Below are 144,179 nucleotides of genomic sequence, written 5' to 3'. Positions count from 1 at the left end.
TTTGTCATGGTTGATCACATCAGAAATTATATTGCTATTAATTTATGCTTAAATGTTTTAGACAATTTCAGTAGTTGCGATTTTGCCCCCATTCATGCACATATTCACATTTTCCACATGCACATATAGATCTGATTAAAGCAGGAACACTTAGGGGTTAAGATCCTTGTCCGGAGGCATTTCAGAGGCAGTATTGAGGACAGGAGTAATGCCTCTTTATCCTTTATGCAATCCAAATATAGCCTGCTGGTCAGGGGATTGAACTGTGACACCTCCTGTAAAATGCAGTGGGTTTTCATAAAGTTTCTCCACATCTATTGGTCTCCATTAACGTGACCCCAAAGGCTGCATAAATTCATGTCATGCAGTGGTAATCCAGACTGTTAAACTTCTGCACTGCCTTACATCACAGGAATAAATGGGACAAAAAATTTATGTTGAACTGAATGTCAGATTTTTTTATGGAAATGTTTGGAGAGCAGTGAACAAATAGGGTCAACTCACATTATTTTTGTTATATCTATAAACTCATTTATCTAAAGTAAGTCAATGGTTGATGTACAAATGTTCTGAACAGTCAAAAGAACAACTAAGGAAGTACAGTTTTAATAATTGTATGGTTGGACAACTTCTTTATTATTCACAGCACTCATTAACTCATTGCTCTGGCATTGGCGTGATGCCAAATTAAACAAAAAGTAGATTACCATTAAGTAGCCATATTTCTAGCTCTAATTATGAAACATACTTCACAGCTTAATGATCATTGAAGAAGCCATGATTTTTGTGTAACTAAAAGAATACAAAAAAGGCAAAAAACAAAACAAAACAAAACAAAAATAAAAAAAACCAACCAACCAAGCAAACAAACAAACAAACAAACAAAAAAACATAAACTTGTGGTATAATTTAAATTAAAGTTGTTTTGTGTGCCCCTCAGATTTTCCTGCCCACACAGCTTTAAACATGTAAGATTACACTTGCTGGACACTTTATTAGGTACACTTTACTAGTACCATCTTGGATCCCCTTTTGTCTTCAGAACTGCTGTTTGGTGACATAGATTTAACAAGGTGTTGGAAACATTCCTCAGATGTTTTGCTCCACAATGACATGATAGCATCACACAGTTAATGCAGATTTGTCAGCTGCACATCCATATGAGAATCTCCTGTTCCACCACATCCCAAAACTGCTCCATTGGATTAATATGACTGTGGAGGCCATTAAAGTACAGTAAGCTCATTGTCATGTTCAAGAAAGCAGTTGAGATGATTTGAGCTCCGTGACATGGTGCACTATCCTGCTGGAAGTAGCCATCAGAGGATGCTACACTGTGGTCATAAAGGGATGGACATGGTCAGCAAAGATACTCAGTTGGTACTAAGGGGCTCAAAGTGGGCCAAGAAAATATCCCCACATCATTACACCACCAGCAGCCTGGACTTCTGACACAGGATGGATCCATGCTTTCATGTTGTTTCCATGTAATTCTGACCTTAAAATCTGATTGTGGAGCTGAAGACTCATCACACCAGACAACAATTGATCCATCTTCTGTTGTTTAGTTGTGGTGAGTCTGTATGAATTGTAGCCTCAGTTTCCTGTTATTAGCTGACAGGAGTGGCACCCTGCGTCGTCCTCTGCTGTTGTACACTCAGGGATTGTATTCTGCATACCTTGGTTGGAACCAGTTGTTATTTTAAAAGCTGTTGCCATTCTATCATCTCCAACCAATCTGCACATTCTCCTCTGACCTCCGAGATTAACAAGGGTTTTTTTTTTATCAGAAAAGGTCTGCCTAATAAAGTGGCTGGTGAGTCACACTATATCACTCTTTATATTACTCATTGTCTTAGAAAAGCTTATATACTTGATTTGAAGTGAGGTTATGACTTCTATCCCAAATTCTTTGATTTTGCTTGCATTTGAGAAAATATAAATACATGTTAAAACTTCTGTTTACCTGAGATTGTAGATAAATTACTTTAATCAAAACAAAGTCAGAAATATACTGTGTTAGAATATGTGACAAAGAAATTTGACTAACGGGTTTTTCATATAAACACTAGGAGGTGGAAAATTCCAGATAGAGGAGGAACAGAAAATCCTCTTTGTCCTGTTTACTGGAAATAAGGTAGATATAAATAAATAAATAGTGACAAAGGGGGAAAAGATAGAGATAAAATTTAAGGTAAAATATTAGGAGGTGTGCTGCAGAGCGAGTGGATGCCAGATAAGAAGAGGTGGAACATTGCTGGGGTGTCTTCGTCTTTGCTGTTATCTCTCATCCTGCCTCTCCCACTTCCCTGCAGGAAGTAGCCAATTAAGAGCAGTTTGTTTTATAGACGTGGGTTAATTGCGTCGGCCAGATTTCCGTCACTCGATTTGCTCTCTCCATATTTCCTTTTCATATCTTGGCACTGCAGCCGTCCAGCCCATCTATCTCTATTCCTCCTCTCGTTCACCCCACCACTATGGCCATGTAAAATGAGAAGGGACTTTGGTCCTATGTCTAATTAGTGCTCCTCTCCATCACTCTCCCTCTGCCTTGTTCATGACTATATTGCTGCCCCAGAGACCTTGTTTCACCAACTTTCTCTGTCTCTGACCCCTACATGTCATTATCTACTCCTCTCTCGCTTGCCTGTTCTTCCTCTTTGCAAACACTCCATCTTCCATACCCTCCATCTCTGTCATTATTCACCCACCCCCAACCTCTGCCCTTCCCCTCCCTCACAGCCACACCTTGTCCTCCACCTCTTCATCCCTTGCTCAATCCTTCTCAATGAGTTAATTAGGCTCATCTCTGGCACCCTTTTGCCAAAGCCTTTGCCCACAGGGCCAGCTGCAGAACTCTGCTGATGATTGGGGGGGGGGGGGGTGTATTTTTAGAAGACAACAGAAGGAGAGATGTGAAGCAGAGAGAAGGAGAGAGACAGCTAAAGGTCATTTGGTTCATTCGGTGGAGTTTGCGTATCTGAATATGTGGGAGAAAGAAAAATAGAAAGAAAGGAGGATGATGCATAAACCAAACAGTCATTTGTGGATGCATAATTCAAGACTAAACTCAGATCATGCTTTTCTTCTAAAAAGAGAAAGTCCATAAATATAGAATGGTTTTGCTTTCCTTTGTGTGTTTCAAATATAGAGGTCCCATGTTTCAGCTACAGCCCATTATGTCATCACAAACCCAACTCTCTAATGAGCCAAGCCCTTTGAGAGCTCTGCATGCATACTATAGCATCACAGACAATATAGCATTGACACCATGGCTCCTTCCCAAGTAGATCATCCATATTAAACATGCACATTTTTATGTGACACACTTTGTGTTGCCGCCTGAGCTCCAGTTAATGTTGTGATTGTGAGGACAAAGGAAAAATGCTAGTTAAATAGACAAATATATCTTCACTTAACCCAAAACAAAGACAAATAAAAAAAGAAATCACAAGTATATTTAAATTTTTCCTGGTTCCATTTTGTAATGTGTACTCACAGAGTACACATTTGGGAAGACAAAAAACCAAAACAAACAAACAAACACAAAAAAATAATAAAATAAAATAAAATAAATAAACTAATGCTATTACTACTAATATTTGAAAATATTTCATAAACTGACAGCAATATAACTTAAAAGCAATAGTCTGTGGTTAATGGACTGTACTTATATAGCACCTTTCTAGTCATCTTGACCACTCAAAGCACTTTACACTACACGTGACGTTCACGCACAGCACCTCTATAGAGCTCAGAAAAGTGTGTCATCCCGCGGTGCATTGTAGGACACGGCCGTCATACTTGCAGACTTAGAGAGTGAACAGCAACAACTTAATATCGAAGAAAATGTAAATAAATAAATGGATGGAAAAAAACTTAAGGGTGCAGTTCCTTGTGGAGAACAATTAGACAATCACACAAAGGAACGTTATCTAGACAAAACAGATAGATAGCTGGCTGGCTGGCTGGATGGATGGATAGACAGACAGACAGACAGACAGACAGACAGACAGACAGACAGACAGACAGACAGACAGACAGGGAGAGAGAGAGAGAGAGAGAGAGAGAGAGAGATAGACAGAAAGAGAGTATGGCCCAGTCAGAAGCCAATAGACACAGAAAGAAGCTTCTTTAAGCTCCAGCTCATTTAAACCTACCAGAGATGTACAGTGATACAGGAATGTCTCAGTGGACTTTCCATCATAGTGTCACAAAACATCTGTTATATGATAACATTAAAAAAAAACTTTGCATCAAGAAAATCCAGAAGAGTAAGACCATAGAGTGAGTTAACTGAGCTGTAGTTGAGGCCTTCATTACAATCAACACGCAGATAGCTTCCTCTGTTGGAGTCACAGCAAATAACAATAAATCACAAGATTTCTCTTTGTAACACTGTGTGTAATATTTAGTGTGTCTTGTTATGTTTGTGTTGGTTCAGTTCATATGACCTCACTTGATTTCATGTTCAGTATTTTTATGATGCATGTGAAATTTTTTTTTGCAATACCTTATTTAAATGGTATTTTATGTTGTGTCACCTGTTTCTTTAGTTTCATGTGATGTGTCATTTCCTACTTGAAAGAAAGGAAATCTTGAATGTATACATGCAGATCCTGTGTAAGTGTATAAAGTTTGATTGTGAAACTGACTGCGACGTTAGGGACGTACCAGCTAAAATCTTGCCTAGGGCACCTAATTTTATCAGGGCTGGCACTGGAAACTCACGATCTCTTAGCTCAATGCAGCAGAGACAGAATGAATCATTTCCTCTGACCTGTGAGACACTGTTGGCACAGAAAATGAAAAAAAACCAATGTATGTGAAGGACAGAAGAAACAAATGCCCAGCAGCTGTGCTAGCTTGACAGCAAAAATATCTGAAGATTTTTTTTAACCATGTTGGGAATAATAGCATCCATCTCTGGTTATAAATAGAGGCTGCATTTGCAATCAAATGAATTATATTCAGAGAACATTTTGTATCGCAAGTGGGTATTGATTGAGCAGGATGTAGTGACGCAACATCATTGCAATAACTGGAACATCTCTGTTGACGGTGCAAAAAAAAAAAAAAAAGTTTCATCTTGCATTTTCCACCTCTTGCAAACCACCCAGAGCTAAAGCTGCATATTGACTTTTTAAGAAAAATCTATTTTAATTTTTCTGATAAGTTAGAAAATTAGAGAAAGGTAATCGGAAGTCCTTGGGAATTCTTTTCAGCCCTATGTTATTTCTCATTTTACATGTGAGGGGGTGCTGTCTATGTCTGTTCTTTAAAAGCAGAAAAAGCCAACAGTTTTAAATTAAGTCTTTTAAAAGGACTGATGTGGCTTTAGAAAAAAAAATCAAAAACCATCTCAATCGAGCTTAAAATCCTTTTTATTCTTTTAGGTATTTACCATTTTCACTGACTTGTTGAACATTTTCAAAGTGCACCTTAAAAGTTATTGATAGGACATGACAACATGACAAGTCCTTAAAATAAATAAATAAATAAAAGAGATAAAAAATCTCTGTTTTGCTTTTTCCTTTTTTTTGTTGTTTTACTATCACTATTTATTTGTTTAGATTTGGTGATCAAAACATTTTATTTAGGGTTGATTTAACTGAATTTATTTTTCACAATTGGGACAAAGTAGTTAAGAAATGTAAGGTTACATAACTACCATCACTCAGACGGCCTTCTACTGTTTACACTTCACCACAGTATGCACAAACAACTCCATTAACAATCAAACAAAATTAACTTTCTAATGAGGCCTCCTTGTCATCCACAGATTGATGTTCAACCAACAAAAATTGGCAAAGGTCCAGATAATTAAATCCAGTAACATGTTTAGTCCTAAAAGCACCATTCCATCAGTAAAGGCTGCTAACTTGTTCTTAACTGTGTTAACTCAAATCAGTTCAATTCAGCTTTATTTCTATTCCGCCAATTCACAACAACGTCATCTCAGCGCATTTTACAGACAAATCAATTTGAGCCCATTCATTGTGATCCAATCAGTATTCATACAAGTCATAATAAATAATAGCCTAGCTAAGGAAATGGATCTTGACTTCTTTTCAGTTCCCCATCTTGAACATGCACGAGGCAGCGGATGACAGGGGAAAGAAGAAAAGTCCATATTAACAGGAAGGAAAAACCTTCGGCAGAACCTGACTAAGGGAGGGTGGCCATTTTTTAACACTTGTCCAGTGGGTCCTGGGTTTGCCCTGAGGTTGCGTCCTGGTAAGACATGTCCAAAACCCCTCCCATGGAAGGCGTTTTAAGGCATTCTGATCAGATGCCCAAACCACACAAAAAGAGAAACTACTACACACCCCATCTCAAAGGATGAGCCCAATCACCCTTCAAAGAAAGCTAATTTATGCCAGCTACAGTATATTTGCCATTTTATTCTCTCAGTCATCTTCCCCAGCTCATGACTATGAGTGGAGGTTGGAATGTAGATCCACTGTTAAATCGGCATTTCTTTCTTCACAAAGACAGACTGATAGAGCATCCTCATCATTACAGATACTGTCCTAATCTGTCTGCCAATCTCCTGCTCTTTACTGGTCAATAATGCCCTGAGATATGAGATAATATTCCACAAACTATAGTGTCAACCATTTGTTTACCAAAAATCTAATCAAAGGAAAAATTTTGGTGAAAATGGAAATGTTTCTTTAATGTGTTTAAACATCTGTTACTTTTTGCCAGACTGATTCCGCCTGTTTGGAAGAAAACTTAAGCATTTTATCTCTCAGAAGCAACCAAAGTAAAGTATTTACTCCAAAACAGCTTAACAGCAGTTCTAATTCAAATCAGGATATGCATTACAAGCATTTTATTTGGCTAATTTTATCAGTGAAATCTGTCTCCTGCATCAAAGCAGGACTACAAGGCACACATCCAAAATCATACAGACAGAAACAGCAGAGACTAACTTCCAGGAGTTCATTCACCGCTCTCCCTTTAATAAACAAACCAATTATGGACAGTTAGACACAGAATTAAGAGGTAATTAGGTAAAATAACAGATTTTTTCCTCGACACCCTCTGTGCTTGTCTCACATGCAAAGTCCCACAGATTACAACAACCCCACCAGCACCGTTAACTGTTAACCCCCTGCACTCCTTAAACACATACATGTATCCTTGGTTTACATGTGACAAAAGACACAAATGCACAAGCACACAAAATAAACTCAAATTCAAGCAAAATGTTATTCTGTTATTCATGTGAGCATGCACACAGTACCTCACACACAGAGTCATCCCCGACCCTCCCAGAGCTCGTAGTAATTAGCCACCAAATCATCTCATGGCAACACAATCGTCAATCACCTACCGTGTGGCTTGTACTAATTAGCCATTTTAAATGGGAGTGTGTTGCAAATGGACACAGGGTGCATGCTCCAGTCTCTGAACTGCATGCCATTTGTCACCACGCACTCACACACCTTTTATTTTATACTCTATTCTTCCCTCACTTGTGTTGTTTCTTCTTCATTCTCCACACATCCACTGGAGCACTGATTACAGTTATCAACCCAGGCAGCCTCTCTATCCTGCCAACTGGCAATCCACTGTTCCCCTGAGTCCACATGGCTTCTTGGAAAGGCCACTATCACTCATTTCACAACATGGTCATCATCATGGGCATCTCCACAGGGAAGACTCACTCTAAGTATGTAAATCAGAGCAACATTGAAAGTGTCATACACCAAGGAGGGAAGGGGAATAATTTACCGAGAGCTGCTGGCAGCACCCCTGCGTTTTTTTTAAGTGCAAAATTACAGTTTGTCATATCAGGGGTACATCTCAGGATCAAACTGAGCCAACAACCACACAATGACGTGGAAATGGAAAAATTAAATTTCATCTCCATGAAATGAAATGTTGCTAAATCTTCCTGAGTGCCACCTCAAGGCAGTTCTGCCTGCAGCAATCTCAACCCAAGAAAAACCACATTGTTCTCAATATACCCCCTCTGGTTACCGTATATGAAGAGGAAATGAAGTAGAAATAAATTCCTTATTCTGGACCACTCACCAGCTAAATTTAATCAGACTAGTTTAAAATATTTAAAGAGAGTAGAATTCAGACACAGGTTGCAATCAGTCTCAGCAGAGCTGGACTTGGGGGGATGAATGATATCTTGTTAATGTGAGATGGGAAAGTAGATTTCCCACAATGCTTTGTTTAAGTCTGTGAGGCATCTTGGGAGGTCCATAGTTCGAGCAAAGTTGTAACTGCTGGGTCTTGCGAGCTGCCCTTTGGGCGTCTCTCCTACTGCTCAATTAAATCTGAGAAAGATAAGGTTCTTCATAGTAGCCATGCCACACAGCTTCAGGCTCCATGATGGGCCCTCATCAATATTTCACCACTCTTCCTTTATTTATCTGTATTTGGACCATGATGCTCGCACCTTCAACGTCCCCATCGCTGTAAGCATAAAAGGAGTTAAACTGTTATGCCTGAATGAGAGATAAACAGCTTAAGTAAGGTTTTGTTGAAGTGTGCGTTTTTTGTGTGTTTACAGGGACAGATTTTTGTCTCAAACTGAGCCAGAATTTACGTCTCAGCCAAACTAGGAATTTGGAGTTCAGACTCAAGTAGTTAACATTCCAGCTGAAATTCCTTCACTAAAGGGGCGAACAACTGTTCAGCTGCAATCCCAGAGATACAGTTTGAAAAAAGTGCCAATAAATATGGTGGGCAGCCATGTTGGATTTTGAGGTCAGGACTGGGGAGGTTTCTTCATTTTACTGGGTCAAAAATCCAGCTTCCTACCATCCTAACAGGAACCCAGATTTTCTTAAGTCTGCAGAAAAGGGGCTTTCACATTGGAGGCAGCACAGAGTTGCTCACACTGTCTGTGCTCTCTGTGTGGAAGTTTAAATGACTACAACGTGGCCACAGAGATCTATGATAACTCAATGTGTCCAATCAGTGGGAATATGGAAGGGCTCAACAATAATAGGCCTCAGAATGTCAGATATCGTATAGGTTCATGACTGTCTGAAGTTTGTTCTCCTTTCCTTGAGTTGCCATATGATTTCTCAAAACAGGTGTCATACCTCCTGGTACTTAGCCTAAAGTAGACTTGGAAGTGGTTGCAGGTACATAGTGTATGAGTACAAAATGAACTGCATGAGCCTGAAATGTCAGGACTCCTGACTAGTCACGAGGATATTAAGACTCTGCACCCACCCAGCTGCTGCTTTACTCCTTCTCAAAGTTGGCAGCTGAACAAACATAATCACTTCGTGGATATTTTTTCAGTCCCTTCCCAACTGCCACCAAACCTGGATACAGTTATCACATTTACACTCTTGTCCCCTGCTGAAAGCACAGTGCAGTACATTGCATCCTATCTGAGAGCCACTTAATGTACCAATGGTCCATCTCTAGTGACTGCAGGAAAGCCACAAAAAGATCCCTCAGCCTGACTTTTTTTTGTTTTTGTTTGTTTGTTTGTTTGTTTGTTTGCAATAAGTTTATTATAGCATAGGTTTAATTTTTGTAGCTCAAAACTAACATTCCTGTTGGTTAATATTGACATTATCAGACTTTGCTTAGTTTCATGTGGTGACAGCAACATAATTAAGGAAGCACTTCTTAACTTTTGTCATTTCCTCAGTGACACGCCCCCTATCGACAGCTAATTCGGCATCCGTCTTGCATCCTACCTGTACTGTTGGCTCTCTCCTGACAGTAAAAAGCAATCTTATGTTCACTTTTGTCTTGTCTCTTGCTCTGTCTGTGGCTCTCTTTTGTTTCCTCTCTATTTCCGATAATGTTTTCTAACATTTCTTTGCTGAATCAGCCACAGTGGATGTTTAAAACGGCCAGTTTATTTACATCTGCTTGCAAGTGTAAAGCGAAACACAGCTGCAATGTCACGCAGCATCATTGCAGCTGAATTTGTTGTGTAGTGTGGTTTCTCAGCCTCAGGAAGCTGCTAGAGAGCGATGGCTTCAGAAATGCACATAATAGATGTCACTCTGCCATCAAATGAATGCAGAGTTTTAAGGTTGAGATGTTACGGAGTGGGTCATTAATATCTATAAGTAAGTTCTCAGCTAATGGATATATGATAACGTCATGGAATAATGTTCATGGGAAAAACAGGGATAGTGCTGAAAGAACAAATAACTGAAAATATTTGCTAAACTGGAGTAAGTATTCATTTATACCTATCAAAATTAGTTCTACTTCTAGACATGCTATAATCTGAAATGTGTTGTAAGAGAGCCACAGGTTAACAAGAGTTAGATGCTATTAGAAGAGTCACAAAAAATAAGGAGGTGACAAAATTGATTCATCCATGAGGATCTGTATCAGGTAGCCTATTTGAACGAAAGCTGAAAGGTCGTTGTTTAGTCTGTTTTTTTTCCGTCAGATATCCAGTATTATTAATGCAACCTTCATTTTAACACATACACACTCTTACACCAAAATATAAGGATGTTTTCCCTTCTTCCTCAAATGCCCCAGCTCCCCATAATGGTTCCTGGAGTCTCGTTTCACAGCAGGAAGCTTATTCTGGTTTTATCTCCAGGTAATACCGGTCTTATTGCTCGCACCACTGCATTTATACCCCAGACCCTGTGAGCCACAGGATGAGGATGATGGCAGAGGCGGTGAAGCGAAGCGAGGTAGGTGCTGGTGGAATATCAGCTTGGTGGAACGGATTGTGGTGCTGTTATAGACAAACAAGCACACAAATGGTGTTTCTGCCCTTTCAGGCTAAAACATGTACATATAAAAATAGACTTATATTTGATTTCTTATTTACTCTATTTACTTTAGGTGTAACCACAATGACCACTTGTCAATTTCTTCCCCTACTATTGTAAAAATTCTACCTACTAACCAATTCGTCATCCCAAAGGTTTATGATTTATTTTAAGGAGATCTTCTTTTGTTCCCAAGAGGAAGCTGAGTCTGCACAATGTGACGATATAATCAAATATGTCCCTTCAGCTGCACACACAAAGAGAGGAAGTGTCAGAAACTAAACGAGAAACGATCAGTCAAAGTCCTTCTTTGACCACTGATATTGCCTCTAAAATTGCCTCCATGTTGCATCATTCAAGATTCGTACACATACCTGTGTACACACATACACGCTACTGTTATCCACCATCTCAAGCCACCCACATGCTCTTCTCTTTGCACTGGGGAGAGGTTTCTCTCTTTCACACACACATAGACACACACATATACAATACCATACAGGAGCAGGAAAAACCATTTCACATCTCATCCAGCACTCTTCCCTCTTTGACTGTTTTCACTCTTCCCATCTAGAATTTCTCATTCCACTCCAAAATTACAAGACCCGGAGCTCCCTTGTGTCCCCACCGTCTCCTAGCCCCTCCCTCACGCCCAGAGGATAGGGCCTCTCTCTTTTAATAACCAAGCTGCAGATGTCAGAGTAGCAGCCTGGTAATATGCTCCTCTGCTGTACCACACCGCACATCAGTCTCCCGTTGTCATCCTGGCAGACTGACACACATTACATTACAGGGGGAAACTTTGCAGTACTGAAAGGTAAATGTTGCTAATAGGTTGATCCTGCACACTCAATAAATTCAAACTGCCTATTGTGCACCAAACCAAATCTAATGGGCTACACTTGAGCATGACTGTGAAACTGGAGGCCATATTCCCAGATGCCTATCTTAATGAAGATGTATGCTGTAGGTACAGCGATGACATTTTTTGTGAGCAGCAGACACCTTCAATCTGTCCGGAGGCATCGCTTCTTACCACGGCTGTCTGTTCAGTGGATACAAGGAGAGACGGGTCATGAAAATTTTGGAAGTAAAAGTCTGTGCCGTCAGAAGGAAATCTCCATGAGTTGTGACATGAAGTTTTATTATATTGTTTTCAGGTATGAAACAGTTACCCATTAGGTTATCTACTGGCAGATTTGGTTAATATAAGTTGATTGCTTGAATGTCGATTGTCCGCCCGGCTGACAGCAACCTATTTCATAACAAATACATAAAGCGGTAAAAATATTATCATCATAAGCCCAAACACATCACTTGTAACAACATTTTCTGGCAGCGATTTATATGTTTAAGGACCCAGTTTTGTGAAGAAAATACACTTTGTTATTTTCTCCAGAAAGAAAGTATACTTTCTCCACAAAAGCTAATGATGTTTCTCACATGTAAGCGCAAAAGTAACATCAGTAAATGCAAAACCAAGAGGTATCTATGTGTTTCGAGCCGTTCCATTTTTTAAGGACAGCCCCCATGTGGCAGCTGAAAGCTAAAAGAGGTAGTGGCACATTTCTGGATGTCATGATCATGTTTGGTGTTTGTTTTGGTTTCTGAGCCTTAGGTGGGGTGGAGCAGGTTTTAGGAAGTCCAGGGCGGGGTCTGGTCAACTCCTGCTTACACACCTGTTCTTCATCCGCCCTCATCAAGGCTTATTTTTTAAGGACCTGCAAGAGCAACCAGACCTTGCCAGACTGTCCCACTTTATGTTGTGATAATTCAACCAGTTCCTAATTTCTAATCAAGGTATAACCCCCCTTCTGCTCTGACACCCACCTGGATTCAGAAAGAGAAACCCAATCATTATTTGGATTTAGTCTCTCACTGGAACTCACATTAATCCCATACTTTAGTTTCTATTAGGATTAGAGTTATTTGGGACCATAATTGGGACTTGAATTAAAAATAGTTTTCCTGGAACGGTAACCTGGAAGTAAGCTCAGTTATTGTGTGGTCGCTAAAAGTTGAGCAAATAAAAAGAGTTCAGATGACTTGAAGGAGGGAAACAAAGCAGTGTAGGTATAAAATACAAAGTTCTCCAGTTGAACTTAATTTGGGGACATGTCAGTAACAAGAGCAGCATCATAAAACTTTTTGGCATCCAGAAGCTAGATTTCTTTTTAAGTTTCTCTAATATGATCTATTGGGCATTATTTAGACATTGGTGCCATATTATGAGTTTATCATAAGATATTAGAAATTGTTTATTGACAATATCAGTATAACGTGGGTTCCAAATTTCTTCTTTTTTTATTTTTTTATTTATTTATTTATTATTTGTTTAGGCCTAATAATGTAAAAAGCTTTCCTACATTTTACCAGGGTGTTCCACAACCCAAAGCCCTAAATATTAGTTGCTATAGGTGTGTGTATTCTTGTGATAAACTGGTGACTTGCCTAAGGTATACCTTGTTTGACATTCAACATTATTTGGGAAAGACTTCTTCATGATGCTGAACAAGATATTGTATTGGGGGGGAAAAAGGCAGGGACACCAAACTGTAATAAATAACTGTCCTATTGAAAGGTGCCTTAAAATGGTTCTTATGGTTGCCTTGATTAGCAAGCTTTAAAGAGTTTAAATTCTGTCTTGTTTTTCAGCCACTTGCTTTTGATGTTTTCCTTCCTCTTCTTTCTCCTGTACTGCTGTCTGTGTGTTCATTCCTTTCTTCCTCCTCTGTTGTGCCCTATTCCTTGTTCCTTCAGCTTTCCCAGCGTGCATATCTCTAAGTGGTGATAGCTGAAAGGGTAGGGGTGCTAGCTCACTGATGGATGCGGCAGAGTGTGTTGCCATGGCACTACCTGATGTTCAGCAACAGGAGGCGAGCAGACCACCAGTAAGAGCACAGAGAGAAAGAAGCGGGAGGTGTTTGCATGTCCGTGTGAGCATTTGTGTGTGTGTGTGTGTGGAACAGTGTTGTCAAATTTCACAAACACACTGGCTTAAACAAAACCTTGCAGGCATGCATGCATGCATCTGAGCTATTCTACACACAATCAGACACACATGCACACACTTTCCATTCTTTGAATTAAATCTCATCGCTTCTTTAGACAGTGCAGTTGAATTATTTATTGCTGCCCGTCTCAAGGCTAGGCCATAATAAAGTTACGGCTGAGACTAATTTGCAGTTTGATGAGGTGGGCTTTCAGCGGCAGATCCTGGGCCAACATTAAGTACATATTGTTTTTAGAAATTTGATTACATTTTTATTGTTATTATTATTAATGCACTGGGTGTGTGGGGTATAAGGGAGCACACGCCTCCTTGTTTGCTCGATAGACAGAATAAAAGCCAGGGGAGAGAGATGAAACTGAATGAGAGGTATGTAGGGAACCATTAGACATATACAGGATGTAATCTCTTCACTTTAAAAATCCAATAAAAGTGGCAGCTCGACACCTTTTATGGCAACCTGGAGGCAGTCTAAATGCATAAGCCTCGGCCAGGAATCAGGTATAAATGTGACTTGAGCCATCTGCTGGCTCACAAATACATGTAAACATACACAAAAGCATGCATGCAGAGATACACACAAAAATGCACCTGACTGGCCCCATCAGGGCCCATATAAATATAATAAGCCTGGTAAGCTGATGCTGACACTCACCAGCAGCACATAAAGGGTAGGTTGGAGAGCTTTAATGTAATGGGATGATGGCCTTTAGAGCAATAGATTTGTGATTTATTCAGCTAAACAAAATTCAATTTTACACACTTTTCAGATAATACCAATTTACCAGGATGAGATGACGCACTGTAAACTCTGCATAATTACCTGGAGTGTTGTTGGGCTGTAAAATAAGGACTTTCACAAGCTATTAGAGGATTAAAGTCTGTAAAAATGTTATGGTGATTAAAATAAAAAGAGACAGAGAGAGAGAGGAAAGTAGGTTTATACAGCACCTTGTGGACACCCTAACATCCCACACACACTGCTAAACAAGAACAAGGCCCTCTCTTGAACACATGATAATCCTATGATTAATGACACCCAGTGCATTTAATGCTTAATACGAAGAACAGGAGCTGACAAGCCAAACAATTAGGTCAATTACTGGATGACAACTATGTTGTGCTAGGTTAATTACTGGAATCTTCTGTGGTGAGACACATTCATTTGAGGGCCAATGGCATGTAACAGAGTTCACTTGCAAATGAGCTCAACCTACAGTACAGGACACAGTCACACTGGAACATGTGATTTGCGTTATAAATTAACATCATCACGTGGGCACACATGGAAGTCCTTTTGTCTTTGCAGAGACAGAAAAGAGCACATTCATTTGTCACTGTTACACGAATGTTATGTCTGGAAATCTATACCTGTCCCATGCTATTCTAATAAATTCCCTTTATCTGTACTAAGGAGAAAAAGAGAGACAGAACTAATTTATTTGAGTACATGTTTTCAGTGTTAGTTTTATTAAGCTGTGTTCATTCCACAGCACACATGAACAGTATTTATGCTTCCTACTTAGGAACGTCAGTTAATACACATATGCATACAGATATGGATGGAGGCTTCTGTCTGTCCTCTGCACCATTTGTATGCATATTTCTCTATGTATTCAGAGAGCTCGTGGATGTAAATCCAAACACAGCAAATGGAGCAAAACCACTGGAGATCGTGGTAGCAGTGTTGTGCAGCATATAACTCCATGAGTAGAAGCCATGATGTATTTAAGGATTGCACAGAACATTGTCATCTTGTGAACGGCCTCTTTTTATGTTTCTTTCTGAGAATGTTGCTATCTCATTATACTATGCTATTTTAAACTGCCATCAAAACTAATGTTGGAACTCTGAACTCTGCACTGCCCTCTAGTATCACACTCGCCGTGACCTCCTGCTCTCTGATTCTGCCATTCACTCATCAACTCAACCACTTCCACCTGCTGGTGCCACCTGCCAATTACTTAATGTTTCACTCCATAGTTGCCAGATTGTCTTTGCGCCCATGCCTGACTCTCCAGCATTCATCTCCGGACTGATTCCCTGTCACCGACTCTGCTTGCTCCTGACCACCGCTTCGCAGCTCAGCCCTGTCCTGAATCTGTCTGAATGCATCTCTGGTTCCCCCATTCCGACCCCGCTTGTTTTTCACCTCGCCTTTCGTCTCAGCCCTGCTCAATCTCTGGATCAATCTGAATCACGTCCGGAAGGACAAGCTATCGCAGTGAGTCTCACCCGCTTAAAGCAGTTTTACATCATCCTATTGTCATCTCCTGAACTTCTGTTCACTCACCATTCCTGTCTTCTCACAGTCAGTCCTGTTGGTCCAGAGGGAAAACCTGTTTACCTGGCAGTGCTGAGCAGAATAGCTGACATGCGAACAGCGAAAGAAACAAACCTCAGAAGAAGAGGATCAGAAAGGGCTAAAAAGTGGGAAAAATCAAGACTGTAGAAATTGCACAGGCTTTTGAAGAAAGACCAATTGCAAGTGTTTAGGGCATGTTGAGCAGTTGTAAAAAACTTTAAAGCGATGCACTACTGCTGCCAAACGGTGTCTGAAACTGACTGCTTGCAGGAGTGAACTCTGCACTCAGCACTGCCCACTAGTGGAGGAGTTGACTTAACAACCATGGCAAAGGCAAAAGACTCGTGAAAGTATGAGCATGCGACGTATGACAATGTTTGAAATGGAAGTCTCTATTTACATATGTAAGGGAGCATAAACTGTCCTTTACTGCTGATTGAGAAAAATAAGACCAATATGTGTTTTCACGTCAGTCTCTCCAAAAGTCTCCAGTAACACCAGAACAACACCAGTTGTTCATTCATGGGAGCTGTTGAGAAGTACTATGCAATGTTCTTGCCTTTACATAGAGCAGCGAAGGGGGTTGGGGGGATGGAGAAGGGAGTCCTGGCTATGTTTTCATTCTGCCACTGTCACTGGAAACATATTATTCAATCAAAAGTGGAACACTTGGGCCAGTTGCAACCACTCCTCAAGGCCCATCATCTCAGCATGTATTCTTTCTTCCTTAATTTCCATCTCTTCTGCAACTCACACATGCCTCTCTAGTTGATGTCTTGTCCAAAAAAAAAAATAAATAAAAAAAAGGCTCTTGATGCTTTGACACAGACATGAAAGCAGAAACAGGACGTTCCCTTTTCTGTCATGCTACTTTGCATTAAAAGAGGTTGACATGAGTGCAAAAGAGGATGGCTGAGGTCATTTTCATATCCACTTAACAGTGTTGCCTCTCTCCAATCTGCACTGTAGAGATTTAATCAAAGCAGGCGACACTGTCACCACTCCTAAATGGCCCTGGAGCACCTTTGAAACACACTGACACCAGTGTTGTGTTGAAAAGGACATGCTTTTTATCCTCTTAAATAGCTTCTTAAAAGGTCCCATTGACTACACAAGCAGTCGACACTTCCATGCATCCTTGCTTTGGGCTCTTTTGTATGCCTTTTATGTGCCTTGAATGTGTTTATGCTGGATGAACACTGTTCAGCAATATCTTGTTTTTCTTTTTACTGATCTTAAGCTAATGACAAATACTTACACTGCCTTCAGCGAGCTGGTCTTTCATCACACTGGGGAAAAAATGAGGCTGCTTTAATGCCAAAGAACGAAAGAACCCTACTACAAGGATGATGAATTCAAGGTCAGTGAATTCAAGACTGTGTACACAAACACTGACACAGACAGTAATGGCACACAGACATAATATTAACATTCAAACCAGAATACACAGTCATACACACAGAGAATTAATCACAAACATGTGCATATATACTGAAGCCTCAGCAGCACACACATCCACTAAGCATGGCAGTACAGTATGAAGGCTGTCATCCATCAAGATGTATTGCCTGTCCTTATTAGAAAGTCCTAATCCACTTGTTTCTGCAGTCTTTTCTCCTGGTAGCTGCCATACAGTACCACGCTAATGGGCCCAGAAAGCTCACAGTGTACACACAGACACATATTTACTCAGTCTTTTTCTTTCTCTTTCTTTCTTTGAATGTTAAGAAATGCACAGAAAAAATTTGCCATTGTCCCTAAACTATAGTGGGTATAAATGTGTGTGTCTGTGTGAAAAAAGTAATTTACTAGAGTTTTTTGTCTCCTTCCAACAGTGTAATTTTATTCTATCCTCTGATTTAGGGATGTGACATATATTGTTATTGGGGAAACACTAAATAATGATATTGTGTTGGTGATAAGATTATGACTGTATGGACTGGCAATGGGTGGAGAGAGCACAGATAGTCAGGAGTAATCTTTACTTTGTATTTCGTCTGTTTACAAAGCTTTCTGATTTATATGAGGGTGAGTCCATTCACCCTCACAAAAATCTGAATGGCTTAATTTCTTACTATTGATGGCGTGATGAAGCTTCATGAAGCCTTCCATCCAGTTAGTTTGCAAAAGGGTTAATTTTTCTCAGAACTTCGTGCATACACAAACCCCCTCCCCCCTGCTGGTCAAAGACTGTAATTCTAGGGGTAATGGAAACACACCTACAGTTGACAAGGAAGTGGTGAAGGTGCTTGTGCAACTGAATAATAATTGTTGTTTTTTTTGTTGTTTTAACAGATTTGGGGTTTAGCAATGCCTCTTTTGGGGAAAATAATTCAAACCACTTTCCGAACTGCTACAGGCATCAATGCTTTGAACATCATCAATGACGTCACTCAAAGTAAGTGAAACATTCCTCAGTATACACTTCTCTAAACACTTCCTGGATTTCTTAAAACATGCTTCGAGCCATTGGCACAGTAGATCTCATCTTTAGATCTAACCACACATTATTTGCCAATCTGGACCTTCAACCAGTTAGCTTTAATGTCCTCCATTTTTTTGCCCTGCTAACTTTATGCTCTTGGATTGCTTGTCTACAAAAAAATTGATTGGTTATGAGATTGGATGGAATTTTGACATTTTAAAGCGGTCTGTGACAGACAAGACATTAAGGGTGAAGAGTCAGAAGATTTTGCTCGAACTGACAGGAATCTTACAGTTTACTCTACTGTACAAAAGAAAAGAAAACCCTGCATTCATTCTATTTTACAAACAAGAAAACAGCATCTCATTTAATGATGGACCTCAAGGCTGATCCAGATAAATCCAGGACTTTTGAACAAATTCACCACGCCAACAAGTTTGCATGTGGCTGCCTTTTGATTTACATGTCTATAATCTTTGCTTGATGTATCGTAAAGTATGGTAAAGTCAGACAACTAAAATGATCTGTTCCTCCATGTTGAAAGGGTAGGTGGTACTGCTACTAAAACCACTAACTTGGTCACCTAGGATTTAGTTATTAGTTGCGGTTATTTTGCCTGCAATAGGAAATGCAACATACATTTGTTAAAGTTAAGAAGTGTCAGGTAAGATTACTTTTAAAAGGTTTACTGCTATTAAAAACTGATTAGTAACATGTTACTTGCAGAGAAAAATAAATTGTTAGAGATTTGGAGTTACCAAATATAAACACCCTATTGCAGCTGCTCATGTACTTATGTTATTATAGCCGCCATCATTTAGTTTAGAATATTCTGGCAGCTCTTGCTCATTTTCTGTTTTATGGAGCAGAATGTGAGGCTCTGCAGGCCAATAACAAGAATGACAGATGCAGTATCTACCTAAAACAGTACTTTATTACATTTATAAATAAACATATAATCAAGCAGGTGGAGCTGAATCCATATAACCTGACAAGTTATTGTGTTTATTAAATATTGATTCTACAGTTTGTGTCATGTCTGTCATATAAACAGCAACATGTTCAGTAATCGCTTGCACTACCTTCTAATGTGTTAAAACAATACTGAAGCTAAGTTGTGAAGATGTTGTGTTCGACAGTATTTTGTTTAATCTACTAATGTGTCAAAGAAGCCAGAAATTCAAGTCAGTTAATGCTGCTTGAAACAATGAACAAATGAAAGCAGATCTGAATAGCGCCCATTTGTCTGCCTCTCACTCACTGTAAGGTATGATTATTATTTTTTTTATTTTATTTTTTTATTTTAATTTAGTGCTGCACAAAGACACTGAGATAACAAGCACTCGCACTCACTCTTAGAGTAATTTTAGAATTGACAAAGAACCTAACATGTATGTTTTTTGATTGTGGGAGGAGACCAGGTAAGAAATGGGGAGAAAATGCAAACTCCAGATAGCAAGGCCCGAAACGTCCACCCTTTCCAAGATTTGAACCGGGAACTTTCTTGCTGGGAGGCAACCACCTCACCAGCAGCCTTCTACATTGTATGTTGACTGTAATTAATTTCTGAAAGAAAGGAGAAATGTAAAGATAAATGAACTATTTAGAATTGCATTTCACATTTATTAAAGATATTGCAACATTATTTTTTACTGTGAATTATTTTGGCTTTAACAATGATAGAGTGAAAATCTGACGTTGTTACAGCCAGAGTATGAATATAGCTGCAGTCCTCATACTGCTTACATACTGCTCACCTGCCACTTTACTAGGTGCATTTTGCTAGGACAGGGTCAGCAACAATACCCAGGTTGGCTGTGGTGTTAAAACCATGCCACATTGGTACTAAGGGGCCAAAGGTGTGCCAAAAAAAATATCCCACACACCATTACACCACCAGTCTGAACTGTTGACACAAGGCAGCATGCATCCATGCTTTCATGTTGTTTTCACCAAATTTTGATCTTCTGAATGTTGCAGCCAAAATGGAGACTTGTTAGGCCAGGCAATGTTTTTACAATTTTCTGTCCAATTTTAGTGATTCTGAGTGAACGGTTTCTGTTGTTAGAGCAAACAGGAGCCACACTAGGTGGTCTTTTGTTGCTGTAGCCCATCTGCTTCAAAGTTGTGTTCATATAAAATAAAATAAAAATTATACTCAAGCCTCAAGGAGGGCTTTTAATACCTAAAGCTTTATCCATCGAGATCCCCTTGGCCAAGAAAATTTGTTGGGCGCAACATAAAACGCTCGACAATCACTCTACTTGCTATGATGCTGGACAGAAGAAGATTAAATGAATAAATAAATAGGTTGGACATGTTGTGTGTCCATAGGTCATATTCTGCATACCTTGGTTGTAACCAGTGGTTATTTCAGTTCCTGTTGCCTTTCTATCATCTTCAACCAGTCTGCCCATGCTCCTCTGACCTCTACAAGGCATTTTGGTCCAGACAACTGCTGCTCACTGGATATTTTCTCTTTTCAGACCATTCTCTGTAAACCCTAGAAATGTTTATGTGTGAAAATCCCAGTAGATCAGCAGTTTCTGAAATTCTCAGACCGGCCCATCTGGTACCAACAGCAGTTCAAAGTTACTTAAATCCTCTTTCCTCATTCTGATGCTCAGTTTGAACTTCAGCAATCGTCTTGACCATGTCTCGAATCAGATACATTGAGCTGCTGCCATGTGATTGGCTTCTTAGACATTTCTGTTTACAGTTGATCAGGTGTATTTAATAAAGTGACCAGTGAGTGTAAATGTTCACTGTATTATACACACATTTTTTCATAACATTGTGTAAAATGAAAGAATGAAAAAGATTATTTTCAAAGATTTTTCTGCTAAGTCTGAGTTTCTTTTCTTTGTGAATTATACTTGGTGTCTTTTTTATCACAGTCTGTGTAACTTTTCCATTATGGAAAAGCACCACTACTAACTTGTAACTATCCAGTCGTATGCGACACAAGTGCAGCCTGCAGAGAAAAGTCACGTCCTTCTGAAGGAGATACAGCGACACATACACAACAAAACAGTGTATTGACTCTCTGGTTTATCACTGCGCTGCACTGAGAGACTTCTCAGAGCTGCGAGAACGGTCTCTTCATTAGATGTAATTGACTTCTTTGTATGTGTGAGTGTTTGTGTGTGTTCATTCACACAACAGGGAATGTACAGTTACTCCATAACTGGTTTGCAATTCTGTATGCTGCTTCACGTACACTTTGTTTTGTGCTTATTTGTACATCTATGGAAGTGGTGGGTGTGTTTGTGATTGTGTGTGTAATTGAGCTGGTCTAAGTGCAGCCGTATCACTTCCTTCTCTCTGTAGTCTCTGAATTAGGTGGAAACTGAGCCTATGGGGAGCCATTGTTTGAACAGCAGTGGAAGACAAACAAGTGTAACACCACATGCAGCAGCTCCCTGGGCAACATTTGAGAGCTCTGCAGTCACTCATTCATCAGCTCCTGAACGCACACATGCATATAAATATGTTCTCGTCATTTGCATACACTTCTCAATGCACATAGGCACAAATAAATGCAATAAAAGCAAATTTTAATGCAAGCATAGATGCTCACATATAGCAGGTTGCAGGAATGTTAAATCTCACACACAAAATATGAACCATGTGTGCTCACACACACACACATATATGTTGAGGATTACACCACAGTGCTTCTCGGTAAATGAACCAAAACCACAAATCTAAAGGGGGGGAAAAAGAAGGACACACATGTTTACACACAAATTACACCCTGTGGAATCACTTAGCCCTGTATCTATAACAAAAGACCGCACAGTGTTAGATTACACAGTAATGTGGATGTAGATATTCCCTTATGCCAGTTTAGTGCCACCTTTATAGCAGCAGCTTCCCAGTGGCCAAAAAGACTAAAAGGTTTTCTTTTTGTTCCATATTTGAGCTCACTTTCAAGACAACAGAGGTAATAAGCATGCCTTTCATTTCAATTCCCCTCATTCTTCCATCTTTTTAATCTCAGTTTTTCCTCTCTGGAGAGGATTTTTAACTCATAAAAGTTTTATAGGAGTCATAAAGGGTGAACATGTACCTCCAGCCTTGCTGAACTCCCCCTGCTGATCTTTATATCCAACTGAGAGGAAAGGTGTTCAGTCAGGTAAAGGATTGCCCTGGATATAAAGACCCATCCTTTCTTTTTAGCTCACAGCTTTCTTTTAAAAAATGACCTTCCTTTGAATTTCTATTTTTGTGCTATTTTGCCTCACAGTATTTCTGATTTTATCTTCACTTCATGTTGATTCTTCCTGCCAAGTGTTTGTTTAAAGGCAGCCTGAGACCAACGTTATTGACAGAAATGCTAAGAAGAATAAAGCTTTTGTGAAATAAATACATCAGAGACACAGTGCAGATATTCCTTCATATCATAGTCTGGAGTGCAAAAATTTACTCCCTACACCACAGTTTCTATTATGGGTGACTCCATCTGTTCTTTTTTCCCTCTGAAAATAAGGAAATAACTTCCACGTATAACATGGGATTGCAAATGGAAGATGACAGTCATTCATCTGAATGGGGTGGCAGCCGGCTCTTTCCCTCTAAACTATGCGGCAAGCTGTAAAATAGCAAGCAAACAACAAGAGAAATAAATGACTTTCTGGACAAAGGCAGCAGCAAAGCAGAAAGCATTTCTCCTGAGGCTAAGAGGGGGAATGAGAGCAAGATAGAGAGATGGAGGAGGGGAGGAAGGAAGAGGGGAGGGGATACATCACCTTGTGCAGTACTCCATATCATTTGCATGGTTTATACTCTCCAAGGCCCCCACCATGCAAATGACTCATAAAGTAGAAATAGAGAGACTTTGGAGCTGGTGTCAGGAGTGAATTTATATATGATTGCCAGGCGGGCCCGGTGTCCTAAATCATTTTCAATTAGATGACACTTTCAATATCGTGCAGCTGATTTAGAGATATTAAAACTTCTTCTCCCTTATCCTCCACAGAGCCGAAAGCATGCAAGCTTATCGGCCACCCTCCATACCCCCTCCTTCTGTTTCCTCTTTTTCTTTTCTCATCTTCGTCCTCTTAAAGGTGTGTGTCAGACGGTTCTTTTAAAGGAAAGATTCAAGGGGGCAAGAAGGCCACCCGCATATAAAACGAGGATGATTTGCAATTCATTTAAAATTTACCATGTCACTGTCTTGAACTGAAACAAATAGGAAACGTTCACCATTTGTGACTGTGGTTGCAATTAAGATAAGATGGCGTTTATTTACTTGAGGTGGGTAGGAATAATATGGTTTTAAATTTATGATGACGCAGCACTGTATTCCCCTTGAATTTCAAACAGTTAAGACTTAAAGAGTTAAAGAAATGAGAAGCTACCATGTAATGCTTGAAGAGATGACTAATTTTTTCACAGCTTCACCATCACAAACAACCTCTATGTGCTGCATCTTTGCTGGCACATCACCAAGACAAGCATTGATCCTGAATCTCTTTAAAATAGCTTCCCCTCATTCCCATTCTGCTCATGTGGCCTTCATGACCTTTCTCAAGGCTGCCTTTCGAGGATTCATTATGCTGCACTTAACGACTTTGTTGCATCTTCCTAGATGATGTTTAAAAACCTGGGATAAAAGGCACCTACCAAGTGCATCATGCCCCTCCAACTTATCTTTTAGGCAGTAAAGATGACTGAAATTGACAAAGTGGGGGTACATATCAAAAGCTTTCCACAAGAGTACCATTGTCTTCTTCTTATCTTGTCAACATTGTGCAGAACACACAGCAGCTCTGGCTTATTCCAAGGCAATAAAATGTATATCTTAATGGAAGTTCACTAAGAAAATGTCCCACAGTAATGCATCTAAATGACATCTCCACCCTCGCCCCTCCCTCCGTCATTACAATCATCTGCTTACATTTTGCTTAACTTATTCCCCCACCTTGTCCTCGCCAACCTTTCAGAAACAATAAAACCAAAGCTTAGATGGACATCTCCCATTCCTACACTTCTCTCCATGCGCTGCACTCCACCTCCTCTTCCTCTTTTCATTTAACACCCTACATCATTCCTTTCTACCCCCCCCCCCCCCCCCCCATCCTCCTCCTCCATCTCTGCTTGCCACTTTTCTATCTCCCTCTTCATCTAAACACTCATGCTGTCCCTCCACTCCACCCCCCCCCCCCCCCCCCCCCCCCCCTCTATGTCTCCGCCTTCTCCACCTCTTCGATCTTTCCCTCTGTCCCTTCTCGATGTGATTGTGTGCGGGGGCTGGTCCTGCTGACATGCCTGGGCAGGGCCGATAACGTGGGGGGAGCTGAACAATGGGGGAATATTGTAAATCCTAATGGAAAGGAGCGGAAGGTGCTGGGGATCAGGGACATAAATCAGGGTGCCTGGCACTGATGGGACTTTTCAGCAGCAATAAGGGAGGCAATACCTCTCAAAGAACCACAGCAGAGGAGAGAGGAGGGGACCTACACTCCACCCATTGTCTCAGCATAGGAGAAGAAATGACCTGACATACAAATGCATTCTTACAAAGACATATATGCTCATTTCCATGCATACAAAAACACTCATGCATACACAAAAGTCTTCCTCCAATACACCTGGACATCAAGTGTAAAATGACAGCTTTTATGTACAAACAGCTCCAGCACACAGAAGGATACAGTCTAAGCGCTCTTTCTAAAGGTCTACTGTATGTTAAATAGGCACAGTGTCAATCTGTGTGGGGATGGATGGGGTGGTGGGTTAACTCCCATTCGCCACTGAGTGTGATAACAGGCAGGGATGGATGAGTCACATTTTACTTTTATGGTGTTCTGCTATTCACTGTGTAAAGATAATGGACGTAGCCACTTAGTAATCAGCAGTGGAATTAAAGAGCTTCTCTCATCTACATTCTGACTCACTACAAAGCTTTTCTTAGTCCATCACTTCTTACCCTCTCTTTTTTTCATACCTGCCATCATTTCTAATTATCTAGAAATAAATGAATTCCCTCTGCATTTGTAAAAGGTGCTGCGTGCGCTGTTTTACTCAGCCAAAATTCAAGAGAATGCATGAGCCGTCTGCACAGTGACAATATGTGCAAGGGAAGAGAGACACAGTGAGGCTGTTTTTAGAGGATACTTAAATGCTGTCTGTGAAGCAAGAAATTACTGAGTCTGCTGTTCCTGCTTTTTACAAAGAGCACAGTAACAGTTAAACTGTTAGAAGATAAGCACGCCTGCCTCACTCTGTGCAATGTTTATTTATTTTATTTTATTTATTTTATTCTTTAGTGATCCACAACTTAAAAAAATTGTTTCACAAAAATAAATGTAATATATATATATATATATATATATATATATACTACCGTTCAAAAGTTTGGGGTCACTTCCCTATTGAATCCCATGGCAAAGTGACCCCAAACCTTTGAACGGTAGTGTGTATATATATGTATATTTTTTTCCCCCTTTTAGAGGCATATGCCTTTGGCACATGACTGTTGACTTGCTGATAGAAAAGTTACAAGGTCCACCTAAGAAGTGAATACCCCAAAACAGGACTTTTACTCGAGAGACTGAATCAAGGTTGTGTAAAGGTCAAAATGGTCATTTTGGAGACCTTGTCTGAACTGTCTGTGGTAAAACCTCTGTCTGTACCAATTTTGTTCTGCCACATTTTATCTGAGTTGGCCTTAGCAGAGACAATGTTCACATATTGTACTATGATTTGATAGAGGTTTACAGCTGCAGCCACATCATTCCAAAGGATATTCATATTTATCAAGCACAATCATATATATATATATATGTATATATATATATATATATATATATATATATATATAGTATTTTTTTATGTGAGCCTGAAACTTTTTCATTTATGCCATGTGCCATCTTCATTTATTCACATTTACACATATTAACAAATCTCACAACTATTGTCTTTACTATGACTCAAAGTATTCAAACAGACCCTATGGATGCAGTGATACAGTACCAGTCAAAGGTTTGGACACACTTACTCATTAAATCTGAAGGGAAAGTGTGTCCAAAATTTTGACTGTAACTGTATATCATCTTATTACAGGTATGCAACTTTTGAGCAGAGGTCTAAAAGATGGGCAGGGCTTGAAGGGTTAGAATATGAAAGTAGCTCTGACAAAGGAATGATATTTTCCACAGTTTTATGAATACTGAGTACACAGAAAAACTTAAAAACCACACATTATCTTTATACTGTGCATGTTTTGAACCATGGGAGCAAATTGGAGTGAAAATGCAGGAAGCCACAAGGAGAACATGCAAACTCCAGAAAGCAAAGCCACAGTTGAAATTCAAACCGTAAATCTTCTTGATGGATGGCAGCACTGGAAACCCCCACATCACCATGTAGCCCATGTCTGTCTGATAAGAGTTCGGCCCATCTAGTGACTTATACTGTAAACTTAAACTGCAGGTTATTAGAGGTGCAAGCTTGTCTGTTGTCTTGTTGGTTTGTAAAGTATTACATTTCTGAATCTCAGTGGTAAATTTGAGTGTAACACTAAAATAACTAATCCATTCTCTTTCATTTAAAGCACAATAGAGCAAGTTCAGGAATTTGTGACTTATTTCATGGTAAAGTAACACACTGACCCAGATAATAAGGCATGTGGGTTATTCTTTAACCATTAACCCAATAAGTGTGTACAAAAATTTTATCTGCATATAATGCTTACTTGTGATGACGGGCAACAATGTCAGTGTATATTTGGATATTTAAGGGTGAGTTTAGAAACAAATGTGGCACGTTGAGGCATTCTTCATAGTCCTTAAATCTCAATTAATCATTTTCCCTCGATTCATATCCCCCATGCTGACACAGATAAAGGTTCTGTATAAAGGCAGGGCTGGAAAAGACAAAACAAGGGAAGAAAAGAGGGGGAAACAGGGAGATTACAGACCTGTTAAAATAATAAGCTGCTTCAAAGCCACATGGAGAAGCCCCAGTGAGATGGGAATTGCTAATTAAATTAAAGGCTCATTAATCAGCCTTTGACCATGACTCCCCCATTCCTCTTGTTCAGCCTGCACCACTGACTTCCCCCTTTTTTTTTTTTGTCTTCTTCTCCACTAGCCAAGATCCCCTGCTAAAGGGTCAGGGATAAGAGTCAGCAGGAGAGATTGGATAGAAGAGGCATAGACCTGGCAAATCTTTCACATGATTAGCCACAAAAAAACAAAACAAAACATAGAAACCTCAATCCTGCCTCATGATAAAAGTGAGTACAATCTAGGACACCAGTTTGGCAATGTTAAACAAACACACACACACTCTCTTGCTTGTCTTTCTTTCATCCAAACTCATACAAAGCCTCATTGGCAGTCTGTTGAGTTTCAGCTGCGATTTGGCTGAAGATCTGGCAGCTGCTCCGGTTATCCGTTTGCCCATGTGCTCTGAAGAGGAGTGAATGAGCGATGGCTTTAGACACGAGTCTGCAACAGTTTGATGATTAAGTGGTTTTGGGATCTGAGTGTCTGTTTTATAATGGTGGTAATTATGCTGAGGTCATTACAACCTACACATTACATCATAGTTGCCACTGAAGGGAATCCCACCCAACTCCCCTCCAGTTTCACCTTAATGGAGAAAAATGTGTTTTCCCCTCATTACAAAGCCCATCAATTAAACAGCAAGACAGTCACTCAATCAGTACATCCAACAGTTGGTGAGTAGGAAAATGATCATTACAGTTCTGTTTAATACACAAATCATGTGTCTGATGTTCTTCATGGAGAAAAACATTATCAACCGTTTAATTAGTCAGTCAGATAACCTTATCATTGATACATCAGTCAGGTGCCAATTCTTATTTTGTGTTGTGGCATTTGACACCACTTAGATCTATTTGCTTCTTTTGCAACATATTCGAGGGAGTGTCTCAGTACTTTTTGGGTTAGCAGGTTACGAACAAGCAACAGGACTGCTCAGCTCTGCAAATGGATATTTCTTAAAAGCACACTTTTGAGAAGAGTGTTAGACATTTCCACACAGTTCAATAAAATTTACACATTAAATGTACAACAATACAGAGTAATCTAACATTTTTCATGCTAACTGGCACATGCCTAGCTATTTTTTCATTTTATTTATTTACTTTTTTGCATGCTACATATGGATACAATTACATTGCAACAGTCCAATAGTAACCAGATTAAGATCTCATTATGAATAAGAACCCGCCAAGTAAACAGCATTTTCTGTTAACCCAACAGAGGAAATATGCAGAGTAAGCATTATTGTTATTCAGCTACATGGAATTTGCTGAAGCCCTGTGATGAAAAAAAACATCATTCCAGTCTGATGGCAGCTACTGTGACGCCTGAGTAGATTATAAGCAACTTTGGACTTATTTTTCAAGAAACCAGTTGTTGGATTTGGCCTTATTTTCTTAGGTAGGGTGGCTTGTTATTCTCTCACTCTCATGAAACACGCCAGCCATTTAAAGTCAGCCCAATACTGTCTCTTGATTTATCTCTTGCTCTGTCACTTTCTCTCTTTCTTTACCTCTCTTCCACCAGTAATGTCCTCTTGCATTTCTTTCAAGAATCTGCCACAGTGTGCATTCAAAACAGCAAGTGTGTTGATGTCCAGTAGCTGGAACGAAACAGCAAGTGTGTTGATGTCCAGTAGCTGGAACGAGACGCGGTGCGTAAAACGAAGCTCAGCTGTTGTGATGCTACAGGCTGGGGCACAAAGTTGCAATGTGTGGTTTGTCAGCCTCAGGACACTGCAGGGAAACAACAGCTTCAGGAAGGTACGTTATAAATGTCACAGTGTCTTCAAAATGAGTCAGGAACACAGATCTTTAAGGTCAAAAAGTTACATACACTTCAACATGTAAACGTTGCGCATCAAACTAGCACCTCTGCAAGTGAAAGACAACCACACTAGTTCCTGAGCTTTAACAATCTCTTTTAGCTCTGTGTTTCTGCCACTATGGATTAAAAAAAAAACCCAAATGTATAGCATGTCCTTAGCCTTCATAAAACAATCACTGGAAATGCTGTTTGCTAACTGCTAACTGGCTTCCTGCCCTCAATTTAATGCTGCGCAGACAGAAATGAAGAGGGTTCATCTCCTCTTTTTTGCTGCGATCAGCTGCGTTGGGAAGCTATTTAAGTGTCTGGCCTAAAATAATCAGGCTGTTGTCAAGAAAACCAAATGAATGAGAGAAAAGACACTGAAAACAGAGCTTGATGATTATTTACTCTGGGTTTTTTGTAGTGAGTTACACCTTAACACCTAATTATTGAATCCACTGTCAGAATATGGATGATGGAAGTCGTTTGTGTTTTACAGTTGAACTCCAGGTCTAACACAACAGCTAACCTTTTTGTGTCAGCGTCAACACCTCCAAAAGCTGTAAATGACACCATGGAGACACCTTTACAACAGTTATCACACAGCTATGAATCTGCACTCCCGAGTTGTCAGATGGATGATTGATAAGAAGGACGTAAATTAAATAAATACACACAAGTCCAGCTATATTCTCTGCACTTTGCCCTGTGAGGTCCCTGTCAGGATGAACAGACAAAATAAACAGCACTGCCTGACTTAACTACAAGCATACCTTCACTCCGTCTTCCTATCACTTCCTTATCATCCCCTGCTCGTGATCCTTCGGTGAACTGACCCCCACATATGAATGGGGCTGGCCCACAGAAATGGAATGATTAAGGTATGGTAACAAAAAAGAAAGGTGGGAGTGAAAGAGTGAGAGAGACAAAAGTGGAAAATGATGATAAGGAGAAACAAGTGCCTAGCCATGTGTGAAAGACATAATTGAAAATGTCAAAAGTAGTAAGGAATGACAGCAATGAACTGGCTGAGCATGGCTGTGCAATCTAACAGTGAGCTATACTTCCATCCTGAATAGGTTCTCCCTTTCTCCCCTTTTCTACTTATCCCGTGGCACATGCACAAACGCACATGCACGAGCACACATTTGAATAATTTGCATTATTCTCCTTTACTCATTTGATTTCATCCATGTGCCGCCAGTCTCTGTGCGACTTAACGTTTCTCTGCCGGTTTTCCTGGCAGAGGATATGGAGCCACACACGTGTAACTAAAGAATTTAATATGTGTGTGTGTGTGTGAGAGAGAGAGAGAGAGGGGGCATATGCATATAGATTGACTTGAAAGGGAAATGTGGCGCTAGTTAAGTACTTGACCCTTATATCAGCTTTATTCGTCACCCCCCTCCTTCCACCATTCTCTTTCTTATGAGGTGCTCCCCGTCTTCTTTTTCATCTCTCAAGATGAAAACAAGATTTGGTGCCCACACCACCCAGATGATGAGCTGAATTCACAACTTGTAATTCAGTAGATCTGCCCACTGTCAGGTTTGTTTTATCTTGTAATAGTACGGAGTTGTGGTGGAATTGGGGGGGGATCAGAAGAATAAAGAGAACCAGGAAAAGCTTTTATTCATTTAGATAACTAACATTTTTCAGTATGTAAGCTGGAACTTTAACATACATTAGAGGAATGAAGAACAAGTGATCACTAAAATGTGGAGTTTAACAACATGCATCATACAGAGAACGATGCAAAAGTAGTTATTGTGGGTAAATGATATGTGCTATTCACAGAATTTCCAAGATTGATTACATGATTGATGGATATTTAATCTTTATTACCATTTTTAATTGTTAATTACATGATTTCCTGTGATAAATTACATCAAAATTTAAACGAATTCAATAGCAATAGTTATTGTACCCTGGTCTTTTAAAAGTACTGCTTTATGGAGAAAAGTGTAGTGAGCTTTGGTTTACAAGTGTTTACAATAAAATATTCCCTTTACACAGTAGCAGTTAAAGTAATTATTGTAAATATAAACTTAAAAGTTAAAGCTATGAAATCAAATATAGCACAACACTGGTTCACATCTGCACGAGTCACCTCAAAATGCTCTTAATTCCTGATACCTGTGATGATGGGCATCACAATCCAGTCCCCGCCTCCTGTGACCAGTGGTTTGTCTGGATGTGTATTCTAAGCCAGTAAGCAACAGTCTTGGGATAAACTGAATTTTATTGTTGGTGTTAATTAATTATTGTGTTAACGTGATAAAAATGTGTTAACGTGTCCAGACATAATATTTATTGATTTGACTTTGGATGTCACACTGTAGGCAAAAGTGACCCAAATCTGACTTTGGTTGCCCAGACATGACACATATCATATTTTCTATGAAAGCTTGAACAGCACAAATCAGATTTTTTTTAATAAGACCCAGATCACTTTCAAATGCCATCCATCCACTTTGTATACCTCTTAGTCCAATTCAGGGTCAGGGAAGCTGGAGCCTAACCCAGCAATTAGCTTTCAAATGTGATCACAAATAATTAGCTAATGTTATTTAAAGTGACCTTAGTCTGAAGGGTCACATCACATTTCAATTTTTTCACAATTCTGCAACAGAAGAGGTGGGATGTAGAAACACAGCATGCTGTAAGTGACACCATGTCTTCTGCTGTGGATGTGGGTCACTTCATGGTCATAGACTGTTTACACTGGAGTCTGATGGTGGTCACATTCACAACAACCTTACAGAAAAAGAATTTAATCGTTGTTAGCAAAAAGTCTCAGTTTAGCTTTGAAGCTTGTCGAGTGAATGTAGCCTTTAAATTGTTGGTGAATACAAGCTGAAAAACTAGATTTAAGTTATGATATAGAGATCAAAATACAAGTCTCCGTCATTTCAGATGTCATCATCATCATCATCATCATCATCATCATCATCATCATCATCATCATCATCATCATCAGCCTAGATTTGATTAGTATAGGCTGCTGTTTTGTTTAAGAGGCATCTACATGAAATTACCATTATCATTAAAACCTGTAAATCCTAACCATGTTTCTTAGAGTAGTTGCACTTTACCATGTAGAGGTATGATACTACATTAATCTACATCAATACACTGATTAAATGATCAGTGAGCAAATCATATTGATCTAAACTGAAAATACACAATATTTTTTTTAAGATTAACAAAGGGTATATCTAGCAAAATGTCATATATTCATTTTATTGGGAAAATGCTGACTTCCAAAGGTATAGTGAGTAACTATACAGACTACTACCTTGGCTAAATTATAACATCTTGTTTGAGACACTTAATATGAGAAATGTTCAAACTTTTTCCTGTTTTAATGTAAAAAAAGAAAAAATATTCTTTCTCTTTATGGAGAATGTGCACAGTCTGTTTATGTTAAAAGAACGGATTGTGTTTCATTTAATTGTTTGACTGTGCTAAGAAATAAATCACATTTTTTATATTTTAGTTGTTTTTTGTAATTTTATATGAAAGCATTTGTGATAACTCAGTTTGTGATATAATCTCGTATCAACCGCTGGTTCCTGAATAAAAATCATGTCATGACAGAATTTGTGGATATCTGTAATCCTTATTGAGTCAATATGACATCATATCATGTTCAGACTCGTGAGTTACACCCGTACAAACATGTACATTGACGCTGTTATAAGAGCATGTAACAATAACACAATCAAGACAGCAACACAAAAGCTGCACCTTCAAGTTAACAAAGGGGAACTGACCCAAGAAGACACAGCCATGAGATGATTTTGAGCATTTTTATGGTTTTATAATTATATATCTGCAGAATTCAACGCCATCAGTTTGAGAATAAAACATCAGGAGCATTTGATGAGAGATGTGTAGTTCTTCAAGTGATCAAGTTCAAACAACCCAAGAATTACCATTTACCATTAATGTCTGAACCAATTCTGCCTATCTCCTTGTGAGAGAAAACAGTTTCTAAGCACCATTAATTAACGAGGAAGAGGGGCTGTGTGGCTGTATGAAGATGTGAAGATGTAATTTGCATAGCTTGATGAAATGGCTGGAAATCACTATGATACATATAGGCTCCAGCACATTAATTAATATTCATTTATTACATTCACCACTAACACAATCCTTAAAAAATAGATGTGTGGGATGGAGAGCGATCCTATCAATCAGTGGGTGATGAGCACCATTCGGCAGCTGTCCTCTACCATGAAGAATTCTCTCAGTGATTTTTAAGTTCACTGAGTTCAGAGCGTTGATGTAAGACCGTTTATGCAGCCGTGTGACAACAGAGCTCAACAGAAATGTCATGTAAGTCTTGAGCGAGAGATAGCAAGACCCCATGCTGTACAAACTATAAAACTTTGAATGACTTACTGCAGAACAGCACACTTTAACTCTCCTATTGAGTGTTGAAGTAAATGCCTCTGTGATTCTATGAGATAATAACAGACCGTATCCTGTAGCAATGTTGTAGGTGAACAAGGTAACTCATCCTTTAATACTGTTTTCTTTTGTTGCCTGAGGAAATAGGAAATGTGCACTCTAAAAGAGAGTGAGGAAGAAGAAGAATAGCAAAGGGAAGAAGGAATGCAGTGAAGCAAAAAGCAATGGAGAAAAGAAAATAGAGGGAAACATGGCTGCAGAGTCAGGGGAGGTTATTTAACTCAAATTAAACGTCCTGAGTGAAGAAAAAAAATGAAAGAAACCTTAATGACAACTTAATATTAAGAAGTTGCTATACATAATAGGCAAAAGATAAATCATGCATGTTTGTGTATGTGCGTATGTGCATGCATATGTTTGCATCTGTGACTGAGTGTATTGGCGTGTGTGTGTATGTGTGTGTGTGTGTGTGTGTGTGTGTGTGTGTGTGTGTGTGTGTGTGTGTGTGTGTGTGTGTGTGAGAGAGAGAGAGAGAGAGAGAGAGAGAGAGAGAGAGAGAGGAGAATCTTTCATCTTGGAGCTTAAATAAACATTACTTACTCCAGCAGTATGAAATAAAAAAAGGCCATAATTATTATAGTATACATACATACATACATTTATATAATCTCACATACATTATACAGTTTAAACCATTTTAGAAAAAAACATAATAATGTCAAAATAATATCTTATAGTAAACATGATTGTGTTCATTAAACAATTCTCTTTACTTTTGATTATTGCCTTGTTTTATCATATAATGCCAAATACATCTCTCAACTTGTAGTAAGTGGGCAACATAAAGGGTATTGACATGTTTTTTCAACATGTGTCCAGCTGTGTCAAGTTCTGCTGCATCCAAGCAACCTGTGATTGCACTGACATATAACACAGTAGGAAATCAGCTGGCAACAAGAAAGAGTGCAGACACAGCAAACAATGCTGTGATAGGGACAGCCAGTAATGGGATAAGTGGCAGGTTGCAAATGTGTCAACTGGAGTGTGAAAGCCATGTTAGCTATGCAAATGAGGGGAAGGACCTATTGGTTTGGCATGCATGGCCTGTCTATTTTGTAGCAGCCTGCCACAGTGACACTTTGCATGTTTTTTTTTTTTTTTTTTTTTTTTTGCTGTAGTTTACACTGTAAATTATAGCTTATGAGTAACTGATTCCAAGCTGGGGAAACTGATCCAATACTTTCCAGTGATAACAGGAAACAGCTTGCTTTTCAAATGAATTCTTGTCAGTCTATAAAGGGATTTTTTAAATTCAATTTTGCAGCAAAAACACCATTAACATGAGTCTGTTAAACCTGCTGGGGGAAAAAAAACAGATACCTTTAAGCAATGCTACATAAATCTCTGACTTTAAAGCCTGGCTTGTATTGGTGGCTTGCTTACATTCATTATGCACATTCTTGGAGCTGTTGTTGTCCTGCAGCATCCTGACACCAAGAAACTGCACTTCATAAGGTTTTTCTCATGTGACAGCTGTGTTTGTTTTTACAGCGCCACATCAAATGTCAGCAGCTTAATATCAACTCACTGGAAGGCTCACCATGGCTGATTCAGTTAAAAAATGCACAAGGACATTATCTGAGGAAGTTCAATTCAATTAAGTTAATTTGATATACAGTGGAGCTTGGTCATGGAGAGCTTTATATGTGAAGAAAAGAATTTTAAAATTCTATCTTAGATTTGACAGGGGGGCAATGAAGAGAAGCTAAAACTGGAGAAATATGATCTTTCCTGCTAGTTCTTATCAGAATCCTTGTTGCGGGATTTTGGATCAGCTGGAGAGTTTTCAGGGCATATTTGGGACAGACCATTAATAAGGAATTGCAGTAATCCAGTCTTGCTGAAACAAAAGCCTGGACTAGGTTGTCTGCATAAGTCTGAGACCGGATGTCCTTAATCTTCGCATTATAAATATATCTGAGTATCATCCGCATAGCAATGAAAAGTTATACCACGCTGTCTAATGATATTAACTAAGGGAAAGCATGTATATTGTGAAAAGTATTGGTCCAAGTACAGAACCCTGAGGAACTCCATGACTTGCCATTTATATTTACAAACTGAAATCAGTCCGATAAATATGACTTAAACCAGCCTAATGCAGTTTCTTTAATCCCAATAACATCAGTGTTGTCAAATTAAGTACTGAGATCTAACAAGATAAGTACAGACAGGAGTCCGTTATCTGAGGCCATGAGAGGAACATTGGTAACCTTCACCAGTGCGGTCTCGTGATGAGCTCTTGATCACTGAAACTCATATTCAGATTATTACTGCTTAAATAGGCACATAGTTGAGTTGAAACAATATTTTCAAGTATAGATACATTTCAAACTAAAGCTGCTATAGATGAGACATCATCAATAGTGGGAAGGAGTAGTAGATAAGAATAGAGTCAACATCTGACTGACTTTTACAGGCTGGAGAAGCTCAGAGAAAAGACAGGATGCAAGATAGGTGTCAAATTAGCCTTTATTTGTGGCCAAAACTCTGATAAAGTTCTGTTGTGCTGCTGTAATACTTAGATCCCTTTAATTTTTGTGCACATCACAGTCTAATTCTTTACAATTCAAAGTTGTCCAATTGAAACAAATTTATTACATGATCCACATCAGTCCAATTTATAGAAACTGTGTTATATATGCTAATTCATAGGGAATAATTACAAAGCCAAAGAAACCAACAGATTGCATCAAATCTCTTTAATTCGATCCCCAATCCAGAGCATGTACCGGGTGACAGTGGAGAGGAAAGGTTCCCTTTTAGTAAATCGTGTTATTATAATGTGTATTATCACCGCAATATTGATGTTGAGATATTTTCATTTCATAGTTATCATTAATACCACTATATCCTGACACCTTGAATATGTACTATACAGTGTATTTCTGAGACAGGATTAAAATGGGCTATTAAGGATGGACTATCAACCATTAAAGACAATACTTTAATGGTCAATGGTTTGTGGGCCGTGATGTTTGGAACAGTAGTTACAATCAGATAAGACATACAATTAAAAATCAGGTGATTTTATAGGTTGGTGCTTATTTGACTACGTCAATAAATTTAACTGTTCTCAATTTACCACCCCAAACTATGTTATGAAAAAGATGCAATGGACCCAGGATTAAATTTGGTAATGCAAGTCATCATTACTTTTCAAGTGAATGAAAGGTAAGATTATGGCTTTGAGAGATCAAATCAGTGAGTCTACAGTGTTTTTCTGTTGCTGCAGGGCTGTGAAAACACATTGGATTACATCTCAGCACCAGATGAATCATAACTAGGTCTTTAAGATTATCTAATGTCACAAGATAAACTGTTATCTCTTCTTAATATAATGATTAAGGTGTCTGTGGATCCAATTTGCCACTTGAATTTTCAAATATGGCCCTCAGATTTAGGCCACACTGGTACAAAAATTATACATTCAACATGCATAAAAACACTAAAGAAAAAGACAAAATATAATTATAATAGCATCAGAGTCCCTGACAATATCTCATTTCCTGCAGGAGGTAATGTCCTTTGGAGAGTAAAATGTCTATTCAAACACACAGCTGACACATAATCACACTGAGCCACCCACACCTTTGATTTTAAAAAGATGTGTCAGAAATTCTGATGAAAAATGACAAAACAGGTTGGCAAACCAAACCACACTGCTACGTCCTAGCTAGCGATGTGACGTTCATGAACGAATCAATTCTTTTGAACGACTCTTTTAAATGAACGATGAGAACCGATTCACAGCTGTGAGCCGTTCATTTGTGAGTTATTCTTTTTATATACAAATTTTTGACACTGCCTTCATCAAATCAAATCAAATCAAACTTTATTTATAAAATGCTTTTCATGCCATTGGCAACACAAAGTTCTTTACATGATTAAAAACATAAGAATATAAACACTCAATGGAATCTTTCACACAGTCACACACACACACACACACACACATGTATACACACGTATACCCCCCACCAACCCCCCACCCCCTTCCAGCTAAAAATGACTGAATGAATGAATAAATAAGTAAATAAGAAGTAGTACAGTTGAGTAAAATGAAAATAAAATAAATAACATGTGTGACATCATAGAAGTCTGATGTCCAACACGCTCGAGTCATGTGAAGCATCTATGGGCAGAGAGTATTGTTCGGAAACAAATACTGTGAGTTCTATCCAAAACATTTACTAGAATTTGCACTGACTGCTCAGGTTTATCCTTTTTATGTATAATTTTTCCTATAATTTGTATATCTTGTATGGTAGATTTCAAATAGGTACATATTTTGATTGTCATTCTTATATATTGTGAAACAAGATATTGTGAGAACGATCCAGTCTTTTGAATGGTTCTTTGAAAGGAACGGCTCCTCAAGATCTGGCTCCCTTCAAAGAGCAATAAATCCCATCTCTAGTCCTAGCATTAAATAGTGCCTGTTTTCTAACATCATAATTGTTGTTGTTTTGTGTGAAGTTGCTGGTTTACACAGCAATGAACAAATAAGCCAGATGTTAGGCCAAGTCAATCACAAATATACACATCTACATCCTGCCTCCACACCATACTAATAATCCCCTTTGTCCCACCCCCAGTCCTAGTCTCCATGTTCCAGAACCCAAATTATCTCACAAGCAGAATATTTATTCTTCTGCTTTACATAAAAAATGCAAACCAACATGAAGTGAGCTGGGGCAGGGTTTTATCATGAATACAAAAGCCAAAACAATAATGTATTTAAAGGAAAGTGACCTATGGTAGAACCCAAATAGCACATGCCTTCAGAAAAACCTGATTTCTGTGCTTTTGCATATTTCTTTGTCCCTCCAGCCCCCCCTCTTCATCCACCCTTCCCTTTACTCCCCCCTTTTTCTAATTTTCCTGAGGACAGAGGTGCCTGCCTGCCTGGCACATGACATTGATTTCCATCAGCGCTTGGAAATAACCTCAGAGCCGTTACCACAGCAACCCGTATCTACCTTTTCACATTTTTGCATATTGCCATTGAGTTTTTTTTTTTTTTTTTTCCTGTCTGTCTTTTTTCATAGCTTCGGCCGGAGCTCACAGAGCGACGGGAAGACAAATGCTCTCAGGTAAAGGGGTGATAGAAGGGGACTGGGGTGCGCGATCGGGAGTGGAGGTGGAGGAGGAGGAGGAGTAGGAGAGTGCAGCAGTTGAGCGGGTGCTGGTGAGAAGGCGTTGGAGTGCACAAAGAGATAGATGGCTGTGCCAGGCAAGAACAGGCAGGGCTGGTGGAAACTCTGGCATGAATTGTGTGTATCTCTGTGTTGTGGGGGAATATTAATGATGTCTCCACATGGTGGGGTGGAGTGGGGGAGACAATAAAACACAAGAGCACTGACATCGATGGACTCCTGCCTCCTAATTAACTATATAAAGGACAAGCAGAGAAATTAAATGCAGAAGAGAGCATAGATGCACAAACAGGAAAGACTTAAAAGGAATGTAAAGACTTAGAAAGGTGAGAAACCAGAGAAAAAACAAATTCACATTCAATGGGTCATGGAGCCTAAAATGTTTCCTTTCAACTAACATGAGCCACCAACCACAACATCTGTCCGTGATGCTGTCCAGAGCTGAAATGCCACTCACAATGTAAAGTTTTTCATGCGTGTTTATGTGCATTCACTGTGTTAGTTGGTTTCTTGCTTTGGTCATTTACAGTTCAGTGGAGTGGGGAGGGTGGCATACTTGATGTGCAAGTCTCTGCAAATTTGAATGTGCACAGAAGCATAGGGTGAATGCGAATGGGTGCGTGGGGGTTGGCCATCAAATTGCCAGAGTGTGTCATGAGAAATGTCGATGCACATGAAAGGAAAGAGAAAGGAAAGGGAGAGCCCAAGGCACCTAGACCATTCCCCCCACCAACATTTACCTTTTCGTTTCTCTTCTGCTTCCTTGTATCAACACCCCAGCTAAAGTGTAGCCAGGGAGAAAATTAATTTCTTATTGCCTGATTATATTATTGGGTTTTCGCTTGGAGTGTCAGTGGAATACTCTGCATCAGCATTTCATCAAGGTGGGTATATAGCAAGGTATGAGGGTGTATTCTAAAGGAGGGCTATAAGCAGAGCTGGCCTGAATTTGGAGGCTGTGATTGTATAAGACGTGCCTCCCCATCCTGAGGAAAAAAGACTGGCGCTGGCAATACGCTGGCAGAAAGCAATTTGCTGGAGTGCTATTCCCTCTTTGCCGTCCTCCAGACACACGCGTTCTTGCATGTGCACGCACATCAAAGAACTGCAATTCATTTCACAAAGGGTTCCGGAGTTTTACTCGGGTAGAGCACTCACCTTCAGTCTGACAGACACACATACACACAAATACACAGGTTTTTTTATTTATTATTATTTTTTTTTGTTTGTTTTCTGGCACTCAGATTTGCCTTTCATTCCCCCTCTACTCCAACTCACAGAGGACTTAAGACGTGACCAATCCCTGAGCACATACTGCCACCCCTCCTCCCTCTACATCTAAAAAAAAAAAAAAAAAAAAAAAGAAAAACACAAATTGATGGGTGGAATTTAGTCTATCAGATGAAGAAAATGAGAGATGATATACTGAAGACTGCAAAGGCAGCCACAATGGGTATATACGTTGAAAAAAAAGGAAAGCAAGATAGATATTTTTGAGTCTACATCAATCTCATGTTATAAATCCCCACAGCTCAAATGTCTTGATAATTCTTGGAGAAGGCAGGGTAAACAAGATTGCACATTAGAAAATTCATGAGGTCCAGAAATCCGAACTTGTGTGTCTTTCTTCTTGGAGGGCAATGTTTTTATTTTTCTCTTCCCATCTCAGCAAATCTACAGACTCAATGGCTCAAGAAAAGGGCAAATTTGCATACAGTGCATGAGGAAGAAAATCTGATCATATAAATGTAAATAAGGTGAGCTTAACTTATATTTTCTTTGAGAAAACAGTGAAATAACTTGAGTGAGCAGAAGGTAGAAGAGGGGAGTTGGTTGGAGTGGAATAGGCTCCAAGACGTTTGAGTTTTAGTGCGTTTATGTCAGGGGCACAGGCTGGAACTGTTACATGTGCAGATAAACAGCAGGGGGCAGTGCTGCAACATTAGCAGCACATGCTGCTCTGGCACAAAGCTGCCCTCATTTTACAAAATGACAATGATTTAAATGCAAAGCCAGCTGCAGATGGATGTCCCCTATTCAAATATCTGAACTTGTGCTGCATCACAGTCAGCGGCATAAAACATGAAACTCTGATTCACACTTAGAATTATGATAAATATACTCAAAAGCCATTTGAATGAATTAAGGCGAAACAAATACTACATTTTATGTCCAGGTTTTTCTCCAAATCTATTTGCACATATAAAAACTTGTTTTGTTATCTTTGTGATGTTTAAAATTAACAGTGCATTCCCCTTCTCCTAAACCTAACCACAAGCATGAGACACTGAAAAATGCTTACTTCTGTAATGAAATGCTAATCATAGTTTTGTTTGCTAGATCCACTCCATCTGAATCATTAGTAGTTCTATTGAAATTTATAGCATAGTACACTCATAGGCCCAACTTTACTTGCATATTAAGATGCAACTTCGGCAGTTGTTATAGGATAACTAGTGGTCTGCATGAATAGATCCACAGTTTGTCATGATATTTAGCCAATGTAGCTCTGATGTCTTTATAAAAAAATAAAACAATGTCATTAACCCTTTAATCAGCCACTTCACCTTTTATTAAAGAAAAATTGTCAGTGGCTATGATGAATTTCACACAAACTTTGTGGAAATAAACCCACCTAAGTTATATCTAACACTTGGTTGGAATTCATAATCCCAAAAGTAAAAAAATGTGGTTCTCTCTTTTTTGTTTCAAGTTTTGACAATTTAACTATAGTTAACGATTTTATTATTGTCCAGAAGGAAATAAAAAAAATTAAAAATACATTGTTTTTAATTGCTTTCTTTCTTAATGCAAAGATTTAAAGGTGATAGCTACAACTTTTTCATCAAAAAAATACATTTTTCAAAAATAATACATCAAAAGAATGTCTAGAGGGGTGCAGAATAAAAGTATTCATTTGAATGAAAAAAATATGTTATAAGATATAAATAATTGTTTTGAAATTTTGACGGATCCAAAATATATAAATATTTACATTTTGTTATAATGCCAATGTCTACACTAAGGGATTCTAAGCCAATAGCATTAGTAGGTTGATGTCATGTGAGGTGGAGCTCCAGAGTTGCCAGATCGATAGCACTGTCTAGAAATGGCATCTACCTGCTACATTTGTCAAATTGAAGCAGACCAAAAACGAAGCAGGACGAGGGTGAACATTGGTCAAGCATTTCAGCATTGGTGCCGACTGAAGAAAGAAAAGGGTCTTAAAAGGCACGGGGAGGTTGCCACTTTCCTTCTTGACAGGTAAGTAATATGTTTTGCTAATGCTAATGCTAATTGATGGTCAGCCTTACAGTAACATTTTTAATGCTCATTACAGTCAACCGGTACAGTAAACTGGCACAGGCATGTTGCAGCGGGTTTGTCCATGTTCTTTTGTGGTGAGTTTTTTCTTCTTGCAGTTGTTTTCATTTCAAGCTGCTGCTTGGTAAATATGGTTTGCTTTAGCTCATCCATATGGATTTTTGGCGTACCTGGCAACTAGAACAATCTAAGGGTAGAGAGAGACTGTGGGTGCGACAACTACTGGTGGGGAGGAGTTAAAGTTGTAGCTATGGTCTTTAAAGGTTAAAGATGATTTGGGGTTAAAATGAGAATGCATGGAAAGCTGGCAATGTTTGGCACATTTGCACAACAGTTAAGATGGTATCTGACAGTGGTGTACAAAAAAAGAAAAGAAGATGGCAAAAGAAAAGGACTGTTGAAACTGAAGATGAAAGGATTTAATTGGAGACTGTGCTAAAGCAGAAATTCCAGGAAGAGCATCTGCAACATAAGTAAAGTTTTGCTTTGGAACTGATACCGACAGCTGTGCTTTCATTATGTTTTTTCAGTTATGCCCTGGAACAATGTTTATTTTGATGTTTTGATCATTTATGGTGGTCCCACTCAAGATTTGTTCACACGTAGCTTTTCTTTGTATTTTCATACTTCAGGCATATCATGTGCAGAACATTTTCCTGCTGTTTGGTGTTTTGAAGTTGCATTCTTTCCTCCAGCTGCTGAACTCAACTTATGTATTCTGATGTTTGTTGTAGAAATTAAACAATTTGTCACTGGATAACTGCTGGTAAATATGCTTTGACTGGTGTGTAAAATTTGGAGTGGATGCTTGTAAGATGAGAGACTAAAGGAAAGCAAACTTTAGACTGTATGCACTGCTATGTGCAGGGCCTACTTTGACCATCTGGCATCGGATTGAGTTCGGACTTGTAATATTGCCGAATTCAATTATAAGAACTCAAAGAAATACAAATTTCCAAATCTCCAAAAATGGCTACTTCTGTCTAAGGCTAACATTTCTGTTTACAATCCAATGGGTGGCATTAAAGAAGGTTTGTCGACTCATACACACTTTATTAAGAGTTCTTTATTTTTTTCCCCATTAACTAATGAGTGTAAACAAAGAGAAAATCCTGCACTTACTTCTGAGAACACAACATCTGCAGTGGAAAATCAGCTTTCTGAGATCAACATGAGTAAACTGACTGTGTTATTTTTTAACTAATATAGTATATCTGGCTTCAAGGCACATGTATCCAGACTGAACAAAATTGAGAAAAGTTCATGGCTGAGAAGATACAAGACAAGCATTCTATTAGCCTGCTTGGGGACATATCGCTCTACCCACAGAGAAAATGAAAGGACAATCTCTCTAGCTGTATGTGCACTGGGAGCTAAATCTGATTATTTTCCCCTCCTATTGTGAACCAGAATTTGATCATTGCATTCCAAACAAACACTAAATCTGGTTTTCCTCTCATTTTGACATACAATGAAAACATCAGATGGAAACCACAAACTGTACAAAATTAAGAAGAGGGTCAAAAAAAAAATCTATCTTAATGGTATAGTTTTCCTCTTCTTCTGAGCAGTACAAGCCACAGAGGAACAAAATGTAATTCATATTATCATGACCTCCAAGGGGGTTTCATCACAGTGTGACTGTGAGGATGCCAACTCGGTCAATGGTGCATGAAACTGCCTTCTTTTATTGGCATGGCATTCAATCAGTTCCTCTTGGGTATATGTCCTTGGCTTTGCAGTGGGGGCCACTCATTACTTTGTTCCTTGCACCTGCCAACATCTTACTACCAATCCTTTTTAATCCCTACCTCCCCCCTCTTACTTTCATTCTTGCATAAATGCAATCAGTCCTGTCATGAAAGCAGGAATGCTAGCTATCTCCCACTATTTTCTCTGATTTATTATGCAGAGCAACCATCATTTTATCCCCCATTCCTTCCCTGTGTCTTTGAATTTCTCTGGCATTGGCTCTGTGCCAGCAGATTCTCCATTTCTTCTACTTCCCCCCACTGTCACCTTATTGTGTGTCCACCCAACTATACGTCAAACTCATCCACCTCTGGTCACACTCAACAAATAAAAGAAAAGTCAGGAGGAATATATCATCTTTAGCAATATATAAATTGGTAGCAAAATTAAAACTGATTCGCTCATTTATGCGGATGTAGATTTACTGAGCCTGGGTTAAGCTAGCTCTCAAACACTGAAAGCACATTTAGGTGAAAACCTTCAAAGAAACAACTTATTTCACTGAAGATCAAACAATCTGGGAAAGTATGTTTCTTCATTCATCGCATTACAACTATCTTGACGTGCCAAGTACCTTAAAGGTGATAGGGTCAGTATTTTATTGTCAGGCACTCCAGTTCTCATCCTGTGCACATTTGCTATCCTCCAGCAGTGTGAGCTCTAACTTGCCAGTCAGTCAGCCCCATTAAGCCCCAAAGCAGTCCCTAGGCAGCCCTTTCTTCCTCTCTGTTTGGTCCTCTCAGCAACACTAAATAGCAGCTCCAAAAACATTCACTCAAGCTAAAAACCTTCACTTCTCAAGAGATATATCCTCTTTCCTTACATCCACCTCCACTGGTGACTTTAATTAACTATACAGCTGTCTTTTAGTCAAAACAAGTCCAATTTGCATATGGACAAGATGGGGAGGTAATAAACACCCGCCCTCATCATGAGGCACCACGATGTGTGTGTATGTGATGGGGGGGGGATAGTAGAGAAGGAGGAGGAGTTGAAGTATTTGTGGGAACATGGCTAGAAACAAGTCAAATCCGAACCAACAGATGGATGTGGGACATTTGCATACCTCAACAATAACAAACGCGGATGCCATGTTTCATGTCCAGCATAGCCCAAGGGTAAATAAGGCAGAGGATTAGAGATTTCTACACTATTAAAAAATCAATCAATCAATAAATAAACTCAAAACAAACAAACAAAAAATAAATAAACAAAAATGTAATTTCAGGCAGCTGAAGCACTGGGAAAATATTGATAAAAAAACAGAAAAGAAAAAAAAATCATAAAATTGCGGCAAAATTCCATGATAAAAATATAGTTTATAGCTTTACTTAAATGACCTAAATATGGTCAAAAACTGCAAAAGAAAATGCAAAAATGTATTTAAAAATGACCGAATATTGCTATTATTAATAGTTGTCTTTTTTATATGAAATGTTATGAAACATTCTTGTATTTAGTTAGTATGTAATAAAACAACATATCACCAATAAAAGATTTTATCAGAAATATACTTAATTGATCCCAATTGGAAAATTCAGTCTCTGTGTTTAGCCTATCTCTAGTTACACTACAAGCAGTGGACCCAGGGAGCAGTTGGGGGTTAGGAGCCTTTCTCAGGGGTCCCCCGTGGTTCACCATCTTTACCACTCTTGGGACTTGAACATGGATTCTACAGCCCCAAGTCCACCTCTTTAACCTCTGGCCAGGGCTTCTCTATGCAGTCCTACTAAGGCCAAAGTATGGCAGGTTTCTAAAATACCTAACTCAAATGAAGTCATTGTGCACAACTCCATAAGCTGTTGGATCCCATTAATTAGAGTCAGGTGTGTTGGAGCAGGGACATGGTGAAAGTCTACAGAACAGCAACCCTCATGGGACCAGACAGACTAGTCCAACTCTAGGCCAACACTACTGTATGTGCTGTATATATGTGTGGCAGGTGTGTTAAAGTACTTGTTTATATTTAACCAAAATTCTACATTTTTTCTTTGTGTACACTTTGTTCTGTATTATTTTTCTTTCTTTTTTTTTTCTTTAATGAACTTATTTCATTGGGGAGCTATACTTTCCCTTAAGATGATGCCAATTAACTTTTGTGATGTCACTTCCTGTTTGCGCTCTGCTCCTCAGTTTGCAATCAGCACGGTTGAGGAGAGGTGAATCTGGGAAGTGATGTGAAAAAGGTTCAAATACAGATTAAACTTCTTTTCTAGTTATTCTCATACCTCAGTTTTTTTTTTGATTGAGCTGTATTTTTTGTGTTATGTGCTCATATGTGGATGTTCAGCCAGCTCAAGCAAGTGTTTGGTTTCTCTCATGTGGTTTGCTGGTTTTCTGTTTTTTTTCCCCTATTGAACATGTGCATGGTGAAGCCATATCAAATGAAGTTGCTGTACTGATAAGAGTTTATTTTGAGCAGGTATGAGAACCTATTAATTGTTTAGCTGTATTTTTAAATTTTTCTTTGAATTCTTTAACAGTCTTTGTTAGAATTCAGTGTTATTTTAATTTAGAATATAAATATAAATTTGTGACTATTACATCATTTCTGAGGCATATTTGAAGTTATAAAATGCCAGCACTGAATCATGAATATTCACACTGTATTTTGTTTATAATGAACTGTAAGATGGCACTTTCTTGCCAAGTTTGCTAGCAACCCTTCAGAGGAAAGGTGTGCATGTTGATGCCAGATCAAACATAAAAGTGTGTTTAAAACAGTGCTGTGACAGAATAAACCCACCAACCAGTTGCAAAGCAACAGTAGTTTCATCCTTCAACAACATAAACAACACAGATCTTGTAGCAATGCAGTGCCGAGTCAGAGCAGCTACATATGCACACTTAATTAGCTATTACCTGTATTAAACTTGAATTTATCATTTTAATTCTTTTCTTTAAATGACATTTTATTGAAATTATGAAAAATATGAAAAGGTTTTATAACAGTGTCCTTTTGTGAAATTTAATACATTTTTATTTTAAAATTTTTAATTTTATGCATTTTCACACTTATTTGTATTTCCTAATATTTAAAACAATACAGGAAAGAACTGTGAGTTTTATTGATTTATTTTTACAGTGAGCGTTTAATATAAGTTTCTATGTACGCATCTTACATGTGTGTAAACATGGTGGTTATTTTCAATCTGTTTAGCACAGTGTGAGGAGGATGACTATTGTCAGCATGCTCATGTCTTCATGAATGCAAAACAAGTGATGAGTTAATTAATGACCGATAAATTACCAGGCATTGATTACAATGAAGGCACTATGCAGCAAGGCAGAGGACGTGTGAGCTGAACAATGGGCAGTAGTCTTTTGCTTTGAGGTATTTTTGCAGCTGATAAATAGGCAGCGATAACAGTTTCTCCTTTTTGTGTCTGTGTAGCTCAAAAGGAGACTGAGACTGATGAAAGAAGTGATTGTGTAAATTTGTGAGTGTGTATGTGGGTGTTTGGGACTGAGAAACCACAGGCAAGTCGAGTCCAGTGCAAACAGACATCGGCTCACTCGATGATAGGCTTACCACACAGATGGTGGACTGGCATGTTGGAAGTCTGTCCAGTTGGCATGATGGCTGCCTGGCTGCAAGAACTCTGTCTGGTGAATCCAATTAAAAGAGGGCAGCAGCAAGCCATATATTACTCAAACAACTGGAGAACTGAATGGACCTCTGGCACTGGTTCAACACATACTTAGAAAAATGGAAGTACTTTGTGTCAAAAGGTAACTTTACATCTTAGCAGAAAAGAATTACATGTGGAGTTCCCCAAGGTTCCATCCTGGGGCCTCTTCTGTTTAACATCTACATGCTCCCACTGCCACAGATCATAAAGAAAAACAAAATTAGTTACCATAGCTATGCAGATGACACGCAGATATATATTACAATGTCACCAGGAGACTGAGGCCCTGTGCAGGCTCTTGGTAAATGCATTGAGGCCAGAAATTTGTGTGCCGTGATGGACTCAGACCTAAACTTTGAAAAACACATTAAGGGAATCACAAAGTCAGCCTACTATCACCTTAAGAATATATTAAAAAGATCTGATGTCTCAGCAAGACCTGGAAAAACTATTTAATGCTTTCATCTTTAGTCGGCTAGATTATTGTAACAGTGATTTTACAAGTCTACCTAATAACTCAATTAGACACCTGTAGGCTATTCAGAACTCTGCTGCTTGAGTCCTCAATAAGACCAAAAAAGTGGACCAAATCAGTCCAGCTCTCAGGTCTTTACACTGACTGCCTGTCCGTCAAGGGATAGACTTTAAGTTCTGCTGCTGGTCTATAAAACTGAATGATTTAGAACCAAAACACATTAGGTCATGTTTTAATACTTTTTTAATCTAACGTTTTTTTTTTTGTTTCCTTCTCTCTTTTGTTTTTCATTTTAATTTATTCTTCTTATTTTCTGATGTTTCAATGTTTCTGTAAAGCACTTTGAATCACCCTGTCGTTGAGTTGTGCTATACAAATAAACCTGCCTTGCCTAACTTAGCATATTTGTGATGGGGTTTTGTGTTGATATGATTGAACTGGGATCACTTTAAGTTCCTTCAGGAGAAAAGGGTTAAATGTAAGTATTGCATGCAACACTTGGCCTTTTGCAATAATACCACAACAATGTGGAGACACCTACTGACACACCAGTCCCTTGTGAGAGAATATTCTCAAAAGCAGGAGATATTTTGAGCAAGAACCGAAACCCTCTCAGCCTGAGTACAGTTTAGTAGATTGTCTTAATAAAAATGCTTAAATGTAGAGGCAAATATTAATGCCCATGTGTACAGAAGTACCCCATAAAAATACTGACTGGTTAAAATAAAACATCCTTACATAAAAATATCACTATAAACCAATACAAAAACTTATGAAGACAAAACAATCCAAGACAAACTAAAACCTTTCAGTTTATTGAGATAGACACTTTGAAATCATATTTTTTGGCCACCAGATGTTACTGTGGTAATGTGTTCCTAACGTTCCAAAAGATCAAATCATTTTTCCGAACAATTGTTCTAAACGATTCAATCTCTGGAACATTCAATTCTGCCATCACTCCTATTTACATATGATCAAAAGTCAGGCCAAAGACAGTTAAAATAATATTTCCAAAATGTAGACTTTTTCTTTTGTCAATTTCTGTGTCTCAGTAATTCCACAGAAAATTATCAAGAATTGGTATATCTACCACAGAGCTTCCCCCACTGTTACCATCACTGCAACCAGACTAAACAAACCCCTGTCATCTCCACAAGAACCATTTAAATATTCTAAGTCCCTCCCACCAGGCTTATAATTCAATTAAAACCAGTTTTTTATGGATATGGCCAACAATGCCTATTCAAAACAATACAAAAGTAAAAAATACATTCATCATTTCATGATTAATTATTCAGTCCCATGGTCCCAAAATACACAAATAAATGTATTAAACAGAAAAAAATGTTGGCGCGCCCTAACCCAAGCAAATGACCATGACGTCACATAGAGGCTTTTAAACAGCTCATCAGAAGTTGCTTCGGTTTTGAAGCGGGAAGCAGCATAAACAGGAGGAGAATGGTAAGTTGCAACTAAACGTCACCAACAACACTGAACTTAGCCAAAATATATGAGTTTGCCCCCTTAATATCGCTATTAGATCAGACCAATGTAGCCTGAATATGCATTCATGCTGTGAAGTGACTACCACGTTTAGCGTGAATGTCCCGAACCTGTGTGTGTGTGTGTGTGTGTGTGTGTGTGTGTGTGTGTGTGTGTGTGTGTGTTCGCGCAAGTGCCCTGTCCACAAGGACACCATCAGTGATAACGACACTTCGTCACAATATTATTTATACAGTTAATTTCATTGCAATTTGTTATTATGTTTTAGCATGTCAGTTTTAATTGTTTTTGCATTCAAACTTAAGCAAATTAACCAAATGGTTACCAGTATAACTTTGGTTAAGCGCGTGGCTGCTCCTTCGGCCATCACAAGAATATTCTTATGCTCAGTAGGTCTGAAAACAAGGTTCTTGCACACATTACCCATAGTAGTAAGTCAAAAGGCAGAAGCGTTGTGGGCCAGTTGTTCAAGAAGTTGAATCTGGATAAAAGCTATCTGGATTTGGGAATCACATTTTTTAGGACGGCGGATCACTAATCCAGCTTACTTTTACCCCAGTTGTTCAAAGCAAAATAGGATTGGCTCACCCTGATCCAGAATCCCGCTTTTCAGGATCACCAAATCTAGATTTCCAGCATTTAAAACAATGTCGGCTTCCAGCTATGTGAAGAACAACAGGTAGAAGAGCCGGTATGGGGTCACTTTAAGTGATTTTTATTGTGAGACAACACACAGAAACCATAACCATCCACTTATATGTATAATTTTATGACTTCCCATCGGAGCTATAACAAATAGGAAACTACTCCGTTAACAACTAAATCGTGGATATTCTGCAAATGTCTTCACAAAGGTGCAATGTCCCTCTCTGGGACAATGTTTGTTATGCACCATAGCCCCGTGTGGAGGTACCAGACCATTCTGTCTGGTACCTCCTGCCATTCGGCATTCTGTCAGAATGAGGGACAGACAGGACATGTAGTAAGGGACGCAATCGTTAGACATTATTTCTGACAGGTCCTGTTCTGATCAGCGCTGAATAAATCGATTATTTTATGTATGTTTGTTCTTGAATTTGTTTGGGGGTTTATTTCCATGGGAACAAGATGAAGTTATGTCTTTATTTGTGCTGTACTATGATGACAGGCCTAATAGATAGCCTATCTACTTTATCTGCTTCATCCCTGTAACAGTTAAACAAGTCGGGTGCAACATATAAATATAAGCATATGCAATGACTAAAAAGATACTATTGTTTGTTCAAATCTGAGGTTTTACTGCAGCTTCCTCCTGAAATCCGCTTGTAATCCTACCCTCTGTTGGGATCAGGGTAATCCTACTTTTTTTGGATCAAAGTTACAACCCAAACTGAGGGTTTTATCCGGATAACAACCAGGATTGGATTACGTGATCCAAGCCGATTTCGGAATCCGGATTTCCCTTTTGAACAACCCATTTTTAAGACTTGATCCTATCCAATAACTGAAATCTGATCGGATTACGTTTGAACAAAGGGCTCTGTGTGTTTAAAAGAAAGGCCATGATTCTGTGGCTTTTAGAACCACCTTTAGCTGCAAAAACTTGAAATAATTGCTGAATTTCTGCAGCTTCTTCTTCATGACAGTCCTTCACTTTACTGAAGATTAGGGGTATTTGCACAGCTTCAAGGTGCCCCCACAGCATTCTAGGTCTAAACTGGGACAGGACCTTGGGACTGGATAAGTTTCTGTTGTAGATTTGCAGGTGAGCCTGGGGTCATTGTCCAGTTGTGTGACTCAATTTTTGTCCAAGGTTCAGCAGTCAGCCAGATGGCCTCACATTCAACATGAGAATATTTGGACATAAATGGGAGTTTGTGGTCTACTCAGTCAGTATGTTTACATGCACAGTTGGGCAGTGGCTATAACTCCATTGGGCCATTTAATTGGACCATTGTCCTTGGCCCAGTATATGTGCAAGGTTGGGTAATGAAGTCAATGGTTAAGTGCTGTGTGATGATGAAACGCCTGTTAGAAAACATTCAAAACATTCTGCTGCTTCAAAATCAAGGGGGACATCGTTCATGCAAGTAAACCCAAATCCACTGCACAGAAGTTGTTTTTAAGTTACTTGAAAGGTCATATTGTCACATTATGTGGTAATAAAATCAGGTTTTTCAACAGTCTAGAACCGCTTTGTTACCGCAACATAATGAGTCTTATGGGCTGCTGTTCTCTGTTTCTGACACTTCTCATCATCTTACAAAAGAAACAAAGATGCATGAATGAGCTTTATTTGGAATTGTACTGATATGAAGTTAGGGTTTACTGTTTTTATTTTATTTGAATAAAGCTTAACTTAGACATAGAGAAGTGCTTCAATCTAAAAACACTTTATCTTGTTAGTCCTGTTTTGAGAGCTTTAATTATGTTTACTGTTGGAATGACATGTTTATATGTATTCTAAAAGGCCAATGATGATTTAAATAACACATTCAGTTTTCTTTTTGTTTTTTTTTTTCTTCTTTTTCAGTGTGATTTAAATGTGCTTAGTGACTGCAAGATGCTCCAGTCCTGTGCCTGTAAAACAAGCCCACATCATCACATCTTCACTCATGCTTCCCAGCTGGTATGAGGTGTTTGTGCTAAGTTTGGGTTTCATGTGTTGCTGAGTCTTGTAGTTTAACATTTCTCTTTTGGTTTTGTCTGTTTAAAAGAACTTTATTCCAGAAGTCTTGTGATTTGTTAAGATGCAACTTTGCAAACCTAAACTGTGTTACCATGTTCTATTTAGGTTTTTTTTTCTAACAACCTTTTAAAACAAGCTGTACTTGTCAAGTTTTATTTTTTAGAATTGTACTGTCATGAACTTTAATATTTAACATGCAAACTGAGACTTGTAGAGTTTGAAGTGTAGTTCTTTTGGTTTCTCTCTTAAAGTCTCAAATTAAGGTAAATTTACTTAGTAATTATCTTGAATGTTTTTCATGGATGAATAATATTTCTTGCTGTAGAATAATAGACACCAACTAGTTTGGAAATGGTCTAATAACCTTTCCCAGGTTGACAAGCAGCATCATTTAAGATCATTGCTGATGTCTTTCCTCCTCAGCATTGTGTTAACACACACCTGCAAGCTCCAAACCAGCACACTGACAAAACATTCTTAAATAGAGGTGCTCATGATTGCTGATAATCAGTTGATCAAGTTAATTTGATTAGCAGCACCTGCTCACTATTTCACTTTTGAATTCCCATGGAAGCAGGGTGAACTTTTCCACATGTACCTACTGGAAATATGTCATGTCTTGCTCATTTGAGGTTGTATTTATCACATTTTACAACCAGGGAAGGACCAGATTTGTATTCCTTTTTTCTTGTCTAGGTTAGTAAAACCTTTAAGTTGAATAGAAAGTGCTTACACTTTGTTTTTCACATGTCTGCATCCTTGCTACCTTTTAACCCGTCAGTGTTCTTTTTATTGTAAGTTTTCCACAAAGATTCCTTTTACAAAGACTTGTATTAAGGGTGATTTTATTAACCAAAAAATAAATATGTATTTGTGGGTTTCAAGGGTTTCAAAGACTAAAAGATGGAAAAATTCTCTATAAAATGTAACACGAACAAGACAAAAAAAAAAATAAAAAATTCAACCACTGAAATTTGATCAGTTTTTATTGAGTCTGTATAAATTGTAGCCTCAGTTTCCTCTTCTTAGCTGACAGGAAGCACCCAGGGTGGTCTTCTGCTGCTGTAGCCCTTCTGCTTTAAGGTTGGGCATGTTGTGCATGTAAATATAGAATTTTACATACTTGGGTAAGAATCAGTGCTTATCTGAGTAAGTGTATTCAGTCTGAATAATTTAACTTTGCTATCCAGACTACACAGAAGCACCGGCGGACAGCCACTCCTTTTCATTTCTACGTCTCTTTACAGTTCAACAATAAAGACAGTTCACTTCAAACAATAAAAATATCAATCTTTATTCTTTGAGATAACATATCAAAGATAAAACCTTAATCTATAGTAGGATGACAAATTACACAATAACTTTACAACAGTTAAAGTTTAAACCAATAACTTTTTTTCTGGAGAAAATAGTTCTCTCTACTTTATGATCTATTAATGGAAAACTTTCTCAGACTTTAGATGATGCTGACTTTGATTAGGACAATTAGGATATATTTAGATTAGATTTGAGCATGTGTATGTTAAATGAAAGAATTAAACATGAAATATTCATAGTTGCTGATAAAATCTTTGTATGTTACTTCAATGGCTGTTTCAGGTTTTTAGGCACAAATCCTTCCACACGATTGAAGAAAATCTGCATCAGACGAAATCATATCAGCTCTATAACGTAAATGCCGTGTTGGCAGGATTGGTTTTACACTAGCATTTAAAGTCATTTGTTGGTAGACACAGTGCAGTCTCGCATATAGGGTACAAACATGCTGCAAGAAAAACAAATTAACAGCGTCCAAACTTAAACTTATCACCGTCAATAACCTGCATCAAACTTCAGGCAGCCAACAGCTGGAATAAAGTAAATAAATGGATTACATCAAACAAGCATTTAAATACCTAGCCATAAATCAAATCAGTATACTACATGTGCTTCTCTTTGGAATATAAAAAAAAAAAAGATTTTTATTTGGTTTACAGTTCGGAAAAATGAGCAAAACAACTGAATAAACAACAGCTGCACACCCATCGTATACAATAATATTAGAACATTAATACAAGCAATAAAAATACAACAGTAAATGAGCAACATGGCTGTATACACAACACTACTGGTATTATATAGAAAGAGATGGGATGGTTTGGCAAAAAAAAAGGGTTTAAAACCAGCACAACAGGGAAAAAATGAAAAAAGGACTCATTTTCTCCTGCAAGCTGCTCCACGCTGCCATTGTAATCTATTTTTTTAAACACAGTGTGGAGGTGTCAACAGTATCTTTATTTTCTCCATAAACACTATAAACCTAATCTAAATATTTTAATCTGCGTAACCCTAGTAACTATACAATACTATACACCACAACACAAAGCAGACCAAGCAAGTGGCATGAAGTTATTACGTTTAGAGCAGATCTGGAGTCATCTCATGGTGCCCTGCATTTTAAATCATGCCACGTGTCCTCAGCTGCACAGGCCTGGGTTTGCAGCGGTATTCTGCACAGTGGAAACCCTTTCCTTCTGCTGATCACCATGGATGCACTAAGATAAATCCAGCAGTCGTGCTCAGAGTTTAGTTTAGATTATTCATGAGCCGACATCTTGATTTTAGTCATGAACAAACCTGAATGTAAATTGAACTGAACAGCGTATGTGTGTGGCAATGATGACGTCATTTTACTTTGGTTTGTAACAAAAAAAAAAAAAGAAAACCATAAAATAAGGGAACAGCCCATGGAGGGAACATGTGGGGATTTAGTCTTCATCATGTGTCCTGTGACTAGAGTTGGAGTCTTCACAGCATCGGCGTGTCTGTGTGTATCGGTGTGTTTTGTGTGCATGTGGGCTTGTTAATGTAAACAGAACATATCTGAGAGTATGTTTTGTGCCTGATATTCCCCTTCTACATCTCATGGGTTAAGGCTTCATGCTGAGCGACCACTCCATTAGCCTGGGGGGCGGCGAGCTGCACCTCGGCCTGCCCGTTGGCCTTTGGCTGAACAATAGGAAGATCAGATGGGTGAGAGTCGAGATGAGCGTTGGATTCATTTAACCGACGGACGCGGTACGTCTCGTAGTGGATGCTGCCTGTGATGTCCTTGATGTTCTGCATGTGTGTCCTGCAAACAAAAGCAAAGTATTTTTACTCCAGAACATGTCTGTTTCTATTTATTTTGCTATAAATTCTGCTCTATATTGGCTTTTTTTTTTCTTTTTTACCTTAGTAGCTTCAATGAAAAGATTTATTTGAAAAGCTTGATGCATGATGCAACAATTTCTTAGAAAGAAAGTGAAAGTATTTCATTTTTATTGATTTCCAGTATGAAATCTTATTGAATCAATTCTGCTTCCAGTTTATTTCAATGCAGCTTCATGATAAAGTGAGTGATTTCTGATGCAGCAGTAGGCCCTCCCAATCCATATCTCAGTGTTTTTATTTAAACCCCATAATGTCCTTATATAAGGTTAAATAAAAATCAAAGCTAAGATGCATCCTCACCTGATTAGGAGGTCTCGCAGGTAAGCAAACTCACAATGTGCAATGTTCTCAACTGCAAACAAAGAGGGAAACAAAAGAATTAGACAACCACGGAGACTAAAATAACTCTGAATCGTGCCATACCTCAACATGCCACATGATGACGTGGTCAATCACAAGGTTACTGAGTACTGAGGTTACCCTCTAATGCAGTGGTTCTCAAACGGGGGGACGGGGCAACATTGGTATGGGATGTAACAGATAAAATAATGTTTTATTTTATCTGAAGAAGAAGAAGAAGAAGAAGGAGAAGAGGAAGAAGAAGGGGGGGGAGGTTTGTGAACCACTGCTCTACTGTGACATCTCCAGCAATTTTCTTAAGCCAGGATAACACACTCATCCTCTTTGGAGTAATTTAATACATCTCAGCTCTCCTCTGTATGAGGGTAACTTAAATGAGACGTTTTAACAAACTCCCCATGGCAAGTCGCTGGTGCTTCCCGTATGGGCTAACATATGTTTGAATTATAGATTATGTCAAAGGGGTTAAAAATGAAATAAAGGAGGGCGCCGTTTATGTAAAGCTTTGAAATCCAGGGCAGGAAATTAAATTCTCTTTGAAAAGGAGGAGAAGGAGAATAACTGCTGGGCCTGTGAGTGCTGATTAGTGGCATCAAGGGAAAGTGCTATACTAACTTGTAATGAGCTGGATTGCTGGTACTCCTGCGGTGGCACTGAGAAGTCCCTTCATAGATTTAAAAGCATGCCTACTTTTTTTTTTTCTTTCCCCCCCTCAAACCCTGAAAATAAACAGCTTCTCCTCCTCTTGCTGTGTATTAAGCCTTAATTTCTGGTTTCTACTCTTAAAGCTAAGCAGCTTCCTCTCACCTCTTCCTGACACTTGCTTTTACTAAAGTGGTCTAACGTCAAGACTGCATTTGTCCCAAAGTTTATGAGCTTCACCTCTCTCAGAAAATAGTTCTACAAAGGTTTTAAGATTTTTTTTTAAATTAAAGCACTTTATGTTTTATTAACAAGATAACTGCAATTGCAAACATCAAGGTATAAATTATAATGACAAGTGTTGTACTGTGGAGAGAAAATCAAGTCATCATTGAGACAGTGACAAGACAAGACCCTTCAAATCTCTGAGAAGCAGCGTGATATTCATCTGAGGCTGAAGCGCTGAAGCATCAATGCTGCTTCGCAACACTGCTTCACAAGGTCCATGCAGAGTTGAGCGGACAGGCCTGATCATAACATCACTACTTAACAGAAATCTATGTAACAATTAAATAAATTAAACACAAAATGAAAACTATTTGTCATGAAGAATTTTGACAATCGAGAAGAAAATCTAATGAAAATCTAGATGACCCAGCTTTCCATTAGCACCTAAACGCACCATCAATGCATGGCTGTGCAGCTCACGGAAACTAGAAGAGAGTTTCAAACCTTTAAGCACTCGTTAACTGATCTGTGCGTACCAGGTGATTCGTGCAAACATTTTTAACGATTTGCATGCGTAAAAGTCTTTTTTGAAAACTAAATAGATTTATGAGGCTGAAGGTAAAAACTTATCTGTAAAATATTAATGTTTGTGCATTTTTGTAATTTGTGTGTATTTTTTTTTTTTTTTTTTTAATTTCTGGATATTTGTGTGTGCATTTGAACATGCATTTGCATGTAGCCAAACCAGCTAGCTCAACATTTGATTCTCACTAAAAGAGTGATTAGTACCAACTGTTTAACACTGAACTACAACTGAAGGAAATTTAGACATCTGAGAATAAAATTGCAAGTAAACAAATGTGTCCATCAGTTTGGTGGGAGGTAGTCCAAGCTGGGTCTGCTGTTTGCTAACATAAACTCTCAAGTTATTTACTGTAAACTCTGCTATATGCTAATAAGGTACGTTAGGTTTTGTCAAGAACTGCTAATTGCAAAGAAGCAAATTCTGGAAGAGATCTGAACCAACATGGTTGTAAATTAAGGCTGGGAAGAGGGAGCTGTTGCATCACCTGTCTGTGGTATTTTGACTAAAATGCCCTAAACATTTAATCCAGACCTTAGGACCTTAGGATGTCAAATCATGGTGCAAATAGAATTTTATTCTTTGATCTTTATAATAAAAATGGCAGTGAAATGGGGTTTTGGTGAACAGTTTATAGAATGACATGTCTTTACAGGATGTCGTATAAACTTAGATGCAGTGTGCTCTGCAGACAACTGTGCTGATGTCCTGTGAAGGAGGCAGTTAGTTAAACAGTGATAGTCCCTGTTCTGGCCTCCTTCAACTGTCTTTTCACTTCCTGCCCAGACAGACATCCTCTCCGTCTCTCTCCCTCTCACACATAAAATTTACCCATAAGGTGATGTAAGGACACACACACACACACTAGCTAAGACCCTGTTTGGCAGTGTGAACATGCAGGACAGGCCAACAAAAGTAAACTGCATTATTATTTTGTGCGAGTGTGTCTGGGAGGCTGTGTGTTTTATGGTTCTGCCTGTCATCCTGAAGGACACAGAAAGTACCTGTAAATCTTCCCCTGTCTCTCCATGTCTCATATGTCTCCGTGGTTACCGATGCAGAGGAACTTATGTAAACTGGAACATGGAAGTCGCTTAAATTGGCCAGCCACTGGTCAAAGTTGCAGGCCGCAAGTTTCCGCATATTTGAAGTACACTAAAATTATGAGAAGTTGTTCATTTATTTTAAAATGTGGTAAAGGACCTGGGTCGAATGGATGTGACTGCTTTATTTACTGAATGTATTTTAGATGGGTGTGAAGAAATGGGCCCATTTAAAGTTTAACAAAACTTATGTGATGCTCATTAATATAAAGGATGAAGCTGTAATAATATTCTTTCTTTTTAACGGATTTCTTAACTGACAATTATAATTATAGTAGCAGCTACATGTGAGCATGGCCCATCCGTGTGTGCATCAGAGGTTTCATGTGTATTACCTTCTATCGTGCCCCATTTAGTTTTCCTTCCCAGAATCCGCTTCCCGTTCACCTGGTACTCCTGGTCGCTGCCTACCACAGCAAAGGGGATCATCTCCTGATGGGAGCCAGAAAAATACTCTCTGAATCACTTTTTTGTGACAGTCGTGGGTTTTTCCCCAAGAAAATCAAATAGGAAGACTAAATTATATTTAACAAAACCTTACACAGAAATCTACATACGCTCATGAAGCTACAAGTTTCTCCACTCTGCTCTGGCTCCTACAAACTGAACTGATCAGTGTGAACTCACCCTTATTTTGTCATTGATCATTCTGTCCTCTCCATCCTCGTCGAACTCTTTTTGAGGGTAAACGTCGATCTCGTTGACTCGAAGCTCTTCCCTGATCTACATACAGCCACGCACAATGAAACATAAAAAAAGAAAAAAAAAAAACTGGTAAATTATGCTGAAAAGACAGTAAACGCACCCATATATATTTTGTATGGAATGTAAAATATATATATATATATATATATATATATATATAAAGAAAGAAACTACACAAAAGGATATGATAGAAAGGCTTGATTTTTTTTTTTTTCTTTTTACACCCCATACAAAATTAAGAGACGCTTACATACATGTAAGAGACGTTTAGGCATGTATGACTGATAAAATTGACACTAATTCTTTGCATGTCTTCATAATAATTGAAGATCAGACGTGGATGCAGGAAAAATTAGATCAGAAGTACTTTTTAATGAGCTTTCTCATAGTTATATTAAAGGATTCAAAGGAAAAAAAACTACTTCGACTTTTGGTTTAAGGAATTTAAACAGGCATTCACAGCTGGACTTGGTGAGCCGTAATGTTGGATTTTGGAAAATGTTTTCATGGTATGTTATAACAAGGAAACTGGAGGGATGAAAATAAATAAAAAGAACATTTGGCTTGAGAAGCTTTTAGTCAATAATCTTCAGGGTCAAACTGAGCATGTGCAGCCAACCAAAACAATCCAGCTACAAGCCCTGCAGCTTCTATTCTCCATCAGGCCCTGGACAAAGCCCTTTTTCATTCTTAGCGAATGGTGGTACAGCCATCAGAGGGAAAGTAATTGGTTGCCAAAAAAACAACCCCCCCCCCTAAAAAAAATTAAACAACAACTCCTGCTCCCGCTGTACTCGTATAGAGGAATGGAGATACAGAGAATGACAGGAAGACAGGTGATTGGCTGCCTCCTGAGGATTGAGATTTATCCAACAGAAACTCTCAGAATGGGAAAGAGGAGAATGGATTAAGCACAGGCCGTTTAAGACTCAGGCCAAGTGAATCAGATGTAGCAAGGAGAACCAAGACAAGCAGGTGAAAGTCGAGAGGTTACACCATCAGACTGAGTCTTGTTGCTCGTACGACAGCGTGGTTGTAATATACCAGTAACCTCCAAATATACCTTCAAGAGGAACAAAAAGTGCCAAACAAAAAGTGCCAAGACATACCCTGAAGCCATTTATGAATGAGTTGTGCTAGTTTTAACTAGTATTTAATGTAACTTATGGTCAATTAGAGTTTTTCTGCAACAAAGAAGTGTTTTCCAAACTTTTTTATACCACAACCTCCAAGATAACATAACATGTCAGAATCTTCATATATTAACCTGCTAGGTTATTGTTTTCTCACCTGGTTCATCAGTGCCTGTTTATTCTCTTATTTGTCTTATTTAGAGACAGTTTGTTTTAGAGTGTGTCGAGGGGTTGGGGGTGGGGCTCTATGTCCATTTAGTTTGTGAGTGTGTGAGTGTATGATTAGGTGTGTGTGTGCGCTTTGTTTTGCAATGAACTTGGGTGTGTGATTGCTTGTGTTTTTCAGACGCAAAAGCTATTGTTTTTATTATGTACATCACTTTGTACTGCTGTTATGCAAGAAAATTCTTTTATAAATAAAGTTTGATTTCAATGAGGAGGATAAAGTAGTTTTTGGTGGATTCTGTTAACAGCTGAGACAAAGCACCTAAATGCCGAAAAAACTTCTTCTCTCGCAGAGAAAAGGACAAATTCAGATTTTTTTAAATAGCACCTGTAATAATTTTGTTTCTGGGTAACCGATGTTAAAAATTCTAAATATAAGGCTTGAAAAATACCAGAAACTTCATAAATAAGGAGGATAAAGTGGTTTTTGGTGGATTCGGTTCTCCACTGTAGCACAGCACCTACATGATCAAAATCAGCTTTTCTCACCAAGATAATGTCAAATTTGGATATTTAATATAGCATAAGTCATAACGTTGTTGTTTATGCACTAATGTGTTAAAAATGAACATGTTAATTCCACAGATTGGTCTCTTTGTATTAACATGTACATTTTTTTTTATTTGATTAAAGTATGCTTTTTTTTTTATCCACAGGAAAAAAAATAATTTCTGTAAGATCAGCTTATTATTTTGGCATCACTGTTCTGTATTCTTCAGTTTATTATCATGCAAAATGATCTAATCTGGAGTTGGTTGTTTTGCTGGACAGGACAGCATGAAAATTGAAAAGTAAAAACTAAAGCGCTCAAAATAAGAATTACAATGTGGATGATCTGTCTGCCTAACTGGCAACTTGGGAGGTGGTTTCATATTAAACAAGAGGACCCCAACTTAAAAAAAAAAATCCTCTAAACAACCATTTATACACTTAAACTCTTCTTACCGTCTGTTTAAAATAGTCCCTCTCCTCCAGGGTGAGTGTGTCGGCCTTGGCAATGACCGGAACTATGTTGACCACTTTGCTGAGACGCCGCATGAACTCCACATCCAGAGGCCTGAGACTGCAGGATTAAAGAGAAAACAGAAGTTTCTTTAATCCATAAATCAATGTTGCATCTGCTGTTCTGCTCACAGATATTCTACGATGTATTTCCCTCTTATTCCTGGACTGTAAAATGCTATATTATTTTTCTCTGCTGTCCAACATTAGGTAAGAAAATCCAAGTGTAAAATATCAGTGCAGTGAAACTGAATGACCACTAGAGGGCAATCCTGGTCTTTCCATTAAATTTAGCTCATGGCTTTTTGAGCCCTTTTTTTCTGTAAATTGTAGAAGAGCTTACAAAGTCCTTTTGAGGGTTAAACAATGAAGTAGTTACTGTTCAGCAGCTCTTTTTGTCATATTCCCATTTCTCTATAACATCCTGCTTTTGCTCAGCTCACAGCTTTGGTTAAAACTATATTGTTTTCATTGGCTCACTGGTTCCAAAATGTTTTACTATTGTATTAAATTCAATTTCTTTCTTTGCTCATTAGTTTATGACCATGCTGAACTAGCAATGATTAGGGCAGTCCTTAAACTCAAAACGGTTTCCATCTTTTTTTACTGAGTCTTAGCAATGCCTCCAGTTGTTCCTCTGCTTCATGCACTGCCATCTGAATAACTTTAGCCAGCCTAAGTCAAACTTCCAGGAGCAGCTGAAAGAAAAGCCTGGCCTGTTCTCCCACAAAGAATGACACACATGACATCATCGAAAAGGGATGCAAATCCAATGAGCATGTGCAACACAAAGTGGGGAGAGAGGAAGGGAGAAAGAGAGCGGCACAAATGTAAATAGAACTAAGTGATACAAGGGTGGCATCAAATGCTCAGGGGGCCAATGTCATGTAAGTGCACTGAGGAGTGACAGCAAGAAATCAAAAGATAAGCCATAAGGCCATAGGTTGGTGGGTAACAATCTTTCTAGGTCACTGATTATTGGCTGTAATCATGGAATAACATGAACTGAATATGAGCAAAGGCAAGAGTGTACAAATAGGCATGTGTGCTGCATCAAATGCATGGGTGAGCATTCATGTAGACTTTGCACATGTCAGTTTTTAAACAAACATGCTGCACAGATGATAAATATCAGGTGCATATGCATGCATGCACAGATGTACATTAACATGTTTGCATGTAAGCTGGGTAATAAAATTAAATGAAGAGAAAACGTCCTCAGAGCAAACCACACTTCCTGCCCTTCTGTCAGTTAGCCATCAGAAGACACTTCTGAGTTGATGATGGCAAAAGTGCAGCCTGGTATTTTTCCAAGGAAGACAAATTAAATGAGGTAACAATAAGAAGGCCTGCAGGGACAACAGTGTGGCTAAGTCTGTCGTTAGTAGAAATGGCTGCTGATGCCAAGATTTGCCCACAGCTGGAACTTAACTGCAAATTACAGTTACTTTTTCTTTTTTTTTTCTTTCTGCAAAGCGTTGCTAAAAACAAAAAGATAATAAATAAACTGCATCTGTAATTTAATTCAGTCTACTTTTTCTGCAAGATAAGTGACGTGTCCCACTGAGAACAACTGTTAAAGATGTGCTCATCTCTACAGGACAGTTAAAACAGCAAACTGACAGATGGCTGCTTTGTCCACCTGCCTCCAGCTCTCAGGTTGGCTGTAAGAAAGATAATTACATCTCTGATTCTAAACGACATGGGAAAGCAGCGCATATCCCCAACAAGAGGAGTAATTCAAGGGTCAAACTGGCCGAAATCTGCAGCTGCAAGCAGGATGACTCACAAATATTCTCTTACTGGGTACCCACATCAGTGTTGCTATACAAGTGTCAGCATGCCGGTTGCCCATTTGAGTCCACTACTTGCAAAGTGCTTTACACACAAACACACGTTCTTTGAAGCAGCACAGCAGATGTGGCACCATGAGCAGATGATGAGGGGGTCTGTCAAACAGCGGGACATACAGACACATGAGATGTCACCCCCACTCACACAAAGAACTTCTAAGTGGACAGCTGTTGAGTTAGCGGTGTGCAGAGGTGTGACGTGTGAGCAGTGGACGAGGCTGTCGGGGAAAATGCGGTGAGGACGTTAGTGAGTGGGTGAATGTTTGCAGTTGGCTCACACAAATACTTTGAGTTGTTTTGTTATCTGCGTGTGCACAAATGAGTCTGATCTCCTGCTAGCACACATGCTGCCATGGAGGGTTTTTTTCATAACAGGATCTGTTAACAATTTTGTTTCTCATCTCTTTTAATTATAGATGATCAATAGAGACAGATCAATAAGGAAGAGCTGGAAATTAGTTCAACATGGGGAGGCAGGCATGCTAAAAAGCTATGGACAGGCAGTGAGTCAGTGGAGGTTTCCAGGAGGCCTGTGGGAGGAAAAAGTGGGGCATGAGGCCGTGTCCCAATTTAATATGGGAACTCACCAGTGGCCAGTGGGAGGAATGAAGTATATGCAGCAGTGAACCCTGGAGTCTGGGATCCTTTTCTTCCTGTTGATGTTGATTTCCTCCTGCAAGTAGGCCTCATACTGTTCATTGATGAACCTCATGATGGGCTGCCAGCTGAGAAAGGAAAATTTAGGGAAATTAAGCCAACATTTTAGCAGCTGGTCATTAATGTTACATTTTTTTTTTAAAGAAGAAAACTAATTTAAAAAATATATACAAACCACATGTAGTGTTGTGCAAGCATACATAACAAGGGAAGTAACTTTACTTACCAGTTTTCATTATTGATTTGATCCCCAAAGCCAGGTGTGTCTATCACAGTCAGCTTCATCCTCACTCCTTTCTCCTCGATATCTAGACAAATCAATGAAAAAAATAAAAACCTGGGTGTCTTATCTAAGATTATTCATATAGGTTGCGATAGAGAAGCAGGAAAACACATGTTGCATTATTAATAGCACCATATGTAAAGCGTATAGGCTGCTGAATATAAATATAGGCCAACCATGACTGATGGACTTGATCTCGACTGTCTTGGGGATCCTTTCCTCCGGGTCGGGCTGCACTGACTTGCGGCTCACTTTGGATTTAAACAGTGTGTTCATCAGAGTGGACTTCCCCAGGCCACTTTGCCCTAATCAGAAACACATACAGATACATGCATGAGCAATAATTAAAAGAATCAAAGCCACAAACATTCTGAAGACAACCTAAATCCAGTCTTCTCTCACCAAGGCTGAGGAAGACTGAGTCATATGCACATGTCATTAGCCTCAGAGTACGAGTTGTTATAATGAGTGTGTGTGTGTGTGCATATTGGAGACCGCATGCATGGCAGGAAACTGCAGGGTCAGATGAGCAACCTGTGGGGCTACGAGGACAGATGTACTGCACAGACCACACACACACACATAAGAACATCACCTACCGCAGGATGAAATCCCTTCAGCCATGAATATTTCTACCTAACAGGGTTAGCCTGCAATACACTGGGAAATAAACATAAATCCACTAATAGTAGGGAAGCAGTGATACTCCCTTCTTTGTTACTGAAATCAATGTTGTTGCCATAACAACAGCACCCAAGTTTTCTTTTTGTCCTAAATTTTCTGTCAACCTAAATGAAACCTTTTTTCAAAATGTAGATAAAAACAGATAATCGGTTCCTGTTTGTAATGCAATACAACCTGAGGGCCCAACGTTCACAAATTAGTCTCTGCCTCTTTGAAATACTTCCTTTCTTCCCAGTCATATACAGTATATGATCTGATGCATGTTCACCTAATTAGTTGTCAAATGCTCCTCCAGTTGTTTTTGATTTTAATAACTTACGTTTCCACAAGAGATCCAGCTGCTCTAAACAAAGTCGTAATCAGTGCAAACGTTGCATTGCCAGAGCAATCTTCTCATAGATGCACCAAAGTCTGATAAAACTTTGTGCTTTTAAAAGACAAAAGAAAGTTTTAATGAACTTTTACACCAACTCTGCACCCTGTTTGTCAGACTTCTTACTTTCTGTTTGCAGGCCCTGTGGGCGTCCTCTTTGTGGCATGGAGAGTTGCCAAAAGCCAGTCTCTCTGTAAAACTCGAGGACACACATGCTCTTTCAACTTCAATGCAGCCTGCTCTGCATATTCACCCTCAAGTGCCTGCTCACATTTTCTTTACTTGTCGCTGACACATATGCTCAGACTCAGACACCTGAGCTGAGGTCACCTGGCTGCAGGGAGACATCAGGAAAATGCTTTGTCTGAATGCTACGAGTCCACAGGCAACACGACCAAGACTGCAGCTGTTCTAACCTTTCAAGCTCCTAAAACTTTAGTAGAACCTTACAGGACATATATTACTCATTTTTTTCTTTAACATTGTTTATTCAACTCTTTCCCACACAATTACAGGAAACTATGAATGAGTGATGAAAGCAGTATCAGGCATCTACATATCATGTCATGACAAAGATTGAGAAATTTTGTAACAGAATTTGATGGACCAAACTGAAAAGGCAAGTAAGTACTGGCCTTCAGTAAGAAGCTGGACTCTCACTAACAATCACTTTGTTCATGTTTTACCTCACACTATTCTTCTGTTATCAAATGTCTGCAGAGAGTAACTTGTTTTAAGCTGTGTTACCCAATATTTGATTTCATGACACACTTTTATTTATGCTGGAGGTGTCATAGAGCTGCAAGTGCATACATGTCAGCTTTACGTAGAAATATGCAGTGTGCCTGTAACGAAAAAGAAACCTGAGAACAATTTTAGACCACGCTGTTAAGCCCAGGCATTTTTCTTTTTATGACTGATATATTTTCACAGATTCACTCTATGCTGCAATTTTCTCAATTAAAAATCTGTATTACTCTTCACACTTCATTCCTTTGCATTTAGAAGTCAATAAGTCCCTTTTAATTAACACAAACGATGCTGCAGCAAGTCCTTGTTTTTCCATGCCCTCCAGGTCTCAATGGCATTCTACAGTAAGTCCTAATGTGAACAAAACCCAAACAAAAAAGTGGTACTCGGGTGTAGCTGAAGTATTTGATTCTCAGGTTAACATACTAGGTCATAATACAAATGCCGCAGAATCCTTACCAAGTCTTAAAATGATGTAAATACAACCTGAAATACTACAATGTTACTATTTAATTAACAAAAACAAAGCCAAAGTATGTGAAAGATTCAGTGCATCCTTACTGCTTCCGGTTAGTTTAAGTATGAGCTAGGTGCTATTAATCAGTTTAATCTGATCACTTGATTGTAAGAATGTGTGATCAGTTTAATAAAATCAATTTATTGATCTGCAGCATTCAGGATGGAAATAATTGTTGCTGCCTATCAATCTGGAAAGACCTATAAATTTCTTTACCAAAAATTTGAAATCTGTCATTCTCCAGTTAAAAAAATGTGGAAAACAAATGGATGTCCCAGCAAGTTCACCCCAAAGCCAGACTGTTCTTGCTCAAAGGATCTGCAAAAGACCAAATAGGTGCATCTCTTGTGTCTTTGCTTTTCATCATCTACCTGCTTCAAAGAGCCCACGCTCATCTGGACCAACAGGCAGCACTTTGAGGTTCACATTCTTTGATTTTTCAAGTATTTTTATTACACATCTGTGAGAAGCTCGGTAAATACTCTGATTACTCTGCAGTTGTGTGGTTTATCCTTAATGAAGTACAGAGAACTGGTCAGTTGCAGAAACAAACACCTCATCTTGAACACAAACAAAAGAGAAGATTGTTGACTTCAGGAGAAAGGAAAGTAAACAAAACACTGTTTACATCCTTGGAGAAGAGGTGGAGGTGGTGGAGGAATATAAATACACTGGACTAGACTGGAAATGTAACATGAAGAATCTACAAGAAGGGACAGAGCAGACTCTACTTCTTAATGATTAAAACTATTCACTGTCTGCACTAAGATGTTGCATATCTTCCATAAATCTGTTGTGGAAAGTGCAGTTAGCTTTGTTGGGGCAGCAGCATCAGAGTCAGAGACTTAAAAAGACTGAACAAACTGATTAAGAAGGCTGGTTCTGTGCTGAGGATAATTCTGAAACCGCTGGAGCAAACTGTCCAGAAAAGAAAGCTGCACAAGCTGCTGAAAATAATGGACAATTCTTCGCATCCTCTACACAACACAGTGAAGAAATAACAAGTGTGTTCTGTGACAGACATCACCCTCCAGAACAAGTCGAAAAATCTCTCTAGTCATATGCATCTTTTCCATCTTCTTGTTTTTTTTTTTTTGTTTTGTTTTTTTAACAAACCCTAATGCAACACTGATATTTCAATCTGGGACAAATAAAATATTTTTATTTCATTCATTTCACACCCATCTCACTTGTTTTTATGGCACAGTGACTTTCATTATGCACATTTCTGGAGCTGGCATTGCCCTGCTGAGAAACCACACGTCATCACTTTTTTCACCAGGCATCAAAAGCTGCAATCCATCATGTTACATCTGTATTTTGCTTCAAGGCACTGTGTCACATGCCAACTGGTCATCAATACACTGAGTTAGCCTTCATTAGGGACTGCCAAAGTGTGAAAATCTGACAACGTTCAGTGGTGCAGCTTTGATAATGATAATTTGGTCTTGATACCAAAGTATGCTAGAATGAAACTGTAAGTCTAACAGCCAATGCTTGGCCAAAATTGGGTCACACCAGCAAAAATGGCTGAAAAAGGAAAGAGCTGTGCAAAAACAAATGTCCCCAAACATTAGTAAACTAAAGCAACATTCATCAAACAGTAAATAATTATTTCAAGTTATTGCTGCTGGTTTAGTTTTTGTTAATTAAAACATGACAGTGTCATATATCACGTCTTCCTGTTCATCTAAGGATGTATTTACTTCATTTTTAGACATGATAATAACCAGATTATTTCTATTATTCTTATTATTTCATGTATTATAAAACCTTCCCATTAAAAAGTGTTTTTATCTCATGACTGCGTGTTTATCTTTGTGCTATACGTTTCTCCAAGCGTGCATGTGCACAGGTGTATCAGCTATGTCGGATTACTTACAGCCTCTGGGATGTTTCTAGGCTGGATAACATATCTGGGCTAAGACAGCACATGAATGTACAGAAATTTAAGATCATTGTCAGATAATAGCTGACTGTTCTGAGCCAATGTGCTTCCCCTTTTTTTCATCACATTGAGGTTTTGTTAGTGTGCATGCAGCCACAGTCTGCTCGAACATATTTATTTAAATGCACTTCAGCAACAAATTCACAGAAATATTCTGGTTATATTCTTGTCTCTTGTCTACAGATTCTGCATTCACAAGCAGATATCTACACTATTTATTAATATCAACATAAGAGCAGTCATGGATAACTGTACATGTGTGTAAGTGTGCACAGACAGTTGGAGGGGCCTAATTGGTAGCATGTCGCTGTTCTCAAAGGAAGCATGAAGGCTCCCACCGATGTGTGTGATTCAGCTTGTCAGAGTAATCACCGTCATTATGCCACTCTCTTAACCTGACAGCCTCCTTTTATCCACTTAAGTGAGTGTGTTTGTTTGCTGCTTCATGGACACACACGCAGACACACACACATTAAGAAAAAAAGGCTTGTGGAGGAAGGCACCACCCTGGCTGACTTGTACCAGAACAGCGGAGGAAGAACAACACTCAAAAAACTTCAAAGAACAGCTGATAAGAAATTAAAGTCGAGAATGTGCAAACCAAGCATGTGGTGAGTTTTACGTGACAGTGAAGATCAAGACTGAGTGTGTGCATGTGTGTGAAGCCCAATTAGTAGTTGATGCTTCATGAATTTACTGACATTTTGAGTCAGTTTTTTAGTTTTTAAAATAAACAAATAGAACTTATTTGGGATAAATTACAACTTAAAAGTTTAGGATTGTTTAATACAAATATAACACAATAATCAAGCTTAGTATCAGTTTCAATCTAAGCTGGTTTAGAAGCAAAACCATCAGCATCACCCAAAGATGAGGCACAATCTAACCTCTTATCTCCTTCAATGATCATTTTCTAAGCAGCACCTTAGGTTCATCCCTAATCGTGCATGTAATTTATAAAGGTATAAAGTCTGGGGCAAGTTTTATTAGATGATTGCATGTGCAAAAACTCACCCACAACCATAATGTTGAGTTCAAAGCCTTGCTTCATGGCCTTCCTCCTCATCTGTTCCAGGATGGCATCGATACCCACGTAGCTGAAGTCACCTCCATGGCTCTTCTCCCCCTTGGCTTGAGGGTTGGGGTGGTGGGGCTTAGCGGACTCAGACATGGTGCTATGGCTCAGACTGAACTCTGACCCTAAGGCAAGAAAAAAGAATAAAGCAGATACCCCTTTATACTGTGAGCATGATATCATCTGCAACTGCAGGTTGACGAGTGTAAAACAGAAGGAAACAGCAAGTTGAGTATGAAGATAATGGAGGATATTGATCTGAGAGGCTCATTTCCTGTATGAAAACAGGAAGACTTCAAATCACATTTTTATGAATCACATTTTTATGCACCTGACCTTTGTACAAGTTAGCGTGACAATAATCAAAAGTATCAAAATCACAGAAAGAACATGACTAAACCTGAACCATTAGGCTGCATAGCACTACAACATTCAAGACGTTTCTGAAAAATAAACAATGTGGCGTTAAATGAATCAAGACAAAAACATACAGACTTTGTTGGGACCAGTCACCTAGAAATCACAGCTTACCTCACTTTGAGGAGGATCAGTAGTTGGACAACAAAGACTGTATGCCAAGGCAACGCTGCAACAAGCCAAGTAAAACGCAGCACAGCTCTGCCAAATTTGCTAGCATGTGCTTGCAGAGGCTGATTTACTCCTCTCAGAGAAGGAGGAGACAACATTTCCTGTTCTGTGACTGAAACTTAAAGTCCCATATGTGTGAGGTTTTGCAGTTAGACATGACAAACCACACAGACATATACCTGACAGTAAATGGAGACAGATTGTATCCTTAAAGTGAGCAGCACAGATACAGCCTGGTACGGTCTGCTTGCAGTTCAGGTTCTTTTTAGTGTGATGGTTTCTTTAATTAATACATAAAGAAGTAATAAAAGAAGAAAAAACATTTCAAATACAAAATTTTCGTGGAAGACACAGCAGGAGCCTTAAGCTTTAACTGACATCTTTCTGGGGGAAAAGTAAAAAACAACCACTTTGTGTGGCATTTCTAGTATTCTGGATCCCTTTTTCTGCTCTGTCCCACTCGCAACTGATGGTATGTCTCAGAAGATAAAACCTAACCAACTCTTCATTAAAATGCACAAAATTCCCAAAAATTCAAAGCTAAAACCCTTCTGAACCAAAAACCATTTTCTTCTCATCTGAGCAAGACAAAGAGCTACAGTTTTGAACCATAAGACAGGGACCACACCTTCAGTTGTCATTCAGTTGTATCAATCAGTGCTAAATTCCAGGTCTCTGACAATCTAATGATTAAATGATGAGCTGTGTTCTGGTACCACATGTGGCTCTCCTAAAACACAATAAACCCATTGCCATCAATCAGTAAGTGATCACCATACAAGGTTTTGGATTTGCACAATATTTTCCTTAAGTTGAGGTGCAATTTCCCTTGTAGGACATTCATTTTATTAGAAAAACAGCCAACATGACATTTCAGGAGAGGAGCGCAGTTCATGCTGTAATGTAAACCTTCTGTTAGCACTGCATTACAATGAACACATGCTGATTTACTGCAGCATTGCTGTCCTCAAGAAACCCAATACAGAACTGCACATCTTGGATGATATACTATAAATCTAAGGTATTTGGATCGATTTATCCTCGGCTTGTGTTTGCAAATTTTCCACAGCATCATGGGGTATTACTTAGCTAACCCTGCAGATGAACTGTGTAACCCTGAACCTGAGTAGCAGTGAAAACCTCGTGAACGATGCAGATAAGCCCTCATGACATACTGTAGGTAACAGCAAGACGTTTCCTGGGCAACATCAACATGCTAACCCAAAATAACATGCTTACAAAGCCTAAGTACAGGCCACAGACACAGTTTAGCAGACACAAATACACAAGCGTGTTGACACTTACCCTGACACTTCTAATATTCACTTCTCCTTCTCACATGCTCAAAACTGGGTACTTTTCATTGTCTGAAGCACTGTTCCTAAACCTATTAGCCCCATTGTTTCCTTCTTTTTAACAAACATTTATATGGCTTATAAGTGACATTTCTCACAGACCTGTTTCATTTATAATCTTTGCTACAACATACTAGATTTCTCAGAAAACTGGAAAATATATTAGCCAAAAAGAATGAGTCAGATCATGACCCACTTTTCCAGTAGCTGAACCTACATTTTTCATTCAGACAGATTCAACAGTTGCATCAAAACGTAACAAAACATGTTGGACTGGAATGTGGAGGAAAGTGAGCTGAGCACAGGCTCAAACTGGTGCCTCAACATTTACTGACCCTTAAAGGAGAAAAATGTCTCTAATACCTCTGATCTTCTCTCTAAAACTCCTCAAAAGAAAAAAGCCAAAAACAAAGCAAACAGGTAATACTTACAGAAGCTGAGAGCGGCCAGGCTTACGTTTTTTTTTTTTCTACACTGTTTTCTCATGATAATGGGATAATTTATCTCATGTTGAGAAAATAAACGTTTGTTTTCTCAAGATAGTGGATTATTCAAATGCAGAGTTGCGAGGGGGATGGAGCTGCTCCTGGTCCATCACAGAACCAATACAGAGAGACAAACATTAGATCAGATACGTAGTCACTCCTAGCGAGAATTTAGAGACTCAAATCAGCCTAACATCCATGTCTTTGGACTGTTAGAGGAAGCCGGGAGAGAACCCATGTGTACACGGGGAAAAACATACAAGTTCCACACAAGAACTTCAAGAAAACTACTTGCTGTTAATATTTAAGAATGATTAAAATAAAAAATATTAAGTATGTACATTATACTGGATTTTATTGGGTGTGTTTGTGGCCTACTGGGAGAATCATGGACCTCCTCCAAGTGCTCCTTCATGATTTGGATGCAGCAGTCTGGCTCTGTTCTGTACTGGTTCTGTACTGGGATGCCTCAATACAGCAACAGACAGCTGAAGTCAGATCAAGCAACATCTATCACTGATCAATGTCGATTTTACTTCTATCAAATCTGACAAAGCCTGAAATTGCTACATGTCTGACTTAAGCTTTACCAAACACTCATTCGCATAATTACACATACCATGACTGTAGACCCTCCCATCAGCTGCCATGGGGTCTGTTTTGATCAATGAAATTAGGTGTCCCACTCTTACTTTTGAGCCCACCTTACTAATCTCATTATCTTGAGAAAACAAACTTAGTTTTCTTGAGAGATAGATTATTCCATTTTCAAATCCTTGTTATCTCGCAATAATTCAAAAGGAATAATAGCCAATAATGGCTGCTCTCAGCTTCCGTAGATATGAAGGGTCATATTCTTCCTTTTGTTTGCCTTGTGATACACAAAAGTACATCTTAAGCTTGAGCTAATTTTAGAGCTTTGTTTAATGAATGAATAGAGGTGAGTTCTGGTTTTTTCTATGCATTATTGGACAGGTCAGATCAAAGTAATTTCTCCAGTCACCATTCATTATTTTCAAATGGGAGAGTTTTGAGAAATTTTACAAGTTAAGTCAGTGGTGTTTATGTGCACATCCACATAATGTGAAAGATACCATCTTGCTGTTTGTAAATGTATATTTCATTTGTTGTTATAGATGTCTTAAAGAGTGCTTGTATCTCCCTAATTCAACGCTCTATGAAAATTAGTTTCTGCTGTTAGTCGTTTCTGGTATGTGCTTGACTTCCTGTCTGTTGTAGATGGTTTCAGAGCAAACCACAACATCCGCACTACAAGTATTCTTACAGGCATACACTACTTAATCTATTTTTTAGAAAACTGTTCTTTTCATAAAACACAACTTTCAACAATGTATTTTCTTGTTTGTGAAACTGACCCTGATGGTGTTGGTAATCAGAAGATGTGGTGAAAACTATCACAAAGCTGCATGTTGGACCTTTTTTTTTTGTAACATGTCTTTTCTAAAACTTAATCTATAATCAACAATATTTAAGTTGTTTTAGATTTGGTCAGTTCAACCACTTAAGTTTTGGTGCTTCTGTATCTATTTTGGTATTTTGGTAAAAGCTAAAATAAGCTGAGATAAGATAGCCAATTAAAGGTGACATAACATGTGGTTAGCTATGCTAAAGCTAAATGAAATAAGCTAAGTGTGAGATAAACTAAAATAAATAAGGTGTGCAACAAGCTAATGCTAAAATACGCTAATCTAAGCTATGATTAGCTAAATGAAGCTATGATAAGATAGCGAAGGTATATTAAGCTAAGACACTGTAAGCTGAGCTAAAGCCAAAAAAAAAAAAAAAAAAACATAAACATAAGCTAAGCTCAGCTAAATATGAACTAAAATAAGCGTAGCCTAAACTAAGCTAAAATAAAGGTCAAATAAACAAAGATATAACAAGAAGTTTTGGATTACTGTATATCCCATGAAATTCATTTAGGCTAAACAAAAGCAATACTGTCTAATATAAATATTAGACAGTATTGCTTTTAACTTCTACAGGCTTGCCTTGATCTGTGGTCACATTTCAGTGCAACATAAAGATTTAGTTGACAGATAACAACTATGGACTGATTTGTAATCTAACCCTTCTGGAAAACCAACAGTGTTCCCCTCCGATCAGATATAATTGTCTGTTTTCTGTAATACAGAATCCCCTTCCCATTCCACATTCACACACAACTCAACACTCCCCTCTCAAGCCTTTCATTAAAATCCCATCGGGCGCATCATATCTGACCTTGCATTTAATAATAATAGGGTGAAACTTGACCATGCTTTCACCAGAAACAAAGCTGTGATTGTTTTCTTGAGAAGCCCCCTTAAACCAAAGAAACTCAGTTTCCATTGATCCATGAAAGCCACATCATCGCTTTTCAGCCCTGCTTTAAATTATATGAAGTTTTTTTGTGTGTTATTGTTCTAGTTCAGCCAGACCCTGATGTATACTGACCCTAATATCAGTAAATACACTGCAGAAAAGGTAAAAATACAAGGAAGGAAGCAGTCCAAGATAAAAGGAAATCAGTAACATGACATAAGGACAGATATATGGAGGAATTCTACAGTTAAATATAACATGTTTTCAGTTCTGTATTCAAATTATGACACAAACTTTGCCATCATACATTATTGGAATATTGTGCATGCAAGAGTGATGCTCAGCTCCAAGATGAACTGGAAAATCCTGCTTCTGTCATGGAAACGCAACTACAAAGAAATGAGACCTCAACACTAAACTATTTGCTTGCATTTCCTGTAGTAGCATTCACAGAATCAAACTTTGTTGCACGCAGAATGCCAAAGTCAGTAATCAAATTGAAACGTTCTGATAAATGAATGAAACATAACATGATGTTTCACAAATGTTCAGGCCTGTGAAGACACACAGACCTAGTTTGGATGTTTTTAGTCACATGTCTCATCTAAAGAAAACCTAACAATTTCTCCCTTCTATGTGTTGAAAAGTTGTGCACTCACTCTTTAGAAGGTTGAGCTTTGAGGAAAAACAAGATATGCCTGCTCTTTCACTCATATGCCTTAACTGACAACTGTTAAACACTGTCTATAATCTGAGTGATTTGTTATTCTTTTAAAAAAGAGGGGTTCATGAGTAAAACAAAGTCTTTTCCTTTCCTTTGACCTAACCATTTTCTGTTACTTTGCTCTGTATTTTTTTCCCCACTCTTCTCTCTCTCCCTCTCTTCATTAATCTGGAGATGATATTAATTCTGCCCCATTGCTGAGATCATTAAGTTTTATGTGTTCTGGTGTCTGGATTTGAATGGATGGTCCAGTAGGAGGAACTCAGCACAAGGACTTACTGGCAGTCATAAGTTTGTCACATGAATACAGCAAGAAATATGCTAAATTAAGTATCTTCTTTTGGTTTATGGAGTAGCTTTATGAGTAATGTCAGAAAAGAAGTAAAAGAGAAACTCATATTGGCACACAAGCCTTAAAACATAAAGCCATTCATGCAGTCACCACCAACTGCAGTCCTATGTTTAACTGCACCAGTGACACCAATACTGCATATTTAGGTCACACTACACTACAGTTAACATTTGCAAAAATGTCAACAGCAATAACACGTTTAGAAGCTGATAAGATGGATAAGACTAAACTAACTGGCATGACAGCTTGTACTGTAGCAGAGCTTTAAATTATGATTGAGATTATATGATTAACAGTGCAAACTTAATTTTTCTGATTCTCTTACTAGCCTCCTACCCAGAGGTTTGTCTACAATCTATTATCCACTAATATTGGGTTGGCCTAAATTCTGAAAGATCATCTTTTGATGGCATCTCAAAGTTTTTGCTTGGTGACTTTACTGTCATGCATGCTTTTAAGAAGACCTGTATGTCCAACTGGATGGAGATAACATGATAACAAGTTTACAATATGTAGTGAAAGGCAAAAATAAATTCCCTCTCACTCACTCTCTAAACTACACAGCCAAAAGTATGCCACGATTAATAATCCCACTGTGTCTGTCATTTTTACAGGTGTCAATGATTGCAATGGCATCTTTATTTATAATGCACTTTAAAAACAATAAAGTTAGTTGAACAAAGTGCTAGAATGCACACATAAAATTAAAACTATTAAAAATAAATAGCTTACAAATGACATTAAAAATTTGAAATATAGTTAAATAAAATAAAATAATTAAAATAAACTAAAATCACATCATTCGGTCATTGTATGTCATTCAGTACTAAAGGCCAAGGTGAACAGATGGGTTTTACAAAGATTGCTGCAGCAGAGCAAAACGCTTAAAAAAACGTCTGAAGTATGTTACAGGCCAGCTCCATCTTTCAGTGTTACTCATGACGGCCCCTTGAGAATGCAACCCCTGGCCTAATGCAGAGCAAAGCAGATGGTGCTGCTTGGTGATGAAATGCAGCTCCCCAGTCAGAATGTCTGGTAGAGTAGATAACAGCCTGTCTCAAAACACCTTAGAAAGACTGCAAGAATGACTAGAAACAAAAGGAGAGAGATCCACATGAAGAGTTGCTGAAGTAAAGGCAGCACCAGAGAAAAGTGATACAATAAGAGAGATGAGCTGCAAAACTTGACAAAACTGAGCGTCGCCTGGATTAATAGTTGTAAGAAGAAACTGAGAAAATATGAAAGCAAAGCTCAAAATCAACAGGGATGATGCTGTGGTGCTGAGTACCACTGTGAGAGCCAGCTAACCACAGTCATAACTCAAAACTTCAACATTTCTGAGAAACATGGAAGGGAAACTAGGAGGGTCCCACCGCTGGACCAGCTAGCAGCTGCTGTAGGGGAACTGGTATAGCGTAAAGGACAAAGCCCAGAGAGTAGTAAATTAAGAAACCCATAAGTATGAAGTGGGAAAGCAGCAGACTGCTTCAAATATTTTAATTCTGAATGCTACACAGCGATTTATGGGAGGAAATGAGAAACATCACAGTGCAGACATGACTTCTGTAGCCTACTTAAACATAGCATGTTTTTCTCCACATCATACTTGTGCATAGTTGTGCATCTATTCTTCAGTTTAGGAACTAAAGATGATGTAGATGTCTTTTAAATTTCAATAATATAAAAAATGGTTTTGCCACCCAGAAACAGAAAGATACAAGGAGGAAAAGCCAAAATAGTCTCTACAGCGTGCTGTAGTCTATCACCATTTTCACACCAACAGTGACGTGTTCAAACTTTTTTTTCTCCCGATGTGGGTACAACCACAAAAACAAACTAATTAAATGCTGTTCCGGTGCCAGCCGTAAGATGTTTATACTGCAGACTGTCCTCCCAAATATGACCCGATGGCAGGTACATGGCCTATAATTACGTTTGAAGAATATTGGACCTCTAGTGTTTATGCAAGAAACTGCATATTAAGTGTAAAAATGCCTTCTAACCAAGTGACATTACTAGCTAAACACAACAAGGAAGTGACTAGATTTAGTCATAAAATTTGATTTTGAGACGTAACCAAGGCAACAAGCAAAATCCATGATGGTGACCATCAGCATAAGTTAAAAAATGCTTCCTGAAACATGCCATTCGACTGCAGTTGGTCAGTGTAAAATGATTTTCTAAACATCTTCATAGCCACAGGAGTATTTGCTCAGTTAATTATCTGGAGACATTTCATAAATTTTAGTGTAATAAAACTATTTCAGAACAAGAGCAATACTGATTCTGATTTAAATAACCATGAGGAATTTGTCTCTAAGCCAAAGACCGTATTATGTCATTTCTGGTCAGAATCTCAGAATCAAAAACTGACAGATGAGCCATAATTACTTAATTATACTGCCATGACGCTACAGAAGAGACCACCACAAACTGGCATGTTCTGCCTCCTCCCCCCAGTGGTGGCAGGCCGATGAGCTGTCACCTCTGAAAAGACATGACATGTCTGACTTCCTCCTAGCCAAGACATGCATGTAGAGCAGACAGAGTCTCCTGTGTGGGGGGTAGGGGTAAAGAGATAAACACTGCAAGACATAACTGCATAAATGTGTCATCTTTGGCTACAGTGAATACAAGTGTATTTTATAAAAAGATATTATTGCTAGAAGCTGCTTGCAAAGAGAAATATTTATGAATTGTATTATTAAAAGTACATAAAAGAGGAGAATTTACTACACTGATGAAGATTTTGTACACAGTTAGTTACAAAACGCTGTACTTCCAGATGGGGGATCAATAAATGTGCATTCTATTATATTCTAATAGACTATAAAGACTAACTGTAATACAGGGAGGGAAATGTTTCAAGCTGTCAAGTTGTTTGCTGTAAAACATGTTCACACCTCTCCTATCCTCAGCTCTTCAGCCTCTGGGCAAATTCTTTGGTTTAAAAAAATAATAAACTCAAAAAGTGTGATAAAAAGTAAAATATCACAGCAACACAGAGCCGAATACTCATGTTTGTGCCAACAACATAAAAGAAGATTCCCTTAAAATGATGTAGGTTTGGATAACAGACATTTAACAGACAAAACAAAGATGTTTGTTAATTCTACAAGCCCTAAACAAAGTGTTCATCTAGTGATTAAATGACTTTTTATCTGCAAGTACATCTGATTAACAGCACGCATTGGATGAGTGGCTTTTACAGGCATTGAAAGTGGCCATTCTGTGTTAATTGTTTGTTTATGTTTAGATTTAAGGATCAGGATTCAGTGGTATCAAATGTGATTTGTGTTGAGTGCATATTGACTAAAAACACATGTAATTTAATTTTTCTAATATAAGCATGCTCTTTGGTTATCATGACATTGTTGAGGGAACTTAAAGGTGCATTTCATTCCTGCAGAGTTAACCTCATCTTTTTATACTATGATCTCTAGAACATCAACGACAAAACCAGCAGAAGAATTCCCACAGTCGTGTTTTTGTGTTACTTTAGCCGAGACTTGACTGGGACTTCAGGGTGTACAGTCCAACACTGCAGCTATTCAGGAAATGTAGTTCAAACTACATAAAAGCAGACCATGTGACACACTGAACACATGAGAGACAGATAATATTTTGAAGGTTAGGCTGGCCTCCAGGGTAGAGGGATTTACCACAACCTAATTTTCTCCCCACCAGAAACAACTGACAAAAATTAGGAAAAGAGATACTTTTGTTAGGGAAAAAGCAACTCTCAAACTTCAAATCTGACTTACCAGACTCACCTCTCCTTGTACTCAAGAACAGACTATTTATTTATTTATTTATTTTCACAGGGCAGACCAATTGGATTGTTAAAATGAAATGAGCTGAGTACACAATAGGAGGGGGAGCAAGAAAAGGAGAGGGGAGGAGGAAACTGGGGAAAGGGGGTGACGAATAGGGGGTGTGGACCCCCCAAACTCTCCCGTTTGGCTGAACAACAAGAAAGGGAAAAGAACGGATATAAGTAAAAGGCTGTCAAACTAAATTAGGATCTTTATTACAGATCTCTTGCCAAAAACATGTTAAATTGCCTAAAACTTCATTCCCCTTGCAGCACACTAGATACACCTAGAAAACTTAACTGTGACAAGAAACAACCCCCACACACCAAATTCAATGCCCCTCCCCGCCTCTCTTCTTCCTCCTTCAAACCTTAACTTTACTCTTTTCCTTTAGAAATAATTTCCAACTCATAATACAAGACAGAAAGAACACAGCAAACATGAAAACTGACAACTCACCCAACCCTTTCCTCTCCTTCTCTTTCTTCCTCTCCCACTCTTTTCCTTTCTCAATTACAGCTCCAGCTGGTGAGGCAGGGCCAGGCTGGGTTGCCGCCCACATTCGGTCATGTGACTGACATCTCCAGTGGCTTGGAAAGCATGCTGGAGTCACACCCCTCATTCAGAGACAGTGAATGAAGAACATTGTGCAGGCTATCCCCAAACTGTGTGTATGTAAGTAATTCCACTGAAGAAAACGCTGTATGTCTGTGTTTTTGGCTGAATAAAAAAATACAGAGTACGTATTGGTTTGTGTGACTGTGGTGGTCCACGACAAGATGGCAATATGCTCCCTCCCTGCTGTAACCATCTGCTCTCTCCCTCCCACTGCTCTGTTCCACGGAGGAGGGCATTAAATTATATGTGTCGGTCTCTCTGTGTGTGTGCACATGCTAAAAAGATTTGGTTATCTCTTTCAAATCCCAACACACTTACTTTTCTCTCTGAGACACACAAAGACATCTTCATCCCTCAAGCTGTGGAAAACACGTGACTAAATCTTTGACTTGCCAATAACATTTCTAAAGGGAAGTAAAGCATGATTAAAGGGATAGTTCCTAAATGCACCTTCTTTTTGTGAATGCCATTCCCATTTTTGGATGCTAAATGTCCTGAGTTTCCACTTGAGCTTAGCATAGTGCAAAGACAGCTGGCATAAAACAGCTAGAGTAGAACCGTCTAAACAAAAGAAGAAACAGTTATGAGAAACACTGCGGATCATTAAAAAACTCCAGTCTGAAATTTACAGGGTTTTATTTCCTAACGGTTTCTTACCTGGGGGTAGATTAGTAATGTGCAATAGCTGATTTGATAGCATTTTCCTACATAGTCAGCACCAGGAAACCTCAGCAAATTAAACTAATTATCAATATTTCATGAGTAAATTATGCTGGGTAAACGTTAGGTCTACAATGTTACACAATGATTCACAGTGACCTAAAAGGGTTGCAACAACTGACTGTATTATCTGTTCAGCCATTAAAGTAAGCACCACTGCTTTGCCACCTTTCCCAAAAACACCAGTTTATACATTTAAACCTAAGACAGAAAAAAACATTGCATGTATTAGATATGCATTTATCTATGTATACATAATTCCATACTTTATTTTACCTTTTCAATTTAAACAACAATGAAGTCTGAATAAAATCATTAGTTTGCTAATGCTAACAAATGTTACCTGGTTTTGTGAGCATAGGCATGAAAACAAGGGCTGACTGTTACAAGTTTCCTCGTATTTAACAAAAGATTTTTCACATCAGGGGTTACCAGCTCCGGAGCTCTTGAGTCACTGTCCTGCAGGTTTTAGATGTTTCCCTGCTGAAACACACCTGATTAAAATGAATGGGTCATTTATTAGAGATCCATTTAATTTGATTCAGGTGTATTGCAGCAGGGAAACATCTAAAACCTAAGGACACTGGCTGAAGATGCCCAGCATCAGTGATCCCTGATTTACAGGCTCTAATTGATCTTTTCATTGTTCACTGGCTTGACTTTTTGGTGCTTTGAACCTGCTGCCCAACATGCAGTATTTCAGGGGTGTCTAAAGTCAGTCCTCGAGGGCCGCTGTCCTGCAGGTTTTCAATGTTTCCTGCTTCAACACACCTGACTCAAGTGAAATGGATTCAACAGCCAATTATGTTTTGCACAATTACTCATTAATTTGAGTCAGGTGGTTTTGGAGCAGGGACACATCAAAAACCTGCAGGATTGTGCCCCTCGAGAACCGGAGCTGGACGCCCCTGCAGTATTTGATGCACATGGTAGAAGCAGCTGAAATGATGTTTAAGTACCTTGAATGTGCTTTTTTTTTCTAATGGCGAATAGGAGTCAGAACTGTATTAAAAACACATAAAACAGACTTAAAATGGGAGGAAAGCTGTTGTGCAATAGACTGTATCGGCAAATTTAGAAGTAAAGATTTTCTTTTTACAAGCTTACAAAAGTAAAGAGAAGAGGACCAAATGGATTATTGTCAACAGGGATTCATAACGAATACTTTGTGTGAGTCAGTTTTTATAAGAAAATGTTTATTGTAGACTAAATTATTTTGACAAAAACTAAACGGGATTTTTCCACATCTTTCATTTATAATCCTTGTGACTGCAATTTGTCTGCAATCGATAGAAAAACATGTACTCAGGTACAATGCTACTGTCAGAAAGTTTCTAGAGCACTTGTTCCATGTTCAAGACCTGCTTTTTATTCTGCCCAGCATTACTTTTTATTTTGGTTTTTATTTAGAGAAAATTTGGCAATGAAAGAGCAGGTTATGCTGTAGGCCAGGTGTGGGGAATCCTGGTCCTCGAGGGCTGCTGTCCTGCAGGTTTTAGATGTTCCCTGTTTCACAACACCTTATTTAAATGAAAGAATCACCTTACAGAACACGATAAGCTGTTGGTTCCATTTAAACTGAATCAGGTGTGTTGGAGTAAGGAAACATCTAAAACCTGCAGGACAGTGGCCTTCTAGGATCAGGGTTCTTATTAACAAGTCTCTACTGTTTTGATGTGGACCAGGACAATAACTTTCCTGCTGGACTTCTCATGTCTTAGAACCTGTTTCAAAAGGAAAGATGGCAAATACATTAACCCATATATGTGTTTTCTAAAATATTTATTTTTGGATGGGTCAAAAAGAAATGTTTGCTTTGTGTAATTGACTAGCAAGTTATTTTTAAATCTACTGTCAATTTTTTTTCTCTTCAGTTTATCTTTCGATTTTACTTCCAACAATCCACTTTTCCTTTAATAGAAGAGTTCCTAAAAGCCAACAAGACCAGTCTGACTTAGTGAAGCTGCACCATATTCAGTATTGGCAGTAAAATAGATAAAACTGTTTCCAAATGTTCCTGTGAAATCTGCATCACTCCAACTTCCTGTATGTGAACTCACACAACAAAGAGCCTCTCATCCAACTGGAATACTACAGAAAAAATAAAAAGAGATCTTTTCTAGTAATAAACTTCTAATCAACAAAAGTAATTGATTCATGATTAAACTGAGTGACAGAAACAAGTAAGTGGTTTATTTCCTCCTGTGTTGACCTAGCTTAACCTATTTTCCATCAGCATACTGGCTGAAGGTCTGAGAGCGATTTTCAGCACGTTCAGCAGAAATTCTTCCTTCCTGTTAATTCTGAAACTGAATCTTTTTCTTGGCTGTGGTTTTCTTGTGCAAGTAAATGTAAAACAGTGTGCATCAGGCAATCAGTGCTGCACCCATTAGTAACAGATTCCATTCAAAAGAAACATGTACATCATAGATTTTATTTAGTACTGAGTTTTTTGCCAATAACTTAATCTGAAGCCACTGTCAGTGACTAAATGCCTGCTCTGTAGACAAAATTTACAGTAACCTTTATATATTGTATCTGAGCTGAAACGCATCACATTTACACTCTTGAATATGCAGAAGATTTTAATGAATTGCCAACTTTTTTAACCCTGAAAGAATCTTCCTCTCAGTCTTAAGGCAAGTCCAACTGTAAGCAGTAGAAAGCTAAATCACATGACCATGAAGGAAACCCTTTTTAGAATGACAACTTTTGACAAATTTCTGTCATATGCCTCATTTTAATCAAAGAAAAAAGATTTTCCATAAAGTTGTCACCAGGCAAATAACGATGTTCTCAGAACCTTATGACACAAAAGTGTTTGAAGATGCACTTTTCTCTTGTGGGAACAGAAGATCAAAGCAGAAATCTGCTGTTTGGTAAGATAAGTCTGCAAAGAGATAATAGACAGCCTGGATCAAAGGCAGGGAATGTGTGTTATGTGTGTGTGCGTGTGCTTGTAATGTAGGTGATTTTTAATGTAAACCTATTTGTAAATACTTTACAATATATACGTAGGCTATATGTATATGACCTCACTGGCCACTTTATTAAGCACATATGTTCAGTTGCTAGTTAATACAAATAGCTAATAGCTAATCACATGACAGCAGCTCCATCCCTTGAGTCATGTAGACATGATTGAGACGACTTGTTGAAGTTCAAACATCAGAATGGAGAAAAAGGTGGACTTTAAACGTTGCTTGGTTGTTGGTACCAGGCAGACTGCTCTTAGTATTTCAAAAACTGGGGTTTTTCACCACAACCATCGCTAGAATATTTAGAGAGAATGGTCCGAAAAGGAGGAAAATAATCAGTAAGCAGCAGCTGTCTGGATGTGGAAAGAAGAGGATTTATAAACTTGATAGAAGAAAGGATAGCCATCTTCTGATGGCTACTTCCAGCAGGATAATGCACCATGTCACAAAGCTCAAATCATCTCCACTTGCTTTCGTGAACATGACAATGAGTTCACTGGACTCCTACAACCTCCACAGTCACTGGATCTCAGTCCAATAGAGCATCTTTGGCATGTGGTGTAACGGGAGATTCTCATCATGGATGTGCAGCTGACAAACCTGCAGCAACTGTGTGATGCTGTCATGTCAATATGGAGCAAAACCTCTGAGGGATGTTTCCAACACTTTGTTGAATCAATACCATAAAGACTTAAGGCAGTTCTGAAGGCAAAATGGGGTTCAGCTCAGCACCTAATAAAGTGACCTTTGAGCAGCATTGATGAGCAGCACTCACAGATCTCATCAAAATGTCCTTTAATACTTAGATGTACTCATTACCACTTATATAGAAGGATTGTAGTTGTGCTTAATTAGTTTTTATTTTTTTAAAAACACGCTGATTAGTTCAAAACATCAAATCCCATGGGTTAAAGATGAAACCAAATACTTCTAGGCGGTGATGACTGACATGCTATAGTGCCAAAAGATGGAATCTATGATTAGCCCAGAGGTCAGAGCTGATTGCTGAGGGCCACACAATCAGGGCCGAGTACATATGGAACAAATTAAAAGAGTCGTCTCTGTGACTCAGCAGCTCAAGCGACTCAGTGACACATCCTCACTTAGAGATGGGGAGAAGCAGAGGGGAGGGCAGAAGGCAAAGAGAAGGAAGCATGTAGAGGAAAGAGGAGACAGAAAGAAAGAGATAAAGCAGGAGGAAGAGGAGGAGACAAAGGTGGGGGTGGGTGGAAAAGCAAAGCACAAGAGGGAGAAGAGGAAAGAGGAAGAACATCTGGCTTGGCCTGGATATCTACAGGGAAGATAGCTGGGTCTGTTAGAGACTTCCTGTTGTGTTTTTCTGCTGTGGTTTCTGTGCTTCCCTGTGGTGCAAATGGAGACAGCATGTGTGATGAGTGAAGACACTCCACAGTGGCCCCCAGAACACAGCTTCCCCCTCCTTTTGGCTGAAATCACTCAACATAGGTTACCAATACAGATGGAATAATCTGTATTTATTTATCCAAAACTAGCTTGCCTGATGACAGCAGAATGCTTTACTTTTCTTGTTTAATTCTTGAGATAACTTCTTGGACATTTTATCCCAAGGTTACAATAACTAAGACGTATGCTGGCTTGTTTCTTAACAGCTTTCATTTGGTCTGTTTTTACGCAATAACCCCAACAAAGACAGAAGCAGAGCAGATTATGTGGTCTGACTGTTTGCTTATGTGAAAGTTTTTACTTGCTGTTTTTGTGTCTGTTCTTAAACCACCGAAGCCTCCTCAACCAGATTAACTGGCATGAAGGAAAAAAATAAGACAAATTACAGACTTTACCACTTTCATTAATCATGAGATGAAATAAAGTTTACTTTAGAATTAAACCGCAGAAACAGACTGGTGAGAACTTGTTTCTACAACTCAAGAACTGTAAGAGGAAATGCATAACTACAACATGTTCAGATAAAAAATGCCAATATTTGATCTTCTAATGATGTGGTAGTAGATTTAAGTAAGTCAACCTCTCCCAACAAATAATCCCACATAGCTTCAGTCTTGTGATTGCTTTATATTTCATTGCAATTAGAGGTCATCCCTCCTCCAATTCCTTTCCTCTCATGTCTGCCGAATATATTTATCTTTCCATCTTTACAGTGTTTTTAGAGCAGCGACTGAGCAGGACTGCTGTCCTTTCCGGTGCAATCTCATAATGGTTTGGAGTAAAAATGTTCTCCAATGAACAATAGACAGAAAGACTCCATTGGGATCAGCCTTCTGGGGGAATCCTTTGCCCCTTTGCCGGATCTGCAGGGGTTAGAAATGATTCAACTCCCAGACAAAAAAAAAAAAAAGTAGAGAAGACTGAAGTAGGTCTGTGATTAAAGTATTTGTGGAACTGCAGCATATATTCCAGAAACATCTAATTGAGTTATGGTACTAATTAACTTTAATAGAAAGCCCTAGAATGCTGAAAGAGGGAGGCAGATAATGACTGGGAAACTCAGGCGTTAAGACTTCATTCAGAGATCTTTTTGCAGGATTGAACAACAACAAACACATCTCCTCAATGCCGAATTAGAGCTTGCCAGTGCGTAACATCCCATCAGGGGCTTCTAGCATCTGCCCCCCTTTGAGTCCAGAATTCCTACTTCATCTGCTGCCTTCTTCTCTGAGTGATGTTGATGTGTGCAGTCTGGTGTTTAGTATCACTGAGCGCTTCACAGCATCCGGACAGGAGGTGAAAGTTCATCAGAAGTTCCTCCAAAGTCTGCTGACATGTCTCCTTACGAAGAGGCGGCAGTGTTTCTCTTTACACAAAGATCATCGGCAGATTATCACAAAGCTTCTGATAAATGATCTAAATCCCTAAACTATTGATGCAAATCTCTGCTACAATGTAAGCTCCTCTCCTACATCAGTGATTTTACAGTCTGTGCCTTAGTTATTTCAAAGTTAAGATTTGAGTTACCTTATTGGCTTGATATAAAACTGCTTATTTAATCACAGCCCTGCAAACAGTGAGTCAGCTAACCTTGATTTTTTAGGTTATTCACTTTGATGTCAACACACATTTTACCAACTGAAATAACTATAATAGTCTGTGCAAACACTAAAACTACAATTAAGTATCAAGATTTTGACATTAGTCCCACTTGAATGATATCAATGTGAATTTCAGATGCAGAGGGGGATTTTGTTTTTCTTTAGCTGTGTATTCTCACTGCAACTAATGCTGAACGCTGCCAATCATGTTTTCACAAAGATAAACAAAAAGGAAATATATGACTCCAGTTTTCAGATCTCTTTAGGTGCTTCCTGTGTACCAAATAATAGATTTTTAAATTTTGCTGCTGGAGTATGACGTTTTGAATGTCTCTTGGCCAAAATACTGTGTATCGCTGCTGATCTGCTGATGTCATATGAACCACTGAAACTTCTAAGATCATCTGGGTCAAGTTTGCTTCCCATCCTGAGACTTAAAACTACACAAGGAGACTTGGCATCTAGTTTTTATGTTCTTCATATCTGGAACAAACAACCAAACAACCTGAACTCTGCTGCAAACGTTTAAATTAAATCAGGTTTGAAAACTTTATTTTTATAGTCCATTTTCTTCAATATGTACAGAGATGATGATGATAATGGTGATAATGATGGTGACAATGATACAGATGATGATGATGATAATGAGAATGAGACAGTAAAGATGACATCATCATCATCATCATCATCATTGATGATGACATTGACAATGATACTGATGCTGATGATGGGAATGGTGATGATGACTGATATTGATACTGATGATGGTATGGTGATGTGATAATGAAAACAGTGATATTGATCATGGTTATGACAACGATGATGAAAGATGATACTGATGATGGGATAAAGATGGTGATGATGACTGATTTTGATATTGATGATGGTTAAGACAATGATGATGAAAAGATAATGATATTGATGATGATGCTGCTGATGATGATGACAATGGTAATCATGACAGTGAAAGTGATACTGATGATATTCATGACAATGATGATGAGAAAATGATGATGATACTGATTATGGTGATGGTGATGATGGGGATATAGATGGTGATAATTATGGTGATGATGATTATGACAGTGATATTGATGATATTCATGACAATGATGACAATACTGATGATGGTGATGATGATAATAATCGTGATGATGATGATGATGATGATGTGATGATGGTGATGATGATGACAGTGATAGTGATGATAGTTATGACAATGATAATGAAGAGATGATGATCATGACTATGATAACAATAATTGTGATGATGATAATGATGATGATAATGATAATAGTAATGATGACAATGATGGTGACACTGACGATAGTGATGACAATTATGATGATGTTGACAATAATGATGTATTTCCTGTTTGCGTATGTTTGCATCACATCTAACTCACTGTATATATTCTGTTGTCTGTTTTTTCTTATTATGTACTGCACATAACTGTACAGAAATAAATTTGCCTTGCATGTTTTGGCAAATGTATGCTACTAAAATCAAGGTTACCTGTGTTGTACTCGTCTGTGTGACCGAAGAAACCACTGACACATAAAGACATATTGACTTAAATGGACAGAGGCAGTTGAACACTTACTTCTTAAAACAGAACAAACATTTAACTAGATCACATTTATCTGGTGAAGTGTAAGGAAAAAGCCTGCACTCTTTTTTGTCTTTCATTTTCAGACACACACCCTCGCACCAGAGTCCCTCTGCTCCCTGATCTACAGGTTTCAGCAGATGGCAGGAATGTGACTCAGAAGGCCACGTCTGTCTACAAACACGCACATGTGCACACAGACACAGCACAATTCCAACATGTTTTATGTCTACAAACAAAAGGAAGGAAATTTATCAGCAAAGAACATTAAGAAAAAGGACTTTACATTAATTTTTCTTCTTCATGGGTGCAAATCCACACTCATCTAAACCTTCACTCCATTTAAAACACCAGTCAGCTTTAGAAATACATTTACATTCATAATTGCTTTGTGGCACTAATGGATTTGATTGTCCTCCTGGCAATTTGTGATTTGTTTATTTTGCTTTGTTGCTCTTCAGATCAATGATTGCATCATGTCTGTTTGATGAGGCATTTAATTTGCCTGCTGCTGATTAGTTCTCCTATAACAGCAAAGTCTGAGCACTGAAACCAATGTGTCAAAATGTCAAGCTGATTTCGTTCTTAATTTCGAGATCAGACAAGATTCTGGCTTCATGTCCTCATTTTCATTAATATGAGAGGCGTGATTTCCCCCCTTGTTTCTTGGGCATGGGAATCACAACAGAGTCTCATATCTGGGTAAATAAGAGAAAAGGCTCACATGGTGATGGTTCAGATAAACGAACATAATGCCCACTAAGACTCAGTGTTATCTGGGTTTGCTCCATCGGGCGCTCATGGCCCGTATCCTACTGTCTGTCTTTCATCTTTTGTTGTGATTGATGGCTGAACGTTGTCTGTGTCTGCAAGCATCAATGCATGTGTGTATGGAAAGTTAAACTCACGTGTAAAAAAAAGTGTGAACATCTTTGTCAAAAGTCAAGGAGAGTGAGGGACATTTGTGTATGCCTGAATGTGCACATGCTTTGGAGTTTATTTACATAAGAAATATGTGTGTTTGGGTTCCCCAGCATGCTGGAGACACTGAATGAAGTGGGGGGTGTTTGTAGTAGTTCTGGGATTTGGCATAATGACTGAGAAGGACAAAGGTCTTTCTGCAGTGGTGGGAAACTTCTTTAACCCTTGACTTCCCCCAGATGCTCAAAGTAAACTTAAACTTCCGAAAGCGTTATCTGGGACAGAGGGAAACTCTGTTTGTGTGTGTGTGTGTGTATCTGGGGTAGAAGGCCTGTCCTTTTCCCATTAGTCAGCTCCACCCTCTTCCTCTAAAAATGAGATATTCATTCCCAGTAAAGTAACTTTTAATCTTCGGCCTTGTTAGTGTCTTCATACTTCATAAGAGTTGGCAATGATGTAAATAAAGATCTATCACAGTGAAAAAAAAGGAGTGTTAAAAACTTTTATCAGATCTAAACAGGAAAGTCTCACATCTGTGCTGCTGCCTTTCTTCTCCAGTTACACCACAAAGGTCCAAGTTTCTGTTCCCAGGGCTGTTTTTATATTAAGCTTTAGAATGAAGAAGAGCACACTGATACTCAGAATAACATGTTTCATTTTCATTGGGAATAAAACTGGATATAAAAAGGCGTAAATGCTGCCTTAATTTACTTGCCAAGCAGAAAGATTTTAAATTATCACACACTGCCTCCTGGTGGATCATAGGAGAAGTACAGCAACAGTTAACGTCTTAATCAAGATAATCAGAAGTGACTGTCAGAGTTAACACTGCAGGGCATTTCTGAACTGAGATGACAGATGTAACAGACCCCAGGCACACTGACTTCAAAGGAGCAGAGCAGCTTGTTTTAAGGCAGCGAACCCAAAGACACAGTTGAGAGCAATCTGTGAAAAAGCATCAGTTTTAGTCATGGCCCATCCATCCATCCATCCATCCATCCATCCATCCATCCATCCATTAATCGATTGGAAGAGAGGCCAGGGCCTATCCCAGAAAAAGGTGTGATATATCCTGAAAGGACTGTCAGTCCTTCACAAGGTCAACACAGGGACAAACAAGACAGAACAGCATGAACACTCACATCAACAAACATGCATAAGAACATGCAAACTCCACAAAGGTCTCAGCTGAGGTTTGAACTAGAAAAAAATCTTGCTCTGAGGCAAAAGCTCTAACACCACCCCCTCGTGCAGCCTGGCAGCCATTATGTCTCTTAATGTCTAGTAAAAAATAAATAAATAAATAAATAATGTTTTTTGATACACAGGAAGCACCTAAAGAGATCTGAGAACTAGAGTCATATATTTCCTTTTAGTTTATCTTTGTGAAAAACATGATTGGCATAAGCAAGTAGACAATGGACGGATGGATGATAACTGGCCTGCTCCCTTGTGATTTTCTCAAAAACTGAGCAGATAACGGAAGAAAAATTTTGTTGTAAGTGATACAAATTCCAGTTCAGAGTGACTGCAGTGCTTAGGTTGTGCTTTTCTCTATGAAACACACAAGCAGTAATCTCATCAGGGGTTATGTGGAGCCAAGCACCCTTTAATATGTAGATTCAATAAGACAGGTAACAAACCACCAGCCCGCCAAATGCTAGACAACCACAGTCAGAAAATATAACCAAGGTGCTGACCCGGTCATCAAGTCCACCAGAACAAGCCAGAGCTGAACGGCCCCACCCCACAACCCACAAGCTCCCAAGAATCTGCCACTAAAAACCATTACAAAATGCATCCTAAAGCCTTCCCAGAAGACCAGATGAAAACTTAATAACGCTAGGGGGCTCTTCAGTGGGTTTAACAATGTAGCTAATCTACATGGGACAATGACTTCTTACAAAATTGTCCCCAAGTTGGTTGTTTTAAAAAAGACCAAAATGACTGAAATCATCACAAAAGTATTAAAAAGATTCTAAAAAAATCACAGAAACAACAAAGTCCAGATTTGACTGGACTTTGTTATTTGTTGGAATAACTGTGATGTTATTCTCAGTCTGCAGCAGCTCCTCCTCACAAGCACGTAGACACAAATCTCTCTGTCCTTTTTCTTTGCTTCTCTTCTTTTTTCTTTTTTTTTTTTACTGGGTAATTAGCTGACAGGTCACACTGAGTAATGATCTGGGATCAGTCCAGAGTAATTACACCGGGAGAGGATTGACCTCAGATATGCCTCTGCCTGAGGGGGCTTATATATGTATATGTGTGTGTGTGTGTGTGTGTGTGTGTGTGTGTGTGTGTGAGTGAGCGTGTGCTTGCTGAAGACAAACCAAAAATAAGACCAAGAAAAGTCTGAGATAAAGAAAGTGTGTTTGTGTGTGCTCTTTTTTGACCTATGGACAGGCAGAGACAAATCACCCTCCACCCTCTGCGGGCCCCTCCTCCCCACTCTCAGAAGGTCAATCCAAATTAAAGACAAATGGCTATACTTGGTTTTTCTACCAGAGTGGCGACACCTCAGTTATAAAAACAAAGGTAGCTCAAGACTGTCTGTTTATTTAGGCAATTCAAAGACGTATTCCACCTCTGCATAGAGCATCTGCTCCACTTAGAGGAGGATACTTCTTTGTTCTTCACCATAACAACAGGAAGACAAGACACAATGGCACTACATGAAGTGAGTCGTCAGTAACACCCTTTAAATACACATGTCTTTAAAGCAAAAAAAACAAAAAAAAGGGTCTAGCCATAACATCGATTTCCTTTCCACTATGGTCATGGCTATAAAAGTAATAAAACTCGTGATGGAGAGGTCAATTCATTGCTCTTGGGTTGAACATATTTCCCCTTATCACAGCAAAACACTAACGGAGCTACCAAATGAGCTTGCTAGATGTGATCCCAATGATAACCTAGCAGTCCCATCGTCCCACCGATAAGGACACAATTTATGGTCAGCCGCTCTGTCTACTGACCTCACCACTGCCTTGTTGCTGTAAAAAGGAGGAAGTCCGTCTTTAATGTTAACATAAAAGCAACTCTGTTTCCAAAGCTCGATCTGTCAGTGTCAAAAACTAACCCAGTCCAAACTATTTTGTCTTTTTGTTTTTGGAAATCCTTATCCTCCTATCATTAGGTTTCAATGTGGAAATATGCTGGAAACAGAGTTTTTATTCTTCAACTTGTTCTATTTTTGATTATGTAAAGGCCAAACTGTTCTGTTTTGAGATATTTTATAGTGCTTTCTCTTCAGTGTTTGATAAAATGATAAAAAGCAAGACAAGGCTCCCTACTTGGCTCTGCTGTGCAGATGGGGGTGGAACAGAATTAGTCCAGTGTCTCCAGACTGGAGATGACTTTGCAATCTCACCAGTATCAGCCACAGCATTAAAACCATCTTCCCAGCTTTTTTTAGACTTCCCTCGTGTCTGCAAGACAGCTCTGCTGAGACACAGACAGAGCTGTCCTGTGGTGTCTGTTAGATGAGATATAGTAGGTTGCAAAGTGGACTTGTTCCTGCGCATCCTGCAGCTGCACAGTTGGACTGAGATCTTTGAACCTGGTTAGAGGCTAGTGTGTTCCTCAAGCTGCTTCTGAGTAGGAGGCAGGTCTGCTTCTCTGCATCCATGCAGAGGTGGATTAGCCATGAAGCCAAGACATATCCTGCAGAATGATGCACCGTAACATGATGGTGCAGGGTTATTCATGTCACCTGTTTGTGGTTTTACTAATGTATATCAGTGGTTGTCAAACTTTTTGAGCCATGACCCCCAAGATAAGATGCATTGGTGTTTGCAACCCCATGCGACGAATTAGTGATTAATTGTGTGTTAAATCAAATGGGTCATCTTGCAGCCATCCTCTAAATGTAAGGCTGGAAGATAAAGTGGTTTTTGGTGGTTCACCGCTGTGGCAAGGCACCTAGATGCCCAAAGTCAGCTTCTTTCACAGAGATAATGTCAAACTCAGATATTTAATATGGCGTGTGTACTTACTTTATTGTTTATGCAATATTGTTTTAAAACAATAATGTGTTCATTTTCAAGATTTATATCTTCAGTGGTTTAATTTGACAGCCCTGGTAAAATAAATAAATAAATAAAATTAAAAAAAATCCCAAATTTATTTGAAAAATGTAGGCTATATGTTTTTTTTAATTATCTGGTGACGCCCTGAAATTATCTCGTGACCCCCAGTTTGAAAACCACTGATGTAGGTGATTGGATTATTTCACTGTTTGATTAAGTAAAATATGAACCCTTTAGGCACTCGAGTTTTAGAAGTTTAAAAGGAATACTTTAAATGATTTAAAAAAAAATGCGGAATATGTAGCAGCGTTGACCAATCGTCACTCTCAGGAGGCAAACTTTCCAGAATCTGAAGTTTTATGGCTTTATATATATTTCTCTGAAATTCTACTTGATAAATTATCATCATTCTGGACCCAGTCGTGATGATTCAATTAATTCAAATGAGGAAATCGGATAATAATGTCAATTTTTAAGAATCATTCTCCAAAATGGTCATCTTTGCTGTCGGCATATTTTGGTTTAGTACTTTATTTGAGCAACTGTAGGAGTTACTGTGATGTAGTACAAATCACTTCTGGATTCTTTTAAGTATAGTTTTAAATGTGGTAGTGCAGGTCACCAACTGACCAGAAGGTAGGCAGTTTAAATCCCACTTGCCCAGCCATCAATATGTCATTGTGTCGGTGTGAATGTTTGGTGGTGGTCGGAGAAGCTATTGATGCAGATTGGCTGCAAAGGTTCACTTAGTCTGCCCCGGGGCAGCTGTGGCTACATAAGGAGCTACCATCATTAAAAGTAATGAATAATTATGTTGTTACCTCAAAATAACAAAGAGATTAGCAATTAGAGGTTTATAAATCTTTTTAGTTAAGCCTAGTGGGAAAAAAAGAAATCTGTAATAGTAGTTAGTAGTAGTGCTAGTTTTTCCATCCCCACCAGCCCAGAAGACATGGAGCTCTCTCTCTCTACAACACCACATGGACTATACTTTGGTGCTGTAGACATAAATTTAACTGAACTGTGTGACCTCTGTTGACTAGAATCCCCCCTTAAACGAAGATGTGTATACAGCTTTTTCAAGCTGACCTTTCACATAAACATCCTGGTGTATCCCATTCTCTGTAATACCCTGATCAAAGTACAGAGGACCATGGGCTACAAAGCTGACTGGCTAATACCACATGACCGCAGTGGGAAGAAATGCCCTGCAATGAGGTCACACTGCAGGGGAAACAATCACAGTCACAGAGTATGGAAGGAAGTGCAGCGTACTCTGTGTGCCTTTGTGATGTCATTTCCTTTTGGAAAACCTGAATGGGCAGGAAAGCAGCTTTTTTGCAGACTCCCACAAACCCAGCTAATAGTCAGATGGAAAAGAAAGCAAAATAATCTTCTAACAGTTTTCTATTAATATGTTTTTTAAAGATTAAATTCTGGATCATAAATATTAATTAACCTGGAGAACATTACTTGAACCTGCGTACATGGCAGGTATATTACAATAATAGCAGATCTGGAACAGTATTACTGCTTATTTTTAATAGTTTTGATTTTGATCATGAGTTTAATCAGAAAGAGTAAGGTCCAGTTACAGCCTCTGGGACTTTCAGGACACTCATTTAGAACCCCATTACGGCCTCCTTCTACGGACACAGGCAAATGTAACCCTGATAATCTTCAGTAGAACCATGTAAAATTTACAGCTTACACATGAGATTTATAGCTATATGCAGTAAAAACACAATAGCTACAAGATGACATACTGCAGCACAGGCGCACAGGGACTCCAGCAGACACTGAGGCATCGTTCAGAGTCCGACAACAAAACATCTGCCAAATGATGAAGTGCAGTATTTTAGCTTGTAACAAGAATAATGGTACAGTCCTGCCAAGACAATATAATATCAAATGGCCTAAAATCATCAGGAGATTAAATTTAATGACAGGATAATTACAGAAATCCAGGAATTTGGGAAGCACTGATTGGGACAATCCAACACAGTTTTCCTCTTTAATTGAAGTTTCATGATGTTTCAAACTAGTCGTTAATTAATTGACATACAGTATGTAACAATAAGCTTATAACTGACTAAAATTTTGTACTGTGTTGTTAAAATGTGGCAATTAGTCTGATAACATTTAAAAATGCTTCAAAATTCCTTACAAATACAACAGTTGTGACAGAACTTGATAGATTTTGTCTTCATACTAAGAGAAATGAAACTGCTTCAGCTGTCTGTGTTGAAACAGGTTTTTAAAAGTCTGTGTATAGTAACTGAGTAATGAACTCAGTTGTTTTCTGTACATAACTCAAAAGTTATATAATTAAAATGCAATTTTAAAAGGAAAGAAACCCTTTTTCTCTGTAGCGTACAGTTTCACACAGCTATCATAACACTAATTACTACTGAACTGCCGTACTGGTCTGGTGCTGCAAGGTTAAGCTTTCATCACATCAAAAAAAAAACCACCCCGGCTGGAATCTGGCATTAACAAGAGATGTGGATTACCACAAATACAGACAGTCTGCTTTTTCTACAGACAGACTGGCCTTCAAGGACACGGTTACTTGTTTTACTGGCAGACGTTGAATTAATCAAACAGCTCCTGATGCTGGCTGGATTCTTGATGAGAGATCTAATACTTGGTTTGGTCTTGTAGTGGCATTAGAAGAAGAGGAGGATATGAAGTTCAAAAAAGAGTCCAGATCATATGTATTTTGGAAAATTTGACATTGTGCACCCCGTGGGGTTGGCTGTTCCCTCATCACATGAGAAAATGTAATTAAGTTTTATGTGACTAGAAGGCAGTCACTTACAATGACTTTAAATCTATTTTCCAGTGCTGAGATTGCCACACCACAATGGTTAGTCCATGTTAAAGCATTTGCTAAATCACATCATCGATGCACCGCTTAACTAGAAGAGTTAGTATGTACGAATAAAACAGAGGAAAAAGAAATTAAGCCAGCTGATAAATTTGAGTAGCCCGTCAAAGAATATTTTGCAATCACAAGCTATATTTAAGAACATCCATACATTCAGAGATCAGTTGGAAAACAAATCAGCTAGCTAACATTTTCACAGCTTCTGGTGCTCAGAGATATCAGGACAAGGATGTGGATGGAGAAAAAGTTCAGTAATTGTGATGATAGCTTTGAGATTTCATTTTAGACACAATGTTAGCACAGAACAAAAACTGTTCAATATGATCCAGCTAAAGCCTGCTCGGGCTGAAATCGGTCAACACTCAAACTAGAATCAAAAGTGGAAATCTTAAGAATCTATTAATTAAAATGATTTATTTTTTCTTTTTTTTCAGCTGTAGACAGCAGACTGAGCTCTCTCCGTTTGGAGAATCAGGAAGGAATTGCAACAAGGAGGCACAAATGTTCTAAAAAAGACCAGAGCTGGAAAACCTAAACAATTTCACAGCTGTTAAAATGACCTTCATATCTAATTAATTTTATATTAGTTCACATTTGCAATATACTGTCATTGTTTCCTCAAAGAATGCCCAAGAAGACTCAACTGGAACAGAAGTGAGTTGTTTCAGAAGGAGAAAATAGGCTTTTCAATGGTTCCAATTTGAGCAGCTCCTAGGATCCACCGTCAGAGCTGAGCATGCTCTGCTGCGAGTACGATGCTGTCTATACTCACAACTGCACAATAATCCAGCAGCTTGGAGAACTGCCACATTTGCATTATCTGCTGCTGAATTAGGCCCTCGTGCTAACTGGGACAATATGCTCATTCACATAAAACTGATCTGACCTCCGTCACAACATGAGGCACAATGTTGTCATGAAACACATTTTTTACCATTTCCAAGTAGGGAACTGTGAATAAGACATCCAGCATTGGTGTCATTTCCAAACAAAGACATCACCAATCCATGAGTTTCCATAGAACTCATCCAGGAAAGTTTTATAATTTTTGGGAAATAAAAATCATTAAAAACGTCTACAGTCTTTTCTTGTTCTTTGTTTCTATTTGCTAACATTTTTTGTCACATTGAAAAATATGTTTTGTTGGCAAAAACAAATTAAGTGCTATGATTACTACTTTGGATGATTTCCTTTTGTATACAGTGACCTTGGGTGTAGAAAGGCGCCAAGAAATAAAACATATTATTATTATTATTATTATTATTATTATTATTATTATTATTATTATTATTATTATCACTAAGACACAGCTCTTTAGGACAATGCTGTAGAAGCTACTGGACGATTTCTTACATCCTCTAAACATCAGTGAAGAAACAGAAGAATGTGTTTGGTGAAAAGCTTCCTCGAGTCAAATGTAAGACAGAAAGCTACCGGAGATCTTTCCTGCCAGCAGTCACCCCCCTCCAGAATGAGGCCTTATCTAATTACTAATTATTGTTATTTTCATTTAAACAAAACTACAACATTACAATTTACTTCTGAGATAAATATCTTCTCTTTTTTTCATTTTTTCATCTCATGAACACAATTATAAATTGGACTAATGTGAATCATATGATGAATTTGTTTCAACCTGATTATAATTGGACTACTACAATCAACTGGACTGAATTCAACTGCATCCTTAAAAGTGCCTGGGGATGTATTTGTTGCAAATTGAAGCTATACAAATAAAGATCAATTAAATTGTTTTCTTTTTTTTTTTTTTTGGACTGTAGAAGAGCTGTTGGTTGGTTATAGGGTGTGGTTAAAGAATGAAATATGATGAGATATGAAGAAAGCACATGCTGGACTGAGCAGACTTACTGTCAGGGTTGGGAGACTTGCGTCCAGCGTGACTGGGCGATGAGCAGCGGAAGGTCGTGACAATGGTGTTGTGGTGTGGGTTGGGGTGGTGAGGATGATGCACTGCCTGGTGGTGGCCATTATTCTCTGGAGGAGCTTTGGTGATGCTGATTTCAGGTTTGCGAGAATCCCCGGGACTGGGGGGCTCAAACTTGCGAGTGTGATTCTGCTCAGCAGCCCGGGTAATCCCGTTGTTATTATTGTTGCCCTCATTGCGGCGTATCACCGGGGAGTCAGTCAGGGTCCTGGCAAACGTTACCTCCCTCTTGTGGCTCATCTCGGGGGTCTTGGAGTGTCCCAGGACTTCAGGGCGTTTCAGGGCGCTGTTGGTCACAAAGCGCATGGAGGCGGGGCTGGTGATGTTATCCACCTGCTTGCTAGAAGAGGAGATGTCAATGGAGAGTTCAGAACGGCGCGACACGGGCTCAGGAGTCTTGGAGCCTCCTCCACCCATGATGGAGCGTGGCTGGGTGTAGTTGAGGTTGTTGTTGTTGGTTGCCGGGGCAGCAGTGCCCAGGTCGCGGTAGTAGATGCTGGTGGGAGACATGGCATTACGGTGAGGGGAGTTGGTTGTTCGACGAGAGCCGGGCGATGAATGGGATGAAGTATCAACATCCTCCACCTCAAAGGACTTCTTCAGGGCTGCATGAGGGCGACAAAGAAGACTTGTTTCACAATTTTTTATTTTTATTTACACTTTGCTGTAATTTGAGGTTGTAGACCTTATTCTCTGACATTATATAAGATAGATCAGTTGATGTTTAAAATAGTATTTAGAAATAGTATTTATGGAGTTATAGCTCAGTAAAGAAATTTTGATGGGTGAAAGGCAAATTCAAACTTTAACACATCAAAATATAAAATTTAACAAAAGTTGGACTGTAGAAGTATCAAACTTTATAGGTAATGTTTTTTATTTTTGTCACATTACTCGGTTGTAATATAAAAATGTGCATGCTTAATTGCCATTTATGCACAAAAAAGGACTGAAAGCAAACAAATTTGTTATTTGCACTTTCACATCTCCCCCTTATAAACAATTTATGGGTCAAGATAGATGTATAGAAAGAAGAAACAATATCATAAAATATTCATTAAAAGGTCGGACCAATTAAATGTGCTGCATAAACATTTCCCTCTAAAAAACATGGGTAACAGCATCAAAGCAGAAAAACCGCTGAGGTTTGAGGGTGGAAGAGAAGAAGAAGCAATTTTGGTGGCACACAAAAGAAACAACATGCACTACCAATTAAACCATACCTTTTTAATTTCATTACATTCGCAAGCTGTGTGTTTTTCCACCATATTTTATAGTCAGTTTCTGGATTGTTTTGTCATGACACTGTGGTAGACTAGAAAATAAAATTGTAGGGTTTTTACACAGAGCCCCTTGGAGCTTTTCACTCTAATGATCTAATGCCTGAAATCAGTCAGCTGTCACTTGCTACCAAGCATTTAGACAAAAAGATGCTAAATAGCCCCCGTTCTGTCCCAAAATCAGCAAACAGATAGAAGCGCATCTCTCCTTAAGCTTAGTTTTTGTGACAAAATAGCTGAACTGTCCAAGATGAGGATCCTTAAGGAAAGGATCATCCTCAAGAAGAACGCAATTGGCTGAAAGTCAACTTGAATTTGACCTCCATTGAGGAGTTGTGGAGCACATCCAGTGGCCAGGAGCAGGCAGCGTAATTAAAGAAAAGTTAGACTTGTCCACTCACGCACACCCTAAGAATGTTTCCTTCAGTTCAGAGCACAGCGCTGATGAATTCATCTATTTGTGGCTTGTGGTGTGGCTTCAGTGCATGTGCCTGTTTCATGCAACTATTTGTATTTAGTTCAAAATACTTGTAAAAGCTACTGAGTGTGTGTTATGGGAATATGTGTTTATTTTTAAGCAACTGCAGCTACAAGGGAGGAGACCATGCCCCAGCCTGGCTGCTCCAGTAGAAACTCTGTTTAGAGGATCTGGAGCTTGACACAATAACATCAAAGCTGGCCTTCCCACACAGATTAGCAAGCAAAACCAGCAAGACGGAACCGTTTTCTAGAATGATGGACAACTGATGCAGTTTACCCCCAGAAGAAGTTTCAGAAAAGAGTTGCTCTTTATTGGTATTAGTTGCATACAGAACATTCCCATGTTTTGGGGTCCTGTTTATAAGCCTTTTATGGCATCTGGGGTGACCCATTTTACAAGGCTTAACAGTGACTGGATTATCTTACACAGAATATAATACATGTCTTGTAAATATATAAATAAATTAAGTGAAATACAATGGCAATATATATATATATATATATAAAGGTTTAACTTTAAAGTAAGATAACTCTTACCAGTGTTTTAGAACTTGATCAGACTATTTGTGCCATGAACTGGCAGGTGATGCAAATGTTTCGAAATATCAACCTCCCCAAGCCTTTTGCAAAGCAATCAGCAGCAGTGAGCTTCTCTAAGCAACTACCTGGTGCCCACAAAATAGGAAAAGGCTGAGAAGACACTGAAATATGCTTTCTAGTACCTGTTTGTAATATAATTATGAAAATAGAACAATGGAGGGCAAGTTGAGATTCAGAAGTTAAATGCAGCTTTGCATGAGAATTTGGAAATGAAATGAAACATTTAAAGAAGCATTTCTCTGCAAAAGCATTGAGGAAGATTTGTCAGACTCTGAAGTAGTGCCCCACAAAAATGGGACATATATGGAAAATATCGCTTCAGGCGCTTGCAACAAGCCCGGTGCACTTTGCCAATAAATCACATGGATGACATGATCATTTTGGTAGAAGGACCTCACCAACTCATCTGCTTGGCACAGGGGAAGATTCACCATGATGATGTGGTGCACACAGAAAACTTCTCATTGAAAAAGAGATCAATGGAAATAATTCAAGGTCAGTAAATTCTGTAAACGAACATTACACTTCAAAAAGGGAAGAGAAGAAGGATAGCTTTGACAACAAGGAACAGAACTGAACCCTCAGAAGTTTCATTATGTGTGAGATGCAAAAGAAATGTTCTTTTTTATATATTTAAACACACGAAAGAATCACTCATAAACTTTTTAACAGTAATTTTCTCACAGTCCAATTTTTTATTTTTTTCTCTGAGGTTCTGAAAACAGCACAGCTCATTATCCAGTAAGCGACCATAAAACAACTTTAAAATCCACCCAACTGATAGGAAAAAAAAAACAAAAAAACATTACATACAAAATAATAAATCTGCTGTTTAAGAGGTATCCAAACCCCCTGCTGCCAATAGACTGTGTCCTTCTTAGCCCTGCTTTGCTGTTTTATGATTGCAAAGAGGGAGTCGAAGGTCATGGCAACTTTCAACTCAGGCCAGACAATAAGCAGCTCTGCCAAGACCGCTTTGCAGATTTTATAAGTAACTGAGAGGTTGCTTATATTTATATTTATATATATATATGACTTTAGGAATATGTATACTCACTAACTTCTCCTGGCATTTGCTGTAGCTTTTTTTTATTTTTATCAGCTGTTAATGTGAGAGCGAAAGTCAAAGTATATCAAAATCCATATTGACAAATTTTATGAAGGTAAAGGAGCTGTAGGGATTTTCTGACAAAGGCTGAGGTATTATTATTATTATTATTATTATTATTGATCATAATAACACCTGTTCTGATGGTGTGCAGCCAAGTACATTAGAGTTTTTCAATTTAAATTTTGTCTTGGAATTCAGAGAATGGAGAAAAAGGCAATCATGGGATTTCTCAGTCAGATATCAGTCTCATTCTTCCAGTTGGATGAATATTACTTGTATAGGATCACAAGAACATATGTATGTATATTTGTGTGGATAAATAGATGGAGTATTTTCCCAATAAAGCAACATTCCCAGACTGTGAGCCACAAATGAGCGGCCTTGTCTACCTCAGAGGAACTTCATCAACAGCCTCCAATAGCACCAACTCCCCACCTCCCTCTGCTACCTATCACTGCTCAATGTCCAGTATCTCACAGCGTCTCCTGTGGGACAATTACACAGCTCACACAGTTCAGATCAGGATTACAGGCACACGAAAACAATGACGGAGTCAGCTTTTCACAGCCACTATTCTAATGCAGCCCAGGTGTTGGAGGGTCATTCTGCCTCTTCATCATCAGTGTCATCACTTATTCTGAAGGACAACGCCACCAACAGACACAAACATTCAGTATTTTTTGAATGAACATTTTGGAGGGAGGAAAACAAATATAAAGGCGACAGCGGTGAGGAAGAAAAACATGCTGGAGAAAGGGAGGAAGAAAAGCAGTATATGGGTGAGCAGAAAAACATAAAACAAGTCAACACGAGGAGGACTCGAACTTTTACATTTCTGGTAGTAGTTAAGATTCATAGCTGTTATCTACTGAAATTCAGACAAAATATTTATACTTTTAGTTTAGTTTACTTTTAGTGTTGAGGTAGTAAATATTCTATATATAAAGAAAGAAGGAATTGATGGTATCTCAAAATATTTTGGAAATAATATATTTTAGAGAACATTAATATTACTTAGATAATAGCTCAACAAGTAAAAGGGGTGACTCAATCATTTTTAATGTCTTGAGCAGTTAAAGGCCGAGAAAGGCATTTGATAGGTAAATCCTTGTAATTAAAGTTTATATGGAATAAGTTTATTATCAGATGCTCATTAATCAAACTGTTAAAAAGACCAAATGAATGTCATTGTCAATATAAACGCATCATGAATATTCAACCTTAATATTACAGTAATACAATCAGTGTGACTGACTACTTATTATATTACTGCCATTTTTACTGGGAGTTTTGGTCCATCCATCTATTATCTATATCGGTTCATCAAGTCAAGGGTTGTGGGGAAGCTGGAGACTATCCCTGCATTTAGCAGGTGAGAGGCAGCGTACACCCTGGACAGGTCACCAGTCCATAGCAGGGCCAACACATACACTCACTCCGAGGGAGAATTTAGAGTGATCAGTTAACTTAACATGCATGTCTTTGGATGGTAGGAGGAAGCTGGAGTAGCCGGAGAGAACCCACACATGCACGGGGAGAACATGCAAACTCCACGCAGAAAGGCCACTGTTGGAACCTTCCCCCCCAGACTGAGGCTCGAACCAGCAACTTGCTGTGAGGATGCGGTGCTAACCACCACACCACCATGCATCCCAGGAGTTTTGGTGCTTATCAAATTTTGGAATTTCACTACCAAGTTCATGAGTTATGAATGAAGAATTTTAATATATTTTCTTTGCAGTGAAGCAGAATAACACATTTGAAAAAGTCTCTAATTTAGAAAACTGTCTCTAAAAGACAGACACCAAAAGACCGCTGGGCAGCTGACTGGAAGAGCCATCTGTTTGTCACTAACTATCATAGCTTCAACCAACCAAAGCAATATTTTCCTCTGAGGAAAGTCATCAGTGTCATATTTAATATTACATTGAAAAGACTTATTAAACCTCTCGGGCTTCTAAAAGGGTTTCCTAGAAAACAGAACCACAATTTTAATGATATTAAAATAAACCATTAACCAGATAAAGTATGAAATGACAGTGTTGACTCCTACTTTACAGCAGCACTGTGATTGAGATCACAACTTAAAGGAAACCTAGTGTCATATGTTTCATCAACATATAGTTTATCAGGTTATGGAAATGTTTCAGCATGGCTTAGATAGAAAACGTTTTTTTTTTTTTTATCAATGTTAAATTTCTGTTAATTAAAAAAAATCAAACTAACAGATGCATCATTGCAAACATGGAAGCATAATGTTTTTGCATAGAGATATTTAGAGATAGTACTTGGAAAATCAGGGAGGATTTCTAACGGGGAGCTAAGCTAGCAGCCACAGCTACTCACAGAAAAACTAATTTTCTCTATCTGAAACAACTAAAATGTAAAGCTCAAGCACAAGCTATACATAGTGAACATTAAACTGCATGTCCTTACACCCATAGCAGCTACTGACTATCCTGCTGCTGATCAGCTGGGTTGGTCAGAACGATGCAACCTTTTAAATATAATTACATATCATTGTATGTTATCTGTGAATCTACTGCACTATTTTTTATTTGTTAGTATGCTTCTATGTTTAATGGTGAATGTGTGAATTTGATTGTTGTTCATCACTTCATGGCTGCAGCTGGGGTGAAAGCTTGAGACAAATTTCCCCTAATGGGACAATAAAGTTAATCTTGACGTTGTGTCAGCACCACCTTGAAGCTTAATGCTAGGTATTATTATTTTATTCAGTTACAGCTTGGTAAGTGTTTGTGCTTTTCCAGACTTGTGAATTATTTATTCTGTTGATATTTTGGAATTGCACCATTATAAAATGCCTTTGGTAGCCAACATGCATGAAATGATGCAGAACAACTCTTTCACTAGCTGAATAGATAGAAAGTTAACAACTACTAACACATGTGGCATAAGCAAGTGCATGATTTAGCATTTGCTTGAAGTGCTATGAAGTGTTTTATGTCCAAGCAGTATTGGTGGAAGAAGATGCCAGCTTAGTTCCTTCATCAGTCCAATGAGTAAAGTACGCATTGATATTATCAACAGCACATTAACAATATAAACAGGAACAAACAATGAAACTAATCTATTTTTAACAAGAACATGACAAAACAGGAAATAATTTAAACTGAGATCTATAAAAAAATTTATGTCACACCGCACTGCAGATGAGATGAGTTTGCAGATGAGCAATGCATTTAATATATAAAATACAGTGCCTATATGCAGTGTCAGTCAAAAGTTTGGACACACTTTCCCATTGAGTGAAGAAGTTTGTCCAAACTTTTTACTTCTACTGTATTTGTAAATTAAGAATCTACTTCACTCACAGGCATGTTCTCTATCTCCTTTCACATGTAACAGGTATGGAGATGTTATTTGTATACTTTACTGTACATAACCTAACCTTGAATTAATTTGGTCCTGTAATTGTGGCCTTATGCAATAACTCAAGCAATCAAGATAGTTACTCTGTCAAATGCCTGTTATATAAAACCATTTATACACTGGGAGGTTTATCTGCTGTCAGTAGCCACAGAGTAGAAGTCGATGTGGTCAGACAAGGAAAAACATGACCAACCCTCTCAGCTGACAGGACAAGGCCAAACAATAAACGATGCAACTTAAAACTTTGGTATTTTCCTTGGTAAGACAAAACCTTAATGCTACACTGTCAAACATACACTTCCTTCAACTGCCCACTAGTGTTGGGTTTGCTAATGCTGACAGGACCAGTGCTGCTCACTATGTCAGATTTACTGCCTGGTTTCCAACTGGTTTGGCTGATATCCTGTGCAAAATGAAATTGTGGGAGAGCTGTAGGTGTTTTGTGAAGTAGAAGGACACAAATGAGGATTTACACAGAGCTTGGATAAAACCTTTCAACTTTTTTGCTGTTATGCTGCGTTTTTTAAGGAAGGTATGAACCCTAAAAAAAAGTTTAGTAGATTTTACACACACACACACAGACATCCTCTAACAACTTCACTGAAGCAGCTGCTGTGTAGCTGTTGCAGCTCTCAACCTCAGACAAGTAAACCTGCATTCTGCTTCTTTGATGAGCTGAAGAATAACTATTGTCCACAAAAGGAAGCTGATCTAAATCTATAGAGAGTGGCTGCATAAAACTTTTACACAGCTTTTGGACCGTGTGTAAAGGGCTCATAGAGAGGAAGCTCTCGCCCACAGCTCTCCAGTTAATCCAAGAACCTTCTGGGGAGTTATTATATTGTGTTTGGTAAAATGAAGGTACCATTTCCTTAAAAAAGAATTATTACAATCACTTCAATAAACCAACATTAGTAGAGAAACTGAGTGAGTTGAACCTTTCCCAGTCAAAGAAACAATGAAAACATAAAGAAAAGACTTAAATGTACTTCTTTGCTGTTCTTTCACTGAAGATATACCTTCTGGCTCTGATGCATTTGAAGCTTTATCAGCATCAATACTTGGTGCTGCATGAGAAGCTACCTGTTAGCAGTTAGCGGTTAGCAGTTGTTACACCTAAAAATGTCTTGCAGCCACAGATGTGAAGCTTGAAGCTTTAAAGGATGGATTCTCTCATGTTTGGATTTCTCAGATCTACTTAAAATTCAGCTGCCTTGGAGAGTGACAAATGCCCAGAAAGGCCAGAAAGACCAATAAATCAATTTATCATTAAACTAACTTGACAAGGCAAATTAGGAATGACTGCCATCTAAACAGACACCACCACAGAGTGAGTCAAAGTGTTAGGTATGTGTTGCATTTACACTTTTAGTAAAGCACCAACCTCACACTGCCAGAATTAGAAATACCACACTCATGCACATAACTATGTTCATTTTCTTTCAGCATGTTACACCAGAATAGCAACAACACATGGCACCTTTAAAAAGACAATCTGCCCATATAACTTAGCACAAAACAAACAAACAGAAAAAAAAACTATTTCTATAAAATCTTCAACGAATCTGCACATACACAAGTGAGGACTTATTTTCTGGTGACTTATAAGTAGAGAAAACTTTTAGAAAAGCATAATATTGTTTCAGCAGGTAGTTTCCATGGTAGTGTCTGAAACCCATTTTCCACAATAGCCTCAAACACAAATTCATTCAAACAGGCATCATTACTTCTTCAGTGTGTTCACCAATTAAGGTTAATTTTCCATCTTTTTCCATCAGTTGAATCACTGCTCAAAGTCTTCTGCAGCACATCCCAAAGATTCTCAGTGGGGTTCAGAATTGGACTGTGACTGTGAGTCCATGTGCGAAGACAATGTTTATATCTTCCCTGAACCATTTTTTCACAATTTAAACCGTTAAAACCAACATTTTCATCTTGGATATTTGTGAGATTTAAATAAACTATGTAATATAGCAGCTATTTGCTGCAAGTAAAACCTGGTAATCAGGTAATCTGTAATATCTGAATGTATCAGTGCATATGTTGTAGTACCTCATTATCAAGTTTTTAAGTCAAAATAATAACTTTTCCATATTGTTTACTGACAAATGTCATTCAGTACAGACACCTCTGAAATCTGACTGACAGCCCAGGTCATCAGGTGATTGACAGGTAACTGGCACAGGAGGACAGAAACACCTTTCCGGACATGCATGTATCACCAGCATCACTACACCAGTATGGAGTTGATTTTAAAATAGTTTCTTATTCAGTCATCTTTCAAGAATACTGACATTTGGCTGCACATTTCTAGGAAAGATTTGGTTCCTGTGCTAGTACAACTACAAATGTTGTGAAAGGCTAACCTAATGTTAGCCTGAAGCTATGTAGCAGTGCTCGACTTACTTAATCTTAAAACTAAAACTAGATAAGTTTTAAGATGATGTGGGTAAAACCATGTCATATTTATTTTTCAGTGAGTGGTTTCGGGGACCACAAATCAACTCTGGTATGATTTTCACAATGGAGCTGGAAATAAACCATAAAGAGTACTCAAACAATTCTTCAGAATCCAAGTTACTTATCGCTAACTAAGCTAGCGCTACATGATCCAGTTTAAACAGCCGGCTAGCAAAGCTTCCAGCTGATTGAAGTAAGCTACTGCATGAAATGTGGAGAAATACTGTTTCTAAATAAAGTTTCCAAATAATGTTTCTAACTTGTAACAAAGGAGGACACAGATCAGGCCGAGACAAACCTGGCAGCTACCAGTGTGAAGCTAGCCATCCAAGTCATGCACAATCGCTCAACTTCACAAGGACCCAGTCTACCACTTCTACCACTTATTTCATTTTTGGTATGCAACTTTCAAGCAGAGGCCTAAAGGCCCAGAGGTTAAAGGTTCAGGATGAAAGCTAATTGCTTGACATTGCAAATATACATTCATGTGCATTTTTTCATCTGATAAACAGTTCAGTAATTAAAAAAAGATTTCTTTAATGGTGGTTGCATTATCTGCTTAAATGCAGCCACTAACAGTTTGCTCTTAGAGTGAGAAAGGTGATCATTAAATAACTCAAAATGACGTGTGATCAACTTCTGATCACAAGGCAATAGATGTGATAGTAATGTTAGGAACATAACACCACAACAAGCACGTTGTTGAGCAGGTAAACCCTCTTCGTGGCTTCTGCTCTCAGCGGCAGCACAACTGTGACATCTAACCGTGAACGTCAGACCGAAAAACAGCTGGAGGGCCTGACAGGGGGAGGAACAGGAAAAGTAGAATTGAGGAAGGAAGAAAGAACAGAAGAGGAAAAGGAGGACAAAGGGAACTGATGCAAGCTCCACACAGGCTTGAAAAACAAAAACAAGATGAAGCTGTGAATTTAGTGGATGTGGTTGGACAGATGTTTTCTCTAGTTTCCTCTGAATCACTACATGTTTTTTTTATTATCCAGCGGACATCTGATGTTGGAGAACTGTCACTGCAGAGGATGTATTTTTGTTTTGTGTTTTTTCTATTACTGACATTACTCGGGTATAATCAATAACAGATGAGAGGCGAAAGGGACTTGGCTAGCATATGCCCCCCCACCTTGTTTTTGACTGAGAAACACACAAACACAGCGTGAAAGTAAAAGTAAAAATACACACAGTAAATTTACACCAGGTGAAGATTTTGGATGATATTTACACCACTTAACCATTAACTGAATGAAAGAAAATCAATGACAAACCTTCAAAATCAGAAATAATTCCTTCCAAGTGTGGGTTGACTCCAGAATCAGACATCTCTCTTTTTTTTAAATGGTTCCCTGTTAATTTTTTAACAAACAGAATCAATAAGAAACAAGTTTGAGGCTCCAGCTTTGTTAAAGAACTAACTTATTGTCTCTGACTTCCCACTAACTTGTTTGTGTTGCTGCGTTCAGGCTTCAGACTGAGAGAGAAGGCGAGCTTCCTCCCTTCTCCTCCTCCCTGTAGTTAGTAACACACACACCACTCCTCTCAAGTCTTTTGAATATGTGTGTCCCCTGCCCCCCACACACTCTTACGTGCGCGTACAGGCATTTTTGTAGACAACAGACGCTGTCATAAGGCAAGCCTATTTTCAACTAAGAAGGCTCTCAGGTCTGATTTCCTCATTCAGCTTCTGAGCAACAGTGAAAGTGTCTCTTTTCTTTCTTTGGCTGAGAAACTGATGAAAAGTTTGCTTTTGATGTGGTGGCCCTGGTTATGTTCCCCGTCCTTGAATCTGCTCCAGCCAGTTCAGCGACTGATGTTTGCGCTGAGAGAGAAACATTGCTGAAAAGGTGTTGATAAAATAATCTGAAGTTATATCAAAGTGTATTTATTTGCTGCAGAAATCTTTATCCGCTTGAACAACGGAGCAATGATGCTATCACTGCAGAAGCTGATTGGCCATGAGTGTGGGGAGCTTTTGTTGTAGCTTCCTGTTTGCAGCCAGCCATGAATGCAAATGACATTTATGACAAATAAATCCTGATCCAGGGTTAGTTTTACCATTTCCATACTAATGGCAAAGGTCATATGAGTAAATGTAAAAGCAGATCCCCAATCAGCGCTTAAAGGAAACCTAAGACTAAAGCATGGACCACAGGGAGCTGATATTTCCATTTCCACATAGTCAGGGGACATTGTAACACATCAGATGCAATAAATCAAACCACATACAATTTTTCAGCCCAAGTGGAAGCACAAAGGCACAGACCGGTATCTGGCAAGTCTCATCTGAATAAAAAGCTCCATTCTAAAGGGGCACTAATAGGATGCCAAGCACACCCACTGGCCCCTGACCCTAACACCTGAAAGGTCGCTGGTAAGACAGAATAACACTGTGCTGCAGTCTGGTTACTAAATACAACTGCTGTGAAGGTGTCTCTCGACGGAAAGCAGAACATGGTCCACACAGTGTACATGTATCCAAAATTCAGCAATCAGTAGTTAAACTGAGATGAATATCTGACCAATGGTTGCTGGTGGTTGACACAGAACGAGTGACCTCCAAATTCCACCGGGTCCGTGTACGTTGCGTTCCGGCTATGCCACGGTTTTCGACCTCCATGGCTGCTCAGTTTACACCAGCAGCGTGTCAGATGTGGAGCGCCTGAAAGTGCAGTCCGCCTAGCTGGATCCGCGATATCACTGAATCACAGGAGATGTGGAGAATCTTGTGATTCTCCATTTCTGGTGTTTGGCTTTTAACACTAGTTAAGATGTTGGTTTTTGTGATTTTCTTTTCATACTTATTTTAAAAATTACTTTTTACTGTTTTATTGCTTTTATTTTGGTGTGAAGCACTTCAGTCAACTGTGTTGTCTTAAAAAATAAAGTGAAAGTGGAATCATGATTAATTTGTAAGCTGTGATTAATCTGATTGAATTTTTTATTCATTTGACAGCCTTTAGATAGATAGATAGATAGATAGATAGATAGATAGATAGATAGATAGATAGATAGATAGATAGATAGATAGATAGATAGATAGATAGATAGATAGGTAGATAGATAGATAGATAGATAGATAGATAGATAGATAGATAGATAGATAGATAGATAGATAGATAGATAGATAGATAGATAGATAGATAGATAGATATTGCTGCTGTCAGGCGCAAACCTTATATGGTTTTATAATAACTGGGCATAATGTCATCAAACTTGGTATTGTGTTTTACATTATATATCTTTAGTTAAATATTTGTGAAACAACAGACATAAAGGGTGACCAATAGTACTGATTTATGAAGGAAAACAAAAATCACGAATTTTGGACATAGGAGGTTTTTGCCTGACAGCAACAAAGGCTGTCAAATGATTAAAAATTTCAATCAGATTCATCTGATTGTATATATATAATTCCTTGCAAATTAAAATCACCCCGAATGCTCAGGGTTAAATGGAGGAAATGTGGGATTAAACTATCAGAAAGACAGTTTGGCCTTAAGAAGATATCCTGTAAAAGTGAAACATGTGTCATACACTATGACATGTTTAGTGCAATATTTTCTTTATTGTTCACTGAGTGTGAATGCTTTTAATTTTTTCAAGGTTGGTGAGATGAACCATTCCAAATTTGCCCATATCACATGCAAATGTCCACATAAACTGTTCGCTTTGTGTGCACATAACCACTTTGACAATAATTAAACCAAATTTGACATTTTTCAGTAGAGTCAACATGACTGAACATAAACTGCATATTTCTATGTGGATGGTCACCTTCACATAGAAAGCATGTAAACTAATTGATCAGAAAATTAAATCAATGCTCATTGGAATGAATGAGTTGTTCCCTAATGCTGCTTCTAAGTTATTTTGCTGACTTATAAGGTTAAGATATGAATGAATGAATGAATGAATGAATGAATGAATGAATGAATGAATGAATGAATGAATGAACGAAGGAATGAATGAATGATTGAATATAAAAACAACAAAATAAATGGATATATAGATAAATAAATACATAAATAAATAGATAAATATAGAAATGAAAAAATTAATCAGTGAATAACTTACTAAATTAGCAAGTAAATAAACAGAGAGCAATACGGGCATGTGACTGTTAGTGCTTCTTAACTTTAACAAACCATGTGACCGGACGCCACCAGGTCTGTTAGGTATGGAGAAAGGGGAGAAAGTATTTATTTAGTACCTTCCACCTGTGTGTAAGTGGGCAATACATTTGGAAATGTGTGTATCTCCAGGTGATTTCAATGCTTTTCACCAGCAAGAATGTCAGATATAATTAATCTTTGTAGAAATGTGGGAGCTTTTACACCAAATCAGCCCTGATACAGAAATAATTCCATTCAAAATTTTAAAAACAATTAAAGGTCCCATATTATGCAAAATTCACTTTTTAATGGTTTTGGAACAGTCATACTGGTCCCCCCGCATGTGTAGGAGACCCGTAAGTGTGAAACTCTTTCAGGCGCTCTCTCTCCCCCCTGCTCCACCTCTAGGGAAGTAAGCGCTGAAATGAGCTTGTTTGAAAGCGTGTACGTTATGACGTCATAAGGGACAATAACCACTCCCCACAGAGCGATGGACCCGTCTACCGGCTCTCAAAGCCCGCCCTCTAAAAATCACCTAGCGCCCAGTGTTTTTCCCTCTTCGGCAACCCTCGTTAGCGGACATGGCTAAGCCACAGAAGCACTGTTCTGTTTGTGGCTGCATAAATGAACACGAAAACGTTTTTTTACTTCCATCCACTGAACCCACGAGGACTGAGTGGATTAATTTTATTTTTGGAGGAAATGTACCCGGAAAACTTCCAAAGGTTTTGCATGTCTGTGGCCAGCATTTCAAAGAGGACTGTTTCCACAACATGGGTGCATGGAAAGCAGGCTTCGCCAACCGTTTGAAGCTGAAGCCAGGTTCAATACCAACTGTCCGTGACACAGCTGGAGAGGTAAGAGCAGTACTGTTAGTCTTCTTGCTCGAACTTCTTCAGGAATGGGTTCCGGTGTTCCGGCGTTTGTTTATCCTTCACTACGCTGTAATCAGCGTCTAGTAACCGCTAAGGCCTAACCTGTCAATCACCTCATGACGGGCGATGCGATGGGCGGAGCCAACAGCTGAGCTGCTCCACCAGGGTTCCGCCCACCATAAACGGCACATTTCTGAAGCTGCTAAAAAGAGGGAGGTGAAGAGAAGCCGCTGCACTCAAACTGAGGGTCGATTTGTCCATACCATGGTGGAAATATTATATAGTATAATAGTATAATATGGGACCTTTAAATGACCTAACTGAAGCCCAAGAAACTGGGAGATGGTAATGGTTTTCCATTTTGTAGTGTTCAGATGACATTCTGTAAACTTGTGACCATTTATTTGCTAAAAGCCTAAAAATAAATAAAGCCTTTTATTTTTAATAGTAACCAACCCTTGGTAACTAACCCTGACTGACAGCAAGGCTGCTGGACAATAACGGGTGCTCAAAACTGGTTATCATCCACCCCCTCCTAACTCCTGACTCAGCAGTTTTACAACCACATATGTGACCGTTTCATTTAATGCTAAATATAAGGAAGTAATGCTAAAATTAAATTTGAATCAACTAATTAAACTTCAACTTGAGCCAGTCATCTTGACCATGTTTACATGACTACATGCACTGAGTTGCTGCCATGTGATTGGCTGATTAGATATTTGTATTAACAGGTGGACCTAATAAAGAGGCCGGTGGGTCAGTGTATGTGTTGGTCATTGGGTTTTCTGTTCAGAGATGATACGATGACATGGTTCTTTACTGTGCATGTTTGTATTTTCAGTGGAGTTTCTCCATTTTCCACTTTTTGTTAATTACATTTAACAGTTTCTATGTGATTGCTGCACCGATTGATTGTTTTACTGCCTGCTGAAAAGCAAATTACCCCTCAGAGATAATAAAGACTCCCTGAACCTTTAACAGTTAAAAGGAGAAATGCTTCATATTTCACTTTTAGTTTTGTCGTTTTAAAATGAAATTTATGAAGTTCTTCCATATTTTGATGAAGTAAAATATGGAAAAGAAACAAATAGGATTCAGGCAACCAAAGTGGATCTTTCAGATTATGATCCAGCACCACTTGTTTACTGCTGAATGACAGCATATTATTTTCTGCACAATTATGGGCCTTATTATGCACAAGTGTGAGCATGTTGCCTGTATTTTTAGAATGACTTATCCAACAAAATGAGAGGTGTTGATGGGCTGTAGGCAGCCTGAACTTCACATGATCTCACCATACAGTACACATGCACATAACCCAGCCCAGATCCGCAGATATAACCCCAAATAGAGGAAATCAATGAAACCACTCAGCTTTCCATGTTCTGTTAAATAAGTGTACAGGATATCCTCGATGAGTTAACGCCCTGCTGTTCTCCTCTCTCTGCCCTCCCTGTATCTCACCTCATATTGTTTCTTAGATTATTTGGTAGTGATGATAAATGAGGGAGCCATGAAAACAGCCAGCACAGGGAGTAAAGGAAGCCCCACCTTCACTCCTCCTGAGGGAGGACTTCTGACAGGTGATGTTGCTGAACATGATGGAAACACAGGTCAGTTCAGGGGTGGCATAACAAAGATAGCCAAACTTATCTATGTAACAGCTCACTCTCTACTTCTGCAGCTGTAAATTCTTGGTGTGAAGAGGAAATCAGCCTGTTTTTTAAATATTAACTGTGTATGCAGCGTAGCATGGTTGTTGGTACCAGATAAGCTGGTTTGAGTATTTCAGAAACTGCTGATCTACTGGGGTTTCATCAAGAATCTCTAGAATTTAGAGAGAATGGTCCAAAAAAAGAGGAAAGTATTAAGTGGGCAGCAGTTGTCTGGATGTCAAGAGGATAGAAAGGTAACAGTACCTCAAATAGCCACTGGTAACATGGTATGCAATAAACTAGTGACTCCCAACCCTGGTCCTCAAGGCACACTATCCTGCAGGTCTTAGATGTCTCCCTGCTATGACACACCTGATTCAAATCCATGGCTCATTAGCAGACTTATACAGAACTTGTCAGAGATCCATTTAATGTGAATCAGGTGGGTTGCAGCAGGGAGACATCTAAGACCTGCAGGATAGTGTGCCTTGAGGACCAGGGTTGGGAATCACTGCAATAAACCATCACGAAACACACAACACAGCCAACCTTGAAGCAGATGGGCTAAAGCAGCATAAGACCACACCAAATACCACTCCTGTCATCTAAAGACAGGAAACTGAGGCTGAAATTTGCACAAGCTGCGTTTCCGTTACAGTTTTTTGGAAAATAAAAGTATATTTCTAAAATTTCAACAAAGTACAATTGCGATTTGCAGGTGTTTCCACTGACCGCTGTTCAGCACATAAGCCGTTATTCTCGTAAAATCTAGTTTTGCGCAATTCTAGTTTAATGGAAACACAGCTACAGACTCACCAAAACGAAACAATAGAAGATGGAAAAATGTTGTCTGGTCTGATGAGTTTCCGTTTCAGCTGCACATTCAGATGGTCAGAATTTGTTCCAAACAACATGAGATCATGGATCCATCCTGCCTTGTGTCAATAATTCACTCTGGTGGTGGTAGTGTGATGGTGTGGGGGCTATTTTCTTGGCACACTTGGCATACCACAGTCTGAGTATTGTTGCTGACCCCTTTATGACCACACTGTAGCATCTTCTAATGGCTACTTCCAGCGGGATAATGCACCATGTCACAAAGCTCAGATCATCTTCAACTGCTTTCTTAAACATGACAATAAGTTCACTGTACACCAATGACCGCCACAGTCAGCAGCTCTCAGTCCAATAGAGCATCTTTGGGATATGGTGGAACAGGAGATTCTCATCATGGATGTGAAGCCTCAGCAATTGTGGTGCTATCATGTCAATATGGAGAAATGTTTCCAACACCTTGTTGAATCTATGACGCAGAGAATTAAGGTAATTCAGAATGTAAATGGGGGTCCAACCTGGTAGTAACAACCTAATAAAGTGGCGTCTGGGTATATACTGATCAATGATAAAATCTCTTGTGTAGACTCTGGTCTTTCCTCTTAACAGACATGACTTATTTTCAATAGAGGACTTTATGAACCTGCACTTTCAAAAACTATCTGTTCCACTTTAAATATCTGACGCTACGCATGCACTTAGTGTGATGTTCTTCCTGTTTAACTGGCAGAACTTTAAGGCGACCAATATGCCTGTTCTTCGTTTCCATTTCTTGAAACCATATGGGACAGCCATGTCAGATGACATGTCCTCTTGAACATATTATTATAATCCTGACCAGACGAGGCGAAAACAAAAAAAGAGATTAGAGGACACGTGGACGAATGGATGCGATGCAGATGTTTGCACAGTAACGGTGTCTAAAAGCCTATTTCTGTACCACGATCCAGGTTTCCTCAAAACAACATCTGAGGAGATCACGGGTGGGTGGAGTTAGCACTGTGGCTGGGTTGTCAAGACAACAGGTCCAAACAGAAGTGGTTAGCACAGGTTGAAAACCAGGAAATGGCCTATCCCAAGCAATGCTTCCTCAAATTAAAGGGACAAAAGGCTTAGTCAAATCTGAGTACTGTGTTTTCCTGATGGAAAATTAATGCTTTGTAACTTTACTTCTCTTCTATGTTGGCATCTCTCCCCAATCTAATGTCAACGTGTCAAATTCCTCCTCATCGTATAAACAAAAATATCCCTCTGCAGAGTATAAATCATTCACAGAATAGACTCAGGCTGCTCTGAGCAGGAGACAATAACACAGCAATAGTGCCATCAAGTGGAAATAAAAATAGGAGTTCAGTGTCAGCATGACTGAACTCAACTTCTTTTTTTTATTAACAAAGTAATTCAAAGCTTCAATTGCAGTGTTGCTCAGCTCGGTGCTGAGAATAACTGTGAGGTTTTGGATTACCATTAGCATGTCAGTGTAGACTAAATGTAAATGAACTAAGCTGAAGAGTTTGCTAATTAAAGGTCTCTAGTGGGAGATTTCCATGACATAAGCTCTTGGGAAAAGCAGTTCCCCCATACAGCAGATGCAGAGCAGTATGGAGGGTCTGACGCATCCCAAAAATTTCTCAAGGGTCTGTTAAAACAGCATCATATAAGCAGACACAAGCCCGATCCCCCGCAACTTAAAATAAACCACAAGTCAGAATTAATCTGACAACTACTTTCCTCCCCCCTACCCCCAGATAAAGTCCAATCATATGGTGATGGTATGAAGATTTAATTCTGCCCATCTATCAATAGATTGTAGTTGTGTATGTGGGTCATCTGTGAATCTGTATGCAAGCCTGCCAGTTACAGCACCACTTTGCTGTAGGAGATTACACTTTGCCATTCAGTGACAGCACATCACATGAGGTTAACTCACTGGTTCTGCATATGGGAACTATTCAGAAACATTCTGCACTTCACAATGAGCTTACTGTAGCCCTGGCTGCCCATTCAGAAAGAGGGGGTGAGAAAAACAGTCTTTCGGTTAAGTTTTGTAGCTCTGACTATATCCACAAGAACATCAGAAGCTGACCAGTAACACACAAACACAGATAAAGACACACACACAATGGTTTCTGAGAGGGTCCTTCCGACACAAACAAAGCAAACACAAGCAGGGTGACTTCTAGCAAAACAACCTCCACACCAGTGAGGAGAGCTGCTCCTGTTGTGGTCTAACAAAGAGAGGACAGAAATGAGATGCAAAGACCTGCAACTTACCGGCTATTCTGTCTCGCTCCATAACTCAACAGCCACCTCAAATAGCTACATGAAACCTCTCGCTTTTCTCTCCTCTCCTCTTCTTCCCTTCATTCCCTCCCTTTTTCTGCAGGGAGACTTCCCCTTTTCTTTTGACTTAGTCACCCTGTCCTCCTCTTTCAGCCCTCCCTCTCTCCTCCCTCCTTTTCCTCCGTCTGTCTCTGTTGCTCTAACTTCCTCTAACTTTTAATGTCTTCAGTCTGTCAGAATAACAAGTGAGCAGAGCAGACGTCCGCAGCCATGTGCAAGTCAGATGGAGTCTCGCTCTCTTGCTTTTTCTTTCATATGTGGAAACTCTTCCCAGTTCTATTTTTTTATTTTTTTTTATTTTAAGAGTTATTGATAATTACAAAAGGTTCTCATCCTTGTGTTTTTTTTTTTTTTTTTTATCTCCCCTGGACTGGAGATAAAACACTTCACTAAGGAAACTCATGCATCAGTTACACTTCAACAAGCTTTGAATCACCATGACAAGATCTCCCTTAACAATCATGTTTACCTCCTGTGCATGTCTCTGATCACCCCCTGGATCCTCTCTGTCAGATATAACATGACAATATCACTGCATTGTTATGCTGTGAATCAAAACCATGTTTTATTTCTTTAACAAAAATCAGTTACAAGAGTGTTTCCACACTGAAACACACTGAAGGGTGTCATGCCACGACAGCACCTCACAGCAGTCTGACTACCACTTAATTATGACGTCCCATCTTATTTGAATTCATGCTTGTGTTGTTCTTACTCTCAAATGTAAGTCGCTTTGGATAAAAGTGTCTGCTAAATGACTGTAGAATAGAATAGAATAGAATAGAATAGAATAGAATAGAATAGAATAGAATAGAATAGAATGCCTGACCCTGTGCTGCCACAAACAAGGTCAAGGGCCACTTAGTGAGCTCCTGTCTTGATGAAGTCATTAATGCGCACACACACACACACACACACACACACACACACACACACACGCACATACACATGCACATGCACATTTTTGTGCAGAAGAGAAGAAGTAGTACCATATCTCACCACACAGCTGAACTCTTGACTCACATCCTCTTCCTTTTTCTTACAAGAGACGTCCCTTCATAACCCTGACCCTCCAGATTTACACGTAGCAACAAAACTAGTTCCAGCAAACTAAGCATTTTTCTGCAGCCCTGGAACTGCTGAACAACAGAAAATGTATGTTAGACATGATTTTTGGCACCCTTTTGACAGCTGCCCAAACAAACTAGATAACAAATTACTCTCATCTGTGCTTAATTTCCAGCGGTCACCAATGAGTTATGGTAAATCATTAAATAAAAGGAGGCCGACTGTTTCAAATTTCCCTTCTCACAATCATGTGACACAATCGGTGTCAGAAAATTTGGTGGGAGGTATAGGTCTCAGATCTTTCAGCAGGTCAGGAACGTAAAGCAAGCAAACAGCTAAAGAAGAGTTGAAAAGAAAAGGATTCGATGTTTTAAACATATGTGGTGAGTGAAAACAACCCAGATGAATCAGTTTTTCCAAATAATACTCTCACAATTCTTGGTTAAAATATGTAAGATAATATTATGTCCTGAAGGTGTTGTTTTTTGTAACACAGTTTTATGTGACAAAAGGAATTACAACCCAAGCATGTAGACCTAACCTTGTACATTAGCCATACTTTTAACTTGTAACCTCAAGTGGGTGAGACATGCAGTAGAAATTGAATAAGAAAGGAACGAGATTTGCAGGAAGAATCAGAAACCAAGGAGATCTTGGACAGACAGAAAGTATTGAAAGTAACGTTCTGTAGAGTGGTGGCTCAAACTTGCATGGAACTGGATCGAGGAGGAAGGGCTCAAATGCCAACCAGAGACTTAAAGCCAGTGTCCTTGGATACAGTCTGAAGTAGGCACCAGGAACCAGGTAGTTGCAAAAAGGACAGGTAAAAGCTATCCAAAGGGCTAGGGCAGGAGGAAAAATACAGAAGGCAAACAGGGTAATAAGCAAATAAGAAATACAACTACAATATGTGAAAATACTTTTGCGATGTAAATAAACATACAAAGAAGTTGGTTGGCAAGTTTGCACTTGCAGGTTAAGGGAGAGTCGTGGCTATGACATCATCAGTTCAGGAAAGATGCATATAGGTTGTAAACACGGAAACTGTGCTGTTTTCAGATTTATTCAGTTTGGGACCCAGTTTCAAAGAAATTACATCATTATGTAGGAACGCATGGAGACATGGGGAGTTTACATGCTGGCAAATCAAAACTTAAGCTGCATTTCTGACGGAAATTAAGTAAGAAAAACATCATACGCAAGTATATTTTATTAAGATAAAATTAAAATATCCCAATTATATGGGACAAAAAATCATCTGCGTCTATTTCTGAAAGTACTTTAAATATAACAGAGTCATTTCATGGAAGCATTTAAATTTACTTCTCTGATCTTTTTGGCTGTATTTGATCTATTTTTTTTTTTTTTTTTTTTACCTAAATCTATAGTTAAAGCTTTATATATAGATTTAAATGTCTCCTTTAATACAGTGTAAAATACATTGATTGCATATTTTGTTCCCATGACAAATTATATTGTTTTTTTAGTTGATTTAACTTATATTGTCAAGCCTTCAATGAATGTGTACTTGGAATATAACAAAAAAAATTATACACAGATTTTGCTTTTTCCCAGTTATGGCTTTTTTAAAAAAAAAAAATAGATAATTATTTATTAAAATAATAGCCTTTGATTCTGTACCTGAGTAACCTCTCCACCCTGTTACGCAGATGATCCTCCTCCCATTAAAACAGAGGTGTGATCCATGTAAACATGAACATGAGGAAGAGGCATCACTGAAGCCTTCTGGACATCAGGACACCAGAGACACCTTCTTCACACTTTATTCTAGTCATTTACCTTCTGATGTTGTGTTTGTCAAACTCAATTACGCAACATCATTACATGGAAAAAAGATACAAAACTATTATTTATTAAAAATGTTTTTGTTATTTTAAGAATATATGGTAATTCTGAATCTCATGCATGCTTCTCTTTCTGGCATCCAGTAGAGAAGTGGTTAGTTTGGGCCAAAATCACAACCCCATCACATTCAACCCTGTTATGTGTTAAAGTTACATGTTTAACTGTAACGGGCTGTGAGCTTGTGACGGGGTTGTGATTTTAACACTTTAGTTAAAGTCCAGTTCTTGTGGAATGACTGCGGCTGGAAAAACAGAGTGAGGAATTAAACATAAATAGTGTGAACATTTTTCCTCTGTAAGGTAACAGTTGGATAAAGCAGTGATAGGACGCGATTGTGCTCCTCCAGACATGAAGTGTTGACAAGCCTTTCTTTATCTGACGTGGCCTGATTGCAGGAACATGCACTCCTCATTCTGAGAGGCCACGAGTTTGTTTCAGTTTGATTTTAATGCTTGTAAGACAAAGAACTTAAATTCAGATTTGTTAACACCTATATGAATAAAATGGTCAAATAAAGTGAAGTAGGAACATTTACACATACTGAACATATAAACACACAGATAGCCTCCACTCTCTGGTAGTCCATGCACTTTTTTAACATGTAGTCAAGAACTGAGGAAAGGTAGAGCAGGAAGCTCATTAGGGGCCATGAAGTGGAGGCTGGGTTGATTTAGGGACCATACTTCCCAATTAAATGATGCCTAAATTTAGTGTAACAGCATGATTTATATAAGCTTAATAAGTGTGATTTATCTTTCCTATTAAATTTTCAATAGTAACAATAATCATCTTCATCTTTTAAGATTATGCAGCAATGAAAGGAAAATAATAAAACTAGCAGAGTAAAAAAAATATTGCTAAAGATCTTCCATGATGAGGAGGCTGATACTGACTTGAAGGCAGAGATGGGAATTCAAGTTGGGACTTGAACTCAAGTCACATTTCTACTGACTTGAGACTTGACTTGGACTTGCAGCAAAGGACATGTGGCCATCTCTGCTTGGAGGAGACTGTGTCAGAGCAGCCAGATGCACCTTCCAGGAATGACTGTAATATTTTAACTTATAACAGTTTGAAAGTGTTCCTGCAACTTTCAGATGCAATAAAATATATTTAAATCATTAAGACTTTTATGTTTTTCTGTCTTTTAAAAAACAAGACATGATACTGTGTGACAGTATAAAAGATAAAAAAAAACATCTGATTTCATCTGATCATTTATTATTGTGAGATAAGCAACTTAGAGCTTCTAAATTCTAAAGTTTGGGTTCAGAAGTCCCTGTTAGGACATTGTTGGTCAAAACTACCTGAACTTTATTGTGAAGGTATAATATTCTAGTAAGGTGCGAAGGGTCAAAAAAGAAGACTGAATATTTAAAATACAGACACACTGCTGACTGTCCATGTGGTAACTCTAATACCAGCCATATACATGTTAACTGAATCCAGTAATGTGGAGCTTTAGCAGCAGGACAGGTTGGTCTACTGTATGAAATGCTTTTAAAGTTGTTGTCCTTTCTCTTTTTTTTTTTTTTTTTAAGAGAAAGCTGCAGTATTTCTCCTTGATTCTGAATGATATATTTTAAACAAGAGTAGAAACAATTACAGTGTTGTGCTTTTTCTCTACAACAATAATAACATTTACCAGCCAATTAATTGCATTAGTTCAGCACTAGGTACATGATTCTGCCTGATTTAATGACAAAAAAAAAATATATAAATAAAAAATGGTAAATGTTTCACATGTTTTTCATCTTTTTATACAGCTTTAAAGTACAATTCTTTTCAGTTTAGCTGAAAGTATTTTACTGAGCTGTAAAATTAATTTCCCCAAAATTCCTGAAGCCTGTTGTTTACATTTATGTTGAAGAGTAAGATCTGACTTCATTAATGAACAACTGTTATTACAGTAATAGTAGCAGTAAACACAGCAGTAATAGCAGTTCATTTTCACGCCTCAGTATTCACGTATAAAATAACAAACAAAACAAATCCATGAAAAACATATTCTTTAAAAATACAAAAGAGTACAAATTCAGGGTAGAACTTCAAACAATTTGTATATCTATGTTGTGAAGTTGTGGAACAGATGAGGTGAAGAAGTAAAGTGTCCAAGCATGACCAAGTTCAAAGAACAGAGCAAAAAATCTGCTTTTGTTAATTACAGAAGAGAAGAAGGGCTTTGGCTAGGTGCTCTTACTAGATTATTATTATTATCTATTTATTTAATATTTATTGATCTTGTTTGTTTTCAGTTGTGCATTTGTGAAAACATTTCTGTGGTGATTTCTGTAGGTTTTGTAAAGATGAGTTATTAGGTTCTGTAAATATGAGTGTAGATGTGAATTGTGTCATTGGGTGTAAACAGGAAGCTGCCTAACTGACTGACTGTGGTGGAAGAAGCTTGAGCTTTTTATAACCATTCTATACTAATATTGTATTATTTCAACATGTTCAAATAAATCAAACAAAAAATAAAAGTAAGACACTGGGTCATGGGGCCTAAAAAGACATAAGTCAGACGAACCTGTTTCAAAGAGCAGAGACTATGACTGCCTCCCTCACTCATACCTCACCACATTTCCTCTCAGCCATCTAAACCTGCTAGCAAGATACAGTCTGACCCTCCTCCAATACACTCACACACAACTCAACATACATTTTTGTGTTACATGCAGAGGAAAAAAAACAACAAAAAATGACTTATCCAAACAGATTCTTTAAATATCACAGTACATACTACAAATACACACACACACTCCCTTTTTCACTGACATAGAAACTCCCATTACAAACACATAGCCTATATTTGCACCCGATGAGGCAGATGGTCATGAGGCTCAAATGGACACGTGCATTTGATCACTCATGCGAGACAAACTCAACCCCCCCACACTGAGTCAAACATAAAAAATAAAAAAATAAAAAGTGTATCACACATTGACTAAGAAAGGATGGTGAGCCTTGGGGTGCGCATTAATGTAAGCTGTCATTTCAGAGCACGACCTCTGGCCAAACACGTGACTCAGAAAAGCTAAATTTAGTTATATAATGGTTGGGCAGAGAGCTCACCATCTTGCCAGCCAACACTAAAGGGATGCCTGTGGGGCAGCGATGCACAATGATGGAGAAAGAGCAGTACGAGGTGGATAAAAGATAAAAAGAGAGGACAAGCAATCAGCAGGGGAGGTGAAAGTGGTAAATAGAGGGGAAGAAGAAAGGAGATGTGGGAGATGAAAGCTTCTTGTGTCTACAGGGGTGAAAACACATGTGAGAGGGATCTACACACACTCACTCTTGAGACAGACTTCTGTGCCATGATGTGCAGCAGATGCAGGTTGAACTGACAGTTCGGTACTGATGCCACCACTGAACTCTAGGATTTTGTGCTTTCTTACAGCTGTTAACAGCTGTATTAGCCTTCGATCAATAGAAGCTACGGGCTTTCCATCTCTGTTAAGCGTTAAAACAGCTGAATGCATCTGCAAGTTGAATCATCGTGCCTGTAATCTCCACCTGTAGGAGCTGTACCCTCACCCCCTTGTTACATTTTAGATTAAAGTACTTTTTTAAGTATACAGCGTAACAGTCCGAGCTGCTACACAGTGATTAACAGGCAAGTGAAAATCTGGCTTGACCTTCGCAGACAAGCACCTATCACAACACAGAGAGGGAAAAAATAACAGAATTCACACTACAGTGCAAACACAAATATACTTATGACACACAATGCCTAACCAAACATACACACACACACACACACACACACACACACACACACACACACACACACACACACACACACACACACACACACACACAGCTCCCTCAAGTCTTTCATCCAGAGATTCAAGAATCCTGTCTGCATGCAGGAGATGGTGGAGAGTGAAACAGTGATTTGGTGCTGCAAGCCACAGTCTGATGACTTCATAAGACAGACATGCAGCACCCACCTTCCCCCGGCTTCATCTCAGTCATACACACACTAACAGAGGTCGGGTGCTGTCCTCCTCATTTCAGGACCCCAATATAGCAGCTGTTCCAGCCACCACATGCAACCTGGGGCATGTAAAGAGAAGAAACAACTCCTCACATCACTCATCTTCACAAACTATATATAGATCTGAACCACATGCTCTAATGCAAACCTTGAGGAGATGGGCATATAAACACTATAAACAAATAGTCATTCCATCCGTTGCTCCATTTCTGTTTTGTAAATGCTTTTATACTAAATGACTAAATCACAATAGACCCAGGAGTGATTCAGACACTTAAGACAGCAGGACATTTTAGTGAAGTAAACAAAAAGCATGATGCCAACTAACTTTCACCAGCAACATCCAGCAGTTGTGCTCCCTAATTTACCCAAACTCAGCACATAAAGCTCATTATAGGCACTGCTTTAACTTATTGAGCAACACCTGGCCAATCATACATACATACAAATGAAATCATATCCCTACCAAGGCTAACACAATAATGCAATAAACAAAAGCAAAGCACAGTAATAAACAAGGGCTTTAACTGTAGGTGTGCACATCCAGAAAAGTCAGTCATTACCTACACTTAAAAGCTCAAGTAGTCCCTCCAAAAAGTCCTAAAAGATCTCAAATATGACAGAATTTCGTTAGCAAAAAAAAAAAAACAAGAAAAGAAAATATTAATTAAATTAATTAGATACAGCATAAGAGAAAACAGAATTTTTGAGTATTTATGGTTTAACAGGGGAAAAAACAGCTAAAGGCTAGATGAGGCTTAGCCAGGCTAGGCTAAGCTAAGCTAGGCAATCACAATTGAACTTTGAATCTCGTTAAAAAGTCTATTTCACTTAGTGAAATAACCTGAAAGTATCCAACTATAGAAGTAAATGAAATCTCCAAATGCAAAATGCTTTCTTTCAAGAAGCACTACTGAACCTTGGCAGATTTTCTCAGAGAGTCACCCCCCAAAACTTTGGTTAATTCAACATCCATCTTGTGTCTTACCTGCTCTCCAGCCAGTAAAAGTCAGTCTGATGTCAACTCTTCTCTCTCTCTTCCTCTGTCCTACTTCTCTCTTTCTTTTCCTCTCTTCCTCAGACAATGTTCCCTTGTGTTTCTTAGATGAAATCAGCCATGGTGTGCATTCAAAATGGCCAGTGTATTGTTTTCCAGTTGTTACCTTGTGACGCGGTGCATCTCAGCTGTAACGTGACGCTGTGTCCTGGAAGTAAAAGTTGTGAAGTGTGGTTTCTCAGCCTCGAGATGCTGTAAGGCAACAACAGCTCCAGGAATGTACATAATAAATGTCACTGGAAATGAGTCAGAAAAGCACATTTCTAAAATCACAAAGTCACAAAAAGCTACTTTAACATCTCCTTTAAAATACATGAAGCATCCTTTGCAAGTGCAACTTTCAAGGCAATGCTCTTTTAATTTATCCAGTTGTTCTAACTGTGACCCATGTGGATAATTACAAGGACAATGGGCTGTGAGCGGATAGTGACAACATGTTTCACCTTTGTTTTTTTCTTTTCTTATAATGAACCTTGACAAAAGTAATATTTTACAATACAAAACATTATGCAGGATCTGTGTAACATTATAATGTGAAAATTTGTTGAAAATCTGTAGTTTCTATGCTCCAGACCCACATCACAGCTTAGTGGAAGTGGAGTCTAATTGCAGTGGGGTCGTTTTAAATCTTTCCAAATTTCTCCTGTGACATTTTTTAAATGAGGTGAAAGAAAGTTTAGGAAGAAATCAGGAAGAGATTATATTTATAGGTTATTTGACTGGACCCAAAGTTTCTGATGTGTCCTCACCAGACACACCTTTATCCACACTTTAACAGATGCTGCCAACTTTAATAACTAAGACCAAATAAGCCCATTTATCCAACTAATGCTGGGGTGGATGTAGAGATGTGATACAAACACAAAACCATTAATCAAAATCTTAAAGGATCCAAACTTTTAACCTTTTGTTGATACTGAATAAAAGTCAAAGAGATTCATCTTCTGGGGACCATTAATGTCTCCAAATAATTCAAAGGTAGTCCATCAAAAAGTTTAAGATATTTCGGGCTGGCCTACAGCAGTGGAATAACCAGCAGACCAAAACGTAAATGGAAAATCCACACAGAAACACTGGTCTTTGTAATTACTCTCTGTCGATCACAAATTGTGAACCACAGGATGTGTTTCACAGCTCATAAAATCACTAGTCAAAACAAAGTGCAAAATTCATATCCAAAGTCTGAGATAATCTCAAGTCTGCGTTTTCAACCAATACTTTCAAAGATAAGAAAAAGAAATCATTTGACAATAACAACAACACACACAAACACAGAAAAGAACATGCCATTCAACTCCACTTCACAGAAACCCCATTCATTTAAGTAATAACTCACATGGGCTTCTCTCTTCCATTTCTCTGGCAATTTAAATCCCATTCTCAGGTCATTTGGGCTGTCAGAGGCAGTAAAAGTGCTAGTACAGCAGTCAGTGTGTCTGTCTTTTCCTGCATGACTGTGGTAACACTGTTGGCTATTTCCTCCTCACCATAAGGTAATCATTAGATGTGAGTATGGGCAACATTCGATGTAAAATGGGATGTTCGCAAAGTTCTTGATCCCTTGCAGGAAATAAGGGGCCTGATAGCGGCTGATAAATATGTGGACAGTACAGATATTTCACAAGGAGTGGAGGGCACCATCAAACTCCTGCTGTATTTCATTAACCCTGCAGGATTTTTAATTCTAGGGTTTTGAGTGACACAGGCAAAAATAAGAAAAGCCTTTATATTGGCTGCACAAAGTGAATGTGTAAAGATGGAACAATCACTTTTTGCTACACTGTCATATGCATCATGGTGCGTCCTAAAAGCTCATTCAGCTTAACTTCGCTTAGAGGAATCAAGCTTTGCAATTTGACTAATTATCATAAGGCGCAGAATCCTGCCACATAAGCTTAAAGCCCCCTGCTTTCACCTCCATTTCTGTAAATTAGCCTGAACTGATGGAGGAGGGAGACTGGAAGAGAAAGAAATGGAGAAAGGAAAGAAAGTTCCTGTGGTTCCCTGTGGCTTGAGAACTCTGTAATCAGCATGCCAAACTCCTGATGTCTAAATCCACAACTCGGACCCAGACGGAGCACATATACTCAACAGATATTCACACATGAACACACAGAGCGAGCTCCTGACATATGAGCTCTGTGGTGATCTCTGTTTATGTGGAGTTTGGCAAAGGAGTGTGTCTTTAGTAAATACAAATGAAGAAGAAATACATAGTGTATCTATGTGGTTGTACACAAGGCCATTATGAAATGGTTTTAAACTGTATAATTTCAATACCATCTGAGATTTCGGCTTAAAACGACCCATTTTGGTTTATTTTAGGTTTATACTCGAATTGTTAAATTAGGGTTTTTGAAATGTGAGTTTTTGATGAGGACTAAATTGGTATATCAACAGTGAAAAAAATATGTAATGGGCACATAATTTCTAAATATCAAGTCTGAGAAATCTGTCTTGCATTTTGGTGATATCACCTAATCTGCAGTGGAATTATTTTTCCATTTGTACAATACTCAATTACAATTTTTTGTCACTTTTACTGAAGCATTTTCATTTTAGTCTATTTGAAATATGATCCTTTTTGTCTTACTATATATTTTTTGACAGCTTTATATATATATATATATATATATATACAGTATATATATACTTTAATGATTTTAGCAAATAAAAGTGTGAAATCAAAAATCAGGCAAATTGTACACCCAAAAAACAGAAGATAGAGCATAACATTTGAAAATTTATATGCACGGCAGTGAACAAAGAAAACTGAGGAATACATATATTAGATATGGGAAGGAATAATAAAATACACGTAAGGAGTAACTGCCGACTGTTAAATTAATAAATAAAGAAAAAGATTAATGACAGAGTGACTGAATAAAAAACCAAATATAACATCTACTGAGTTAAAGCAACACAAGTTTCTGACCTTTAAACCTTTGACTTGTTTTGATGGCACACTGACATTTATTATGTACGTTCTTGGAGTCGCCGTTGCCCTTTAACGTCCTGAGGCTGGTAAACTGCACTTCACAACTTCTTTATCCACCCGCGGGCGTCACTTGACAGCTTTGTTTTGCTTTACAGCATCGCATCACACACCAGCAACTGGATATCGACATACTGGCTGTTGTGAATGCACATCATGCCAAATTCAGCAAAGTAATGAAGGAGGACATTATCAGAGGAAGACTGGAAAAGAAATAGAGGAAGGGCTGGAGGCAAGAGAAAAGACAAGAGCCAACATCAGACTGACTTTTACTGGCTGTAGAGAGCTAAGAGAAGAAGAATGTCAAACGGATGCCAAATTAGCCTTAATTAGAGGGCATCAAAGTGCAAAATCTGCCAAGTTCAGTAGTTCAGTTTTAAAAGATCTGATTAGTAAGAACAGCCTGAGACTTTATAGCATTCATAAGGCTAAATTAAAAAGACTGGATCCATATCAGAATGTGGATTTATATTAAAAGCTTGCCACAAGTAAGCTGACTCATAAAAAGTTAATCTGGTTTTCATGAGAATCATCTTTTTCTTTTTTTCAGTGATTCTGCTGACTGATAGAAAACCTAACAAGTCCTCTGTGTTGGGCAGCCTCTACCAAAGCACCAGCTCTGAGTTCTGTTTCCCAAAGAACTGTTACTTATCTGTATTGTACTGTATGTCTGTAACCTGTTTTGTTTGTGTCTGGACAGGTCACTCTTGGAAATAAGACCCTGTGTCTCAGTGAGTTAAACATATATAGATACAGGTAAAATAATATTTGAAAAATTTAACAAAAATGATCAAAATCCAGACCAAACTATAAGCGTTTCCTCTGCTGTCCATGTTACAATGCTCCACCAAGTTTCATTACTTGAAATGAAACCCTAACAGTGACATAACCCTGCCTATGTTCTTATCATAGAGAGCGCAAAGTAAACCAGTCGTATAATGTCTTAAGCTGAGAAAACATTTTGCACACATGACTGAATTTCAACTTACTCACCACCAATGCTTGTTTTTAAATTGTCACAATTCATGATACATCCTTATAAGGTTAACAAAGCTGTCTGTATTCGCATAGCAAAAAATTATAATGTTAACAAAGAAATCATGTGAAAAATGAAAGAATCCTAACATCAGGTGTTCCTTTAATGAACATAAAGCTGGATTATTCACAACTGGCTGGCTGTTCGTCATGGTAAGCAGCAGTGACATGACCCGTTTTCATGCTTATATTGTTCACAGGGGGTTTTGTTGAGCTGAAACGTCATCGTCCACCATCTCTATTTATAGCCAAACTCTGACACGATAGCAGATGATGTCAGAGCTGGCGTGCATGTGCATGAATGTGTATATATAGCCAAACGCATCGGTATATTAGCCTATTCATCAGTGAAAGAGAGAGGTCTCCTTTGTATGAGCATGCATCATAGAGGCACGGGTAAGCTTTTCAGAGCACAGAGCGAAGTTTAATCAGGTCGGAGTAACAGCTGGGAATAGATAAACAGAGATAAAACCTCGAGAGTCAGAACAAAAACCATGTGTCATTTCTTCTGGTATTAAGAGGGAAACATTAGGCTATTAGCTCTGGAAAGGTTTATCCAAAGGAGACAAAGTTCACTGGGAGAAACTTGGGTTGAATAGCTGATACGTAAAGCAGCTCTTTGGAGCTGAGGGAGTGAGGTTTTGTACTTGGCACTTAAGACTGATAAAGGTAGTCTAACACTCAAGTAGGGTTTTTGGTGTGATAAGGATTGTATTATCCAGAGAGCTTGGCAGCTTCAGCTCTAAGGTGGTGAATCAAACAGACAAAGACTACTGCATTCTCCAAAAGACAGCTTTATTATCACAGGGAGTTGTAGTGAATTCAGTGGCAGTTCGAGCCAACGTATGACTCAGACTGAGGGGAATCTAGCTTAGCTGTCACTGAAGAGCCATTGTAAAGGAGAAATAAAGAGCGGTATTGACTCCCCTCATCTGCTCTTTCCTCAGGGAAACCACCTATTGGTTTGGTTTAGTGGGGGGATGGATGATGTGACTGATGTAGCACTTTTTAGGGTTATGGCTTCTCTATGAAACTATTTAGGCCCATAGGTAATTTAGCAAGCTACCAAAAACACTTATCGCTATATTATTTCACCATTTAGGAAGAGCATTTAGGAAGTAGTATTTCTGATTTAAGAATGATAATAATATGACTTTAATGTTTAAAATAGAGGCAAAAAGCATTTTGAAGATTATGTTATTTAATTCCAATTACCTATGCTCTGCAGCTATGTATAAAATTAGAAAATCTTATCTTTATTCTTTCTGGAAAATTACACTGATATCAAAATATTAGAAAAATACAGCACTAAAATTAAGCTACATGTCCACCTTTTTCGATGCTGGAGGCCCTGCATTATAAAAGTTTTTGTTTCCTCATGAGGAAGACAGCCCAGTAGGCCCTAATGACATTAAGCTCAATTTCTGTTAGAATATGAATGCCAAAGTCTGCACATGCCACCCACTGCATGTAATCCAGCTGGCTAAATCTCAGCTGCCACCCCCTGCATACATGATAGATGCTATGTCACATTAACAATATACTATAACACAGCCAAAAATTAGACAAATTTATCAGAATAGAAGGTGGATTTATCTGTTTTTTTAAAGTCAGCCTAATACTGTAATATTTAATATTATATTAATTATATTAATATAATATATATATTGTTTTTGTTTTATTTATTTTTGTCATCTATTGAAGATGAAAAGTCTAATAAACTCAAAACCAGTCGTCAGTAAATGCCAACCACAAAGGGGGTCTTTCAAGCTGAGGACAAACTTGTTTTGTTTTTTTTTTTGTTTTTTTCTAAACTAACCCAGCCATTAGAATATATAACGCAGCTGACAGAGATCTCTCATGCGTAGGAAGGGAGAATGAAAAAAAAGAGAAAGAAAAAAAAAAAAAAGAAAAACAGTACATTTACTCCTCTGGGTCTTCCTGCTCATTCAGAGTCATATTACATGAAACTGCTAAACAACATGGGCACATTCAGTTCATTAAATCTACTGAGCTCCAGGTCTCACTGGACTTTATTTAAGTTAAAGAACAATATATTCCTACTGGGTGATATGAAAGAAAAACAGTGCTCCCACTTTGAGGGTAAAATTTAGCGCAAGTAACCAGGAAAATTAAGAGGTATGTCTCATCTGAGACATATTTATCAGTTTAAAGAGTTCAATTTTGTTTATTTGAATCTCCTTTAGCTGCAGCTCATCAGTACTGCTTTTCCTGCTGGGGTCCAGCTTCATAGCCATTCACAAAAGTTACACCAATAATGCGAAATACAAACAGCTCACAATACATCAGTTTAGATTAATCTATGTTAGTCCACCAAACCCAACAATAACACAATCAACACTTGCAATTTAAAGATGTCATGAGCCAAATATCAATATGACAGTAATAATGATGATAACACAAATTCCATAACATATTTGTACATCTTTAAGTTTATTTAATCTTGTTTTTACTTTTTTAACTCCAGTATTTCCTCCTGGGGATCCTCCACACCAGTAGCTCTACCTGCAGGGTTGTTGCCATGGTGACTGCCCTTGTCTAGGTGGCTGAGGGTCCTGCACTGCAGCCCTGTGGCTGTGGTATGGACCCCAGCCTGCCCTGACCTGGACGGATCCTGTGGTCACACCCTCTGTGGTCATGGGTGGGCTGACTTCCGGTGTGACTGGATCCCCAAGATGCCGTGTCCTCACAGCTGCTTCAAGCCAGATGTTTTCATGTTATTATTATTTTTATACTTACTTTAATTTCAGAGACAGTAACTGTGGGAGTTTATGTTTGTACAGAATGGGGAATGGACGGGTGGGGGGAGTGTACATGTGCCTTGTTTGTGTATGTGTGTGTGTGTGTGTGTGTGTGTGTGTGTGTGTGTGTGTGTGTGTGTGTGTGTGTGTGTGTCTGTGTGTGCATGCGTGCGTGTGTGTGTGTGTGTGAGTGTGTGAACTATTATGAGGTGAGTTTTTATTTATCAGATCCATGCATTAATCTCCAGTAGGCTGGATTACTGTAATCGTCTTTTAACAGAACTTCCTAAAAAGAGCATTAAACATCTGCAGCTCATCCAGAACGCTCCTGCTAAGAGTTTTAACCAGGAGTAAGAGATCTAAAGACATCCCACCAGTTTAAAATCTTTACACTGGCTTCCAGTCAATCACAGAATAGATTAAAAAACTGTTCTAATTGTTTACAAATCCCAGAATGGTTTAGGCCCAGAATACATCTGTGATATGTTCAGAGAATATAAACCTAGCAGAGCTCTTAGATCCAAAGACTCTGGTCAACTAGTCCAGACCAGAGTCCAGACTAAACATGGAGAAGCAGCATTTAGCTGTTATGCTGCAAACAAGTGGAACAAACTGCCAGTGGAGATTAAACTTTCACCAAATGTAGACATTTTTAAATCCAGGTTAAAAACATTTCTTTTCTCATGTGCCTATGCATGAAATCTGCATGGAAACTTTTTAACTTATCTTGCTTTTAATCATTTTAATGTAATTTATTATTTTATTGAGATTCTTGCTGTGTTGCTGCCTTTTACTATTTCTAAATATCTGTAATGCTTTGTTTTAGGGAAGCACATTGAATTGTCCTGTACATGAAATGTGCTATACAAATAAACTGCCTTGCCCTATTTTCTGTTATATTCATAGGTGTGTGAAGCTCAGGGACACCTCGACATGGCTGGGATTGAACCAGCAACCCTTGGGCTACAGGATGACCACTCTACCCACTGAGCCATGCCACCCCTATATTGATAATTTGTTTTTATTATGTAAAGCACTTTGTGTTGCTTTGTGCATGAAAAGAGCTCTATAAATAAAATTTGATTTGATTTGATTTATTTGGTAACAATATCTTTAAGCATTTATTTGCTGATTTTCACAATGCCAATATCATCATATAGTACTTTATATAAGGATTTATGTCATAATAATTTAATACTTGTACCTGTAAATACTTTTTTAATGACAATTTAAACTGAATTTTACTGCTTGCTTTGTATATATTTGGGTAGTAAACGCCATAAAAGAGATTGTTTTATAGCATTAGTTTTTACAATTCGTGACGTGAGATTACCAACAGCAGAATGTTTAGTAGAGTAAGTGTGTTTACTAGAGATTCAAATTATAAGGACTTGGACATTAATATTCCTTGATCATGGTTTCCACTAATGATAGCTGCTCTCCATTACACATCCAACTTCAAATATCTGCAATCTCCAGTATTTCTACACACAAAGTTCAAACTTTTACAACACAAACTGAAAAAAGTGGAGTTCTTTCAGTTCAGTTCAGCCATAAAATTCTCCAGTTTCACAATTTGACATTTTGGGGTCACAAAGCTTCATTAAAAAAATTTGCCCATGCTACAATTTGAAGAGACAAGCATGTGCTTACTGTTGTTTTCTCTTTCTCGATCAAAGACTATCAAGAAAGATGCCAGAGCTCAAGTACTTGCTGTAATCAGTATTAACTAACACCAACAATCCAGAATATAATAACGTCAGATTTCCGTTCTAGAAACGTTAGCTTCCTGGTCATGAATTTTCTGAACTTTAAAGCGGCATGATTTAACGTTGGTAGATTTTCTCGTGAAGGGTAGCTTGGTGGTAATGCTTTAACAAAGAAAAACTTACTTGTTTAATTTAAATTATTCATTTCAATTATTATTTCATGATAATGGTATAAATGATTCTGTTATCTTGAAAAAGCTATCCGTTATCTCAAGATGAGTTTCTTAGGTTGTCATCTTAAAATAGAAATGTTCAAAAGAACCTTCAGGTTTGTCCCCTCTAACCCTCCGTACAAAACAACTTCAGCCTTGGAATGCTCACTTCAGGTCCCTCCACAACATTCCTACAGGACCAAAGTCAGGACTTTGACTTGGAAATTCAGAAACGTTCTGAATTGTGTTGTGGGTTGTTGTCTCTTTAGGTTCAGTTCAGTGACAGATGAGGATTCACTTTTATAATTCAGAATAAACTTTTCAGTCAGGGTTGGAAAGCAGTCCTAGTTCAGGGGTAGCAAGAGAGGCCCAAACTATAATACAACCACCACCCTGTTATACTATTTTTTCTTTATTCTGCTTTTGTGTATGTTTGTTTGTTTTTGTTGTTGTTGTTGTTGTTTTGCTCAAATGCACCATTTCCCTTTCTTCAGACACAAAATGTATCTTTCACACCAATAAGTTCAGTTTTGGTTTCATCCTATCCTACACATTGAAGAAATGTAAAAACACATTCAAACCATCATCATCCAAAGACCTCAAAAGCTTTTAATAGACTCCCTGTCTGCTTATATTTCGACATGTCTTTAAGTCTAGTGTTGCTTTTGTTGTTTTAAGCATGAATTAAATGTAATAATTTTTTGATAAACATACAATCCATTTGTAATCTATGTCTGTTTACTTTTTGGGCCTGGTGTACTGTCTTCCTCCCAGTTATTTCTAAACTGATCTAAACTGACTGGCTTAAGAACAATCAGAAAACTTGGTACTTTAATGTAGTAGCCATCTCAGTCATTAAAAAAAAAGCTGAGCAACCATTCACATACTCACAGTTTGGACTTTATATCCTAGAGTTTCAACACAAGCTTCAGCAGCATCAGCTTGTGCCACATTTCTGTCTGTTTTATCTGGAGCATTTTATTTTCCTCCCCAGAGTCCATCCTGACTTATCAAATGCAGAGAGAGAGCGTGAACCCACAGATGGGGCCTGAGCAATGCCGGAAATATGATGTTTGCCACTCACATGGGACGCACACATACACAGACATTAAAGCACGAAGCAGTGATTTAAGCTACATAAAAACATGTTATGAAAACCAAATATTTAAGAAAAGAAATGACAAAGAGACTTAATGTGCAGACACACATGCACCAAAGTGACGCCTTACAGAGAGAGCAGCCTGAAGGAGGCACTGCATCCAAACAGAAGGTCAGCAGGAGAAGGGCAGATGATGATGCACATCAGACAGCAACATCCAGGAGACCCCGAGGTGCTCCCCCGAGTGATGCACACTCACACACAAAATAATGATGAAGCCTAAGCTAGTTTGACAAGTTGGTAGGCCCCCAGAAAAAAAAGAAAAAAAAAAGAAAGCTCAAGATACGAAAAAAAAAGGTTAAGGAGAATACTAAGCCTGTGTATTTCATCCAAGATGTGCCATATTTCTTGGTCATGCAAAACGTTTTAAAACCTTTTTAAATGTGGTAAAAGTAAGTCACAGTGTTTGATTCAGTTTATTACTTTTTATTGAGTTCGTTTAAAAAAATCTACATTTCATCCCGCAGTAAAATGTTGCCTGTCTGGCTACTTTCTGAAACTTGTACCTGTATTTGTGGTCTTCTTCATGCTCTGGGTTTGCTGCTGGCTGCTTCAAAGAGTCGTCGTATCTTAAGAAACCTGACACTGCCCGTCTCACGCGCTCCCGTCAAACCAAAGCTGTCACAGCTTCTCCGCACTTCTTCTGGTACAGCTGTAGCTCTCAGTCCGGTGACTGGAGGCAGCAGCAGCTGGAGATGTGCCTTTAAATCAGCTGAGCTCGATGATGTGCACTTTCGTGGGAAGCTGACAATTTCGAAAGCACAGAGAAAAGAAAAGTGTATGAGCACATTGTGGGGGGCGGGAACGCTCCGCTGACGCGCTTTTACGCACGGATCCCAACTGGAGACAGTCGTATTTATCTCTATCTCTATTTATAAAAACAGTTCGTTTCTTCATTCACAAACTACAAACACTGAAATAACAGATAACGATGTAGCAAAGCTAAAACATGCCTGTTCTATTACAGCTTTACTTCAAAATCTATCTATCTATCTATCTATCTATCTATCTATCTATCTATCTATCTATCTATCTATCTATCTATCTATCTATCTATCTATCTATCTATCTATCTATCTATCTATCTATCTGTCTGTCTGTCTGTAGTTAGCCCTGAAGAGATGACATACAAAGTTGCCCCTTCCAGCCCAAAAAAAGTAAGGCAGTCAAAAATAACACGTTAACTAAGTTATGTAATAAACTGCATCAATATTTTTAACACAATTAATTGGCCATCATCTGTCTATTCCTGTGGCTTTGTGACCTAAATCAGACCCACTCGTGCAAGGAGTTTCTTCTTCCATCTCTGAATCTGCTCAGTCTCTTTTTTCCAAACATCTGCTTTACCTTGTCCGTCTCTAAACAGTTCAAATTACGTTAAGCTGTCCATTAGAGAGGACATGGAGAATTGAATTACTTGAATAACAGAATTCTTCCTTTTTGTGATCCAGACTGAGGCAGAAGGGAAAGGACAGAAAGGACAGAGACATCAGTGAGTCAGTGAGGATTTAACAGGAAGTCTAACCCTCAAAAACATAGAATTCTATTATTCAAATAATGTTGATGATAACAGTTAAAGAACAAACAGGTCTCAGAGCTAATATGACAATAACAGAACTCAACGTCATGCTAAGATTTTAACTAAATAGAGCTAGCAAGTTTTTTTTTTTTTCTTTTTTCTTTTTTTTTTTTTTTTGGTAAGTGCCACCTTTATCAATAACAACTGAGTTTTATGTTAACTAGCAGGAGATAGTGACATAACACTTACCCTCATCTTTGCAAGAAGAGTGAAAGGTGAGAATGAAAACCCAGAACGGTCATAAACGGACCAGATTTTGCTGCTGGGATTTCCAGTTGGAAACCTTTTGCGCTGCATTCCAGACTTCGCTGAACACAGCTCAAATGATCATGAACATTGAAACATTAAACAAATTACGAAATAATAAATGTATGGTCCTAAAATAGACCTAACGACGCCTTTGATGTAAATGGGATGCCAGCTCCAGTCCTCGAGAGCCGCAATCCTAAAGGTTTTTGATGTCTTCCTGATCCAACACACCTGATTAAAATTAAATGGTTCTTCTCAACAGCTTGTTCTCAAGTGCTGCCCAAACATTTTGACCCAACAATCAAATTCTGATGTTCTGCAGCAGGAAACATCTAAAACCTGCAGGACAGCGGCCCTCAAAAACTGACTTGGGACACCCCTGATGTAAACAACCTGTTTTAAGTCTTATTTTCTGATACAGTTTATGAAAATTTTGTGTCATTTAATGGATGTTTTTCTGTCCAAATCTAAGTGGGCATTTAAGATAAAAAAAATAAAAAAATAAAAAATAAATTTAAAAAAATGATGACACTACACATTGCAAAAATATAAGCTTTTTACTTTGCCCTGGTTATCGCAGACCCAAGGTGTGGCCAGGCCCATCCATTCACAAGTCAGGCCCTCCCATCCAGCCTTTTGATTTTAATTTATGTGCTTTTAAATATCATATTCATTGGATTTAACAGTTATTTTTACAGTGGTAATGAATCATCATAACTAGAATCATTTGCCATATTTGTTATTGAATCACTGAACTGGAATTAGTTCTCTTATAAATTCAAATTTCACTTTAAAAATTACTAAATATGGAAAATCGTCTCTAAGCAAGAGACATAATGGCAACTAAAACAGGACAGACATAGATTTATTTATTTATACAGAAGGAGCTAATGACTGAAATAGGACCAGGTAAGCCTATAAAGCAGGAAGTTACTTAACTGAATACACAAGTTAGCAAACATTTCAAATCAAAATAAAAAGCAAGACTGACCAAAACCTTTACTAAACCAGAATAGCAAATCCACAGTCCTCACGTACAAATCATAAAACACAAAAACCACCACCAGAAATCAAGAAAACCCAAGAAAAAAACAAGGAGAAATATTTGGTCAGGTAAACTTTTTTTATTATTATTATTATTATTTAATCTGATGAGATTTTTTTATCTGATCGAGACCTCACACATGAGGAGAAAAACATCAGGCATGTAACAGTTTTGATCATACTGTGTGTGGTGTGTTCAGATAATCTGATCACAGAACAACATATTGATTCTGTCCTGCAACCGATCTACAATCTAGTTTTCGATTCAGACATCTTGCATGACCAAACGTGATCTAACAAAAACGAAGAAGAAGAAACATAACAACCAGAAAACACAACACCCAGCATGGAAGAGGATATGTAGGAGGAGGGAATGATGGTGGTCTTGGGACTATTGTTAACAGAAAAAGCCAGAACTGAGAAAAATTGTTCCCCAGTCAGCTGGCTCTCTGATTGGCTACATTCTGTTCCACATCATCGTCCACACAGTCACAGTGTTGGTTAAGTTACTTGGATATAGTAATTATTCACTGATTACTGATTACTTCATCAAGAAAGTAATCCAGTTACTTTATTGATTACTTATTTTCAAAAGCAATTAGTTACTTTAATAATTACGTTACTTAGTTACTTTTTTAAAACATGATGCACAACCTGAAAACGCTATAAAGCAGTAGACCTTTCAGCCTAATTCTGTTCTTTCTGGATATTCCATCATATAATATAAAGTCAAATGAAACAGTCTTTTTCTAAACTTGTTTTATTATTTTCAATCTTTTAACTGCATGTGCATTGCATCACACACAAAAAAATTGCTACAGTCCCTGACTAAATGCATTCCACTATATTTTATTAAAATAAAACAAATCTTTCTTCTGTTGAGTTATTTTTCTGCATATTCCAGCATATAAATAAAATAGTTTATACTCCATTTCAATAATGGAAATAAAATACAGCAATAAAATAATCAAACTAAAAGTCTCTCATGTATTCCAAATTATTAAAATTTACATTTTTTTATCAGTTGTTAAAGTGCAGAGTGGAGTAATAACGAGTTTAACAAAACAGAAAATACTGTTGATGCCACATTTAGACTGTTAGTCCAGTCTCATTTATTGGTTACCCTGACAAGTCCTTATGTTTTTTTGTTTTCTTTCGGAGTTAAACAGTGGTTATATATCATCAGCAGAAGCTTCTCAAACCTCCTATCAAACAGTTTGTTCCTTTTTGGGGAAAGCACCAAGCAGCCTAAACTGAACAGCAGTTCCACTGGTGCACTGGACAGAGTTGGAGTGTTCTATTTCATGTACATCTTTTTGACTTTTGGGAACTGATTCAGAATCTCAAGCTCATACCCTGACCGTAAATAGTCAGTTACTTTTTTTTCTGCCAAGTAGCTTTCTGTGTGCTGGTTCTCAAAATCAAAAAAGTCCATTTCAGCTATGCTGGCCGGCAGCTGGGGCACATTAGTATTGTCAGTTGCAGGAGCAGCTTTCTGACACTCTTTTGTCAGAAGCTCCTTTACATGCTCTCTCCTACATTCAAATCTCAGCCATCGGCGTTTGAACTTGGGACAAGCCACCGCTGCAAGGAGTCCTTCTTGGCTCTCCAGTACAGTATCAAAATGAGTCTTGATGGCCTGTAAAATACAATATGATATAAATAATAATATATTTATTTAACTACACAATTGTTTATTTTGTGGGCTTTACTGACATAAAACATCTCATGTGTTGTCAATGCTGTATGAGATTTAATTTTGGTTGAGGCTATTTTCACATCTTTATTTTAATCATTTGTTGATGTTATGATAAATATTCATTATTAATGATTATCAATGTCCCTGATATTGAACAGGGGAAGAATAATAATGTTTTATTATATTTTATTATTTTAATAATTGTACACACTGCTTAAAACACAGTCTAACATATGCCCACCATGAATGGTAAAATAAATTCAACAAATCCACCCAAATCAATCAAATAATAATCTTACCTTTACAATTACATCCGGAAGGTTGGCTGTCATAGAGAGGTCATCTTTCAGGACAAGTGTCTTTGACATCAGGCTTGTGAGTGTTGATAGTAAAGCCCATAGGTGTACTCCTCCCCTTGCAAGATGTCCAGTGCTACTGTCAGGGGCTTCATCACAGTGTAGTACTCTTTCAAGAATTGGTACTCCCTTTTATTAAGGCACTTGATTCCCAGTTTTACACTCAGGGGATTCAGTTCATTCAGGGGAATTGTGAAGATTCCGGAAATAGCCTCATACAGGGAATTCCATCTTGTGGATGTGGGTACCATTAGCTTCCTGCAGCTGACCTCTTCCACCTGTTCAAAAGCTAATGTTGATCAACTTGCTTTAGTCCAAAGAGAAATGCATTTTGCAATGCTACTCCTATATACAGCATTGGTGTTTGCACAGGAATTTAGATGTTTGTCGACATCGCTGGTTGAAATGAGGTTAATTGTGTGCGATGCACATCTGTAGTGTGGGGGGAGGTTAAACTGTCCATTGCCAGATGTGGTTGAAAGAGTTTCTATGACATCTGTAAAAGTTGGTTCGTCCTCATCTTCTTCTTTATTTTCAGACTCCAAATCACAGGGCTGACATACGCTGAATGCTTTAGCAAAATTTGATGCATTATCCATTACAGTGGCAACAACTTTACCGTGTAGTCCATATGATGAAGGGATTTCTTCAATCTCTGCTCCAATTACACCATAGGTATGCCTGCTTCTAATTCTTTTACATGCTAGGGCAGCCTTGTTGCGTTGTAAAGTGGAATTAATCCAGTGAACTGTTATACCCATAAAACCTTTATTATTTACCCTTCAGATGTCAGCAGTGGTGGAAAACAAAGTCTACTTCTCTGAGTGTAACCTTCAAATTAGCCTCCATTATGTCATATTCACTCTCAAGGTATCCTGCAAATGACTTTCTCAGCGATAGCTTGACACCGCTTTTGGTTGGTATTTTTTCTACAATGTGCCGGAATGATTCAGAGTCTACAGTGGAAATGGGCAACATGTCCTCAACAATATAGCCAGCGACAAGCTTCTTCAGTTCAGCAGCACTAAGTCCTGGCCCTCTTAAGTCTATTTTTACCTGTTTAGCAGGAGATGGGCCGTCTGAGGTTTGCCCGGTAGAATTGGATGTGGTAGCTGCAGCGGTCCCGGGTGAATCCGGGGGTTTCTCAATGAGTTTCACATTCCTGTGCAGGCTTGCTAGGTGCTTGCTCAGATCTGAGGTCGAATTTTTCGCCGTAGATAAAAGTTTTCTTCCTACACAGAGTGTACAGCAGACACTAATATTTTTTTCACTTTTTACCGAATCAAACTCAAAGTAATTTTGGTACTTCCAAGTATTAAATGCTGCATAGTCCCACTCTCTCCCGCACTCCATGTTATCTCTTGTTGATCCACGGACGTGTCCGTTGTTACACTGACGGCGCATAGCTCATACATTGTCATGAGACATTCTCACAAACAGTCAAGGTTTAATAATGCAGTAACGCAGCCTGCTTGTGGAAAAGTAACAGTAATTTAATTACCGTTGTTCCAATTGTAATCACCTACTTTACTCGTTACTCAAGAAAAGTAATTGGATTCCAGTAACACGTTACTTCTAAAGCGTTACTACCCATCAGTGGTCACAATTCAGGAGTCGTCAGCTTTCCACACATACATGATTATATTTTGTTGTAAATATGGAACATGTTTAATATTTCCGATTGTCAGCCACGACCCATTTCAGAGACGATTATCGGGACAAATTCACTCTTAGCACATCTCAGACATCTTATAGGAAAATCTTATAAGACTCAAGATAATCGGACATTTGCCATCCTTGGTCTAGAAGGGGCAAAATCGGGACAAAAACAGCCCAATAATCATTATGTGTGTACCAGGCCTAAGAGAGAAAAACTTCAGCAAACAGGACTGGAAACACATATCTAACAAGAACTAAACGAAAGACAGAACCAAAACCAAAAGATTATGAAAGGTGGACTGGATAATTTGATGAAAGTGATACTGAGTGATGAACTGGACTTGCTAGATAAGTGGGGAGCTGTGGTGGATGTGTCTAGGGCTGTGTTATACCTGGGCTCTGAAACCATAGCTCTCCAGAAACCAAGTGACTCTGGGTCCCGCCAAGTTTCAGCCACTTCAACAGAAACGGATGAGCCAGCCCCACCAACAGAGCAAGCTGCGCTAGCCGAGACTCATGGGCCCCTCACACCACCAATCACATCCCATCCACCATCTCTTGAGACCAGGCAGGCAATTGAGAAACTTTTTGAGGGAATCTGCCTAGGGCTGGATGAGGAGGAGCAACACAAGCCGAAGGAGCTGTTGGAAGCATTCACTGATGTCTTTGCTGCCAAAGAGGAGGACTGTATGCATAAAAACTTGGTTTTCCATGATATAGACACTGTGGAAGCCCATCCACCTTCAACCCCAACATCTGCCCCTAACCAAACGACTGGCAGCCCAGCAGAAAATTGAGGAGATGTACAAAACAGGTATCATCAAGCTGTCCAACAGCCCCTATGCTGCACCCTCAGTCGTGGTCCAAAAGAAAGCTGGGACATAGCACTTTTGTATGGATTATATGCGCCTCAATGAAGTCACACGCAAAGACTCCTAGCCCCTTCCACGAGTTGATGATGCACTGGACTACATCGCTGGCTCTTTCTGGTTTAGCTACCTTGACTTGCGCAGTGGTTACTGGCAGGTTGAACTGTCTCCAGAGGCCCACCCAAAGACAGAATTCTCCATCATGGAGGGGCTGTGGCAATTCAAAGTCATGCCATTCGGGCTTTGTAACGCCCCTGTTACTTATGAGCACCTGATGCAGAGGGTCCTGGCCAACATTCCTCGCAACTGATGTGTCTACCTGGATGACCTGCTGGCCCATGCTGCAGACTTTCAGGGAGCACTGCAGAACTCAAGGGATGTCTTCCAAACTATCTGCCCTGTAGGCCTTTGCCTCAACCGAAAAAAGTGCCACCTGCTCCGGAATGAGGTCTCCTTTCTGGGTCACATTGTCAGTGGGGAGGGGGTGTCCACCAATCCAGCCAAAGTGACTGCAGTCCAAGAGTGGCCAACACCAAGTGATGTGTCTGAGTTCCACTGTTTCCTTCGCTTGGCCTCTTATTATCAGAGGTTTATCAAGGATTTTGCTACTATAACCAGCCCTCTGCACAAGCTAACTCAAAAAGACCAAATGTGCCAATGGACTGATGACTGTGTTGCAGCTTTCTCAAGGCTCCACTCTGCCTCGGTGTATGCACCAGTGATGGCCTATCTTGACACAACATAGACCTTCATTGTTGACACAGATGCCAGCAATGTGGGTTTAGGTGCTGTGCTGTCCCAGGATGGTGAACACGGTGAGCAGGTTGTAGCCTATTACAGTCGTTCTCTCAGTAATCCAGGGAAGAACTATTGTGATACCCAGTGAGAACTGTTTGGAAGTGGCTCTGGGTCTGTACCACATCCACCCCTACCTGTATGGTCAGAAGTTCATTTTGCATACTGATCATGCATCACTCACCTGGCTGTTGAATTTCAAAGACTCTGAGGGCCAGCTTGCCAGGTGGATTGAGACCCTCCAGGACTGTCACTTTGAGATTCAACATCAGGCCAGCTCCAAAACAATGCTGACGCTCTGTCCTTGCGACCTTGTGAGAAAGGTGCAGGTTCTCCAAACGGATCGAGGATCACCTCATGCAAGGTCCCAGTGTGTTTGCACTGCATTGTGTAGAGGCACCCAGCACTTACAACTGTGAGACCATCAATCCCCAGCAGCTTCAGCAGGACCAACAAGATGACTCAGTCCTCACTTGGGTCCAGGCTTGGGTGGAGGTGGGCCACCAACAAGAGTGGGAAGCTGTGTCTGCTCTCAATCTGGAGACCAAGGCCCTATATTCACAGTGGCTGAGCATTGTCATACAAGGAGGTCTCCTCCAGGGAGCCAGAGTGAGATATTGCAACTCCTGGTTCCCCACAGCCTGAGAAACCGGTTGCTCAAAATGGTCCATGGTTCAATAGGGCCAGGACACTTTGGAGTTGCAAAGACCCTGTACAGACTGAAAGGACAGTTTTGCTGGCCAGGGTTGATAGCCATGGACTACTTAACGAAATGGCCAGAAGAATATGTGGTCCCTGATCAGAGTGCATCAACAATTGCAGAAAAACTGATCAAGAAGATGCTCTGTCAGTTTTATGAGTGCCAGAAGAGCCCCACAGTGATCAGGGGTGGAATTTTGAGTCCAGGATCTTCCAGGTGGTG

General features: G+C 38.6%; 1 protein-coding gene across 5 annotated transcripts; it reads right to left on the bottom strand.

Annotated features, from left to right (window-relative positions):
* Positions 1–53,567: 53,567 nt before the first annotated feature.
* On the bottom strand, positions 53,568–135,681 carry LOC121638714 (septin-9-like). 5 transcript variants are annotated; one of them, XM_041983657.1, is made up of 11 exons: positions 135,514–135,681; positions 97,911–98,591; positions 69,547–69,732; positions 64,437–64,565; positions 64,204–64,285; positions 63,908–64,045; positions 61,411–61,528; positions 59,030–59,125; positions 58,738–58,834; positions 55,787–55,838; positions 53,568–55,406 (listed from the first exon to the last, which is right to left on the bottom strand). In XM_041983657.1, the coding sequence occupies exons 1-11, from the start codon at positions 135,533–135,535 to the stop codon at positions 55,190–55,192; spliced, it is 1,818 nt and encodes a 605-aa protein (XP_041839591.1). In that variant the 5' UTR covers positions 135,536–135,681; the 3' UTR covers positions 53,568–55,189. The 5 variants fall into 5 exon arrangements, with proteins under 5 accessions (XP_041839591.1, XP_041839590.1, XP_041839589.1 ...); XM_041983656.1 differs by lacking the exon at positions 135,514–135,681 and adding an exon at positions 117,076–117,172; XM_041983655.1 differs by lacking the exon at positions 135,514–135,681 and adding an exon at positions 108,591–108,731.
* Between the last annotated feature and the right edge of the window lie 8,498 nt (positions 135,682–144,179).

This window comes from Melanotaenia boesemani, chromosome 4 (genome assembly GCF_017639745.1).
Source record: "Melanotaenia boesemani isolate fMelBoe1 chromosome 4, fMelBoe1.pri, whole genome shotgun sequence".
NCBI lineage: Eukaryota > Metazoa > Chordata > Actinopteri > Atheriniformes > Melanotaeniidae > Melanotaenia > Melanotaenia boesemani.
Note: the sequence above shows the minus strand (reverse complement) of the source record. Positions and strands in the feature narration are given on the sequence as shown.

What these genes read in the sequence shown, in the direction of transcription:
- LOC121638714 (XM_041983655.1), bottom strand. Translation starts at nt 108,645, where the DNA reads ATGTCTGATTCTGGAGTCAACCCACACTTGGAAGGAATTATTTCTGAT. An exon ending in GATCAAGTCCATCAGTCATG is followed by an intron (nt 64,286 to 64,436) that starts GTTGGCCTATAT and finishes TGATTTGTCTAG; the next exon opens with ATATCGAGGAGAAAGGAGTG. An exon ending in CAAATCAATAATGAAAACTG is followed by an intron (nt 64,046 to 64,203) that starts GTAAGTAAAGTT and finishes TTCCTTTCTCAG; the next exon opens with CTGGCAGCCCATCATGAGGT.